The following is a 135,449-nucleotide window of genomic DNA, read 5'->3' as shown; positions in this document are numbered from 1 at the left end:
CGTAAGAATAACAAAAATCCCGGGAAAAGTGGGAAATCCCGCGACGCCGGTGCCCGGCCCGGAGGAGTTGCTCGCCGGTGCCGAACGGGTTCGTTCCCGCGGTCCGGCCGGCCGCGGCGATCGGCGTTCGCACCGAAATTCCCGCTGCCGTCCGGGGGAAAAAATCTGGGGGGGGGGAAAAAATCCATGCGGGCCCACTCTTCCTTTCACCCCTGCCCTTTTCACCTCCGCCTTGCCCGAGGCCGGGCATGACCCGGTCATTGACTCACCCTGAGTCAATAAGTCTGCCGGCATTAGCATAAAACATGAATCCGGTGGCAGTTTGACAAATTATAACTCGGAGGTAAAGAGCTGCCAACTGGCTCACTCCTGGAATGACGATTTATCATTGGAAATGGTAAATCATAGGAATCCAGATGACTTAATTATTCAGCTATATAAAAAAAAAAAATAAAATGGAAGGACGAGGGAAAAGGAGGAAGGAGAAAAGAAAGGATGGAGGGGCCGGTCCTTCCGTGGGGTATTTAAGGATGCCACCTTGTCCCCCCCGGCTCGCCCCAGCGCCGGAAAGCGGCCGGGCGTGAGGGTGGTGGCTCTTTCCGCCGTCCTCGCTCCCCTCTCTCCTTCCTCGCCGTCCCGCCGCCTCATTTTTCTTTGTCTCCGCCGTCCTCTCTCCCTCCATCCCTCGCTTTTCCCTTTGTTTCTCCGGCTCCGTCGCTATCTCTTTGTCTCGCTCTTTCCCTCCAGCTGTCTCGCTCTTCCGTTCCCGTCATCACTCTTGTCCCCATCCCTCTTTCTCCTGCCCGGCTCGCCAGGAGGGACCCGCATCCGGCCCCGCATCCGGCTCCCGGATCGGGGGGTTTGGGAAGGGGGGAGGCACCGAGCCCCCGAGTCCCGGCTCGCGGGAAAGGAGGGAGCCGCCGGAGTGAAGCGCCCTGATTGCGGCTTCGTCCCCGTTTCGGTGCTGGGAGGCGGCCGCCCGGCTCAAGGTCATTCCCGAGGGAAGCGAAGCGGCGCCTGACCCCGAACGGGCAGAAATCCTAAAATTTGCCCCTCTGCCATTAGAAACGTTCCCCCCTTTGCAAATAAACCCCGGGTGAAATGCACTCATCGCAAAACGCACCCATCGGTGCAAACCGGCTGCCGGACCGTCGCCCCCAGCGCTCCCGGTTTGCAAACCGCCCGCCGGGCCGGATCGCCGAGCAAAGGCGTTTGGCGGCGGCCCGAAGGTCCAACCGACTCTTCGCGCCACTCCGGATAAATAAAAGAGGATGGAGAAAAAGGGGGGAGGGGAAGGAAACGAGGGGAAAAAAAAAAAAGGGAAGTTAACACAAAAATCCCGCTCTCGGTCTCATTTACAAATACGCAGCGCGGCGAGATTTATGGGCGAGGCCCTCTCCTATAAATCAAGGCCGCCTTTCTTTTTTCCTCCGGACCATGCAGAAATGCAAACACCTGCACTTGATTATTTTTCTTTTAAACGGAAAAAACAGGTGCCGGCATCACCCAAGGAGGCACAAAAAAATCGCGGGGCGCGAGGCCCTCGGCCCGGCGCGGTAAAGCCGGGCGGCGGGGAGGCAGGATCGGGGCGTTTATCTATTGTTATAAAACACGAGGTTCGAATTCATGCCTGCCCCGACTCCGCTGGAGTCGACGGAGCCCCCGAGGAATGCAAATCCGGGCGTGATAGATAGAGGCCGATCTCGATTTGCTCACACAGGCGCGTTTGGATCCCCGCGAGACGGAGCCGAGCACAAAGGTGGGTTTTTTGGCTTCGTTTTTCCGGACGCTGCCCAGGTAAAAACGGCGCCTGTTTGCAGCAGGGGCCGGCGCGCGGGAAGGGCCCCCGCGCGGAGCTGCCTGCGAGCGCATGCAAGGCTTGCACATGCACGGGAGCTCGCACAGGGCTTGCACGCACGTGTGAGCTCGCGCAGGGGTTGCACGCACATACGAGCTCGTGCCAGGCACACATGCACGTGAGCTCATGCAGGGCTTGCATGGGCACATCAGCTCGTGCCGGGCTTGCACGCGCATGTGAGTTCACGCCAGGCTTGCACGCGTACGCCTGAGCTCATGCAGGGCTTGCATGCATGCACGAGCTCGTGCAGGGCTTGCATGCAAAAGTGAGCTCATGCCGGACTTGCACACCCACACGAGCTCGTGCCGGGCTTGCACACGCAAGCGAGCGCGCGTGCAGGGCACGCATGCGCACGTGAGCTCATGCAAGGCTTGCGTGCAGGTGCGAGGTCTTGCAGGCTTTACACGCGCATGTGAGCTCATGCAGGGCTTGCACGCACGTGTGAGGTTGTGAAGGGCCTGCGCGCAAGCGTGAGCAAGCCGTCAGGCTGGACCGGGCCGTGCGTCCTCCTTAGCCACGGGTTCAAATCCCTCCTCCGCCCTGGGGGCTGGCAGCCCGCAGCTCCTCTCCGAGGCGGGGGCTCTGGCGAGCCCAGATTTGGGGCAGTTTTGCCCTCTTTCCCTAAAGCCTCACGCTCCAGCGAGGGAAAGCAAGTCAAAGGCCGCGTTGCCTGACGGACCTCCGGCGCCTCGCAAAGACGCTCGGCCACATCAGCGCTGCTTAAACCATCCACAGGCAACCAGCACCTCTTTCTCCCCGGCCAAAACCGCCCCCGCGGGGTGCTATGTCCCTGTGGCCGCAAGTGCAGCCTTGCATGAGCTCACGTGTGCATGCAAGCCCTGCCTGAGCTCACACGTGTGTGTAAGCCCTACACGAGCTCAGGCATGCGTGCAAGCCCTGCCTGAGCTCACATGGACATGCAAGCCCTGCACAAGCTCACAGGCATGTGCAAGCCCTCCACGAGCTCCTGCGCATGTGCAAGCCAAGCCCTGCACGATCTCACACTCGCATGCAAGCCCTGCACGTGCTCACACTCACGTGCAAACCCTGCACGAGCTCACAGGTGCACGCATGCCCTGCACAAGCTCCGGTGCGTGTGCAAGCCCTGCACAAGCTCACATGCGCGTGCAAGCCCTCCGTGAGCTCATGTGCGTGTGCAAGCCCTGCACGAGCTCACACGCGCGTGCAAACCCTGCAAGACCTCCCACTTGCAAGCAAGCCCTGCACGAGCTCAGGCTCCGGCCCTGCACAACCTCGCACGTGCGCACGAGCCTGGCACGAGCTCACGCGCAGGGGCTTGCGCGCAGGGGAATCGGCCCTGCGGATCGGGAAGGCTTTTGCCCCCCAAAACGATGGACGGCGCGGGACGGGGCGCTCCGGGGCCCTGTGGGGCAGCCGGTGCTGCCTGCCCGGACGGCTCCGCCGCCGCCGCTGCCAAACGCGCTTCCCCGAGCCCACGCTAGGAGCCGGGGTTGCTGATCGGCGGCAGGCGCGCTCCTGGGAATTGCACGGATTTCATCACTGGCTTTTTTTTTTTCCCCCCTTTCCTTCTTTCTTTCCACCTTCCGTCCCTCCTCGCCTGCTCGCGCCGGGGGTATTTGGCTTTCCCCGACCCGTCTCCCGCTCACTCCGGCATTTGCTCGCGCCTCCGGTTGCTTCATTCTTTCCCTCTTTTCTTCCTTTCCTGCTTTCCCGGCATGTCAAGAACGGCGAGTGAAACGCAGCTCATGCAAAGCAGCTCGCTGAGGAGGGGGAAGAAAAAAAAAGAAAAGATGCTTTTTATTGTAAAAGATGACATTTTTATTGTCTCTTGTATTGTGCTATTTTCTTTTTTTTTATTACCCGGGCCCAGCTTTATTTTAGCTGGTAACAGAAGTGAAATTATTTCTCAAAGAGGCTTCCCCCCACCCGCCCCCATGTCCCCGTATCCACATTTCCTTTTTAAACAGTCTATTAGAAAAATATAGCCGAGCAGCTGGGACGCAGGCACCGGGAGAGGGAGAGGCGTGAAGACGGCATGGGGGGGGCAGGCGAGCAATAAAAAATAAAAGGAACCAATAAAGATTAATTATCTAATTAACAGAGACATAAAATGGAGAGAGGAATAAAGAAGCGTCTGCCAAAATTTGGGGAGGAATTGGTACGTTGCTCAGAAAAAAGCGCGCGGAAGATGTAAATCAGGAATAACCATCCCTGACCCCACAGCATCCCGACCCGCAGCATCCCGACCCCGCAGCATCCCGACCCTGCAGCATCCCAACCCCGCAGCATCCCAAACCCGCAGCATCCCTGACCTTGCAGCATCCCAACCCCGCAGCATCCCAACCCCGCAGCATCCCGACCCTGCAGCATCCCAACCCCACAGCATCCCAAACCCGCAGCATCCCGACGCCGCAGTATCCCGACCCCGCAGCATCCCGACCCCGCAGCATCCAAAACCCGCAGCATCCCTGACCCTGCAGCATCCCTGACCCTGCAGCATCCTGACCCCGCAGCATCCCAAACCCGCAGCATCCCTGACCTTGCAGCATCCCAACCCCACAGCATCCCAAACCCGCAGCATCCTGACGCCGCAGTATCCCGACCCCGCAGCATCCCGACCCCGCAGCATCCCAAACCCGCAGCATCCCGACGCCGCAGTATCCCGACCCCGCAGCATCCCGACCCCACAGCATCCCGACCCCGCAGCATCCCGACACCGCAGCATCCTGACCCCACAGCATCCCTGACCCCACAGCATCCCGACCCCGCAGCATCCCGACCCCGCAGCATCCCTGACCCTGCAGCATCCCTGACCTTGCAGCATCCCAACCCTGCAGCATCCCAACCCCGCAGCATCCCGACCCCGCAGCATCCTGACCCCGCAGCATCCCGACCCCGCAGCATCCCGACACCGCAGCATCCTGACCCTGCAGCATCCTGACCCCACAGCATCCCTGACCCCGCAGCATCCCAACCCCACAGCATCCCGGCCCCGCAGCATCCCAACCCCGCAGCATCCCGACCCCGCAGCATCCCAACCCCACAGCATCCTGACCCCACAGCATCCTTGACCCTGCAGCATCCCGACTCTACAGCATCCCGATCCCACAGCATCCTGACCCCACAGCATCCCGGCCCCGCAGCACCCCGACACCGCAGCATCCCAACCCCGCAGCATCCTGACCCCGCAGCATCCCAACCCCACACCATCCCGACCCCGCAGCATCCCAACCCCACAGCACCCCGACACCGCAGCATCCCGACCCCGCAGCATCCCAAACCCGCAGCATCCCTGATCCTGCAGCATCCCTGACCTTGCAGCATCCCAACCCTGCAGCATCCCGACCCCGCAGCATCCTGACCCCGCAGCACCCCGACCCCGCAGCATCCCGACCCCACAGCATCCTGACCCCGCAGCATCCCGACCCCACAGCATCCCGACGCCGCAGTATTCCGACCCCGCAGCATCCCGACCCCACAGCATCCTGACCCCGCAGCATCCCGACCCCACAGCATCCTGACCCCACAGCATCCCTGACCCCACAGCATCCCGACCCCACAGCATCCCGACCCTGCAGCATCCCTGACCCTGCAGCATCCTGACCCAGCAGCATCCCGACCCTGCAGCATCCTGACCCCGCAGCATCCCAACCCCGCAGCATCCCGACCCTGCAGCATCCTGACCCCGCAGCATCCCTGACCCCGCAGCATCCCAACCCCGCAGCATCCTGACCCCGCAGCATCCTTGACCCTGCAGCATCCCGACTCTACAGCATCCCGATCCCACAGCATCCTGACCCCGCAGCATCCCGACCCCACAGCATCCCGACCCCGCAGCATCCTGACCCCGCAGCATCCTGACCCCACAGCATCCTGACCCCACAGCATCCCGACCCTGCAGCATCCCGACCCCGCAGCATCCCGACACCGCAGCATCCCGACCCCGCAGCACCCCGACACCGCAGCATCCCGACCCCGCAGCATCCCGACCCCGCAGCATCCCGACCCCGCAGCATCCTGACCCCGCAGCATCCCGACCCCACAGCATCCCGACCCCACAGCATCCCAACCCCACAGCATCCCAACCCCACAGCATCCTGACCCCACAGCATCCCCAACTCCGCAGCATCCGACCCTGCAGCATCCCGACCCCGCAGCATCCCGACACCGCAGCATCCTGACCCTGCAGCATCCCAACCCCACAGCATCCCGACCCCGCAGCATCCCCAACTCCACAGCATCCCAACCCCACAGCATCCCGACCCCGTAGCATCCCCAACTCCACAGCATCCCGACCCCGCAGCATCCCAACCCCGCACCTTCCTGAGCCTGCACCATCCCCAACCCCGCAGCATCCCGGCCCCGCACCGCCCCGGGGCGGCCCCGGCCCCCTCCGTCCCTCCGCGGCTCTCTGTCTCTCTCTAGCGGCTTTTCCCCGCGGCACCGCAGCCCCCGCACCACCGGCTTTTGCAGCCTTTTCGCCCCTTTTTTTGGCTTTTCCACCCCGTCCCGGCTCCCGCCGCCCGCGAACGGGCCCGTGAGCAGCGTCCTGCGGCCCCACGGCCGTGGGAGGGAGGGAGGAAAGGTAGCGAGAGAATTTAAGGAAGGGGGAGAGAGCAAGGTGAGAGTATTTTCTCAGGCCTCAAAGAAAAAAGGAGCGACAGAAGGAGAGGAGGGAAGAAAGAAAAAGATGATGAGAGAAAGGGAGAAAAAGACAAAGGAAGCCAGGAAAAGGAAGGGAAGGGAGGGAGGAAGAAAGGGAGGAAGGAAAGAAGGAAGGAAAGGAAGGAAGGAAGAGAGAGAAAGAAAGCAAGTAGGAAGGAAAAAGAAAAAGAAGGAAAAAAATAAAGAAAGAGAGACAATGAAGAAAGAGAGAGAAAGAAATAGGAAGAAAGGAAGGAAAGAAGAGAGGAGAGGAGAGGAGAAAGGAGAAAGAAGAAGAGAGTAAGAGAGAAAGAGAGCAAGAGGAAGAGAGAGAGGAAGAGGAAGAGGAAGAAGGCAGGCAGGAAGGAGCGCAGAGGAAGCACGGAGGGGTGGAGGCTGGAGGGAGGCAGACGGAGGATGGAGGGACGGACGCGGGAGGGAGGAGGCTCCTGGACAGCCCGCTCGCCCCTTCCTCCCCCCGCTATCCCGGACACCCCCAGGCCGGAGCCGGCTGCCCATCGCGGGGGTCCCGGCGGGCCGAGCCGAGCCGTCGCCTTCCGCGAGGCCTTTTCACGGCGGCTTTTGCCCTGGGCAAAAAATCGCCTCTTCCCAGCGCGGGGGCTCGCCCCCCCCGGGCCGTGCTGCTCCAGGGAGCTTCGCTCCGGGGACTCGCCCGCAATTCCCGTCCCCGGAGCGGGAGGGAAGCGCGGGAGGAAGGAGAAGCTGAGCAAAAGGAAAGATTTAATTGAAGCCATCGGGCCATTAACCCGGCTGCCCTGGCCGAACTCCAGCTGCAGTAATTACATTCTCCCTGATTAAAAATTTCCCCTTCGTTTTCAATTAGCTTCGGTCTTCTTCTTCGCTTCCTGCCTGGAAAGCCGGCGCGGGACCGTAAGGACCTGGCGCCCGGGCTCTTCACCTCGCTTTGCAAAGGGGAAACTGAGGCAGGCAGCCACACACAGACGGGTGGGAAGCTTATTTTTTCCTAAACCTTTGCATTTTGGCCAGAGCTTGGGGTCCCCAGGGCTACCCCGGCCCCGAGGCAGGACGTGTCCACTCGGATATTGCATAGTATCTATAGGGTATTGCATGATGCTCGCTGGGCGGCTGCCAGGTGCCCACGGGGTATTGCACGGCACGCAGCGACCAGCTGCCGGGCACCCACGGCTTAACGCATAGCATCTTTACGGCACCGCAAGGCAATAACTAGGTGCTCGCAGGTTACGCCTGGGGTATTGCAGCAAGCCGGCAAAGCGCAGCAAGGTACTCGGGGGCAGCGCGTGGGGTCTGCAGGGCGACAAGGCGCTGGCGGGGTATTGCACGGCGCCTGCAGCACCCCTGCTCGGCGCTCAGCGGCGGCGCAGGGTGCTCAGGGCACGCAGCGCTCGGGGGCCTCGCACGGCGCCTGTACGGTACCCGCGTGACGCTCGGGTTACGGCGGAGCGTTGCATAGTACCTACAGGTCACTGCGTCGCGCTGGCAGGGCGCTATATAGTACCTGCGGTGCTCTCAAGTGGAGCAGGGGGAGGTTTGTCTAGGGCAGGACGGATAAATCGCTTCTAAAGTGGGAAATTTGGGGGTAAAATCCCCCTGGGGGAGAGGCGGCTACAAGGATGGGCGAGGGGCTCCCGGGGGTCTCGTCCTGCTCCCACGCTGGGGAGGGTCGCCCGTGGGTGCCCGCGTCCCGCCGCGTTTCTCCTCGCTACATCCTGGTCCCCGCTCCTCCCTGCCCCAGGGGCCGACCTGAGCCCCTCGTGGTCCGTGGCGCGCGAGCAAGCTGTCAGCCTCGGGCAGAACCCTGCCAGGCGCCCGTTTCTGGAGCCCCGGTGATTTAGCCGGTGGGAAGCGGCAGGGGGGTGCTGCGGCGGCCCCGGGGGGCTGCTAGCCACATCTGGCTCCGGCGAAAGCCGCCTGGGGAAGGCGGCAGGGCCGCGGGTGCCCGGCCAGCGCGGCCCTTTGTCTTCCCCTAGTGGAAGCCGGTGAGGACACAGAGAGCCCCGGGACGGCCACGACCGCCCTGCCGCTCCGCTGTTTTACCCCAATTTTCCGAAGGCTTCCCACGAAAGACTGTAAATTACTGGGAGCCTTTCCCAGGGGCGCAGGCACCGCAAGGGAAAGAAAAGGAGGAGGAGGAAGAGGAAGGGCGCAAGAGAGGCCCATTTATTTCCAGGGAGCGATTCAGCGCTGGCTTCGTTTTCCTTTCCTCCTCTCTTTCCGTTTTATTTGTTTGGGTTTTTTTTTAACTCCTTATTTAATAAAAAAAATGTAACCATAAGTCAACGGCATAAATACCGGAGCTGGCAGAGTGCTGTTAGTTTATCGTTACAAATAAGACCGGGAGACGGATGGAGACGTATCGGCAGCTCCTTGGAATAAATACGGAGCAGCCGGCCGTAAAGCACGGCGCCGGGGGCGCAGATGAGCCTCCGGCCCGCGGACGAGCCCGTGTCTCAGCCCGGCTGCTTTCGAGCCCTCGGAGGTGGTTAAAGGGCAGGCGGAAAACACCGATAATGTTTTGAAATCAGGTTCGGTGCCTCCTTGGAAAGAGGGAGCGGGCGCGCGCGGCAGGCGAAGGGGAGATGCCTCAAACCTCTGGGCTGGAAAAAAATGCCCAATCAACCCCAGGATGGCTGAGAGGGGCAGATCCAGGCGGCTTTTTTTAGCTGTTTTTCCCCCCGTTTTGTTAATCCCCGGGGGGACGAGGCGAATGGGCGAAGGGGGCATCCCGCAAAGGGGCAACTTTGCAATCCCGCCACGAGCTAGAGCGATGCGGCTGGGGCTGCACCCGGAGCGACGCGGTGGCGGGGGGCGTCCGGCCCCATCGCCCGCCGGTCAGGGCGTATCAAAGCCCGCCGGCGGGCCGGGATCGGGTTTCGGAGAGCCGCGGGCCGGCCGGGGGGGGGCCTCTAATCCGCCGGCACGTTGTAAAGCCGTTTGCACATTCCTGCCGGCGGTGCCCACCTGGACGACGCCGGCCGGCCGGACGCGGCCGAGACGGACGGCAGCCGGGCCCCGAGGCCCCCGGCGGCGCAGGCTGGGGATGCTCCCAAGGGCGGCCGGGGCGTTGCAGGTGGGAACGGCTGGGAAATATGAAAATAAGCCGTAAGTCAGCACGTGAGATTCCCCTCGGTGCCCGTGTCCGGCTCCGCCACCTGCCCCGAAGCCGGGCTGGAGGGGACAAGGCGTCACCGAAACGGCCCTGGCGCCCCGGCTCGGTGCCCTGCGGCGGCGCGGGAGCGGGATGGGGAAAGGCTGGAGGCGACGGCCGGGGCGCGGGTGAGACGCAGGGTTCGGCCCTGGAGGGTCGGAGAGCGGGAGACGGAGGAGATGGGAGATGGAGGAGATGGGGAAGAAGGGAGATGGGAGATGGGAGATGTGGGACAGGAGAGATGGGAGATGGGAAATGGGAGATGGGAGATGGGGGAAACAGGAGACATGGGAGATGGGGGGAGATGGGAAATGGGAGACGGGAGATGGGGGAGACAGGAGACATGGGGGAGATGGGAAATGGGAGATGGGGGAGACAGGAGATGGGGGAGATGGGGGAGATGGGAAATGGGAGATGGGGGAGACAGGGAAGATGGGAAATGGGGGAGATGGGAGAGGGAACACGGGAGACGAGGGAGATGGGGGAGATGGGGAAGTCGGAGAGACGAGAGATGGAAGATGGGAGACAGGAGAGATGGGAGATGGGAGGGATGGGAGATGGGAGACGAGAGAAGGGGGAGATGGGAGACAGGAGATGGGAGATGGAAGATGGGAGATGGAGGAGACGGGAAATGAGGCAGACAGGACTCAGGGAGTCGGGAGATGGGAGAGATGGGAGACGGGAGAGATGGGGGAGCCGGGGCAGACAGGACACGGGGAGATGGGGGAGACGGGAGAGACGGCAGACAGGAGGCGGGGGAGATGCGGCCCATGGGGAAGATGGGAGACGGTGAGGATGGGAGATAGCAGACACGGGAGACGGGAGATGGAGGAGACGGCAGCCGAGGGAGACGGCCGCAGCGGCGGCTCCCAGCTCAGCCCCTCTCCGTCCCCCCGTCTCCCGCGCCGGCCGCGCTGCCCGGGGCCGTTTGATGCTGTGCAGGCGCCGGAGCAGACGCCGTCGCCCAGCCTTAGGGGCTTAGGTGCTACGAAATCCATCTCCTCTGTTTACGCCTGGGAAGCCTTTCCGGCGATTGCACCCCGTCTCCTCCCCCGGTTCCCTGCTGTTTACCCGAAAACCAGATCTCTCCCCGCGCTTTAAACCTCCGTAATTCCCCTCTTCCAGCTGTGCCAGGCCCGGCCTGGATCCGGAGCCGATTTCCCAGGCTGAGCCAGGACGCGGCCGGTTCAGCTTTCAACGAAAAATGTGCTTCTTCGCCCGTTCCGCGATTTCCCACGGAAACCGGAGCGCTGGGAAGCCGGAGGTTTCCCAGCCCCGTTGCGGGGCCAACGGGGGGTCTTTCCCCCCAGCTCACATGTGGTCTCCGTCACCTCCTCGCCTCGCTCCCACGGTCCTGTCCCCCACCGGCGGGCGCTAGCCAGGTGAAAACGCTTCCCTGGGCGCTGGGACAGTGTAAAATCCGCGATGGTGAAAATCCCGGTAAAGGAGGAGTCGGAGGTGGGATGCCACCGCCACGAGAAAGGGCTCATTCGTCCCCGTCTCGTGTCCCCCCGTCCTGGCCAAATCCGCCCCATCCCTGCAGCAAGCGGCAAGACAAAACCGAAGGGCTGGGATTGCACAAGTGGGATAAACGGGACGAGCCGCGATTTGCCGCTCGCGACGGAGGCCTCGTCTCCGACTGCACCGGATGCTCGGCTGCTCCTGTTGGCCGGGCGCGGGAAAAATGCCCTACCGGCGGATCCCGGCCAGCGCCGGGGGCTGTTCCCATCCTTACGAGACACCCTTTCCTCCCGGCCAGCCCCGCTCCAGGCGGGCTGGGGCTGGCGGAGCGGTGCGTCTCGCTGGCGGCTGCAATTTAACTCGTGCCCCGGGCGCTCTGCGGCCTGCCGCGGGATATTTTTTGCACCACAGTGGGGGAAAATTCCCCCGAAATTGGGTTTTTTTCCAGGCTTGCCAGGAGGCAGAGAGCTGGCCCCGTCTCCGGCTCGGCCTCTCCGCAGAGGTGGTGGGCTCCTCGTCCCGGGGCAGAAACCAGCATCGCGCCCCAGGCAGGGTTTTGCTGGCGGAGAGGCTGCAGCCAGATCCAGACGCCGCTGCGTCTTAATAACGTCAAAAACAACCCACGCACCCTAACGAGCTCATTAGAGATACGTTGCAGGCCTGGGACACCCTGAACGTCCGAGAAATTTGTAGCATCCAGTGACCACCTCACCCCTAGTGATTTTGGCCTCCAAGTCCCTTTTTCCTCCATTTTCCTCCCTTTGAAACCATTTTTCCCCCCACATCCAAGTTTACTCCCTCAAATCCCTCTGCCCCTCTCGCCGTCCGCCTGTCTTTCGAACCGTCGGGCTGTCCAGCTGCTTTGCTGTCTCTCCGACTGTTTATCTTCCCGTCCCTCTATCTCTCGGATTATCTCCGTCTGTCTTTCGGACTATCTGTTTCTTCTGCCTGTTCCCCAAACTGTTTATCTTTCTGTCTATCTAGCCACCTATTTATTTTTCTGTCTGTCTTTCAGCCTATCTGTTTCTTCCTCTGTCCCAAATAAATGGTTTCCACTTGACAGCTAAGACTAAGGATAAAATCCACTTTGGCTCAGCCCAAAATGAAGCGTGCTCCAGCGAAAACCCTTCTGCATTTCATCTTAGATCAACTCAAAATTACCGTAATTAAACTCATATTGGAAGTTCCCTTTAGCAGGAGCCTCTTCGTCCACTTTTTCACTCTTTTACCCCTAAATCTCCTTCACGGATGACATGTGTGAACTCAGCCCAAATTCCTGGGGCTGGTGGTGGTGAAGGAAACCCAGGTCATTTATTCCTTCTTTCTTTTCCTTCCTTCCCCTATGGTAGCTTCCCTCCATCTACGTATGTCTGTCTTTCTACCTATGTATCTATCTGTCGATTGATCTATTGATCTCTTGGTCTTATCTATCCACCTACCTAGGTATCCATCCATTCATCCATCCCTCTATGTATCTATCTATCCATCTATCTACTTACCTACCTACCTACCTACCTATGTATCTAGCTAGCGATTGATCTATCAATCTCTTGGTTTTATCTATTTACCTACCTAGGTAGCCATCCATCCATTCATCTACCTATTTATGTATCTGTCCATCCACCTACCTATCTAAGTATCTATGTATCTATCTATCAATTGACCTGTCGAGCTCTGGTCTTATCTGTATATCTACTTAGGTATCCGTCCATCCACCCATTTATGTACCTAGCTATGTATCTATCGATTGATCTACTGTTGGTCTTATCTATCTGTCTACCTAGGTATCCATCCATCCATCCATCCATCCATCTACCTACCTATGTATCTATCTATTGATTGATCTAGATTGATCTATTGATCTCTTGGTCTTATCTATCCATCTACCTAGGTATGTATGTATCTATCTATCCATCTATGTATTCATCTATGTATCCATCTATCTATCCATCCATCCATCCATGCATCTATCTATCTCTCTAGGCATCTCCCTCTCTGTCTGTCCAATTTCTGCAGCTCCAGATATTGCTAAGCTCCAAGATGTCCATCCCTGCCACAACCCTGGTCTCAGCGAGGCCATAACCCAGCAAGAGCCACAAACATGGTACAGCCCTCCATCTCTCCGTTTCTCCATCCTTCCCTCTCCCCATGCAGGTCTCTCTCTCCAGCCTCCCTTCGGAGCCAGGAGGAGGAAGAAGCCGGTCCCCTGCTCCCGACCCGGAGCCTGGCTCTCCGGTTAATGTAAGCATCCGCGGATCTGACAGCTCGACAGGAGGGATTAGGAGCCGCTTGCGTCTCCCCCCAGGAATCCGCCAGGGCAGCGCCCTGCCTCCGCCAAGAAAAACGCCGGCTCCGGGCTTATTTTGGAGTGTGAGCCGGCGTGCCATGTTCACTTACAAACGGCTTTGCATTAAAAGTCAACCTTATTTAGTCTCCGGGAAATTAATGATTCCCAATTCCAAAAGGTCTCCAATATTTGAACAGTCATTTGGCGGCTTGACAGAGGCGCGCAGAAAGCGAGGTAGTCAAATATGACAATTGCCTTGAAATATGAAGGCATCCAGCCCTCCGTAATATATGGACTGCATTCCCTGTAAAAATTATTTATTAGGAACTTTTAGTTACTAAGTGGCACCGTGATTTAGTGCCCTCGGTGCAATCACTGCTTTTGCCTCTGGGACCTCCGCTTCTAATGCAACTTGCGCGGCTGAACTTAAGCGATGCTAAAAAGTTACCGAGGCTGTCTCGGCTCACTTGAGGACGACCCATAAAACTGTCATAACCGGCTTAAATCAAGGATTCCTTGTGCTCCGCGAATTCCTGAGGACAGCTTTCGGCCATATGCGCCGGGAGACGCGAAAGCGAAGGAACGGGGCGAAACGTGGCCGAGGCGGCGCTGCCGGGGCCGAACCGCTTCCTCGGGTTTTGGGGTCGGGATTCGGGGCCGGCGGGTCCCCCCCCCCTCCACCGCGGGGTCGGGCTGGACGAGGCGGCCGAAACCTTCGAGACGGGACCGGGTCCCTTTTGCGTGTGGGCGCGTGCTGGAGCGGGGAGGGCTGGTGCCGGGCTCCCAGGTGTCCCGCGGGGGTTATTAGCCACCACGTTATAAACTGCGTCGCTCTACAGAAGGCATCGCTGCGGTTTTGTGTCACGATGGTCATTTTTTCTTGTTGCGATTTGCTAAAAATGCCGGGGATAACAGCCAGGACCGGCGGCGCGGTGGGATTCATAGGGTCTGCGTGGCCTGGGGCCCCGCTGACGTTGGGTTTTGGCCGGGTCCGGGCACCTTGTGGCGTCGGGAGATGCCGGATGGAGAGCGAAGGAGGGTATTTTGGGGCAAAAGCGGGGGAACGGCCGCTTCGGCGAGCGAGGGGGTCGCGTGAGGCCGCCGCGTTTGGGGAAGGGGCTGAAGCCCCACGGTGCCGAAGGCGGCTGGAAGGACGCGGGCGCTCCTCGCCTCCGACCAGCTCCCGCGGGCGCGATGGAGGGTGGCGGGGAGCCCCCGGGCAGCCCCCCCGAGACTACATCTCCCGTGAGGCCCCGCGGGCTGCGGGAGTCACATGGGCGGCCCTGCCGCGGGTGCATCATGGGAGATGTAGTCCTAGAGAGGGACACAGCCCAGGGAGAGCAATTGGGGGGGGGGCTCCTCAACTACAAGACCCATGAGCCACTGGGAGAGGGGCACAAATTCACCTATTTCCCATTTAGGGTTTTTTTTCCCCAAAAAAAAATTTTTGGGGGGGGGTGCAAATCCTCCTGGAGGAAGCAGATGATTTCTTCCCACGCTGGAAACCCGGCTTATCCGTTGCAAACCCGTCCGAGGGGAGCGTCCCAGCCCGTAATCCAGCCCCCTTTCCTCCCATCCAGGAGGAAGGGAATTAAAACCGTCGGGAGCGAGGCCGGGCCGCGGCGCTGACGAATTTCCCCCCCTTTAAGGGCAGAGGGGCTCGCAGAAACGCCGCCGCGTCGATCGTATTTCACGCGCTTTCCCCCCGCCACCACCCGGCCCCGCGCCGCCCTCCGAGGTTGCCGTTTTCCCGTGCATTTCATCACCCTGTTACCGTAAAGATGCCGATTCATTAAGGGGCGGATTAATTGCGCCTCGTAAGTCGTCGGGGCCGTGCCGCGTTAGAGCCGGGAATGCTTCGCCGGCGCGGAGATCGCGAAGGCAGCCGGGCGCCCCAAACGCAAGACTTCTTTTTCCCCCAAAATCGCTCCCGATAAGGGCGAAGCAAACGGGGCGTTCGGCGGGGAAACGCTGCATCTCTTCACTCATCCCTCCCTGCATCCCTCTCTACTTCCATCCTTCCATGTCCCTCTGTCCATCTCTCCATCGATCCCTCCATCCTTCCCCATCCATCTCTCCACTGATACCCACATTCCCCCTCCATCTCCCCTCCCCATCCTTTCCCCCATCGATCCCTCCATCCCCCCTCCATTTCCCCATCCTTTCCCCCATCGATCCCTCCATCCCCCCTCCATCTCCCCATCCTTTCCTCCATCGATCCCTCCATCCCCCCTCCATCTCCCCATCCTTTCCCCCATCGATCCCTCCATACCCCCTCCATTTCCCCATCCTTTCCCCCATCGATCCCTCCATCCCCCCTCCATCTCCCCATCCTTTCCCCCATCGATCCCTCCATACCCCCTCCATTTCCCCATCCTTTCCCCCATCGATCCCTCCATCCCCCTCCATCTCCCCACCCTTTCCCCATCGATCCCTCCATCCCCCTCCATCTCCCCATCCTTTCCCCCATCGATCCCTCCATCCCCCATCTCCCCACCCTTTCCCCCATCGATCCCTCCATCCCCCATCTCCCCACCCTTTCCCCCATCGATCCCTCCATCCCCTCCATCTCCCCATCCTTTCCTCCATCGATCCCTCCATCCCCCCTCCATCTCCCCATCCTTTCCCCCATCGATCCCTCCATCCCCCCTCCATCTCCCCATCCTTTCCCCCATCGATCCCTCCATCCCCCTCCATCTCCCCATCCTTTCCCCCATCGATCCCTCCATCCCCTCCATCTCCCCATCCTTTCCTCCATCGATCCCTCCATCCCCCATCTCCCCATCCTTTCCCCCATCGATCCCTCCATCCCCTCCACCTCCCCATCCTTTCCTCCATCGATCCCTCCATACCCTCCATCTCCCCATCCTTTCCTCCATCGATCCCTCCATCCCCTCCATCTCCCCATCCTTTCCCCATCGATCCCTCCATCCCCCCTCCATCTCCCCATCCTTTCCTCCATCGATCCCTCCATCCCCCCTCTATCTCCCCATCCTTTCCTCCATCGATCCCTCCATCCCCCCTCCACCTCCCCATCCTTTCCCCCATCGATCCCTCCATCCCCTCCATCTCCCCATCCTTTCCTCCATCGATCCCTCCATCCCCCCTCCATCTCCCCATCCTTTCCCCCATCGATCCCTCCATCCCCCCTCCATCTCCCCATCCTTTCCCCCATCGATCCCTCCATCCCCTCCATCTCCCCATCCTTTCCTCCATCGATCCCTCCATCCCCCCTCCATCTCCCCATCCTTTCCTCCATCGATCCCTCCATCCCCCTCCATCTCCCCATCCTTTCCTCCATCGATCCCTCCATCCCCTCCATCTCCCCATCCTTTCCCCCATCGATCCCTCCATCCCCCCTCCATCTCCCCATCCTTTCCTCCATCGATCCCTCCATCCCCCCTCCATCTCCCCATCCTTTCCTCCATCGATCCCTCCATCCCCCTCCATCTCCCCATCCTTTCCCCCATCGATCCCTCCATCCCCTCCATCTCCCCATCCTTTCCCCCATCGATCCCTCCATCCCCTCCATCTCCCCATCCTTTCCCCCATCGATCCCTCCATCCCCTCCATCTCCCCATCCTTTCCCCATCGATCCCTCCATCCCCCCTCCATCTCCCCATCCTTTCCCCCATCGATCCCTCCATACCCTCCATCTCCCCATCCTTTCCTCCATCGATCCCTCCATCCCCTCCATCTCCCCATCCTTTCCCCATCGATCCCTCCATCCCCCCTCCATCTCCCCATCCTTTCCTCCATCGATCCCTCCATCCCCCCTCTATCTCCCCATCCTTTCCTCCATCGATCCCTCCATCCCCCCTCCACCTCCCCATCCTTTCCCCCATCGATCCCTCCATCCCCTCCATCTCCCCATCCTTTCCTCCATCGATCCCTCCATCCCCCCTCCATCTCCCCATCCTTTCCCCCATCGATCCCTCCATCCCCCCTCCATCTCCCCATCCTTTCCCCCATCGATCCCTCCATCCCCTCCATCTCCCCATCCTTTCCTCCATCGATCCCTCCATCCCCCTCCATCTCCCCATCCTTTCCTCCATCGATCCCTCCATCCCCTCCATCTCCCCATCCTTTCCCCCATCGATCCCTCCATCCCCCCTCCATCTCCCCATCCTTTCCTCCATCGATCCCTCCATCCCCCCTCCATCTCCCCATCCTTTCCTCCATCGATCCCTCCATCCCCCTCCATCTCCCCATCCTTTCCCCCATCGATCCCTCCATCCCCTCCATCTCCCCATCCTTTCCCCCATCGATCCCTCCATCCCCCCTCCATCTCCCCATCCTTTCCTCCATCGATCCCTCCATCCCCCCTCCATCTCCCCATCCTTTCCTCCATCGATCCCTCCATCTCCTCCTCCTTTCCTCCACCTCTCCATCAATCTTGTGCTGCCCCGAGGGGAACGAGGGAAGGAGAAAAAAGATGCCAAGCAGCCGCCGCCCACATGGGCTTGACGTCGGGGGGAAACTGAGGCACTTGTCACCCAGGCGGATGTTTGTCACCAGCTGCGACCCCCAAATCCCGTGGTTTTGACCCCAGGTGCTGCCACGGCGGGCACAAAAAGTGGGTGCTCAGCATGTAAAGCGTTAATCCCTCCCTTCCCCACCTCCCAGTCCGCCCCAGTGCCTCCCAGTTCAAGCCCTGCTGGTAGAGTCCGTTTGCAGGATGAACCCCCCCCCCAACCCGGGAGGCAGGATTTGAATCTGGTCCCGGACCCTCGAAGCCCCAAATATTCCCCCATCACCTCATTTTGCCACATTACCGGGGGCAAACGGACCCATTCTGGCTGGTTTTAAACCCAATGGGGAGCCGCGTCACCAGGCGGTTTGCCTCCGGAGAGCGGCACGGCGCACGCCATATGTTAATCGCCTGTTAATTGCATGATCGATGCTAATTATATGTCAATAAACCACCCCGGGGGGGTTGGGGGGTTGCTTGGGTGATTGCAGGGCGCTGGTGGAAACCCTGTTTTTGGGCCCGTTTTGGAGGTGGCACCCCAAAATCAGGGTCTAGCCCCTACCTGCCCCCCCAAAACCAAGCTATAGCCCCCACCTGCACCCCCAAACTGGGGTGAACCCCCACCTTGTACCCCCCAGTCAGGGTCTAACCCTCACCTGCACCCCAAAACCAGGGGGTACCCCCAACCTGCACCTCCCAATCAGGGTATAATCCCAACCTGCACCCCAAAATCAGGATCTAGCCCCCTTCTACACCCCCAAACCAGGGAGTACCCCCACCCTGCATCCCCAAATCAAGGTATAACCCCCACCTACACCCCCAAACTGGGGCATACCCTCAACCCACTCCCCAATGCCGGGTCTAGCCCTCACCTGAACCCCAAAACCAGGGCGTACCCCCAACCTACATCCCCAAATTAGGGTCTAGCCCCCACCTGCACCCCAAAACCAGAGTGTACCCCCAACGGTACACCCCTAAATCAGGGTAAAACCCCAACCTGCACCCCCAATCAGGGTGTACACCCAACCTGCACCCCCCAATCAGGGTGCAGCCCCCACCTACACCCCCCAACCATACCCCCAGTCACCCGTCTCTTGCACACAGGCACGTTTCCCGCGCGCCCCGCGTGCTGCACGTCCCCCCCGCAGCTCGCACACCCGTACGGACAGCAGGCGCGCGTGTGTCGCACAGGCGGCGGCGCTGCCCGGCGCAGGTACCCCGGCGCCAGCCGGCACGGCACCGGTGACGGCGCGGCGGCCCGCGTGACGCAGCGTGTCCCGCGGCTGCGGCCGCCTGGGAGGCGCTGGCGTGACCGGGAGGTGACCTTGTCCCCGTCCCCGTCGGCCGCCGCCACCTGCGGGGACACCGCTGCCTGCAGGTGGGCGCGCGGTGCCGCACGGCGTCACACGGCGGGAGGGGGACACAGCGCCATGTCTGCGGGGCGCCCGCGTGGCACCGCACAGCACCCACGCGGCAGCTACGTGACACCAAACAGCACCCACGCGGCAGCTACATGGCACCAAACAGCACCCACACGGCAGCACCCACATAGTATCTACATGGCACTGCATGGCACCCACACGGCATCTGCGTGACACCACATGGCACCCACACAGCAGCTAGGTGACACCAAACAGCACCCACATGGCAGCTACATGGCACCACATGGCACCCATGTGGCAGCTACGTGACACCAAACAGCACCCATGCAGCAGCTACATGGCACCAAACAGCACCCACACCGTATCTACGTGGCACCACACAGCACCCACATGACATCTACGTGGCACCAAACAGCACCCACACCGTATCTACATGGCATCAGACAGCACCCACATGGCATCTATGTGGCACCAAACAGCACCCATGCAGCAGCTACATGACACCCACACAGCAGCTAGGTGACACCAAACAGCACCCACATGGCAGCTACATGGCACCACATGGCACCCATGTGGCAGCTACGCGACACCAAACAGCACCCATGCAGCAGCTACATGGCACCACATGACATTACATGACACCAAACAGCACCCACACCGTATCTACGTGGCACCACACAGCACCCACATGACATCTACGTGACACCAAACAGCACCCACACCGTATCTACATGGCACCAGACCGCACCCACATGGCAGCTACGTGGCACCCCAGGGCACCCACATGGCATCTATATGGCAATGAGCAGCACCCACATGGCACCCACAGGGACAGTATCTACGTGGCACCTACAGGATACTAAACAGCACCCGCACAGCATCTACGTGGCACCCAGCAGCACCCACGCAGCATCTACAGCACCCACAAGGCATCTACAAGGCGATGAGCAGCACCCACATGGTATCTACGTGGCGATGAGCAGCACCCACGCGGCACCCACCCGGCACGCACGCATCAGCCAACGGCACCATGCAGCACCACGGCACCCGCACGGGCACGGGACGGTGCACGGCACCCCCGCGGTCCCCGTACGGAAACGGACGGCATCACCCGTGCAGCACCCACACGCGTCTGCCCACGGCACCCGCACGGGTGGACAACGGAGAGGCCGCAGCCCCGCTCTGGAGGATGCGTTTATTGCCCACGGGGGGGAAACTGAGGCACGGGGCACTCGCCGTGGGGATACGGGACACACAAAACCTTTAATGCTGTAGTCGGACCCTGTTGGCCCACGTCCCCCAGGTGGGGCGGGGGGAAACAGATCCGTGCCTCAGTTTCCCCTGTTGAGAGTGAGGTCACGGGGCTTTTGCGTTAAAAAGCACGAAAAAAATCCCCCAAACGGGGAGATCTTCAAGGAAATAAAAGGCTAAAAATCCCCCAAAGCTCAGTGGAGGCTGAGCCCTGGGATCCCGGCTCCCCTCGCAAGGGGAAACTGAGGCACAGATGGGTGGGGGGAGCTGTCAGCTGTGGGGGACATGGGACTCCCTATCGGATGCCTCACCCTGCCCCCGGGGCAAATCCCAGCCGGTTTAGTGTCAAACTGGTTAAACTGGGGAGACTGGAAGCTGCTCGCTGGGTCCCAGGGCAGGATTAACCCCCTTGGATTGGGGGCAGCCCTATGGCAAGGGGAAACTGAGGCACAGACCCATCCCCTGGCCCTGTAAAACAGCACCTCAACCCAGGTCTCAGCTGGGAACACTGAGGCACGGACCCGTCCCTTGTGCCCAACAAACGGGACCCCAACCTTGCCCTCAACAGGGGAAACCGAGGCAGGGATCTGCACCCAAGGGACCCCCCCCGCCCCGCCCCAGCTCCCCAACTGGGGGGCTCCCGGCCGACGAGCTCACTCCTCCAAGAGGGCCAAGACACCCAGCTCGCCCAGGCGGGCCTTGGCCAGCTCGTCCCAGCCCTTGTTCGCCCGGGCGTTGCGGGGCGAGGGGTGCAGGAGCCCCTCGACGCGGACGGCGAGGCCGGCGGCCGCCAGCGCCCGGCGGGCCCGCTGCTCGGCGAAGCGCCCCACGCCCACCACCAGCCCCACGCCGAGCAGCGCCACGGCCCGCGCCAGCGCCTCGTCGCAGACGCCCAGCAGCCGGGCGCGCTGGGCGGGCGGCAGGTCGGCCGGCGTCAGGTTGCGCCCGCTGCGGGCCACGAAGAGCAGCGGGCAGTGGTTGTGCACGAAGCAGTGGCGGAAAAAACGCTGCGGGTCGGGGCAGAGGGCGCGCACCAGGCCCCAGAAGCGGGCGCCGCTCACCTCCGCCTGCCGACACTCCAGCCCCAACACCGGGCGTTTGGGATGCTCCGACGACGGTTTCCCAACCCGCCCGGCTACCTGTAGCCACTCCCGGACGTGCCACGCATCTCCGAAGGGTACCTGGAAAACGAAGGGAAGGGGCGCGGCGAAAGGCATCAGACAAGCAGCGGGCGCTCGGGCTCCCGCCGTGCCTCGGTTTCCCCCGCCGGTGCCGCCCCGCGCGCCCCTACCCCGGTCTGCGCCATGCCGAAGGGGCCGGGGTTCATGCCGAGGAAGAGGACGCGCTTGGCCGCCCGGCAGTAGCGGCGCACGAAGTCCTGGTGGGGCTCCCAGGCGTACTCCAGCGGGTTGTAGACGTGGCTCACGGGCTCCTCGAAGGGCAGCGCCTTGAGCAGGGCGCTCTGCTCCAGCTCCAGCGCCAGGAAGCGGCTCGCCAGCCCCTCGGCCTCGGGGGCCGCCGCGGGCCCCGGGCCCTCCGCCATGCTGCCATCGCCCGCCGGGCACGGGGCGCCCGCTGCCGGCCGACCCGGCTCCGCGTCGCCTGCGCGCGGGGCAAGGCGGTTCGGGGAGGGCGGCGTTTGCCCCTTAACTCTGCCCGTCTCCCCGTAGCTCTGCCCGCCGCCCCCTTAGCTCTGCCCATCTCCCTGTAGATCGGCCCGTCTGTCTCCCCGTAGCTCTGCCCGCCGCCCCCTTAGCTCTGCCCATCTCCCTGTAGATCTGCCCGTCTCCCCGTAGCTCTGCCCGCCCGTCTCCCCGTAGCTCTGCCCGTCCGTCTCCCCGTAGCTCTGCCCGCCCGTCTCCCCTTAGCTCTGCCCACCACCCCCTTAGCTCTGCCCGCCGCCCCCTTAGCTCTGCCCGTCCGTCTCCCCTTAGCTCTGCCCGCCCGTCTCCCCTTAGCTCTGCCCGTCCGTCTCCCCGTAGCTCTGCCCACCGCCCCCTTAGCTCTCCCGTCTCCCCGTAGCTCTGCCCATCCGTCTCCCCGTAGCTCTGCCCATCTCCCCATAGCTCTGCCCATCCGTCTCCCCATAGCTCTGCCCGTCCGTCTCCCCGTAGCTCTGCCCGTCCGTCTCCCCGTAGCTCTGCCCGTCCGTCTCCCCTTAGCTCTGCCCGTCCGTCTCCCCGTAGCTCTGCCCACCGCCCCCTTAGCTCTCCCGTCTCCCCGTAGCTCTGCCCATCCGTCTCCCCGTAGCTCTGCCCATCCGTCTCCCCGTAGCTCTGCCCATCTCCCCATAGCTCTGCCCATCCGTCTCCCCATAGCTCTGCCCATCCGTCTCCCCATAGCTCTGCCCGTCCGTCTCCCCGTAGCTCTGCCCACCGCCCCCTTAGCTCTCCTGTCTCCCCTTAGCTCTGCCCGTCCGTCTCCCCGTAGCTCTGCCCATCTCCCCTTAGCTCTGCCCGTCCGTCTCCCCGTAGCTCTGCCCGCCGCCCCCTTAGCCACCCCCTTAGCTCTGCCCCCCACATTCGGGGCCAGGATCCCAACCCTCTGGGCTCTGCTCACCATCCCCCAAAGCCTCTCCGCCCGAGGCTGCTCAGCCCCTGGACCCCCAAACACAACCCCTCCACGGCAGGAGCACACAGCCCCTGCCAGTTCTGCAACCCCCCCTGCAAGACAAGCGAGGACCTGGTGTGGATCCTGCCCCAGCCCGGGCAGGGGGGGCTGAACCCAGCCCCCCGGCACCTCTGTTTGCCCCGGCCCAGCCCCACATTTGCCCCAGACCAGAGGGAGGTTTCTGGCTAAAGGAGCAGCGTGTCCCCGTGCCACTGCACCCCAAATGGCCGCGGATACAGCCCCAGTCCCCCCCCAGGGACCCCCGAAACCCTTTTCTCTCCCACAGCCCCCGCTGAACCCCAGGGCCCCCTCACTGCACCCATCCCCCAATCTGCCCCTCAAGAGCCCCCCCCACCCCAGATCTGCCTCCCAAGGGCCCCCTAAGACCTGCCTCCCTCGAGCTCCCCCACTGCCCCCTTCCTCCAGATCTGTCCCCCAAGGGCCCCCCCAGGCCTGGCCCCCTCCACCCCCCCACTGCTCCCCTTCCCCCAGATCTGACCCCCAAGGAGCCCCCCTTGGCCTGCCCCCCCCACTGCTCCCCTTCCCAGATCTGACCCCCAAGGAGCCCCCCTAGGCCTGCCCCCCCCACCGCTCCCCTTCCCAGATCTGACCCCCAAGGAGCCCCACTAGGCCTGCCCCCCCACCGCTCCCCTTCCCAGATCTGACCCCCAAGGAGCCCCCCTAGGCCTGCCCCCCCCACCGCTCCCCTTCCCAGATCTGACCCCCAAGGAGCCCCCCTAGGCCTGCCCCCCCACCGCTCCCCTTCCCAGATCTGACCCCCAAGGAGCCCCACTAGGCCTGCCCCCCCACTGCTCCCCTTCCCAGATCTGACCCCCAAGGAGCCCCCCTAGGCCTGCCCCCCCACTGCTCCCCTTCCCAGATCTGACCCCCAAGGAGCCCCACTAGGCCTGCCCCCCCCACTGCTCCCCTTCCCAGATCTGACCCCCAAGGAGCCCCCCTAGGCCTGCCCCCCCACTGCTCCCCTTCCCAGATCTGACCCCCAAGGAGCCCCACTAGGCCTGCCCCCCCCACTGCTCCCCTTCCCAGATCTGACCCCCAAGAAGCCCCCTGAGACCTGCCCCCCGGGGTCCCCCCAGTGCCCCCCCCGCTTGCCCCCCAACAGCCCCCTCCCCAGTCCTGCCCCCTAAGGCCCCCCCCACACCTGCCCCCCGGGGCCCTCACAGCCTCCCTCTCCCCGCACCTGCCCCCTAGAGGCCCCTCCCCATCGCCCCTCTCCCCAAACCCGCCCCCAAGCGTCCCCCACTACCCCCCTACACACACCGACCCCCCCCGCCCCGAACACCTCCGGGGCCCCCCCGAGGACCCCCGGCCCGGCCCTACCTGTGCGCCGCGCCGGGCCCCGCCGCGCGCAAAGCCCGCCGGGACTTGGAGTCTTCCCGGCCCCGCCGCGCGCAAAGCCCGCCGGGACTTGGAGTTCTTCCGGCCCGGCCGCGCGCAAAGCCCGCCGGGACTTGGAGTCCTCCGGCCCCGCCGCGCGCAAAGCCCGCCGGGACTTGGAGTTCTTCCGGCCCCGCCGCGCGCAAAGCCCGCCGGGACTTGGAGTTCTTCTGCCCCGGCACAGCCCGCGCGGACTACAAGTCCCGGAGGGCTTTGCGCGCGGGGGGGGCGGGAGGGGTTGGACCGGGGTGGGGGGGGTGCGCGTGGGCCGTGGCACGGGGGCGCGCACAGCCGCGGGCACACGCGGGCTCTTTGCACACGCGTGTCGCCGCGCGTGGGCCCCTCTCTGGCCGCCAGAGCCCTTTGTCTGCTCCGCCTTTTGGGGGGGGGGGAATCCCACCGCACCCGGTGCATCATGGGACGGCGCCACGGAGTTTCCCATCATGCATTGCCCGCGGTACCCACGCGGGGCAGGGACACGCGTGGACAGGGGTGGCACAGGCGTGTGCCCACAGGGCCCCCGTGGCGGGCCGGGTCCTGGAGAGCCTGCGCCGTCCCTCCGCGGGTGTCCCCAAGGTGGGGACACAGGGGAGATGGGGGGGACATGGAGGGACACGAGGGGACATGGGGAGGACACAGGAGGACTTGGGGGGACATGAGGGGGCATGAAGGGACACGGGGGGACACAAGGGGACACGGGGGGACACAAGAGGACTTGAGGAATGTGGGGGGACGTGAGGGGACATGGAGGGACACGAGGGGACATGGAAGGACATTAGGGGATGCAGGGGGACACGAGGGGACACGGGGGACATGAGGAGACATGAGGGGACACGAGGGGACGTGGAGGGATACAGGAGAACTTGGGGGACCATGGGGGGATATGAGGGGACATGAAGGGACACGAGGGGACACGGGGGGACACAAGAGGGTTTGGGGAACATGGGGGGACACGAGGGGACACGAGGGGACACGAGGGGACGTGGGGAAGGGGATGCAGAGGGACACGGGGGGACACGGGGGGACACGGCGGACTCAAGAGAGGACTCGGGGGAACACGGGGGGACAGGAGGGGACATGAGGGGACACGGGGGGACACGGGGGGACACGGCGGACTCAAGAGAGGACTCGGGGGAACACGGGGGGACAGGAGGGGACATGAAGGGACACGGGGGGACACGGGGGGACGGGCGAGGGGACGCAAGGGCGGGGGGCGCCGTGGGGGGGGGCAGGAGGCGACACGGGGACACGCGGCCAGGTGCCGCCGGCGGGCGGGGCGGGGCCTCCTCGTGGCCACGCCCACGCCTGGACTGGCCCCGCCCCTCGCCCGGGGTGGCCCCGCCCCTCGCCCTGCCGGGGGCGGTGCCGCCCGCGCTGCGGCGGCGCAAGGGCGACCCCTGGCGGGCGAGAGCGGGGCAGGGCCGGGGAGGGGGGGACACTGGGACACCGGGGTCTTGGGGGGGGGGGGCACTGGGACATCGGGGTCCGGGGGAGACACTGGGACACCGGGGTCTTGGGGGACACTGGGGTCTCGGGGGGGGACACTGGGACACTGGGGTCTGGGGGGGACACTGGGGTCTCGGGGGGGGACACTGGGACATCGGGGTCCGGGGGGGACACTGGGACACCGGGGTCTTGGGGGGGGGCACTGGGACACCGGGGTCCGGGGGGGGGGCACTGGGACATCGGGGTCCGGGGGGACACTGGGGTCTCGGGGGGGGGGGACACTGGGACACCGGGGTCCGGGGGGACACTGGGGTCTCGGGGGGGGACACTGGGACACCGGGGTCTTGGGGGGGGGCACTGGGACATCGGGGTCCGGGGGACACTGGGGTCTCGGGGGGGGACACTGGGACACTGGGGTCTGGGGGGGACACTGGGGTCTCGGGGGGGGGCACTGGGACATCGGGGTCCGAGGGGGACACTGGGACACCGGGGTCTTGGGGGGGGACACTGGGACATCGGGGTCCGGGGGACACTGGGGTCTCGGGGGGGGGGGACACTGGGACACCGGGGTCCGGGGGGACACTGGGGTCTCGGGGGGGGACACTGGGACACCGGGGTCTTGGGGGGGGGCACTGGGACATCGGGGTCCGGGGGACACTGGGGTCTCGGAGGGGGGCACTGGGACATCGGGGTCTTGGGGGGGACACTGGGGTCTTGGGGGGGGGGCACTGGGACATCGGGGTCTTGGGGGGGACACTGGGACACCGGGGTCTTGGGGGGGGGCACTGGGACATCGGGGTCCGGGGGACACTGGGACACCGGGGTCTTGGGGGGGGGGCACTGGGACATCGGGGTCCGGGGGGACACTGGGGTCTCGGGGGGGGGGACACTGGGACACCGGGGTCCGGGGGGACACTGGGGTCTCGGGGGGGGACACTGGGACACCGGGGTCTTGGGGGGGGGCACTGGGACATCGGGGTCCGGGGGGACACTGGGACACTGGGGTCTTGGGGGGGGACACTGGGACATCGGGGTCCGGGGGACACTGGGGTCTCGGGGGGGGCACTGGGACATCGGGGTCTTGGGGGGGACACTGGGGTCTCGGGGGGGGACACTGGGACATCGGGGTCTTGGGGGGGACACTGGGACATCGGGGTCCGGGGGACACTGGGACATCGGGGTCTTGGGGGGGACACTGGGACATCGGGGTCCGGGGGACACTGGGACACCGGGGTCTTGGGGGGGGGCACTGGGACATCGGGGTCCGGGGGGGGACACTGGGACATCGGGGTCCGGGGGGGGGCACTGGGACATCGGGGTCTGGGGGGGACACTGGGACACTGGGGTCTTGGGGGGGGCACTGGGACATCGGGGTCTTGGGGGGACACTGGGGTCTCGGGGGGGGGACACTGGGACACCGGGGTCTTGGGGGGGGCACTGGGACACCGGGGTCTTGGGGGGGACACTGGGACATCGGGGTCCGGGGGGGGGCACTGGGACATCGGGGTCTGGGGGGGACACTGGGACACTGGGGTCTTGGGGGGGGCACTGGGACATCGGGGTCTTGGGGGGACACTGGGGTCTCGGGGGGGGGACACTGGGACACCGGGGTCTTGGGGGGGGCACTGGGACATCGGGGTCCGGGGGGGGACACTGGGACACTGGGGTCTGGGGGGGGACACTGGGGTCTTGTGGGGGGACACTGGGACACCGGGGTCTTGGGGGGGGGCACTGGGACATCGGAGTCCGGGGGGACACAGGGGTCTCGGGGGGGGTACACTGGGACACCGGGGTCCGGGGGGACACTGGGACACTGGGGTCTGGGGGGGGGCACTGAGACACCAGGGTCCGGGGGGGGGGACACTGGGTCACCGGGGTCTTGGGGGGGGACACTGGGACATCGGGGTCTTGGGGGGGGCACTGGGACACTGGGGTCTGGGGGGGGGACACTGGGACATCGGGGTCTTGGGGGGGACACTGGGACATCGGGGTCCGGGGGAACACAGGGGTCTCGGGGGGGGTACACTGGGACACTGGGGTCTTGGGGGGGACACTGGGACATCGGGGTCTCTGGGGAGGGGGACACTGGGACACCGGGATCTCGGGGGGGGACACTGGGACATCGGAGTCCGGGGGGGACACTGGGGTCTCGCGGGGGGGGGACACAGGGACACCGGGGTCCGGGGGGGGGCACTGGGACACTGGGGCTCCCACCCGGGTGCTGGGGGGGGAGGGCTCAGGGGTAGCCGCTGAGCTACCTTGTCCTTGTGCCCCCATGTCCCCGTGTCCCCGCGTCCCCTTGTCCCTGTGTCCCCCTGTCCCTGTGTCCCCTGTCCTTGTCCCCCTGTCCCTGTGCCCCCCTGTCCCCTTGTCCCTGTGTCCCCTTGTCCCTGTGTCCCCCTGTCCTTGTCCCCCTGTCCCTGTGCCCCCCTGTCCCCTTGTCCCTGTGTCCCCTTGTCCCTGTGTCCCCTGTCCCTGTCCCCCTGTCCCTGTGCCCCCCTGTCCCCTTGTCCCTGTGTCCCCTGTCCCTGTCCCCCTGTCCCTGTGCCCCCCTGTCCCCTTGTCCCTGTGTCCCCTTGTCCCTGTGTCCCCCTGTCCCTGTGCCCCCCTGTCCCCTTGTCCCTGTGTCCCCTTGTCCCTGTGTCCCCTGTCCTTGTCCCCCTGTCCCTGTGCCCCCCTGTCCCCTTGTCCCTGTGTCCCCTTGTCCCTGTGTCCCCCTGTCCTTGTCCCCCTGTCCCTGTGCCCCCCTGTCCCCTTGTCCCTGTGTCCCCTTGTCCCTGTGTCCCCTGTCCCTGTCCCCCTGTCCCTGTGCCCCCCTGTCCCCTTGTCCCTGTGTCCCCTGTCCCTGTCCCCCTGTCCCTGTGCCCCCCTGTCCCCTTGTCCCTGTGTCCCCTTGTCCCTGTGTCCCCTGTCCCTGTCCCCCTGTCCCTGTGCCCCCCTGTCCCTGTCCCCCTGTCCCTGTGCCCCCCTGTCCCCTTGTCCCTGTGTCCCCTTGTCCCTGTGTCCCCTGTCCCTGTCCCCCTGTCCCTGTGCCCCCCTGTCCCCTTGTCCCTGTGTCCCCTTGTCCCTGTGTCCCCTGTCCTTGTCCCCCTGTCCCTGTGCCCCCCTGTCCCCTTGTCCCTGTGTCCCCTTGTCCCTGTGTCCCCTGTCCTTGTCCCCCTGTCCCTGTGCCCCCCTGTCCCCTTGTCCCTGTGTCCCCTTGTCCCTGTGTCCCCTGTCCTTGTCCCCCTGTCCCCTTGTCCCTGTGTCCCCTTGTCCCTGTGCCCCCTGTCCCTGTCCCCCTGTCCCTGTGCCCCCCTGTCCCCTTGTCCCTGTGTCCCCTTGTCCCTGTGTCCCCTGTCCTTGTCCCCCTGTCCCTGTGCCCCCCTGTCCCCTTGTCCCTGTGTCCCCCTGCCCCCCATACCCATTTCCCTGTATCTCCATTTCCCTGTGTCCCCTGTCCCTGTGTCCCTGTGCCCCCATGTCCCTATGTCCCCCTGTCCCCCGTCCCTGAGTCCCTGTATCCCCCCGTCCCCATGTCCCCGGGTCCCCTTGTCTCTGTGTTCTCATTTTCTTGTATCCCCGTGTCCCCGTGTCCCTGTAGCCCCATGTCCTCCTGTCCCTCTGTCCTCCTGTCCCTGTATCCCCCGTCCCCTTGTCCCCCTTCTCCCTGTGTCCCCCTTGTCCCCATATCCCTGTGTTGCCACATCCCCATGCCCCCTTCTCCCCATGTCCCCATGTCCCCATGTCCCCCCGTCCCCCATCCCCCTGTCCCCATGTCCCCATGTCCCCCCGTCCCCCCGTGTTCCCCCTTCCCCGTGTCCCCATATCCCCCCGTCCCCCTGTCCCCCGTCCCCCTGTCCCCATGTCCCTATGTCCCCCCATCCCCGTGTCCCCCCGTCCCCCATCCCCCTGTCCCCATGTCCCCATGTCCCCCCGTCCCCGTGTTCCCCCTTCCCCGTGTCCCCATGTCCCCCCGTCCCCCTGTCCCCCGTCCCCCTGTCCCCATGTCCCTATGTCCCCCCATCCCCGTGTCCCCCCGTCCCCATGTCCCCGTGTCCCCCCATGTCCCCCCGTCCCCCCGTGTCCCCCCGTGTCCCCCCGTCCCCCCGTGTTCCCCCTTCCCCGTGTCCCCATATCCCCCCGTCCCCCTGTCCCCCGTCCCCCTGTCCCCATGTCCCTATGTCCCCCCATCCCCATGTCCCCCCGTCCCCCTGTCCCTGTGTCCCCCCGTGTCCCCCGTCCCCATGTCCCCGTTGCCGTGGCTGCCCGCTGTGACGGGGCCGTTCCGGGTTCTGTGGACACCGTGGGACCATGAAGGGGGCTGGTCTGCCGTGGGGCCCGCCGTGGGGCCCGCCGTGGGGTCTGCCGTGGGGCCTGCTGTGGGGCCCGCCATGGGGTCTGCCATGGGGTCTGCCGTGGGGCCTGGCGCAGGGCCTGGCGCGGCTCTGCCTGCGGGTGCTCAGGTGTGGGGCCTGCCGTGGGGCTGGGTCTGGTTCGAGGCCTGCCATGGGGCTGGGTGTGCTGTGGGGCTGGGTCAGCCATGGGGCTGGACCTGCCGTTGGGCTGGGTGTGCTGTGGGGCTGGGTGTGCCGTGGGGCTGGGTCTGGCTCGGGGCCTGCTGTGGGGCTGGGTGTGCTCTGGGGCTGGGTGTGCCGTGGGGCTGGGTCTGGCTCGGGGCCTGCCGTGGGGCTGGGTGTGCTGTGGGGCTGGGTGTGCCGTGGGGCTGGGTCTGGTTCGGGGCCTGCCGTGGGGCTGGGTGTGCCGTGGGGCTGGGTGTGCCGTGGGGCTGGGTCTGGTTCGGGGCCTGCCGTGGGGCTGGGTGTGCCGTGGGGCTGGGTGTGCCGTGGGGCTGGGTCTGGCTCGGGGCCTGCCGTGGGGCTGGGTGTGCTGTGGGGCTGGGTCAGCCGTGGGGCTGGGTCTGGTTCGGGGCCTGCCGTGGGGCTGGGTGTGCTGTGGGGCTGGGTCAGCCATGGGGCTGGGTCTGGCTCGGGGCCTGCCGTGGGGCTGGGTGTGCCGTGGGGCTGGGTGTGCCGTGGGGCTGGGTCTGGTTCGGGGCCTGCCGTGGGGCTGGGTGTGCCGTGGGGCTGGGTGTGCCGTGGGGCTGGGTCTGGTTCGAGGCCTGCCATGGGGCTGGGTGTGCTGTGGGGCTGTGTGTGCTGTGGGGCTGGGTCTGGTTCGGGGCCTGCCGTGGGGCTGGGTGTGCCGTGGGGCTGTGTGTGCTGTGGGGCTGGGTCTGGCTCGGGGCCTGCCGTGGGGCTGGGTGTGGGGCTGGGGCTGGTTCGGGGCCTGCCGTGGGGCTGGGTGTGCTGTGGGGCTGGACCCGCCGTGGGGCTGTGTGTGCTGTGGGGCTGGGTCTGGCTCGGGGCCTGCCGTGGGGCTGGGTGTGCCGTGGGGCTGTGTGTGCTGTGGGGCTGGGTCTGGCTCGGGGCCTGCCGTGGGGCTGGGTGTGCTGTGGGGCTGGGTCAGTCGTGGGGCTGGGTCTGGTTCGAGGCCTGCCATGGGGCTGGGTGTGCTGTGGGGCTGGGTCAGCCATGGGGCTGGGTCTGGCTCGGGGCCTGCAGTGGGGCTGGGTGTGCCGTGGGGCTGGGGCTGGCTCGGGGCCTGCCGTGGGGCTGGGTGTGCTGTGGGGCTGGGGCTGGCTCGGGGCCTGCCGTGGGGCTGGGTGTGCTGTGGGGCTGGGTGTGCCGTGGGGCTGGGTGTGCTGTGGGGCTGGGTCTGGCTCGGGGCCTGCCGTGGGGCTGGGTGTGCCGTGGGGCTGGGGCTGGCTCGGGGCCTGCCGTGGGGCTGGGTGTGCTGTGGGGCTGGGTGTGCCGTGGGGCTGGGTCTGGTTCGGGGCCTGCCGTGGGGCTGGGTGTGCCGTGGGGCTGGGTGTGCTGTGGGGCTGGGTCTGGTTCGGGGCCTGCCGTGGGGCTGGGTGTGCCGTGGGGCTGGGTGTGCCGTGGGGCTGGGGCTGGCTCGGGGCCTGCCGTGGGGCTGAGTGTGCCGTGGGGCTGTGTGTGCTGTGGGGCTGGGTCTGGCTCGGGGCCTGCCGTGGGGCTGGGTGTGCTGTGGGGCTGGGGCTGGCTCGGGGCCTGCCGTGGGGCTGGGTGTGCCGTGGGGCTGTGTGTGCTGTGGGGCTGGGTCTGGCTCGGGGCCTGCCGTGGGGCTGGGTGTGCCGTGGGGCTGGGTGTGCCGTGGGGCTGGGTCTGGTTCGGGGCCTGCCGTGGGGCTGGGTGTGCCGTGGGGCTGTGTGTGCCGTGGGGCTGGGTCTGGCTCGGGGCCTGCCGTGGGGCTGGGTGTGCCGTGGGGCTGGGTGTGCCGTGGGGCTGGGTCTGGCTCGGGGCCTGCCGTGGGGCTGGGTGTGCCGTGGGGCTGGGTGTGCCGTGGGGCTGGGGCTGGCTCGGGGCCTGCCGTGGGGCTGGGTGTGCCATGGGGCTGGGTGTGCCGTGGGGCTGGGGCTGGCTCGGGGCCTGCCGTGGGGCTGAGTGTGCCGTGGGGCTGTGTGTGCTGTGGGGCTGGGTCTGGCTCGGGGCCTGCCGTGGGGCTGGGTGTGCTCTGGGGCTGGGTGTGCCGTGGGGCTGGGTCTGGTTCGGGGCCTGCCGTGGGGCTGGGTGTGCTGTGGGGCTGGGTGTGCCGTGGGGCTGTGTGTGCTGTGGGGCTGGGTCTGGCTCAGGGCCTGCCGTGGGGCTGGGTGTGCCGTGGGGCTGGGTGTGCTGTGGGGCTGGGTCTGGCTCAGGGCCTGCCGTGGGGCTGAGTGTGCCGTGGGGCTGTGTGTGCTGTGGGGCTGGGTCTGGCTCGGGGCCTGCCGTGGGGCTGGGTGTGCTGTGGGGCTGGGTCAGCCATGGGGCTGGGTCTGGCTCGGGGCCTGCCGTGGGGCTGTGTGTGCCGTGGGGCTGGGTCTGGCTCGGGGCCTGCCGTGGGGCTGGGTGTGCTGTGGGGCTGGGTGTGCCGTGGGGCTGGGTGTGCTGTGGGGCTGGGTCTGGCTCGGGGCCTGCCGTGGGGCTGGGTGTGCCGTGGGGCTGGGGCTGGCTCGGGGCCTGCCGTGGGGCTGGGTGTGCCGTGGGGCTGTGTGTGCTGTGGGGCTGGGTCTGGCTCGGGGCCTGCCGTGGGGCTGGGTGTGCCGTGGGGCTGGGGCTGGTTCGGGGCCTGCCGTGGGGCTGGGTGTGCTGTGGGGCTGTGTGTGCTGTGGGGCTGGGTCTGGCTCGGGGCCTGCCGTGGGGCTGGGTGTGCTGTGGGGCTGGGTCAGCCGTGGGGCTGGGTCTGGTTCGGGGCCTGCCGTGGGGCTGGGTGTGCTGTGGGGCTGGGTCAGCCATGGGGCTGGGTCTGGCTCGGGGCCTGCCGTGGGGCTGGGTGTGCCGTGGGGCTGGGTCTGGCTCGGGGCCTGCCGTGGGGCTGGGTGTGCTGTGGGGCTGGGTGTGCCGTGGGGCTGGGTGTGCCGTGGGGCTGGACCCGCCGTGGGGCCGGGCCGGCCGTGGGTCTCGGCGCAGGGGTGACGTGTGGGGCCGGGGGGGTCCCGGCCCCCCGCCCGACGCCGCTCTGCCCCCAGGGCCGCCCTGCGCCTGCCGGGGGCCCTGCTGCGCCGCCTGCCCGGCCCCCCCCGGGGGCCCCCCGCCCGCCGGTACGTGGGGGGGGCCGGGGGGCAGCGGGGGGGATGTGTGGGGTGGGGGGATGTGTGGGGCAGGGGGACATGGGGGGCAGCGGGGGGGATGTGTGGGGTGGGGGGATGTGTGGGGCAGGGGGACATGGGGGGCAGCGGGGAGGGGATGTGTGGGGCAGGGGGGGATATGTGGGGTGGGGGGACATGGGGGGCAGCGGGGAGGGGATGTGTGGGGCAGGGGGGGATATGTGGGGTGGGGGGACATGGGGGGCAGCGGGGGGGATGTGTGGGGTGGGGGGATATGTGAGGCAGGGGGACATGGGGGCCTTGGGGGGGATGTGTGGGGCAGGGGGACATGGGGGGCAGTGAGGGGGGGATGTGTGGGGTGGGGGGATATGTGGGGCAGGGGGACATGGGGGCCTTGGGGGGGATGTGTGGGGCAGGGGGACATGGGGGGCAGTGAGGGGGGGATGTGTGGGGCAGGGGGACATGGGGGGGCAGTGGGGGGGATGTGTGGGGCTGGGGGGGATGTGTGGGGCAGGGGGACATGGGGGGCAGCGGGGAGGGGATGTGTGGGGCAGGGGGGGATATGTGGGGCAGGGGGACATGGGGGGCATTGGGGGGGATGTGTGGTGCTGGGGGGGATGTGTGGGGTGGGGGGACATGGGGGGCAGTGGGGAGGGGATGTGTGGGGCAGGGGGGGATGTGTGGGGCAGGGGGACATGGGGGGCAGCAGGGGGGGATGTGTGGGGCGGAGGGATGTGTGGGGTGGGGGGACATGGGGGGCAGCGGGGGGGATGTGTGGGGCTGGGGGGGATGTGTGGGGTGGGGGGACATGGGGGGCAGCGGGGGGGATGTGTGGGGCTGGGGGGGATGTGTGGGGTGGGGGGACATGGGGGGCAGTGGGGAGGGGATGTGTGGGGCAGGGGGGGATGTGTGGGGCAGGGGGACATGGGGGGCAGCAGGGGGGGATGTGTGGGGCGGAGGGATGTGTGGGGTGGGGGGACATGGGGGGCAGCGGGGGGGATGTGTGGGGCGGGGGGATGTGTGGGGTGGGGGGACATGGGGGGCAGCGGGGGGGGATGTGTGGGGCTGGGGGGGATGTGTGGGGTGGGGGGACATGGGGGGCAGCGGGGGGGATGTGTGGGGCTGGGGGGGATGTGTGGGGTGGGGGGACATGGGGGGCATTGGGGGGGATGTGTGGGGCTGGGGGGGGATGTGTGGGGTGGGGGGACATGGGGGGCAGCGGGGAGGGGATGTGTGGGGTGGGGGGGATGTGTAGGGTGGGGGGGATGTGTGGGGTGGGGGGACATGGGGGGCAGCGGGGGGGATGTGTAGGGTGGGGGGATGTGTGGGGCAGGGGGACATGGGGGGCATTGGGGGGGATGTGTGGGGCTGGGGGGGATGTGTGGGGCAGGGGGACATGGGGGGCAGCGGGGAGGGGATGTGTGGGGCAGGGGGGGATGTGTGGGGTGGGGGGACATGGGGGGCAGCGGGGAGGGGATGTGTGGGGCAGGGGGGGATATGTGGGGCAGGGGGACATGGGGGGCAGTGGGGGGGATGTGTGGGGCAGGGGGACATGGGGGGCAGCGGGGAGGGGATGTGTGGGGCAGCGGGACACAGGGCGGCACCATATGGGGGGGGGGCCGCAGCCCGGGCTGCTCCCGCCGCGGGGGGCAGTTATGGGGCAGCTCCCCCCCCCCAGGAGCCGGAGCCCGGGGGGCGGCGGGGGGCAGGAGGGGGCCGCCCCCCCCCCGGCCCCCTGCGCCCAGCACCTCTTCGACGGGGCCGGCCGCCTGCGCTGGGCCCTGCTGCGCGCCCGGCTCGCCCGCGCCGGTGCGCCCGGACGCCTGGGCCCCCCGCGCCGCCCCCGGCCCGGCGGGGAGGGTGTCCTGGGGGGGGGGGAGCGGGCACCCGGACGCCTGGGCCCCCCGTGCCTCAGTTTCCCCTGGAGGGTGGACACCGCTGGGGGGGAGTCGGGGACCCCCTGCCCCAGCCCTGCTGCCAGGACACCTGGGCCCCCCGTGCCTCAGTTTCCCCAGGAGGGAGGATGTCCTTGGTGTGGGGGGATCAGGGACCCGGACGCCTGGGCCCCTTGTGCCTCAGTTTCCCCAGGAGGGAGGGTGTCCTTGGCTGGGGGGGGGGATCAGGGACCCGGACGCCTGGGCCCCTTGTGCCTCAGTTTCCCCAGGAGGGAGGGTGTCCTTGGCTGGGGGGGGGGATCAGGGACCCGGACGCCTGGGCCCCTTGTGCCTCAGTTTCCCCAGGAGGGAGGGTGTCCTGGGGGGGGGGGCCTGAGGGGGGGGATCAGAGACCCGGACGCCTGGGCCCCCCGTGCCTCCGTTTCCCCAGGAGGGAGGATGTCCTTGGTGGGGGGGGGATCAGAGACCCGGACGCCTGGGCCCCCCGTGCCTCCGTTTCCCCAGGAGGGAGGATGTCCTTGGTGGGGGGGGGATCAGAGACCCGGACGCCTGGGCCCTCCGTGCCTCAGTTTCCCCAGGAGGGAGGATGTCCTTGGACGGGGAGGGTCAGAGACCCGGACGCCTGGGCCCCCCGTGCCTCAGTTTCCCCAGGAGGGAGGATGTCCTTGGACGGGGAGGGTCAGAGACCCGGACGCCTGGGCCCCCCGTGCCTCAGTTTCCCCAGGAGGGAGGATGTCCTTGGACGGGGAGGGTCAGAGACCCGGACGCCTGGGCCCTCCGTGCCTCAGTTTCCCCAGGAGGGAGGATGTCCTTGGACGGGGAGGGTCAGAGACCCGGACGCCTGGGCCCCCCGTGCCTCAGTTTCCCCAGGAGGGAGGATGTCCTTGGACGGGGAGGGTCAGAGACCCGGACGCCTGGGCCCTCCGTGCCTCAGTTTCCCCAGGAGGGAGGATGTCCTTGGACGGGGAGGGTCGGGGACCCGGACGCCTGGGCCCAGCTGACGGGCCGGACGGGGGCCGGGGGGGGGGGGCAGGCGCAGCCCCCTGCGAGCGCAGGGCCACGTGGCCGCTGCTTTTCGGGGTGCACCCCCCCGGCTCGACGGCCGCCGAGCGCCGGGCCCGCGAGCCCGGCCTGGCCGCCCGCTACCGGGCCATGAAGGGCGCCTGGAGGAGCCGCTTCCCCGCCGCCCGGCACCCCGACACCCGCGGCGACCGTGAGGGCGCCCCCCCGGGACCCCCCCCAGCCCCCTATATCCCCCTCAGCCCCCTCTTTGCCTCCAAGACCCCCCAAATCCCCCCCAAAGCCCCCAGGGCTCTTCATGCCCCCCCCCAATTCCCCCCCATTGCCTCTAGGACCCCCCCCAATGCCCCTCAGCCCCCCCCCCCAGGGCTCCTCATGCACCCCCCCATGTCCCCCCCCAGTCCCCTCATTTCCTCCAGGACCCCCCAAATCCCCTCCAACCCCCCCCCGGGCTCCTCACACCCCCCCAAATCCCCCCAATTCCCTCCCATTACCTTCAGGATGCCCCAAATCCCCCCCCCAGGGCTCTTACACCCCCCATGTCCCCCCAACCCCCCATTACCTCCAGGACCCCCCAAATCCCCCCCCGAGCTTTCATGCCCCCCCATATCCCCCTAATCCCCCCAGCCTCCCCATTGCCTCCAGAACCCCCCAAATCTCCCCCAAATCCCCCCCAGGGCTCCTCACCCCCCTCCATATCCCCCCAACCCCCCCCATTACCTCCAGGACCCCCCAAATCCCCCCCAGGGCTCCTCACACCCCCCATATCCCCCCAATCCCCTCCATTATCTCCGGGACCCCCCAAATCCTCCCCAAACTCCCCAGGGCTCTTACACTCCCCCACCCCCCCCATTACCTCCACGACCCCCCAAATCCCCCCAATCCCTCCAGCCCCCCCCATTGCCTCTGAGACCCCACAACCCCCCCCAGGGCTCTCCCCCCCCCAAATCCCCCAAATCCCCCCCATTGCCTCTGGGACCCCACAACCCCCCCCAGGGCTCTCCCCCCCCAAATCCCCCCAATCCCCCCCCAAATCCCCCAAATCCCCTCCCATTGTATCTAGGACCCCCCAAATCCCCCCCAGGGCTCCCCCCCAATCCCCCCCCAATCCCCCCCAGGGCTCCCCCCCCCAAATCCCCCAGCCCCCCCATTACCTCCAGGACCCCCGACACCCCCCCCCAAATCCCCCGTCCCCCCAGCGGAGCTGGCCCGGGTGGCCGCGGCCCTGCAGGCGGCGCGCAGCCCCCCCGAGGGACCCACCGAGGTGAGCGGGGGGGGGGGGGGCCCAGGCGTCCGGGGCGGGCCCAGGCGTCCGGGCGGGGGCCCACGCGTGTCCCCCCAGGCCAGCGCCGAGCTGGAGGGCCTGGACGAGAGGAGCTTCTGGGCCGCCGTGCGGGACATCGACGTCGACGTGCCCCGCGCCCCCCGCCACCGCCGCTTCTTCCAGTGCGCCCCCGCGTCCCCGTCACCGTCCCCTCCCCGCCCCAGGCCACCCCCCCGCGTCCCTGTCTGCTCCAGGCCACCTCCATGTCCCCGTCCTGTCCATGCCCTGGGCCACCCCCATGTCCCCGTCACCATCACCGTCCCCTCCCCGCCCCAGGCCACCTCCATGTCCCCATCCCCGTCCTGTCCATGCCCTGGGCCACCCCCCGTGTCCTCGTCACTGTCCCCTCCCCGCCCCAGGCCACCACGCGTGTCCCCATCACCGTCCCCTCCCTGCCCCGGGCCACCTCCATGTCCCCATCCCCGTCCTGTCCATGCCCTGGGCCACCCCCCGTGTCCTCGTCACTGTCCCCTGCCACCCCACCCCCATGTCCCCATCACCGTCCCCTCCCTGCCCTGGGCCACCTCCTTGTCCCCATCACCGTCCCCTCCCCACCCCAGGCCACCACGCGTGTCCCCATCACCGTCCCCTCCCTGCCCCGGGCCACCTCCATGTCCCCATCCCCGTCCTGTCCATGCCCTGGGCCACCCCCGTGTCCCCATCACCGTCCCCTCCCCGCCCCAGGCCACCACGCGTGTCCCCATCACCGTCCCCTCCCTACCTCAGGCCATACCAGTGTCCCTGTCCCCTCCCCGCCCCAGGCCACCTCCATGTCCCCATCCCCGTCCTGTCCATGCCCTGGGCCACCCCCGGTGTCCTCGTCACTGTCCCCTGCCACCCCACCCCCATGTCCCCGTCACCGTCCCCTCCCCGCCCCAGGCCACCCCCCTGTGTCCCTATCTGCTCCAGGCCACCTCCATGTCCCCATCCCCATCCTGTCCATGCCCTGGGCCACCCCCGTGTCCCCGTCACCGTCCTCTCCCCGCCCTGGGCCACCTCCATGTCCCCATCACCGTCCCCTCCCTACCTCAGGCCATCCTTGGTTCCTCATCCCCTCCCTGACCCAGGCCACCTCCATGTCCCCATCCCCGTCCTGTCCATGCCCTGGGCCACCCCCGTGTCCCCATTACTGTCCCCTCCCCACCCTGCACCACGCGCATGTCCCCGTCACTGTCCCCTCCCTACCCCAGGTCACCTCCATTTCCCATCCCCATCTTGGCCATGGCCTGGGCCACCCCCATGTCCCCATCCCCATCCCCTCCCTGCCCTGGGCCACCTCCATGTCCTCATTCCCGTCCCCTCCCTGCCCTGGAGCCACTCCCATGTCCCCGTCCCCATCCTGTCCATGCTTCAGGCCACCCCCATGTCCCTGTCTCCATCCCCTCCCTGCCCTGAGCCACCCCCGTGTCCCCATCCCTGTCCCCTCCCTGCCCTGGAGCCTCCCTCGTGTCCCCATCCCCGTCCCCTCCATGCCCCAGGCCACCTCCATGTCCCTGTCTCCATCCCCTCCCCCCCCCAGGTCACCCTCGTGTCCCCATCCCCGTCCCCTCCCTGTCCCAGGCCACCCCTATGTCCTCATCCCTGTCCAGGCCACCCGTGCTGTCCCCAGCTGGGGCCACCGCGTCCCCTCTCTGTCCCAGGGCCACCTTGCCACCTCTCCCTGCCCAGGGGCCACCCCGTCCCCTGTCCATGAAGCCACCGTGTCCCCCGCTGTCCCCAGGGGCCAGGGGCTAGTGAACCTGCTCCGCCTGCGGGACCTGCTCATCACCTTTGTGGCCTTCTACCCTGGTGAGGTCCCCGTCACCCCGACCCCCCGCGGGGACTGTCCCCCACCCCGCTGGCCAGGGACCCCGGGGACCCCCTGTACCCCTCAAACCGGGGCCCCCAGGTACCGCTGGCCGACGGGGTCCCCAGGCCCCTGCCGTGTTCCCAGCACCAGGGGCTGGTGGTGTCCCCAAGCCCCTGGTGTCCCCAAGCCCCTGGTCTCCCCTGGTCCCTGACACTGGGGCTGACACTGTCCCCAAGCCCCGGTGTCCCCGTGTCCTCAGTGGTGGGGGTGGCCGTGTCCCTGTGTCCCCTATGCCGGGGGGTGGCGGTGTCCCCATGTCCCCGCTGTCCCCATGTCCCTATGCTGGGGACGGTGGTGTTCCCAGTGCTGGGGGTGGTGGTGTCCCCAGGTCCCCAATGCCAGGAGGTGGTGGTGTCCTCATGCCCCTATGTCCCCACTGCTGGGGGGTGATGGTGTCCCCGGTGTCCCCATGTCCCCTATGCTGGGGGTGGCCATGTCCCTGTGTCCCCTATGCCGGGGGGTGGCGGTGTCCCCATGTCCCCGATGTCCCCATATCCCCGTGCTGGGGACAGTGGTGTTCCTGGTGTTCCCAATACTGGGGGGGTGCTGGTGTCCCTGGTGTCCCCGGTGCCGGGGGTGACGGTGGCGGTGCGGCGGTGTCCCCAGGCCGTGGGTACGCGCCGGGGGCGGCGGTGGCGGCGGCGCGGGTGCTGGAGGTGCTGGGGACCGAGCCGGGCGCCTTCTGGTGCCTGGTGGGACCCGAGCGGCCCCGGGCGGCGGCGGGTGCTGGGCTGGCAGAGGCGCTGCGTGAGCTCCGGGGACCCCCGTCCCCAGCACCCCGTCCCCCCGAGCCCGCCACCCCTGATTCATGGCACTGCCCACCTCTGGCACCCCCTGAGCCCAGCACCGCCCACCACCCGCACCCCGTCCCAGCACCCATCCCAGCACCTCCATCCCCAGCACCCATCTCCAGCACCCATCTCCAGCACCCCCATCTCCAGCACCTCCATCCCCAGCACCTCCATCTCCAGCACCTCCATCTCCAGCACCTCCATCCCCAGCACCTCCATCTCCAGCACCTCCATCCCCAGCACCTCCATCTCCAGCACCTCCATCTCCAGCACCTCCATCACCAGCACCTCCATCCCCAGCACCCATCTCCAGCACCTCCATCCCCAGCACCTCCATCCCCAGCACCTCCATCTCCAGCACCTCCATCCCCAGCACCTCCATCCCCAGGACCTCCATCTCCAGCACCTCCATCCCCAGCACCTCCATCCCCAGCACCTCCATCTCCAGCACCTCCATCCCCAGCACCTCCATCTCCAGCACCTCCATCCCCAGCACCTCCATCCCCAGCACCTCCATCTCCAGCACCTCCATCCCCAGCACCTCCATCCCCAGCACCCCATCTCCAGCACCTCCATCCCCAGCACCTCCATCTCCAGCACCTCCATCCCCAGCACCTCCATCTCCAGCACCTCCATCACCAGCACCCCATCTCCAGCACCCCATCCCCAGCACCTCCATCTCCAGCACGTCCATCCCCAGCACGTCCATCCCCAGCACCCTCATCCCCAGCACCCCCATCCCAGCACCTCCATCCCAGCACCCTCATCCCCAGCACCCTCATCCCCAGCACCCCCATCCCAGCACCTCCATCCCAGCACCCTCATCCCCAGCACCCCCATCTCCATCACCTCCATCCCAGCACCTCCATCTCCATCACTCCCATCTCCATCACCTCCATCCCCTCCATCCCCAGCACCCCTGTTCCCATCCCCTCCATCTCCATCTCCATCCCCTCCATCCCCAGCACCCTGTTCCCAGCACCCCCATCTCCATCCCCTCCATCCCCAGCACCCCCATCCCACCCCCCGTCCCCCCACCCCCGCCGGGTGCTGACCCCCGGCCCCGGCGCCCAGGGAGCGGCGAGGAGCTGCTGCGCCGCGCGGACCCCGAGCTGCACCGGCACCTGGCGGGGCTCTGCCCCGGCCCCCTGCTCTTCTGCTGCAGGTGGGGCCGGGGTGGGGGGGGGGCGTAACGGGGGGGGCGGGGGGGCTCACGCAGGACCCCGACCCGCCGGCCCCGCAGCTGGCTGCTGCTGCGCTTCCAGGACACGCTGGGCCACGAGGACGCCACGCGCCTGCTGGAGCTGGCGGCCCTGGAGGGCCAGGGGGCCGGCCGCGCAGGTCAGCACACGCGTGTGCGCGCAGCCGGCCAGGCGCACACGCACTGCAGCGCGCCGCGCACACGGATGTGCTCCCGGGGCGCACGCCGCGCACACGTGTTCCCCCGGCACGCACACGCTAGGGCGCGCGGCGCACACGGATGTGCTCCCGGGGCGCACGCCGCGCACACGTGTTCCCCCGGCACGCACACGCTAGGGCACACAGCCAACACGCATTCACAGGACACACGCAGTCCACACGCGTGTGCTTGAGGGCACAGTCGCACGCCAGCGCACACGTGCTCGCGTGTGGGCAGCGCCCGGAGCACACACGCTCACGGGGACCCACGGCCCTGCCCCACGCGTGTCCCCGGGCCATGCGGTCGCCTGAGGGTGCAGAGCGCGGGGGGGGCACATCCACACGCCTGCGCACGCGTGTTCGCCCACCACGAACCTCTGCAAACGCGCGTATGGCCGTAGCGAGCCCCCGCACACGCGTGTCCGAGCACGGCGAGCCCCCCGCACACACGTGTCTGGGCGCGGCAGGTCCCTGCACAAGCATGTCCAAGCGCCGCAAGCCCCCGCACACGCGTGTCCACACACGGCGAGTCTCCACACACACGTGTCCGAGCGCCCTGAGCCCCCGCACACGCGTGTCCGAGCGCCCTGAGCCCCCGCACACGCGTGTCCACACACGGCGAGTCTCCACACACACGTGTCCGAGCGCCCTGAGCCCCCGCACACGCGTGTCCGAGCGCGGCGAGCCCCCGCACACGCGTGTCCGAGCGCCCTGAGCCCCCGCACACGCGTGTCCGAGCGCGGCGAGCCCCCGCACACGTGTGTCCGAGCGCCCTGAGCCCCCCCCCACACGTGTCCGAGCACGGCGAGCCCCCGCACACGCGTGTCCGAGCGCCCTGAGCCCCCCCCCACACGTGTCCGAGCGCGGCGAGCCCCCGCACACGCGTGTCCGAGTGCCCCGAGCCCCCGCACACGCGTGTCCGACGCAGGCGCCGAGGGGGAGGCGCCGGCCGCCGCCTCCATCGTCGAGCGCCTCTGCGTCGCCGTCCTCATCCGGCACCGCCGCCGCCTGCTCCGGCTCCGCCACAGCCACGAGCTCTTCCTCTTCGCCCACAGGTCCCCGTCCCCCCCCGCCGCGCGTTCCCCCCCCCCCGCGTCCCCCCCGCCGCCCCCTGACGCCCCCTCTCTCCCCAGCCTGCGGGGGCAGCTGGCGCAGGACGGGCTGCTGGGGGGGCTGCCGGACCCCGAAGCGCCTCCCCCCACCTCCAATGAAGCTGCTTGAGCCCCCCCCCCGGCTGGTGACGCGCCCCGGACGCCTGGGTCCCCAGTGCTGCCCCCCCCACCCCGTGCCTCAGTTTCCCCTTTTGGGGGGGGGGGACTGGGCGCATCCTTTGGGGGCACCGCGGGACACCGGGGCCCGCTCTGGGACACCCTCACCCCGTGTCACACCCCCCCCCCGTCACCCCTCGCAGCACCACCCCCGCCAGGTGGCGCCAGAGACCAAGGCCAGGCAGGGGCCCAGGCGTCCGGGGTGGGGGGGGGCACTGCCTTTCCCACCCCCTGCGGTGCTGGGGGGGGGGCCGGACACCTGGGCCCCATCCTGCTTCCTCGGCGGGGGGGGGGAGCAGGACTCCTGGGTCCCTTCCCTGCAGCCTGGGGTGGGGGGGGACACCACCGTTTGGGGGGGGCCGAGCTGGGGACACTGGGGACACTGGCGGGGGGGGGCCGGTTTCCGCTGCCGAGCACCGAGCGGCGGCTCCTGAAAAGTGACCGTTTATTGGAAGCAAATACCGGGGGGGGGGGGGAGAAGGGGACAACCCAGGGCGGGGGGGGGACAATGAAGTGGCCCAGGGTGGTGGGGGGGGCCCCCGGGGGCTGGGGATGGGGGGGGGGCCCAGTTAAAAACATCAACGGTAGAAAAACAGCAGAGATGGGGGCTGAACCCCCCCCCAACCCCCCTGCCCAGCCCCAGAGCTGGGGTTTGGCCGTGGGGGGGGGGACGGGGGGAACCGTCCTGTCCCCGGGACGGACCCCAAGGCTTTGTCACTGGTCGGGGGGGGCGGGGGGGGCGACGCAGGCACCCACGGGCCCCGCTGGGGGCAAACGGGGGCCGATGGGGTTGGGGGGGGGCATAAGGGGAGACCCCCCCCCCACCACCACCTTCCCCAGGCAGGACCGGCTGCGGGCGCTGCGCCGGGGCGCCCGAGGCCACCGCCGCGGGGACCGGCGGGCGGCAGGGGGATGCGGTTATTTTGGGGGGGGGGGAACGGACGACAACGGGGTTGGGGGGGGGGACGGGCGGCGGGCGGACGGGCTATGTACAGCGGGGGCGCCGCCGGGGGCCGCCTTAGCTCTTGGCCGCCTCGCGCTCTTTGCTCTCGGCGTCCTCGGGGTATGCGTGCCAGGTCAGTCTCTCCTCGTAAAAGGCGATGACGATCTGCGGGCACTTCAGGTTCGCCTCCTTGGCCAGCACCAGGTCGGCCTCGTCCGTGTCCTTCCTGCGGGAGTTGGGGCGGGGGGGGGGGACACAAACACATAACGGGGCGTCATGAGCCGCGTCCCCCCCTGCCCGGTTCGCGTCCCCAACGGCGGGGGGCAGCCGCGCTCACCACTTCATCAGGAACATGAGGTCGCCGCACGAATCCGTGGCGCCGATGATCTTCTCGGGCTCCAGGCCTCGCTCGAAGCCCCGCGCGATGTCGTTGCTCTGCGGACGGACGGGAGGGCGCGAAGGAGGAACGGGGCGCTGGCGGCGCCGCGTTACCCCCAACCCCTCCCGCCCGCCGTCGCCCGGCCTCCGCTCACCTCCCGTTTCTTTTTGGCCTTGATGTCCTCGGCGGCGTGGGGCAGGCCGGATTTCCGCTTGGCGCTCTCCGGTTTCTCGCGCGTTTTGTTGGCGTCGCCTTCCTTCATTTTTTTGTATTTTTTCATAAACTCCGAGATGAGCTCCGGGCAGTCCAAGTTCTTCTCCGGCTCCCAGGTGTTATGTTCCCTGCCAGCGGGAAATTTCAAATAAATGAATGAATGAATGAATGAATGAATAAGTGAATGAATAAGTAAATGAATGAATAAATAAATGAATGAATGAATAAATAAATGAATGAATGAATAAATAAATGAATGAATGAATAAATAGATAAGCAAGCAGTGCTGCTAAACGGCTTTCCGGGCGCCGCGGCTGGGCCTCTCCCCAAGGCTGGGAGAGGCTCTCCCCTGCGCCCAGGGGTGCCCCCCGCCTCCCTCCTCTTCCTCCTCGGCTTGAGCGGAGCCGCGAAGGCAGGGGGCACTTACTCGGAGAAGCCTTTCCACTTGAGCAGGTACTCCACTTGCCCCTTGACGACGCGCCTGTCTAGCACCTTCTCCACCACATACTCCTCCTCGTCTTCCGAGGACGAACTGTCTGCTGTCCGCTTGCTCTTCTTGCCCATAGCGCAGGAGCTCCCGCCGAACGCGCCGACGCCACCCAATTCCTGCCGGCCGGAAGCGAAACGCCGTTCGCCGGACGATCCCCAAAGGCCGGCTCGGGCCGCGCGGGGATTCGCCGGGCGGAGCGAGGCCGACCGGCGCCGCGGTTTGAATCTGGTTTCTCGGCGCGGGCGCCGCAAGGTCTCGAAGCCGCCGCGTACGCGTGATCCCCCCCCTCCCCGCCCACCGCCTCCATCCCGCCCCGGGTGAGCCGAACCGGGGCGTCGGCGTCCCCCGCCGGCAATGCTTCCAAGCTCCCGGGCAAAGAGCTGGGTTTTTAAATCCTCTATTTTTTGTTTTAATGACACAGGAAAAAAAAAAACGGAGCGAGAAGAACCGGAGACGGGAATCAGGAAATTCCTCGTCTCCCCGTCCCCGCTCGGCATTTCCTGCCGCGTGCCGGCGTAGGTCGAGCGGCGACGGAGCCGGCCGGGGGCCGCCGGTTCCCGCGCCAGCCGCCTGTCGGAGCTCGGCCTCCTCCTGCAGGGGCAAAAGGAAAGAGCCGGGTTCATCGGCGCTCGCTCCCCGCCGGGGCGGTTTGATTAAAGGTTTGGCGGCGCGGGGCGGCGGGCGAAGGAGCTCGGCGCCACCCGCTTTCGGTGCGTTTTAGGCTGCTTTTTAAACCAAAAACGGCGGCACCGAAAGCTAGCGGGAAGGGAATCGCCCTCTTCCCCCCGCTCCGCCCCGGCCCTCGAAGCCGCCTTCCAGCCACGCGGTGTTTGGGCCCCGGGATGCGTGTTATCCCCGGGCGATTCAACGCGATGATGTAGATGGGGCAGGGGGAGACCCCGGCAGCCCTGACGCCACGGTGACAGGCCCCTCCGAAATCTCCCAGCGTGGGTCATTCGTGCCATCGATGCCGCGGCGTTCGGAGGCGCTTTCCAGCTCCAAGCCGCGGCCTCGACCCGCGGCAAAGGCGTGCCCAAAGCCGGCCTCAGCCCTAAAACCGCTGATTTTTGGCTCGAAGCAGCTCGGGAGCAAAGGGCGCGGAGCGGGATCCCCGCGAAACCTCCGCGTTGGCGGGCGACGGGGCTCCGCCGCTGCCGCCAAACCCCACGGAGAAAAGCCCCGAGGCCGGGCCGAGGCGGCCGCCCCCTCGCTCCGGCTTGTCCAAACCGGAGAGAAATAACACCAAAGCAGTCGGGCGCTTCCTCCCACCCGATGCGAGACGGGTCTCCTCCGCCGCCCGGAGCCGCCTCTCTCCGGAGCGATTTAAGAGCTGTAAGAAACATAACGGGCGACGGCAGGAGAAGACCCACGGCGCCAGGAGCGGAGCCGAACCTCGGCCCGGCCGCCCCGCACGAGCGCGCTGGGGCCGCCGGTTGTTGCCAAGGCCCCTGGGCTCCGGGCTGAGGCCCGACGCCGCTCAGCGCACGCCAGCCTCGCCGGCCGCCCGGAGCCGCTGCTCGGCGCTGCACATCCACCCGGCGGGGCGGGCCGCGCGCTCCCATTGGCCGCCGCCGCCGCCGCTCACGCCGCGGCCCCGCCCCTCTCGGCCCCGCCCCGCCCGCCTCATTGGCCGCGCCGCCCGTCGCTCGCGGCGCGACCCCGCCCCCTCCGGCCCCGCCCCCCGCGGCGGCGCGGCCCCGCCCCCCGCGCGGCACCATTGGCCCGCGCGGCTGCCAATCAGGCCGGCGGGGCACGCCCCCCCTCCTCGCTCCCTGCCCCCCATTCATTCGGCGCAAGGCGCCGCCGCCACCGGCCCGCCGCCGCCGCCCGCTACCTGGGCACGGAGCAGCTCCGCCGCGGCCCCGTCTCCCCCGCGCCGCCGCCGCCGCGCCGAGCCGCCGCCGCTCCTGCGCACTGCCCGCCGCCCGCCAAAACAGCGCCCTCAGCGCGCAGGCGCCGGCCGCCCCGCGCCGCGCATGCGCCCGCCCCGCCCGGCCCCGCGCCGCGCCGGGCTGCGCATGCGCCGAGCGGAGTCCACCTTGGGCGCCGGCGGGCGGGCGGGCGAGCGTCCTCGCTGCTGCCGCGCGCGCCGGGGGGCTGCGCTGGGGGCGCCGCGCGCCGCCCGGCCCCGCCGCTGCCGCTCCGCCGCGGCCCCGCTCCTGCTGCGCTCGCTGACCTCCGCCGGGCCCGCCGCAGGGGAGCGCTGAGCGACAACCGGCCCCGCCAATGAACACCGCCGGGCTGCTGCGCTAGCCAATGAGAGGGAGGCGCGAGGCGGGACCGCGACCGACGGAGCCAATCCGGGAAGAGCTGGCGAGTCTCCGGGACGAAGCGGGAAAAATCGACGCGCGTCACGGGCGGGGCTTCGGAGGCCTCGTCCAATGCGATAGGCCCTGAGGCGGGACCTCCTCTGCGCTAACCAATCGGCGGCGACAGCGCGGGCGGAGCGGCGCGCCACCACCAATGAGGCCCAACCGCTTTGCCCCGCCGCCCAATGGGAGGCGACGCGGGGGCGCGGCGCGGGCGGCACCGCCCAATGGGAGCGGCCGGGGGGCGGGCGGTCGGCGGGGGCGGCGGAGTGAGGCGGCGGCGCTCTCGTCACTCGGCCCCTTTTTGTGTCGGCGCCTCGCAGAGGGAGCATCGCGCGCGGAGCAGCCCGGCTCGGAGGCCGCCTCTCCCCCCACCGCCGCCATGTCCAAGAACGAGGTAAGCGCCGCGCCGCCCCCGCCCTCCCCCGGGCCGCCGCCGCCGCCCGCCGCCGCCCGCCGCGGCCTCCCCCTCCTGGGCCGCCGCGCTCGGCGGCTGGCGGGCCGCGCGCACTGCGCCTGCGCACCCCGCCTCCCCGCCGCCCTCTGCGCACGCGCGGGCGCCCCCCCCGCCCCTCGCGGCGCGCCGGGGGCCCCCAGCGGCGCATGCGCAGCCGCGCGCGCGCTCCCGCTCTCTCTCTCTCCCCCCCCCCCCAACCCCCCGCCGACCCGCGGCTCCCCGCTCGCGGAGCCACGTGCGCGCCTTTGTGCTCGGGTGGGCTATGGCGGCCGCGCGGCCAGCGCGCATGCGCGGCGCTCAGGTCGGCTCCGGGTTGGGGGGGGGGGGCTCCGCCGGGCCGGGGCTGGGCTGAGCCCGGCCGCCTGCACGGGAGGGGTCGGGGGGGGGCACAGGGGTGACAGGGCCTCGCTTGGGGGCTGGGGAAGCCCCATAGATGGGGCTTGGGGGGTGACAGGGCCTAGTTGCGGCCGGCGCGGCCTTGCAGGCTGGACCTGGGGGGTGACGGGGCTGCCCTGGGGTTGGGACAGGCCGGGGGGGGGGCAGGGAGGGCCCTCGGGATGGGCAGGGTCTTGGTGGGGCCTGGGCAGGCCCACAGGTTCGGTGTGGGGGGGACACGACCTGCCTGGGGCTGGGGACAGGGCTGGGGGGGCCCTGTGCAGGGGGGTGGCGGGGGCAGGACCTGACTGGGGCCTGGGGGGCCCCTTTGTAGGGGAATTAGCAGTGATGGGACCTGTTTGGGCCTAGGGGGGCCTGTGGAGGGGAGTTGGCAGTGATGGGACCTCTGTGGCCCTGGGGGGGGTAGGGGTGTCCCACAGGACAGGTAGGGAGGGCAGCCTGCTGGCAGCAGCACCCCCTGCTCACCCCCCTCCCCGTACCGCTCTTTTCTCCCACCAGTCTCCTAAGGAGCCCGAGCAGCTGCGCAAGCTCTTCATTGGCGGCCTCAGCTTCGAAACAACAGACGAAAGCCTCCGCAGCCACTTCGAGCAATGGGGCGCCCTGACCGACTGCGTGGTAAGGCCTGACCCGCGCCTGCCTGCCTCCTCGCGGGGCTCTGCGCTGCGAGGAGACGTGGTTTGCGTTGGGCTTCTCCGCCAGGCTGAGCGGAGTCAAAGCGGTGCAGGAAGCAGCTGAGCCTCTGTGCAGAGACAAGGGTGGGCAATTGAGTTTCGGCCCTCAGGGGCTCTTGTTGTGACACCTCTGGGGAGACCTGGCTCTCTGGGGCTCTCAGACCGCTGTTAGCCCTGGTGGTGTAATACTGAGGGGCTCGAAGCGTATTTATTTGGGTTAAATGGAAAGTGGTTGCTCTGGGTGGAAGACCTGTCTGCTTGGGCCAGGACCTGCCCGCAGAAGGGAGAGGTGAAGGTGCTGAGGGACAGCGTCAGGATGGAGCAAGCCCCGGCCCCAAAATATCCCCCAGTTTCCCTGAGCTGTGTCATAGGGACACCCTGAGGCAGCGCCAACGTCTCTGCATGCGGCAGCTGGTCCCTGATGGTGTCTTTGAGAAGAGCAGGGTTGGTGCTAACTGGTAACCAGCAGGCTAGGACCCCCGTTTGCTGACGGCTCGTTTAGTACCTGTCGCTGTTCCTTGTCTGACGTGGGTTTGTCCTCCCAGGTGATGCGGGACCCAAACACCAAGCGCTCGCGAGGCTTTGGGTTCGTCACGTATTCCTCAGTCGAAGAGGTCGATGCTGCCATGAACGCCAGGCCACACAAAGTCGACGGCAGAGTTGTTGAACCAAAGAGGGCCGTTTCCAGAGAGGTAGGAACCCGCGTGAGGTGCGGACGCTCTGCGGGGCTGCCAGGAGGCGCTGGGCACCTGACGCAGCCAAACCGTGCCCGTGCGCGCGGTGACCGCCGCGATGTGCCACGTCCTGGTGGTGCCAGGAGCTTTTCTGAGGCTCAGGTGATGCCTCGGGCCGTGGCTCTCCCAGCTAGTCCTGCAGCGGTCAAGAAACGCTTTTGGACCTCACTGTTAAGGGCTGAAGGGACCTGGCTGAGGGTAGAGATGGGGCGTAGAAGGCTCAAGGCTGGCCTTGGGGTGGGTCTGCACGGCCTGGATAAGCGGTAACCAAAGCGGGGCAGAACTGCCAGCTCTTCTAGGCTTAAACACCTCGCTCCGGGCCTGGCTGAGAGGGTAACCGCTTCCGAGTGCTGCTGGATGGCTGGTGACTGAGCGCGAGGGTGAAGGTGCTGAGGACGGAGGCTCCGAAGCCTGTTTTTTTTTCTGCCCGGGAGACCTGGGCGTGCGGTGCTGCCCCGTTTCCGCCCCGTTTCCACCTCACGCGTTGTTCCCGCAGGACTCCCAGCGGCCCGGGGCCCACCTCACAGTCAAGAAGATCTTTGTGGGCGGCATTAAGGAAGACACAGAAGAGCATCACTTGAGAGACTATTTTGGCCAGTATGGCAAAATCGAAGTCATTGAGATCATGACAGACCGCGGCAGCGGCAAAAAGAGGGGCTTCGCTTTCGTCACCTTCGATGACCACGACTCCGTCGACAAGATAGTCAGTAAGTCTGGCTGCGGGGAGGGTGCTGGGGGCGCGGGATGGGCGTCCGGCTTGACGGCAGCGTCCTAAACGCCGTTTCCTTCCCTGCAGTTCAGAAATACCACACTGTGAACGGGCACAACTGCGAGGTGAGGAAAGCCCTCTCGAAGCAGGAAATGGCCAGCGCTTCAGCCAGCCAGAGAGGTGAGCGCTCAAATCTCGCCCCAGCTCCCCGCCGCCCCGAGCTGACGCTAGACGTTACTGTCTGTGCTGTTCCTAAAGGCTGTCCCCCTCCCCCCCCTCTTCTAGGCCGCAGCGGCTCCGGGAACTTCGGCGGGGGCCGCGGAGGCGGATTCGGCGGTAACGACAACTTCAGCCGCGGTGGCAACTTTGGTGGCCGTGGTAAGTGGCTCGGAAGGGCCTTCCGGCTGCCAGCCGCAGGGACGCCGTCAGCCCGGGACACAGCTCAAACCTAGCCCCTCTTAACGGCTCGAAATACCGCCACCGCTCCGGCTGCCACCGTTCCGGCTCTTAGCGACCGTGCCGCTTTGCTCGGCCGCGAGGCAGAGCGCTTCTCTTCCCTCCACGCCGGGCCTGCGGCATTCGGAGCCCGACTTTTCTCCGGCAGCTTAAACCACCCGGCCCTGCGTGGACGGACTGAACACAAAGGTTTGTTCTTTTCAGGTGGGTTTGGTGGCAGCCGCGGTGGCGGTTATGGAGGCGGTGGAGACGGCTATAATGGATTTGGCAATGACGGTAAGGCCAGAGCGGGATTTCACTGAGGGGCAGCGGCCAGGTCGCCTCGCTGGCGGGCCGGGAGGCGCCCTAAGCGTGCCGAGCCGCTCGCCGAGGACGCCAGCCGGCCCCGTGGCCTAGCCCAGAGAGCGGACGCAGCCGACCGCAGTGTGGGGGAAAACCGCTCGCCGCAGTGCCGAACCCAGAGCCTGGCCACCACGCGCCTGCCGGGGCGGCTCTGGGCGCTCAGCGGCCTCTTCTTTCTCCCGCAGGTTACGGCGGCAGCGGCCCCGGCTACTCCGGCGGCAACAGAGGCTACGGCGGCAGCAGCACCTATGACGGCTATAACAACGGAGGCGGCGGCTTTGGCGGTGGCAGCGGAGGCAGGCGTCCTGCGCGGGGACCGGCGCTCGCTGTGCGGAATGGGCTTTCCGAAGCAGGCACAGGTAGCCAGCTCGCGATGGGTGATCCCTGATTCCTCGCTCCCCTGTGCCCTCTCCGCCGCTTCCTCCTCACCTCGGCGCCTTCCTCTTCCCTCCCCAGGCAGCAACTTCGGAGGAGGTGGGAACTACAACGATTTTGGCAGTTACAACAATCAGTCGTCCAATTTCGGCCCCATGAAGGGGGGCAACTTCGGGGGCAGGAGCTCGGGGCCGTACGGAGGCGGTGAGTGGCCCTGCGGGCTCCGACTTTCCCAGCGTGGCTCCGGCGGCCGAGCCTCGAGCCCGGAGCGGGCGCAGCCCCGCTGCCAGGGAACCCTTCACCCTCCCTGCGGTTGGTTTTTGGAGGGATTTTGACGGTGCAGGCGTCTCCACCGGGGCAGGGCGCTGAGCTCCCGTCCCCTCTCGGGGCGCTCCGCTCCCCACGCGCACCCAAACCTCCCCCTAACACCCGTCTCTCCGCAGGCGGCTACGGCAGCTCGAGCGGAGGCGGCAGCTATGGCGGCGGGAGGAGGTTTTAACACCCAGGTAAGCCTGGCCAGAGCCGCGCGACGCTGAACGTGACTGTAAAGTAGCCGAGCGAGTGCAAAGCAGTTAAAAGCCGTAATCGCAGTCAAACTGCAGCTGTTTTAATCGCACCAGCAATGCGTGGGGACAAACTCGCTATCGGATTGTAGCCTTGAGTCTCAATGTGCTTTAGATTAACTTTATTCCATGTTATTCAACAGGAAACAAAGCTTAGCAGGAGAGGAGAGCCAGAGAAAGGACAGGGAAGCTGCAGGTTACAACAGTTGTGAACTCAGCCAAATCACAGTTGTGGCAGGGGGTAGCTGCTACATGAAGACATGTATTAGACAAAGTCTCCTTTGCGAACAGGACTGTATTTGTGACTAATTGTATAACAGGTTATTTTAGTTTCTGTGCCGTGGAAGCATTCCTACGAGGGCTCCCGGGAGCCTCGGTTTTATTTGCGCACCCGTGCTGTCGATTGCTAACTGTAACAGATCATGACGCTGAATAAATGTGTCTTTTTTTTTAACTGTGCCGTCTAAGTTAGTCTGGTGTAAGTCGCTGTACAGCCACCCGGCCGCGGGCCCGGGGCGCAGTTACCGGCAGCCTAGACTAGCTCTAGATCAGACGAAGGCCGTTCCCCCGCCGTTGCTGTGCCGGGAGCCCTTCAGGGGCCCCGCCAGGTCCCCGGGTGAAGGTAGAGCCGTGCGCGCAGCCGCTCTCCCGACCGGAGCCGGTACCAGAGCGGCGACTCCGGCCGAGACGGCGGCTGCCGCCGCGGGGAAAGCGAGGCCGGAGGCTTTTTACGGCAGCCCGCGCGCGATGGGGCCGGCGCCCGGCGCAGCCCCGGCTCAGCGGAGCTGGGAGAAGGTGCCAGGCTTGAGGTGGAAGTTGGCAGCGAGCGCAGCCGGGCCCGGCGCCACCCCCCGGGGCAGCCCCCCGGTCCCCCTTGCCCCCCGCCGGCCAGGCCGTGGGGCCGTTGGCGAGCTTTCCCCTAGCGAGGGCAGAGAAAGCGGGGCTCCGTCCGCCGCTCCGTTCCCCCCAGGACCGCTTTCCCCTTCCTCCGGAGGCTGCGGGGTCCCCCCGCCGCCCTCCCCTTCGCCCCCAGCCGCCCTCTCCCCTTGCCCGGGCCGCCCCCTGTCGCCTTTCCCCCCCCCCTCCCGCTTTAGCCCTCGCGCCTCCGAGCCCCCCGCGAGCCGGGCGCGGAGCCGCGGGCCGGCGCGCGGATAAAGCCAGGGCAGTGGAGTAGCGGCCATCGCCGGAGGCAGCCCAGATTGAGTCCTTGCCCTTAGGCCAGGCAGAGGGGGTGTTGCTTGCCTTAGGTAAGATCCGGCTTTTCCTTTCGGTCCGTTTGTCCCTCCTCTAGCCCCCGCGGGGCCCCGGGGGGGGCCGGCGGGCTGGGGGATGCCGGGGCCCCCCCGCGCCGCCTCGCTAACGCCTGCCCCCCTTCGCTTTTGTAGGAGCCACCGGCCGCCCGCTCCAGGGAGAGGAGCCCGCGGGGCGCCCCGGGGCCGCCGGCGGAGGTGAGCGGGGGACGCCGCGGGGGGGGGGACGGACGGACGGACGGACGGCCCGCGCTCACGGCTCTGCCCTTCCTTGCAGCGTCGCCGGGAGGCCGGCCCCCGCCTGGGACGCGTCGCTGCCGCGGGAGCCTCGGCGCGGGGCCCTTGTAAATAAAAGAGCGGTATTTTTGTACGTCCTGTGCCGTGCGTGGCCGCGCTGGGGGGCGGCGGGGAGGGGACCCAGGGGCTGGGGACAGGGTGGGGATGGGGGGGGACGAAGCTGGGCATGGGGCTGAGGGACGTGCAAGGACCGAGGGGATGGGGCTGGGGACAGGGTGAGGATGGAGGTGATGGGGTTGGGGAGGACGAGGACAGAGCGGGGATGGGGACGGGGACAGGATGGGACAGGGAGGCAGGATGAGGATGGAAGGGACAGGGATGGGGACAGGACAAGGACAGAGGGGATGGGCCTGGGGACAGGATGGGGCAGGATGAGGCTGGAGCTGACAGGATTGGGGACAGGATGGGAATGGAGGGGATGGGGATGGGGCTGAGGGACAGGACAAGGACCAAGGGGACGGGGCCAGGATGGGGATGGAGGTGACAGGGTTGGGGACAGGATGGGGATGGAGGGGATGGGGCTGAGGGACAGGACAAGGACCGAGGGGACGGGGCCAGGATGGGGATGGAGGTGACAGGGTTGGGGACAGGATGGGAATGGAGGGGATGGGGATGGGGCTGAGGGACAGGACAAGGACCGAGGGGATGGGGCCAGGATGGGGATGGAGGTGACAGGGTTGGGGACAGGATGGGGATGGAGGGGATGGGGATGGGGCTGAGGGACAGGACAAGGACCGAGGGGACGGGGCCAGGATGGAGATGGAGGTGACAGGATTGGGGACAGGATGGGGATGGAGGGGATGGGGCTGAGGGACAGGACAAGGACCGAGGGGATGGGGCCAGGATGGGGATGGAGGTGACAGGGTTGGGGACAGGATGGGGATGGAGGGGATGGGGATGGGGCTGAGGGACAGGACAAGGACCGAGGGGACGGGGCCAGGATGGAGATGGAGGTGACAGGGTTGGGGACAGGATGGGGATGGAGGGGATGGGGCTGAGGGACAGGACAAGGACCGAGGGGACGGGGCCAGGATGGGGATGGAGATGACAGGGTTGGGGACAGGATGGGGATGGAGGGGATGGGGATGGGGCTGAGGGACAGGACAAGGACCGAGGGGACGGGGCCAGGATGGGGATGGAGATGACAGGGTTGGGGACAGGACAAGGACAGAGGGGATGGGGTGGGGGACCAGATGAGGATGGAGGGGACAGGGATGTAGGACAGGATGCGGATGGAGGGGACAGGGATGGGGATGGGGCTGAGGGACAGGACAAGGACCGAGGGGCCGGGGGACAGAGGTTATGGCGCTGGGGGATGGGACAGGACGAGGATGGAGGAGACGGGGACGGGGCAGGAAGGGAGGGGACAGGGCAGTAATGGAGGGGACAGGATGGAGGTGACGGGGCTGGGGCCAGGACCGGGCTGGGGGACAGCAGGCAGGTCACCAGGATGGGGGTGGTGAGGACGGGGCTGAGGGACGATGGGGTGGGGACAGTGATGGAGGGGGCAAGGGTGCAGGGGACAGGGGCGACGTGGTGCTGGGGGCGCGATGGAGACAGAGGGGACAGGACGGGGCTGGGGGCATTGGGATGGAGGAGATGGGGAGGGGACAGGGATGAGGACAGGGGCTGCGTCAACCTGGTGGTGTCCCCTGCGCTGGGGGAAGGGGAACGCTGCGGCAGGGGGATCGCAGAATGGGGCACAGGGGGGAGTGGGCGTCACCCAGGGGTGACGGGGATGGAGACAGGGTGATGGAAGGGACAAGGCTGCAAGGGGGACACGTCACCCAGGGTAACGCGGGGGCGCTGTGCCCTGCAGTGACGGGGACGTGGGGTGACAGAGACGACACGGACGCTGGCACCCTCTGAGCTGCTTTATTCTATTTACAGGGGTGGGAAGAGGCCGGGTGACAGGGTGGGTGTCCCCAGGGTGTCCCCTGTGGCGTTGGGCGAAGGCACAGAAAGGCCAGGGCACCCTGGGGTGCAGAGCTGGCAACGATGCTCTTGGGGGTGGGAGGGCACGGTGGGGGGCAGGGGGCACCCTGGGGTGCACCGTGGGGTGCAGGATGTATTATGGGCACCCAAGGGTACCACTGGGCACCCTGGGCTGAAGGATGCTCCCAGGGGCACCCAAGGGCACCCTGGGGTTGTAGGATGCATCAGGGCACCCACAGACACCGTTACTCGTTATGGGGTGCAGGATGCCCCACGGCCACCCCAGGACGTTGTTGAGCACCCTGGGGTGCAGGATGGCACCATGAGCAATCAAGACCACTGTGGAGCACCCTGATGTGCAGTTTGCCCCATGAGCACCCATGGGCACTGTAGGGCACCATGTGGTGCAGGATGGTGCCAGGGGCACCCAAAGGTGCTCTTTTCTCATGAGCTGCAGGATGCTCCAAGGGGACCGTTGAGCACCCTGGGGTGCAGGACGGCACCACAGGCAGCTGATGGCACTGTTGAGCACCCTGGGGTGCAGGATGTCCCATGGGCACCCAAAGGTGCTCTTGGTTCTCATGAGCTGCAGGATGCCCCAAGGGGACCGTTGAGCACCCTGGGGTGCAGGATGGCACCACAGGCACCTGATGGCACTGTTGAGCACCCTGGGGTGCAGGATGTCCCATGGGCACCCAAAGGTGCTCTTGGTTCTCATGAGCTGCAGGATGCCCCAAGGGGACTGTTGAGCACCCTGGGGTGCAGGATGGCACCACAGGCACCTGATGGCACTGTTGAGCACCCTGAGGTGCAGGACGCCCCATGGGCACCCAAGGGCACCGTTGAGCACCAAGGGGGTGCAGGATGCTCCATGGGCACCCAAGAACACCGTTGAGCACCAAGGGGGTGCAGGATGTCCCATGGGCACCCAAAGGTGCTCTTGGTTCTCATGAGCTGCAGGATGCCCCAAGGGGACTGTTGAGCACCCTGGGGTGCAGGACGGCACCACAGGCTCCTGATGGCACTGTTGAGCACCCTGGAGTGCAGGACGCCCCATGGGCACCCAAAGGCACCGTTGAGCAGCAAGGGGTGCACCTTTGGGAGAACACCATGGGCCACCCCCCGCCCCGGCCGGTCTCAGTGGCCGGGTTCGGGGCGGAGGGCGCGGGGCACGAGGCAGACGGCGCCGTCGGGCGCCAGGCGCAGGGCGAAGCGCTCGGGGGGCAGCGGGTTGCCGGCGGCGTCGCGCAGGGCGCCCAGGACGTGGCGCGAGAGGCGAGCCAGCTCGCGGCGCAGGGCGCCCAGCGCCCGCTCCGCCTGGCCCCGGTCGCGCAGCAGGCGCTCGCGCTCGCGGCCCAGGCGGCCCAGCTCGCTCTCGAGGCGGGCGATGGTCTCGAGCTTGCGGCGGCGGCAGTTCTGCGCCGCCACCTTGTTCTTGCCGCGCCGGCGGATGTCGCGCACCAGGGCCAGCTGCTGCTCCGACAGCGGGTAGCGGCCCACCAGCGCGTTGAAGTCCTCCACGGGCAGGTTGACGATCTTCTCCGTGGGGATGGGGATCTTCAGGGCCAGCGCCCGGCGGGCGTCGCGGCTGGCCGCCCCCGCCGCCGCCGCCGCCGCGCACGGCTCCGCCGGGTACGGGGCACCCATGGGTGCTGGAGGAGGTTCGGGGCAGGGCAGACCCGTTGGGAAGGGGGGCGGTGGTGGGAAGGGCGGTGGTGGGGCGGGGAAGGTGGGGGGCGCCGGGGCACCCATGGGTGGCGGTGGCGGCGGCGGGCAGGGGGCGTAGGGGCCGGCGGGCGGCAGCAGGGTGCAGAAGGGCGGCTCGTAGAGGGGCTCGCACGCCACGTCCAGGCCCTGCGGGAGGGGAAACTGAGGCACGGGGCGGTGGGAGGGTGCTGGGGGCGCCAGGAGGTGGGTGCAGCAAGGGGGTGGGTGCAGCAAGGGGGAGCCTGGGTGGGTGCAGCAAGGGGGTGGGTGCAGCAAGGGGGTGTTTGGGTGGGTGCTATGGGGTGGGTGCAGCAAGGGGGAGCCTGGGTGGGTGCAATCGGGTGGGTGCAGCAAGGGGGTGGGTGCAGCAAGGGGGAGCCTGGGTGGGTGCTATGGGGTGGGTGCAGCAAGGGGGTGGGTGCAGCAAGGGGGAGCCTGGGTGGGTGCAGCAAGGGGAGCCTGGGTGGGTGCTATGGGGTGGGTGCAGCAAGGGGGTGGGTGCAGCAAGGGGGAGCCTGGGTGGGTGCAGCAGGGGGGTGTTTGGGTGGGTGCTATGGGGTGGGTGCAGCAAGGGGGTGGGTGCAGCAAGGGGGTGTTTGGGTGGGTGCTATGGGGTGGGTGCAGCAAGGGGGTGGGTGCAGCAAGGGGGAGCCTGGGTGGGTGCAGCAAGGGGGTGGGTGCAGCAAGGGGGTGTTTGGGTGGGTGCAGCAAGGGGGTGGGTGCAGCAGGGGGGTGCCTGGGTGGGTGCAATCGGGTGGGTGCAGCGAGGGGGAGCCTGGGTGGGTGCTATGGGGTGGGTGCAGCAAGGGGGAGCCTGGGTGGGTGCAGCAAGGGGGTGGGTGCAGCAAGGGGGTCGGTGAGGTGGGTGCAGCAAGGGGGGCAGCGGGACAGCGCGGGGGGGGGTCATCGTGGGGGCGGGGCCAAGAGCGGGGGGCGGGGCCAAGAGCGGGGGCGTGGCCCACCTGCAGCTCGCTGAGGGAGAGGATCTCCTGCCACGTGAGCTCCACCTCGGCCAGCGCGGGGGCGGGGCCGAGGGGCGGGGCCAGCGCCGGGGGCGGGGCCAGCGCCGGGAGCCGCCCCATGGCCTCCCCCAGCGCCGCCAGCGCCTGCGGGCACACGGCACCTCATTGGCTGCCCAGTGTTCCCCCCCCCCCACCTCCACGCTTCTGATTGGCCGGGGCCCCTCCAGCCTCCCCTCCCCGTTTCCCCGGGCCCTAGAGCCCCCCTCCCGCTTTCCCCAGGGCGCCCAATGACCCCCCAGGACCCTGACACCCCCCTGGACCCCTCGATACCCCCAGGGCCGACACCTTCCCAGGACCCCTAACCCCAACCCCCAACTCTAGATACCCCCTGTACACCCCCAACCCCCTCCTTGTCCCCCAGCCCCCTAGCCCCCCCACAGGGATCCCTAAATACCCCCTCCAGCCCCCCCAAACCCCATAGACACCCCCCAGGGACCCCTAAATACCCCCTCCAGACCCCCCAGACCCCTTGACACCCCCCAGGGACCCCTAAATACCCCCTCCAGCCCCCCCAGACCCCTATACACCCACCCAGGGACCCCTAAATACCCCCTCCAGCCCCCCCCAGACCCCTATACACCCCCCTAGGGACCCCTAAATACCCCCTCCAGCCCCCCCAGACCCCTATACACCCCCCAGGGACCCCTAAATACCCCCTCCAGCCCCCCCAGACCCCTATACACCCCCCAGGGACCCCTAAATACCCCCTCCATCCCCCCCCAGACCCCTATACACCCGCCCAGGGACCCCTAAATACCCCCTCCAGCCCCCCCAAACCCCATAGACACCCCCCAGGGACCCCTAAATACCCCCTCCAGCCCCCCCAGACCCCTATACACCCACCCAGGGACCCCTAAATACCCCCTCCAGCCCCCCCCAGACCCCTATACACCCACCCAGGGACCCCTAAATACCCCCTCCAGCCCCCCCCAGACCCCTATACACCCCCCTAGGGACCCCTAAATACCCCCTCCATCCCCCCCCAGACCCCTATACACCCCCCAGGGACCCCTAAATACCCCCTCCAGCCCCCCCAGACCCCTATACACCCCCCAGGGACCCCTAAATACCCCCTCCATCCCCCCCCAGACCCCTATACACCCGCCCAGGGACCCCTAAATACCCCCTCCAGCCCCCCCAAACCCCATAGACACCCCCCAGGGACCCCTAAATACCCCCTCCAGCCCCCCCAGACCCCTATACACCCCCCCAGACATCCCTAAATATCCCCTCCAGACCCCTTGACACCCCCCAGGGACCCCTAAATACCCCCTCCAGCCCCCCAGACCCCTATACACCCCCCAGGGACCCCTAAATACCCCCTCCTCGTCCCCCAGCCCCCTAGATCCCCCACAGGGATCCCTAAATACCCCCTCCAGACCCCTTGACACCCCCCTAGGGACCCCTAAATACCCCCTCCAGCCCCCCCAGACCCCTATACACCCACCCAGGGGCCCCTAAATACCCCCTCCAGCCCCCCCCAGACCCCTTGACACCCCCCTAGGGACCCCTAAATACCCCCTCCAGACCCCCCAGACGCCTATACACCCACCCAGGGACCCCTAAATACCCCCTCCAGACCCCCCAGACGCCTATACACCCACCCAGGGACCCCTAAATACCCCCTCCAGCCCCCCCAGACCCCTATACACCCCCCCAGGGACCCCTAAATACCCCCTCCAGCCCCTAGACCCCTTGACACCCCCCCAGGAATCCCTAAATACCCCCCTCCAGACCCCCCCTGTCATCCCCAGACCCCCTAGATACTCCCCAGGGCCCCCCCAGTTCCACCCAGGACCCCCAGTGTCCCCCCAGACTCCTCTATAGCCCCCCAGGGCCCCCCCAGGCCCCCCCGGCGCTCACCTCGGGGGCGCCCGGCAGCCCGCCGGGGTCACACATCCCCGTCCCGCTGCGCCCGCCTCCTCCTGCCGCCCCAGATAAGGGGTTATCGCCCGCCGCACCCGCCACCCCCCCCCACCCGGACGCCTGGGTCCCTCCCCGCCACCCCCCTGCTCCGCCGCCTGCCTCAGTTTCCCCAGGCGGGGAAGGGAGGGGGGCGGCAGCGGGGCCCCCTCTGCCACCGCGGTGCCACCCGCGTGTCCCCGGGGCAAGGCCACCCCCCCCCCGCCCCCGGCTGGGCGCAGGACGCCTGGGTCCCACTTCTGCTTTTGGGGAGGGGGCCACCCGCTTGCGCCAGCCCGTTGCCCAACGCCCGCCGAGGGGTTGCACAAGACCCAACCGACGAGCGGCAGCCGCCCTGGCCGTCCCCCCCCGCCACCCCCGTGTCCCCTGGGGGTGTCAGCACGCCGCCGTGTCCCCCAGCTCGGGTGCCACCCCTGGGCCACCCCTCGCCCTGCACCAGTGCCGCACACGGGGGTCCGGCGGCGGTGAGGCACCCGGGGCACCCTGCAATAACACGGCCCCCTGGAGACCCTACAATAACACAGCACCCGGGGCACCCTGCAATAACACGGCACCCTGGAGACCCTGCAATAACACAGCACCCGGGGCACCCTGCAATAACACGGCACCCTGCAGACCCTACAATAACACAGCACCCGGGGCACCCTGCAATAACACGGCACCCTGCAGACCCTACAATAACACAGCACCCGGGGCACCCTGCAATAACACAGCCCCCTGGAGACCCTACAATAACACAGCACCCGGGGCACCCTGCAATAACACGGCACCCTGCAGACCCTACAATAACACAGCACCCGGGGCACCCTGCAATAACACGGCACCCTGCAGACCCTACAATAACACAGCACCCGGGGCACCCTGCAATAACACGGCCCCCAGGAGACCCTACACAAACACGGCGCCCTGCGCTGGCGCAGCCACTGCAGCCGGCCGGGCCGGGGCCGCCGGGGCCCTTTCCGCCCCCGTTTCCCGTCGTTACCCGCCGGCCGGGGCAGCTGGAACCGCAGGGCCCCGGCGCCGTTATCGCCCCGCGCCGGCGCTGGCGCCGCGCCCCGCGTGTGCCCCGGCCCCGCTGCGGGCAAACCGCCCCGGCGCTCGCACACGCGTGTGCCGAGAGCTGGGCACGGAAACCTGCGTAGCCAACGCCGGGCACACGCACTGGTCCGCAGGTGCACGCGTGCACCGAGCCCTGGGCACACGCGTGCACCAGACCCAGGGCACACGCATGCACCAGACCCAGGGCACACGCGTGCACCAGACCCAGGGCACACGCATGTACCAACCCCTGAGCACACGCTTGCACCAGACCCAGGGCACACGCATGTACCAACCCCTGAGCACACGCTTGCACCAGACCCAGGGCACACGCATGTACCAACCCCTGAGCACACGCTTGCACCAGACCCAGGGCACACGCATGTACCAACCCCTGAGCACACGCTTGCACCAGACCCAGGGCACACGCATGTACCAACCCCTGAGCACACGCGTGCACCAGACCCAGGGCACACGCATGTACCAACCCCTGAGCACACGCGTGCACCAGACCCAGGGCACACGCGTGCACCGATCCCTGGGCACACGCATGCACCAGACCCAGGGCGCACGCGTGCACCGAGCCCTGGGCACACGCTTGCACCAGACCCAGGGCACACGCATGTACCAACCCCTGAGCACACGCGTGCACCAGACCCAGGGCACACGCGTGCACCGAGCCCTGGGCACACACGTGCACCAGACCCGGGGCACACACGCGTGCACCGACCCTTTTGCACATGCGTGCACTGATCCCTGGGCACACACATGCACCGGCCCCTGAGCACACGCGTGCACCAACCCCTGGGCACACACATGCACCAGACCCAAGGCACACGCGTGCACCGAGCCCTGAGCACACGCGTGCACCGATCCCTGGGCACACGCGTGCACCGATCCCCGAGCCCGCGCCTGCCCTGACCCCGGCCCACGTCCCCCAGCCGTGTGGCCCCGTGTCGCCCCACGGGAGCACACGCGTGTCCTGCCGCGCGGGCTCCTACCTGCCGCGGGTCACCGCCGGCGTCCGGGGGCTGGTGCTCAGGGCACGGCCATCGCGGGCGCCTCTGGGGACACGGCGGGGACACGGCGCAGCGCCAGCCCCCGGGGCGGCCCCGGCCCCCGCCCGCCCCCGGCACCCGCCGCAGGGACACGGGCACGGCGGGGGGGGACGGGACATGGGGACAGGGGAATGGGGGGTGCAGGGACAGGGGACGTGGGGGACACGGGGACAAGGAGACACGGGGACAGGGGTGAGGATGGGGACTTGGGGACATGGGGGCAAAGAAAGAGTGGGGGACAGGGGGACAGGGACAGAGGGGGGACCTGGGGCAACAGGACATGGGGACAGGGATGGGGACATGGGGACAGGGATGGGGAGGGGACAGGGATGGGGATTTGGGGACAGGGACAAGGATGGGGACAGGAGATGGGGGACAGGGGGCAGGGACGGGGTGGGGACACGGGGATGGGGGAGTGGGGGACATGAGGACAAAGGGACATGGGGATGGGGACATGGGACAGGGACAAGGGGACATGGGGACAGGGGAATGGGGGGCACAGGGATGGGGACAAGGGGACAGGGAGGGGGACTTGGGGACATGAGGACAGGGACAAGGATGGGGACAGGAGACGGGGGACGGGGACAGGGTTGGGGACACAGGGGACACAGCTCCCCCCCCCCCAGCAGGGCCCGGCGTTATCAGTAGGGCCCAGGGCATCCGCCCCCCCCCCCCCCCCCCGCAGGGGGCCCAGGCGTCCGGCCCCCCCCCCCCCATGGCGTGTCCCTGCGCGTGCGTGGCCGCCCCGTGTCCCCCTCCGTGTCCCTGCGTGTCCACGTCCCCCCGGCCCTGCACGTCGGGTTGGCCCCGTGTCCGTGTCACCGCGTCCCCCCCCCCGGTCCCCCCGTCCGCGTTGTGCCCACCACCGTCCCCCGTGTCCCTGTTGACCCCGTGTCCATGTCCCTGTCACCACGTCCCCCTGTCCCCTGTGTCCGTGTTGTCCCCGTGTCCATGTCCCCCTCCCCATCTCTCTGTGTCCCCCATGCCCATGTTGACCCTGTGTCCCTGTCCCCATGTCCCCTGTGTCCCTCTCCCTGTCTCCAACGTGTCTCCATGTCCCCATGTCCATGTTGACCCCTCACCCGTGTCCCTGTCCCCGTGTCCCCCATGTCCATGTTGACCCCTCACCCGTGTCCCTGTCCCCGTGTCCCCCATGTCCATGTTGACCCCTCACCCGTGTCCCTGTCCCCATGTCCCCCATGTCCATGTTGATCCCTCACCCGTCTCCCTGTCCCTATGTCCCTGTGTGCTCATGTCCATGTTGACCCTACGTCCCCCAAGTCCCCGTGGCCGTGTTGACTCCATGTCCCCACGTCCCCATGTCCATGTTGACCGCTCGCCCGTGTCCCTGTGTCCCCATGTCCCCCATGTCGTGTCCGTGTCCCCGTGTCCCCCCGTCCCCCCTGTCCCCGTGTTCCCCCGTCCCCCATGTCCCCGTGTCCCTGCAGTGTCCTGCGGCCCTGTCGAGCCCGTGGCCCTGTCCCTGTGTCCCCCCCGTGTCCCCCGATGGCCGTGCTGATCCTGTCCCTGTGTCCCCATGTCCCTGTGTCCCCCTGTCCCCCGTACCCCGTGTCCCCATGTCCCCCTGTCCCCCGTGTCCCCCCGTGGCCGTGTCCCCGCAGCATCCTGCGGCCCTGTCCCCGTGTCCCCCCCGTGTCCCCCCATGGCCGTGCTGATCCTATCCCTGTGTCCCTGTCCCCCATGTCCCCCGTCTCTGTGTCCCCCTGTCCCCCGTGTCCCCCTGTCCCCGTCCCCCATGTCCCCGTCCCCCATCTCCCCGTCCCCCTGTCCCCGTGTCCCCCCCGTGTCCCCCCATGGCCGTGCTGATCCTGTCCCTGTGTCACCGTCCCCCATGTCCCCCGACCCTGTGTCCCCCTTTCCCCCGTGTCCCCATGTCCCCCTGTCCCTGTGTCCCCCCGTCCCCCATGTCCCCGTGTCCCTGCAGCATCCTGCGGCCCTGTCGAGCCCGTGGCCCTGTCCCCGTGTCCCCCCCGTGTCCCCCCATGGCCGTGCTGATCCTGTCCCTGTGTCCCTGTCCCCCATGTCCCCCGTCCCTGTGTCCCCCTGTCCACCGTGTCCCCATGTCCCCCTGTCCTCCATGTCCCCCGTGTCCCCATGTCCCCCTGTCCCCGTGTCCCCCCCGTGTCCCCCCATGGCTGTGCTGATCCTGTCCCTGTGTCCCTGTCCCCCATGTCCCCCGTCCCTGTGTCCCCCTGTCCACCGTGTCCCCATGTCCCCCTGTCCTCCATGTCCCCCGTGTCCCCATGTCCCCCTGTCCCCGTGTCCCCCCCGTGACCCCCATGGCCGTGCTGATCCTGTCCCTGTGTCCCCGTCCCCATGTCCCCCGTCCCCATGTCCCCCTGTCCCCCGTGTCCCCCTGTCCCCCGTGTCCCCATGTCCCCCGTCCCCCTGTCCCCCGTGTCCCCGTGTCCCCGTCCCCCATGTCCCCCTGTCCCCGTCCCCCATGTCCCCGTGTCCCCCGTCCCCCTGTCCCCCGTGTCCCCCTGTCCCCCGTCCCCCTGTCCCCCTGTCCCCCGTGTCCCCCTGTCCCCCGTGTCCCCATGTCCCCCGTCCCCCTGTCCCCCCTGTCCCCCGTGTCCCCGTGTCCCCGTCCCCCATGTCCCCGTCCCCCATGTCCCCGTGTCCCCCGTCCCCCTGTCCCCCGTGTCCCCCTGTCCCCCGTGTCCCCCTGTCCCCCGTCCCCCTGTCCCCCTGTCCCCCGTGTCCCCCTGTCCCCCGTGTCCCCATGTCCCCCGTCCCCCTGTCCCCCCTGTCCCCCGTGTCCCCGTGTCCCCGTCCCCCGTGTCCCCCTGTCCCCGTCCCCCATGTCCCCCTGTCCCCCGTGTCCCCCTGTCCCCCGTGTCCCCGTGTCCCCGTCCCCCATGTCCCCCTGTCCCCCGTGTCCCCCTGTCCCCCGTGTCCCCGTGTCCCCGTCCCCCATGTCCCCCTGTCCCCCGTGTCCCCCTGTCCCCCGTGTCCCCGTGTCCCCGTCCCCCATGTCCCCCTGTCCCCCGTGTCCCCGTGTCCCCGTCCCCCATGTCCCCGTCCCCCATGTCCCCGTGTCCCCCCCGTGTCCCCCCATGGCCGTGCTGCTCCTGTCCCTGTGCCCCCACGGTCCCCCCTCCCCCCACCTGACCCCAGAGAGGCCAAAGGTCAAAGGTAACGGCCTCGCGCCCACTGGGGGTCATGACCCCGTTGGGGGCGTGGCCAAGCAACATGCGGGAAATGCTTCCGGTCATGTGATTAGCAGCCCCGCCAATCGCCTAACGCGACTGGTAAGGCTGGTTGCGTCAGCGCTTCTTCGGTTGCCATGGGAACTGCGCCTCCCTCCGCTTTCCAGGGACGGTGACTGACAGCCCTCATGTCCAATCACCGATAGATTTCGGCGGCTCGAGAAAGGAGGAACTTCGCCCGGCCCGCCCCCCAAGCGAACCTTGCGCTGATTGGCCAGACTTCAGAGAGGCTCGCCCAATGAGACGCGGGATCGCCGCGCGGGTCCCAGAGCAGGGCGGTGATTGGCAGCCGGGCAGCCAATGACACGCGGCCGCTCTTCCGGCTCCACGTCGGCATCGGCGAGCGCAAAATGGAGGCGCTGATCCTGGTAGGAGCGGGCCGGGCCGGGCCGGGGGCGGGGGGTGCCGGGCCCTACCAAGGGGTTAATGGGGGGGGGGTCCGGGCCGTACCATGATGGTCAGTGGTGGTGGGGGGGACAGGCCCGTACCAGGGGGCCAATGGAGGGGGCTGGGCCAGACAATGGGAGACAATTGGGGGGGGCTGGGTGGTACCATGGGGTTAATGGGGGTCTGGGCCGAACCATGGGCTAATGGGGGGAGCTAGGCCGCACCATGGGGTTAAGGGGGGGGGTTAGGCTGTACCATGGGGTTAAAGGGGGGGGCTGGGTGGTACCATGGGGTTAAGGGGGGTTTGGGCCGAACCATGGGCTAATGGGGGAGGCTAGGCCGTACCATGGGGTTAATGGGGGGGGGCTAGGCCCTACCATGGGGTTAATGGGGGAGGCTAGGCCATACCATGGGGTTAATGGGGGGGGCTAGGCCCTACCATGGGGTTAATGGGGGAGGCTAGGCCATACCATGGGGTTAATGGGGGGAGGCTAGGCCCTACCATGGGGTTAATAGGGGAGGCTAGGCCATACCATGGGGTTAATGGGGGGGGCTAGGCCCTACCATGGGGTTAATGGGGGAGGCTAGGCCATACCATGGGGTTAATGGGGGGGGCTAGGCCCTACCATGGGGTTAATAGGGGAGGCTAGGCCCTACCATGGGGTTAATGGGGGGGGCTAGGCCATACCATGGGGTTAATGGGGGGGGGCTAGGCCCTACCATGGGGTTAATGGGGGAGGCTAGGCCCTACCATGGGGTTAATAGGGGAGGCTAGGCCCTACCATGGGGTTAATGGGGGGGGGGCTAGGCCGTACCATGGGGTTAATGGGGGGGGCTAGGCCGTACCAAGGGATAATGGGGGTCTGGGCCAGCTATGGGGGCCAATGTGGGGGGCTGGGTGGGACCATGGGGTTAAGGGGGGGTCTGGGCTGTACCAAGGGGTCAATGGGGGGGGTTGGGCTGTGTCAGTGGGGTCAATGGGGGGGCACTGGGCTGTGCCATGGGGGTTCATGGGCAGGGCCAGCTGTGACAACAGGGTGACGATGTCGGGTGGCGGGGGGGGACGGTCCCCGTCAGCAGCGCCTGCAGGCTCCGCCATGCCCCCGGAGCCCGGTGGGACCCGGTGCTGGGTGTCCGGGGTGGTGGCAGAGCGGGGCGCCCGGGGTGCTGGGTGCCACGTGGGCTGGCGGCAGCGGTGCTGGGTGCCCCGGGCTCCCGGGGTGCCTGTACTGTGGGGTGCTGGGTGCCCAGGGTGCTGCAGTGCCAGGTGCTGGGGTGCTGGGGTGCTGGCAGCAACAGTGCTGAGGTGCCAGGGGCCCAGGGTGCTGGGTGCCTGGTATCCTAGTGCCAAGGTGCCCAGGGTGCTGGCAGCACTGGTGGTGGGTGCCAGGTCCCAGGGTGCCAGGTCCCAGGGTGCCCGGAATCCCAGCACCAGGGTGCCCAGGGTGCTGGGTGCCCAGGGTGTCTGTAGTGCAGAGTGCCAGGTCCCAGAGAGCCAGGTCCCAAGGTACCAGGGTGTCCAGGGTGCTGGGTCCCAGGGTGCCAGGGTGCCCAGGGTACTGGCAGCCAGGGGTGCCTGTAGTACAGGGTGCTGGGTCCCATGGTGCCCAGGATCCCAGCGCCAGAGTGCCCAGGGTGTTGGGTGCCCAGGGTGTCTGTAGTGCAGGGTGCCAGGTCCCAAGGTACCAGGATGCCCAGGGTGCTGGGTGCCCAGGGTGTCTGTAGTGCATGGTGCCAGGTCCCAGGGTGCCAGGTCCCAGGGTGCCCGGAGTCTCAGTGCAAGGGTGCTGGGTGCCCAGGGTGTCTGTAGTGCTGGGTACCCAGGGTGTCTGTAGTGCAGTGTGCCAGGTCCCAAGGTACCAGGGTGCCCAGCGTGCTGGGTCCTAAGGTGCCAGGGTGCCCAGGGTGCTGGCAGCCAGGGGTGCCTGTAGTGCAGGGTACCTGGTCCCATGGTGCCAGGTCCCAGGGTGCCCGGGATCCCAGTGCCAGAGTGCCCAGGGTGTTGGGTGCCCAGGGTGTCTGTAGTGCAGGGTGCCAGGTCCCAAGGTACCAGGGTGCCCAGGGTGCTGGGTGCCCAGGGTGCCTGTAGTGCAGGGTGCTGGGTCCCAGGGTACCAGGTCCCAGGGTACCTGGGATCCTAGCACCATGGTGCCCAGAGTATTGGGTGCCCAGGGTGCCGGTGCCCGGGGTGTCTGTAGCGCAGGGTGCCAGGTCCCATGGTGCCAGGTCCCAGGGTGCCCGGGATCCCAGCGCCAGGGTGCCCAGAGTATTGGGTGCCCAGGGTGCCGGTGCCCAGGGTGCTGGGTGCCCAGGGTGCCGGTAGTGCAGTGTACCTGGTCCCACGGTGCCAGGTCCCAGGGTGCCCGGGATCCCAGCGCCAGGGTGCCCGGCACGCTGGGTGCCCGGGGGGGTGCTGCCGTGCCAGGTCCCGGCTTCCCCTGGGCGCCAGGGTGCCGGCAGCCCGGCGGTGGCCACGGTACCGGGGTGCCAGGGGGCGCAGCAGGCCGGGGGGGCGGGCGGGGGGCCGGGGTGCGCGGGGGCGGCTGGCAGCGCCCGGGACGAGGTTCTGTCCTACACTCCGGCTGTGGCTACGGGCAGTCAGTGCATCACAGAACTTGGTCTCGAGAGCTCGGGAGCAGCCGGATCGGCGGGGACGGGCCCGGGGACGCCGGGGACGGGGTGGGGGGTAGGGGGGGGGACACCCGCGCGCGGCCGGGCGCCGCTGACGGTGGCCGTGTGCCCGCAGGAGCCGTCCCTCTACACCGTCAAAGCCGTCGTCATCCTGGACAACGACGGCGAGCGGCTCTTCGCCAAGGTGAGGGGCCTGGGGGGGGACGCGGGGACGCGGTCGGTGGCGCAGGCAGGGCCATGGGGACGTGGGCACGGGGGACACGGGGACAGGGCCAGTGGCACAGGGCAGGGACACGGTGGGCACGCTTGGTGGCATAGGACAGGGGCGCAGGGGCACGTGGGGGCGCAGGGCCAGGATATGGGGACATGGTGGCACAGGGGGCTTAGGGACACGCTTGGCACAGGGCAGGGACAGAGGGGCACATTTCAGGACAGGGTTGGTGGCACACGGCAGGGACGGGGAGCATGGGGACACCATCGAGGACATGGCGGGGGCACCTTCAGTGGCACAGGGTAGGGACAGAGGCCACGGGGACACCGCCGGTGGCCCAGGGCAGGGCGCCAGGCACCGCTCGGTGGCCGGGGTGGCAGCGGGGGGACCCGCGGCGCCCCTGACGCCTCCCCGCAGTACTACGACGACACGTACCCCAGCCCCAAGGAGCAGAAAGCCTTCGAGAAGAACATCTTCAACAAGACCCACCGCACCGACAGTAAGTGCCGGGGCGCCGGGCCGGGCCACCCGCGGGTGCCGGGGCGCCGGGCCACCCGCGGGTGCTGACGGCGGCGGGCTGTGCCGGCAGGCGAGATCGCCCTGCTGGAGGGGCTCACCGTGGTCTACAAGAGCAGCATCGACCTCTACTTCTACGTCATCGGCAGCTCCCACGAGAACGAGGTGGGCCCAGGGACGGGGACGGCGGGGGGGTGGCCGGGCGGGGGACGCGGACGGGGGACATGGGGACGCGGAGGGGTGGCGGGGTGGGGAGTATGGATGGGGACGCGGAGGGGGGACGTGAGGGTGGACGCTGGGGGTGGCAGGGTGGGGGACATGGGGTGGCAGGGCAGGGGACAGAGGCAGGGGACATGGGGGACATGGAGGGGTGGCAGGATGGGGAGTGTGGATGGGGACAGGGAGGGGGATATGGGGACACTGGGGGTGGCAGGGCGGGGGACACAGAGGGGACACGGGTGGCAGGGTGGGGAGTATGGATGGGGACAGGGAGGGGGATATGGGGACACTGGGGGTGGCAGGGTGGGGGACACAGGGGACACAGAGGGGTGGCAGGGTGGGGAGTGTGGATGGGGACAGGGAGGGGGATATGGGGACACTGGGGGTGGCAGGGTGGGGGACACAGAGGGGACACGGGTGGCAGGGTGGGGAGTGTGGATGGGGACAGGGAGGAGGGACATGGGGACACTGGGGGTGGCAGGGTGGGGGACACGGGGGGCAGGGCAGGGGACAGGGAGGGGGGACACGGGGTGGCAGGGCAGGGGACATGGAGGAGCAGCAGGCTGGGGGACAGGGACGGGGGACACAGAGGGGTGGCGGGGGGGGGACACGGGGGGAGCCATGAGGAGATGCCAGTACAGGGGGACGCAGAGAGGCAGCAGGCTGCCGGGGGGGGGACATCGATGGGGACACAGAAGGGGGCCAGGACAGGGGGCCACCTCAGGGTGCCCGCGGGGGCGGGGGGGGACACGGCGGGGCCACCTCGGGGCGCCCGGCCGCGCTGGCACCCCCTGACGCCGCTGCCCGTCCAGCTGATGCTCACGGCCGTCCTCAACTGCCTCTTCGACTCGCTCAGCCAGATGCTGCGGTATGGGGGGGACGGGGGCACCCATGGGTCCTGGGGGGGGGCACCCATGGGTGCTGGGGAGGGGTGACTGGGACCCTGGGGAGGGGGGCACACGCAAACCCCCGTGGTGGCACCCCGACCCGAGGCGGCGATGACATAAGGAGCAGCCGGGGGACACAATGGGGCTGGTGGGTGGCCGGGGAGGGGGCACCCATGGGTGGGGGGGCACCCGTGGGGCCCAGCTGAGCAGCCGGTTCCCCCCCCCCGTAGGAAAAACGTGGAGAAGCGAGCGCTGCTGGAGAACATGGAGGGGCTCTTCCTGGCCGTGGACGAGATCGTGGACGGCGGGTGAGTGCCCACACGGTGCCCCGGCCCCCCCCCCCCGCCAGTGGCACCCATGGGTGCTGGGCTTGGTGGCAGGGGGGGGCACCCAGGGCTGATGGGCGCCTTCCCCTTCCTGTGCCCCCCACCCCGCAGCGTCGTGCTGGAGAGCGACCCGCAGCAAGTGGTGCATCGCGTGGCCGTGCGGGTACGTGGGCCTGGGCGGGGGGGGGGGGCCTGGGGTTTGGGGGGGGGTGATTTTTGGGGGCGCCGTGCCCACCCGTCGCGCCGTGTCTTGCAGGGCGAGGACGTGCCGCTCACGGAGCAGACGGTCTCCCAGGTAGGATCCTGCTGCCCCTCGGCACCCCGAGCCCAGCCCTGCACCCCTGGGTGCCCCACGGGTGCCCCTGAGCCCCCCCCTCTGGGCCCCTGGGTGTCCCAGGGGTGCCCCTGAGCCCCTCAGTGCCCCCCCCTTGCGCCTCTGGCTGCCTCACGGGTGCCCCTGAGCCCAGCCCTGCACCCCTGGGTGCCCCTGAGCCCCCCCCCGGGCCCCTGGGTGTTCCAGGGGTGCCGCTGAGCTCCTCAGTGCCCCCCCTTGTGCCTCTGGGTGCCTCATGGGTGCCCCGAGCCCCCTAGTGCTCTCCCCTTGTGCCCCTGGGTGCCCCATGGGTGCCCCTGAGCCCCGTTCGGCCCCCCCCCCACCTTGTGTCCCCTGGGTGCCCTCCGGCTGCCCCAATGCCATCCTGTGCCCATGGGTGCCCCCAAATGTCATCAGGGTGCTTCTGAGTTCCCCCCCCACCCAGTACCTCCATGTGCTCCCCCCACCCAACCTTGCCCCCCCCCGAATACCCCTGTGCCCACCCATGGGTGCCCGTGAGCGCCCCCCCCGCCCCATACCCTCAGGGCAGCTCCCCATGTTCCCCTCCCCCCGCCAAGTGCTCACTGGGTGCCACCTGCGTGTCCCCGAATCCGCGAATTACCCTGCACCCATGGGTGCCCTCCCCATGCTGACGCCACCCTCCACTCCCGCAGGTGCTACAGTCAGCGAAGGAGCAGATCAAGTGGTCGCTGCTGCGCTAGCCTGCACCCCAGGGTGCCTGGGACCCCCAGCACCCACGGGACCCCCCCCCCACCCCACCCCAGCACCGGGCCCGGTGCCCGGCGCCAACATGCCGCCGCTTTTCTTGTACCCGTCTGCGCCTCGTCTGTCGCCTTGCGCCTCCCCCCCACCCCCCGCCGCAGGTCGGTGTTGGGGAGGGGGGGGCCCAGGCGTCCGGGGGGCTGCACCCCCCCCCCCACCCCGGGGGCGCCTCACCTGCTCGGGGGGGGGGGGGGGTGTGGACACGCGTGTGCACGGGGCCATGGCTGCGCGTGCAGGGACACGTGTGCAGGGACACGTACACGGCTGCGTGGCCACAGACGCGTGTGCGGGGACACGCGTGCGCCGGAACATGTGCCCGCAGGCCCAGGACCCCCCCGGCGCGCCGCCGGGAACACGCGTGTGCGAGGACACGTGTCCGTGACCCCAGCACCCAGTGGTGCGCCTGGAGACATGTTTTTGGCCGGGGGGGGGGGGGGAGCTGCCCGGGACACACGCGTGTGCGGGGCCACGCACTGGCAGGACCCCCCCCCCCCCCCCCCCCAAGACACGGCACGCGGGCTCGAACCTCGCTGTTTATTGGGGCGAAGCGGGGCCGGGGGGACGCGGCTCGGCCCCCCCCCGGGGGCTGCTATTGCTTTGCTTAAATCACAGTATTGCCGGGGGGGAAATAAGGGACCTGGGGCAAGAAGTGGGGGGGGGCCCACAGTGCCAGTTGGGGAGACATTGAGGATGAAGGGGGGGGCACTAAGGGGTGAGGGGCACAGTGATGCTGGGGGACAAGAAGGATTTGGGGGGGGCACAGTGATAATGGAGCAGTCCTGGGGGGCAAGGAGGATTGGGGAGGGGACAGTAAAGAAATGGGGGGCAATAAGGGTGGGGGGGCACAGTGCTCATGGGGGGGCAACAAGAGGGGGGGCAGTACCATGAGGGCAATAAAAATGGGGGGGGGGCAGTACCAGAGAGCAATAAAGGGGGGGATAAGGGCAGGGGGGGCAGTGCTAGGGGGATAATAAAGGGGGGGGGGCAGTGCTGGGGGCTCTGTCCAGGGGCTGCCCCGGCCCCCCAAATTATTGCAATGGGCTGGGCCCGGGGGGGGGGGGGGACAGGGGCCCCCGAGGCCTGTGCGGGGCTCATTGCCCTCAGTGCAAGTGGTCATGGCTTGGGGGGGGGCACCCAGGGGTGGGGGGCACCCAGGGGTGGGGGGGGAGGGGGGGGGCACCCCGTTCCCTGCGAGCCATTACTGATTGCCTGTCGGTTCCCTGAGGTGCCGGGGAGGGGGGAGGCTCATCCGTTTTCCTCGCAAATATCCAAATTCCAGTTAAAAAAGAAACGATGAGCCGGGGGGGGAGGGGCCCGGCGGGGAGGGGACAGTTGCTAGGGGCAGTTCCTGGGCGCAGCCGGTTGCCGGGGACGGTTGCTGGGTGCCGTTGCCGGGGGGTGGATGCTGGAGGTGGCTGCAGGGTACCGTTGCCAGGCACGGTTGCTAGGGACCGTCGCCAGGCACAGTTGTTGGGTACCGTTACCAAGGACGGCTGCTAAGTACCGTTGCCATGTGCTGTTGCCAGGTGTGGATGTTAGCTGTGGTTGCTAGGGACCGCTACCATGTACCGTTGCCAAGTACAGTTGCCGGGCATGCTTGTTAGGTACCGTTGCCAGGCACGGCTGCTGGAGAGTGGTGACGGGTACTGTTGCCGGGGCGGTTGTCAGGTACCGCAGCTAAGTGTGGTTGCTGAGCTCAGTTGCTAGGCACCGCTTCTGGGGCCCGGGTGCTGTTGCTGGGTGCGGTTGCCAGGTTCCTCGGTCAGGCATGGGTGCCAGGCACCGTTGCTGGGTACTGTTGCCAGGCAACCACTGTGGGATAGTGTTGCCAAGTATCGCTGGTGGCCATGGTTTCCGGGTGACTGTTGCCAGGCCCCATTGTCAGTTGTTGCGTCCTGTTGTCAGGTAACTGTTGCCAGGCCGGATCACTTGGTTCTGTTGCCGGGTAACCGTTGCCAGGAAGGATGCTGGGTGCCCGTTGCTGGGTGTTTGTTGCTGGCTGGTTGCTAGGGAACTGTTGCCAGGCAGGTTGCCAGGTAACCGTTGCTGGTGCCCATTGCTGGGTAACCGTTGCCAAGTGCTGGTTGCTGAGTACCCGTTGCCAGGTGCTGGTTGCTGCGTGCCATTGCTGGGGTGTTGCTAAGTCCTGTTGCCAAGCAGGTTGCCGGGTAGGTGGGTTGTTGGGTAACCATCGCCACATTGGGTAACCATCGCCAGATGGGTTGCTGGGTGCTGGCTGACAGGCGCGTTGCCAAGCAACAATCATCAGGTGAGTTGCCAAGTACCAGTTGCTGGGTGCTGACTGCCAGGCGGGTTGACGGGCAGGTTGTCAAGTAACAGATACCAGGCAGGTTGCCAGGCACTGGTTGCTGGGTGAGTTGCCAGGTAACAGTTGCCCTGTAACTGTTGCTACGTGGGTTGCAGGGCAGGTTACCAGGTAACCGTTACCAAGCAGGTTGCCAAGCAGCCGTTGCCGAGCAGGTTGCCAAGTGCTGAGTCCCATTGCTGGGTTGGTTCCTGGGAGCATGTTGCCGGGTAACCATCACCGGGTAGGTTGCTAAGTAACCCACACTGGATAACTGTTACTGAGCAGGTTACCGGGCAGCCATCGCCAGGAGTGTTGCCAGGTAACCATCACCAGGTGGGTTGCTAAGTAACCACTGCCAGGCAGGTTACCTGGTGCTGGTCGCTGGGTCCCGCTGCCTGGCAGATCGCCGGGTAACCGTTGCCGGCAGAGTTGCCGGGTAACCGTCAGCGGGCGGGTTGCTGGGTAACGGTTGCCAGGTAACGGTGGCCGGGCGCCGGTCAGTAGGGGGAGAAGAGGAGGGGGGCGTGCGCGGGGCGCAGGGGCCCGGGCGCGGGGCGCAGCAGGGCCGGCGCCAGCGGGGGGCCGGGCAGCAGGGCGCCAGGGGGGCCGGGGGGGCGCAGCGCCAGCGGGGGGGCGGCCATGGCGGCGGCGGCGGCGGCGGCGGCCAGGGCCAGGGGGGGCGGCAGCAGCCCCCCCCCCGCCAGCGCCTTGGGCAGCTCCTTGGCGAAGGGCAGCGGCGCCTGTTGGGGGGTGGGGGGGACACGGGCTCAGCCCCCGCCGGGACCACCGGTACCCCCCCAGATGCCCCCGGCACCCTCTCGCCCCACGGGGCACCCTGGGGTCCCCCTCCAGACGCTCCCGGCACCCCCAGCCCCGTGGGGCCCCCCGAGGTCCCTCCTGGATGCCCCCCCGGTACCCCCAGCCCCACGGGGCACCCCGGGGTCCCTCCTAGATGCCCCCCAGACCCCCTCGCCCACCCCCGCCCCTTGGGGACCCCCTGAGGTCCCTCCCAGACACCCCCCAGACCCTCTCGCCCCCCCAGCCCCTTGGGGACCCCCCGGGGTCCCTCCCGGACACCCCCCAGACTCCCTCATCCCCCCAGCCCCTTGGGGACCCCCCAGGGTCCCTCCCGGACACCCCCCAGACCCCCTCGCCCCCCCAGCCCCTTGGGGACCCCCCAGGGTCCCTCCCGGACACCCCCCAGACCCCCTCGCCCCCCCCAGCCCCTTGGGGACCCCCCGGGATCCCTCCCGGACACCCCCCAGACTCCCTCATCCCCCCAGCCCCTTGGGGACCCCCCAGGGTCCCTCCCGGACACCCCCCAGACCCCCTCGCCCCCCCAGCCCCTTGGGGACCCCCCAGGGTCCCTCCTAGATGCCCCCCAGACCCCCTCGCCCCCCCCAGCCCCTTGGGGACCCCCCGAGGTCCCTCCCGGACACCCCCCAAACCCCCTCACCCCCCCCAGCCCCTTGGGGACCCCCCAGGGTCCCTCCTAGATGCCCCCCAGACCCCCTCGCCCCCCCCAGCCCCTTGGGGACCCCCCGAGGTCCCTCCCGGACACCCCCCAAACCCCCTCACCCCCCCCAGCCCCTTGGGGACCCCCCGAGGTCCCTCCTAGATGCCCCCCAGACCCCCTCACCCCCCCCAGCCCCTTGGGGACCCCCCGGGGTCCCTCCCGGACACCCCCCAGACCCCCTCATCCCCCCAGCCCCTTGGGGACCCCCCGAGGTCCCTCCCAGACACCCCCCAGACCCCCTCGCCCCCCCAGCCCCTTGGGGACCCCCCGAGGTCCCTCCCAGACACCCCCCAGACCCTCTCGCCCCCCCAGCCCCTTGGGGACCCCCCAGAGTCCCTCCCGGACACCCCCCAGACCCCCTCACCCCCCCCAGCCCCTTGGGGACCCCCCGGGGTCCCTCCCGGACACCCCCCAGACCCCCTCACCCCCCCCAGCCCCTTGGGGACCCCCCGAGGTCCCTCCCAGACACCCCCCAGACCCTCTCGCCCCCCCAGCCCCTTGGGGACCCCCCGGGATCCCTCCCAGACACCCCCCCAGACCCCCTCGCCCCCCCAGCCCCTTGGGGACCCCCCGGGGTCCCTCCCGGACGCCCCCCAGCCGGGGGCCGCTCACCGCCAGCTCGGCCGGGCTCCGCGTCTTCTTGTGCCGCCCCAGCAGCGGGTTGGGCTTCCCGGCCACCCCGTCGCGGTGCCGCCGGCTGGAGATGTGCTGGGGGGGGGGAGAGGGGTCTGGGGGGGCTGCAGAGGGGTTTGGGGGGTCCCTGGAGGGATTTGGGGGGGTTCAGGGGGATCCTAGGGGGATCACGGAGGATTTGGGGGGGGTCTCAGGGTCGTGAGGAGGCTTTGTGGGGGTGTTGGGGGGGGGGTCCGGGGGGGTCAGAGAGGAGTTAAGGGGGTCTTGGAGGGTTGGGGGGATCCTGGGAGGGTCCCGGGGGGGCTCTTGGGGGGCTGGGGGGGAACCCAGATCTTTGGGAGATGCTGGGAGGGTCCCGGGGGGGTCCCAGAGATTTGGGGGAGTCTTGGGGGGGGGTTTAGGGCATCCTAGCAGGTTTGGGCAGGGAAATGGGGGATCGCAGGCGTACAGGGGACTCTGGGGGGGGGGGGGGAGTTTGGGGGGTCCGGGGGGGGTCTGGGGGACAACAGCAGGGTGCTGTGGGTGTCGTGGGGGGGGTCACAGGGGAGTTTGGGGGGCTTCAGGGGGGACCCAGGGGATGTTGGGGGGCACTGGGGGGAGCACAGGGGATTTGGGGGGGCTAGAAAAGAGGCTGGAGACTTACAGTGCATTTCGGAGGAGTCGGGGGGGGTCTCGGGGATGTGGGGGGGCTGGGAGGGGTCCTAAAAGGTTTTTTGGGAGGGGGGCCTGAGGGGGTTGTGGGGGTCCCAGGAACCTTGTGTGGGCTGGGGGGGTTTGCAGGGGATTTGTGGGGGTCAGGGGTGGGTCACCAGGGATTTGGGGTGGGTCTCAGGGGATTTGGGGGGGGTCACCATGGATTGCAGGTGTCATCAGGGATTTAGAGGGCTCTGAGGCGATTTGGGGGGGTCGCCGTGGATTGGGTGGGTCTTGGGGGGGGGGTCGCCAGGGATTGGGGGGGTTCTCAGGGGATTTGGGGAGGTTGGGAGCTCACAGGAGATTTAGGGGGGTCTCAGAGCATTTGGGGAGGTTGGGGGGGGTCACTGGGGATGGGGGGGGGTCGCCAGAAATTTGGAGGGGTCTGAGGGGATTTAGGGGGGTCGCTGTGGATTGGGTGGGTCTTGGGGGGAGTCTCAGGGGATTTGGGGAGGTTGGGGGGGGTCACTGGGGATTGGGGGGGGTCACCAGGGATGTAGAGGGGCTCAGGGGATTTGGGGGGGGGATTGCCGTGGATTGGGGGGGCTGTGCAGGTCGCAGAGGATGTGGGGGGGGTCACTGTGGATTGGGGGGTCTCAGGGGGTCTCAGCGGCTCGGGGGGGCCCCTACCTGCTTGAGCTGGGCCTCGGAGTTGACGCGGACGTTGCAGACGCGGCAGTGGAAGGCGCGGGGGGGCTGCTCCGAGGGGGGCGCCCCCGCCTCCCCCCCCCGCGGGAAGGCCCGGATGGGCCCCAGCCCGCTGCGCGCCTCCAGGATGGTCCGGTGCTTCGTGCCTGGGGACGCGGCCGCCTGCACCGGTGTCCCCGGCGCCCCCCCGGGCCACCCCAGTGACCCCAGCACCCCCCCGGGCCACCCCAGCGCCCCCCCGGGCCACCCCAGTGACCCCAGCACCCCCCCCGGCATCCCCAACGCCCCCCCGGGCCACCCCAGTGACCCCAGCACCCCCCCAGGCCACCCCGGCGCCCCCCCGGGCCACCCCAGTGACCCCAGCACCCCCCCGGCATCCCCAACGCCCCCCCGGGCCACCCCAGTGACCCCAGCACCCCCCCCGGCCACCCCAACGCCCCCCCGGGCCACCCCAGTGACCCCAGCACCCCCCCCGGCCACCCCGGCGCCCCCCCGGGCCACCCCAGTGACCCCAGCACCCCCCGGGCCACCCCAGCGCCCCCCCGGGCCACCCCAGTGACCCCAGCACCCCCCTCGGCCACCCCGGCGCCCCCCCGGGCCACCCCAGTGACCCCAGCACCCCCCCGGGCCACCCCAGCGCCCCCCCGGGCCACCCCAGTGACCCCAGCACCCCCCCGGGCCACCCCAGCGCCCCCCCGGGCCACCCCAGTGACCCCAGCACCCCCCCCGGGCCACCCCAGCGCCCCCCCGGGCCACCCCAGTGACCCCAGCACCCCCCCCGGCCACCCCGGCGCCCCCCCGGGCCACCCCAGTGACCCCAACACCCCCCCAGGCCACCCCGGCACCCCCCCCGGGCCACCCCAGTGACCCCAGCACCCCCCCGGCATCCCCAACGCCCCCCCGGGCCACCCCAGTGACCCCAGCACCCCCCCCAGGCCACCCCGGCGCCCCCCCGGGCCACCCCAGTGACCCCAACACCCCCCCGGCATCCCCAACGTCCCCCCGGGCCACCCCAGTGACCCCAGCACCCCCCCAGGCCACCCCGGTGCCCCCCTGGGCCCCCCCGGCATCCCCAACGCCCCCCCCGGGCCACCCCAGTGACCCCAGCACCCCCCCCAGGCCACCCCGGCGCCCCCCCGGGCCACCCCAGTGACCCCAGCACCCCCCCAGGCCACCTCAGCACCCCCCCAGGCCACCCCAGTGACCCCAGCACCCCCCCAGGCCCTCCCGGTGCCCCCCTGGGCCCCCCCGGCATCCCCAACGCCCCCCCGGGCCACCCCAGTGTCCCCAACACCCCCCTGGCCACCCCCCAGCATCCCCGACACCCCCCCGGGGCCCCTTCAGTGTCCCCAACACCCCCCCGGGCCACCTTGGCGTCCCCAACACCCCCCTGGGTCCCCCCCAGCAACCCCAACGTCCCCCCCTCAGGCCACCCCGCTGTCCCCAACACCCCTCCGGGCCACTCCCGGCGTCCCCAATGCCCCCCCCGGCCCACCCTGGTGACCCCAAATGCCCCCCTGTGCCACCACCTAGGGGTCCCCAACGCCCCCCCCCGCCACCGCCATGGGGTCCCGTCCTCTCCATGTCACCCCAGGCTCCCCTAATGCCTCCGTGCCACCCCCTGGTGTCCCCAACGCCCCCTCGTGCCACCACCTCAGGGTCCCCAATGCTCCCCACGGGGTCCCCAACACTCCCTGATGCCACCCTGGTGTCCCCAACCCCCCCCGTGCCACCCCAAGTGTCCCCAGCTGCCCCCAGTGCCACCCCAGCATCCCCACCCCGCCATCCACCTGGTCCCCAACCCCCCCCATGCCGCCGCCCCAGTGTCACCGGGATGTCCCCGTGCCATCCCAAAGTCCTCAACCTGCCCCCCCGGGCCACTCCTGTGTCCCCCTCTCATGCCACCCCAGTGTCCTCGTGCTCCCCAGTGTCCCCATACCCCCCCCCCCGGCCACCCCGGTGGCTCTGTGCCCTCTGCTGTCCCCATGCACCCCCTATGCCATCTCTGGGGTCCCCATACGTCCCTGTACCCTCCGTGTCCCCCTCGCGCCCCCCAGGTCTCTGTGTCCCCTATGTCCCTGTGGCTCCCCAGTGTCCCTATGTCCCTCAATATCCCTGTGTCCCCCTGTGCCCCTGGGGTCCCCAGTGTCCCCCCCAGTGTCCCTATGTCCCTCGATGTCCCTGCGTCCCCCTGTGCCCCTGGGGTCCCCAGTGTCCCCCCCAGTGTCCCTATGTCCCTCGAGGTCCCTGCGTCCCCCTGTGCCCCTGGGGTCCCCAGTGTCCCCCCCAGTGTCCTTATATCCCTCAATGTCCCTGTGTCCCCCTGTGCCCCTGGGGTCCCCAGTGTCCCCCCCAGTGTCCCTAAGTCCCTCGAGGTCCCTGCGTCCCCCTGTGCCCCTGGGGTCCCCAGTGTCCCCCCCAGTGTCCCTAAGTCCCTCGAGGTCCCTGCGTCCCCCTGTGCCCCTGGGGTCCCCAGTGTCCCCCCCAGTGTCCCTATGTCCCTCGATGTCCCTGCGTCCCCCTGTGCCCCTGGGGTCCCCAGTGTCCCCCCCAGTGTCCCTAAGTCCCTCGAGGTCCCTGCGTCCCCCTGTGCCCCTGGGGTCCCCAGTGTCCCCCCCAGTGTCCCTATGTCCCTCGATGTCCCTGCGTCCCCCTGTGCCCCTGGGGTCCCCAGTGTCCCCCCCAGTGTCCCTATGTCCCTCGATGTCCCTGCGTCCCCCTGTGCCCCTGGGGTCCCCAGTGTCCCCCCCAGTGTCCCTATGTCCCTCGATGTCCCTGCGTCCCCCTGTGCCCCTGGGGTCCCCAGTGTCCCCCCCAGTGTCCCTATGTCCCTCGAGGTCCCTGCGTCCCCCTGTGCCCCTGGGGTCCCCAGTGTCCCCCCCAGTGTCCCTAAGTCCCTCGAGGTCCCTGCGTCCCCCTGTGCCCCTGGGGTCCCCAGTGTCCCCCCCAGTGTCCCTATGTCCCTCGAGGTCCCTGCGTCCCCCTGTGCCCCTGGGGTCCCCAGTGTCCCCCCCAGTGTCCCTATGTCCCTCGATGTCCCTGCGTCCCCCTGTGCCCCTGGGGTCCCCAGTGTCCCCCCCAGTGTCCCTATGTCCCCCCCAGCGTCCCCATATGTCCCTGTACCCCCCGTATCCCCCTCGCGCCCCCCCAGGTCTCCGTGTCCCCTACGTCCCCTGCGCCCCCGGGCTCCCCAGTGTCCCCGTGTCCCCCGCCTTGTCCCACCTTTGTTGTGGGCCTCCAGCTGGGACAGTGAGTTGACGGCCACCTTGCAGAGGGCGCAGTACAGCAGCCGCTTCGCCTTCTCCTCCTCCGCGTCCCCCGCCGCCGCCTCCCCCGCCGTCCCCGTCCCCGTCCCCCCCGGCGGCTCCGCGGGGCCCGGTGCCACCGCCGCCGCCGCCGCCGCCGGGGGCCTCTCGGGGGCCGGGGGCCGCTCGCCTGCGGGGCAGCAGCGGCTTGGCGGGGACATCGGGGACATCGAGGACACTCCGGCTCCCCCCGCGCCGTGGGGCTCACCGGCCCCCGGGTGACACGAGGGGCCGCAGGGGACGCCCAGGGGTGCCGGGACCCCCTGGATGGTGGGGTCCTGCTGCCCCCAGGGTGGTGTGGGGACACGTGGGGACACCCAGGGGTGCCGGGACCCCCTGGATGGTGGGGTCCTGCTGCCCCCAGGGTGGTGTGGGGACACGTGGGGACACCCAGGGGTGCCGGCACCCCCTGGACGGGGGGGTCCTGCTGCCCCCAGGGTGGCGTGGGGACACAGGGGGACACGTGGGGACACCAAGGGGTGCCGGCACCCCCTGGACGGGGGGGTCCTGCTGCCCCCAGGGTGGCGTGGGGACACAGGGGGACACGTGGGGACACCAAGGGGTGCTGGCACCTCCTGGACAGGGGGGTCCCGCTGCCCCCAGGGTGGCGTGGGGACATGTGGGGACACGTGGAGACACCCAAGGGTGCTGGCACCCCCTGGACGGGGGGGTCCCGCTGCCCCCAGGGTGGCGTGGGGACACAGGGGGACACGTGGGGACACCAAGGGGTGCCGGCACCCCCTGGACGGGGGGGTCCCGCTGCCCCCAGGGTGGCGTGGGGACACGGGGGGACACCCAAGGGTGCCGGGACCCCCTGGATGGTGAGGTCCCGCTGCCCCCAGGGTGGCGTGGGGACACGTGGGGACACCCAGGGGTGCCGGCACCCCCTGGACAGGGAGGTCCCGCTGCCCCCAGGGTGGTGTGGGGACACGGGGGGACACCCAGGGGTGCCGGGACCCACCTGCCCGGGGGGCCTGGCCGTCGGCGGGGCCGGGCCCCGGCGTCCCCGGCGTCGCCGCTCGGTCGCCCTCCCGCTGGCGGGCCCGGGCGGCCTCCAGCCCCTTGAGGCGCCGCGCGTGCCGGTTGCCCTGGTAGTGCGCGGCCGCCTGGCTCTGGGGACAGGCGTCACCCCGGGCCCGGGGCCACCCCCCCCGGGGACCCCCAACACCCAGGGACCCCCGCCGTGCCGACAGCCGTCACCCGGGGACCTCCGGCACCATGGGCACCCCCACCCCAGGGTCCCCCCACCCTGGGGACAGCCGTCACCTTGGGGACCCCCAACCCCAGGTCATGACACCCCAGGGACCTTGGGGACGCAGCTCAGCCTGGACATGCAGCACCCTGGGGACCCCCCCCCCACCGTGGGGGCACCCATCACCCTGGGGACATCTATCACCCAGAGACCTCCATCACCATGGGCACCCCCACCCCAGGGCCCCCCCACCCTGGGGACAGCCATCACCTTGGGGACCCCCAATCCCAGGTCATGACACCCCAGGGACCTTGGGGACGCAGCTCAGCCTGGACATGCAGCACCCTGGGGACCCCCCCCCCCACCGTGGGGGCACCCATCACCCTGGGGACATCTATCACCCAGAGACCTCCATCACCATGGGCACCCCCACCCCAGGGACCCCCCACCCTGGGGACAGCCGTCACCTTGGGGACCCCCAACCCCAGGTCATGACACCCCAGGGACCTTGGGGACGCAGCTCAGCCTGGACATGCAGCACCCTGGGGACCCCCCCCCCCACCGTGGGGGCACCCATCACCCTGGGGACATCTATCACCCAGAGACCTCCATCACCATGGGCACCCCCACCCCAGGGACCCCCCACCCTGGGGACAGCCGTCACCTTGGGGACCCCCAACCCCAGGTCATGACACCCCAGGGACCTTGGGGACGCAGCTCAGCCTGGACATGCAGCACCCTGGGGACCCCCCACCCACCGTGTGGGCACCCGTCACCCTGGGTACATCTATCACCCAGAGACCTCCATCACCATGGGCACCCCCACCCCAGGGACCCCCCACCCCAGGGACCCCCCACCCTGGGGACAGCCGTCACCTTGGGGACCCCCAACCCCAGGTCATGACACCCCAGGGACCTTGGGGACGCAGCTCAGCCTGGACATGCAGCACCCTGGGGACCCCCCTCCCCACCGAGGGGGCACCCATCACCCTGGGGACATCTGTCACCATGGGAACACCCCACCCTGGGACTCCCCACCGTGGGGGCACCCATCACCCTGGGGACATCTGTCACCCAGAGACCTCCATCACCATGGGCACCCCCACCCCAGGGACCCCCCACCCTGGGGACAGCCGTCACCTTGGGGACCCCCAACCCCAGGTCATGACACCCCAGGGACCTTGGGGAGCCGGGCCACCCGGAAGGACCCCCCCCCCCCGCCCCCCCCAACGCCGGCCACGGAGGGGCCCAGGCGTCCGGGCGCGGCTCACCTCGGAGTTGAAGCGGATCTGGCAGACGTTGCAGGAGATGACCGGGCGCCGGGGCTTGGCCAGCGGCGCCCCCAGCACCGCCGGCTCCATCTGGGACGAGCGGCTGAGCGGGGCCGGGGCCTGGCGCCCGCCCTGGCGCCCCCACCCGCCCTGGCTGCGGGTGCCGCAGCACCCCGGGGGGCCGCGGGCGGGGGCCCCGGCCGCTCCTGCCAGGTTTCGTAGCGCCTCAGGAATTTCTCCCTTCCCAAGCTCGGGGGACGGGGCCCGCCCCAGCCCGCCCCCGCCCCGGACGCCTGGGCCCTCCCCGGCCCGCACGCCTGGGCTCCCCCCCCCCACCTCCCTCTCCCCCCAATGCCGGACACCTGCGTCTCCCCCTCACCCGCGTCCCGCACGCCTGGGTTCCCCCTCTGCCCCCCTTCCCGCCCCCCCCAAACTCCGGACGCCTGGGTCCTCCCTCACTCTGGACCCCTGGGTTTCTCTCCTGTCCCGGACGCCTGGGCCCCCTGCCTCGTCCCGGACGCCTGGGTCCTCCCTCACTCTGGACCCCTGGGTTTCTCTCCTGTCCCGGACGCCTGGGCCCCCTGCCTCGTCCCGGACGCCTGGGTCCTCCCTCACTCTGGACCCCTGGGTTTCTCTCCTGTCCCGGACGCCTGGGCCCCCTGCCTCGTCCCGGACGCCTGGGTCCTCCCTCACTCTGGACCCCTGGGTTTCTCTCCTGTCCCGGACGCCTGGGCCCCCTGCCTCGTCCCGGACGCCTGGGTCCTCCCTCACTCTGGACCCCTGGGTTTCTCTCCTGTCCCGGACGCCTGGGCCCCCTGCCTCGTCCCGGACGCCTGGGTCCTCCCTCACTCTGGACCCCTGGGTTTCTCTCCTGTCCCGGACGCCTGGGCCCCCTGCCTCGTCCCGGACGCCTGGGCCCCATCTCTGGAGGAGGCGCTGGGGCCCGGACGCCTGGGACCCGTCACTGGATGGGGAGGGGGCGGGGGGGGGCAGAGGGGGACGCCTGGGTTCACGGCCCTCCTCGCCCTCGGCGCCCTTCCCCCGCCGGACGCCTGGGTCCTCGCGCCAGCCCCCCCCCCGCCCAGGCCAGGGGGACCCCACGGCCCCGCGCCAGGGGACCCAGGCGTCCGGGAGCGGAGCCCAGCGGTGGCATGTGTCGGGCGAGGGACCCAGGCGTCCGGGCGCGCGGCCAACGCCGGGGGACCCAGGCGTCCGGCAGCGGGGCTCATGCCAGGGGACCCAGGCGTCCGGCAGCGGGGCCTGGCGGTGGCACGTGCCAGCGCGAGGGGCCCAGGCGTCCGGGCGTGTGGCCAACTCCGGGGGACCCAGGCGTCCGGGAGCGAGGCCCAGAGGCGGCACGTGCCGGGCGAGGGGCCCAGGCGTCCGGCCGTGTGCCAATGCCAGGGGACCCAGGCGTCCGGCCGAGGGGTTGATGCCAGGGGGGGCCCAGGCGTCCGGGAGCGAGGCCCAGAGGTGGCATTATACCGGGCGAGGGGCCCAGGCGTCCGGGAGCCGGGCCAGCGCCGGGGCACCCAGGCGACCGGCCACGAGACCGGTGCCAGGGGCCCAGGCGTCCGGCAGCGGGCGCCCAGCGGTGGCACGTGCCGGGCGAGGGACCCAGGCGTCCGGCAGCGGGGGGCCCAGCCGGCCGCGGGGCCCTACGGGGGGCGGCGGGAACGCACCGACCCGGACGCCTGGGCCCCCGGGGGCGGCAGGGCCGCGGCCGGGATCCCTCCCCCCTCCCTCCCCCCTTACCCCGGGCGCGGCGGCGGCGGCGGCGGCGGCGGAGCGGGGCCGCGCCGGTACGGGAGCCGGTAAGGCGGCCGGTACGGGAGCCGGCAGGGGCCGCTACGGGGGCCGCGAGCGGCGGCTACGGGGGCCGGCAGGGGGCGGCGCCGGCCGCCCGCTCCATCACCGCGCCGCCGCCCCGCCCGGCCGCCGTAGCCCCCCCCGCCCCCCCCCCGGTGCTCACCAGCCCCGGCGGCGGCGGCGGCGGGAGGCCGAGGGGCGCCGGGGCCCCCGCGAAGGGCAGCAGGCGGCGGCCGCCCCGGGGCAGCATGGCCGGGCCGGGCCCGCGGGCAGCGACGGCGGCCTGGGGGCTGCGCGGGGCCCACGGACACGGACACGGACACGGCTCGCGCCCCCGCACCTCAGCCCCGCCCTCGCCCCCTGTGCCCAGGGCACCCTCGGGGACACCCACAGCGACACCCTCCACCCTCGGGGACACCCGCGTCCCTCGGGGACACCCACAGCGACACCCTCCACCCTCGGGGACACCCACAGCGACACCCTCCACCCTCGGGGACACCCACAGCGCCACCCACAACCCCTCAGTGACACCCACAACCATCGGTGACACCCACGTCCCTCGGGGACACCCACAGCGACACCCACAACCCTCGGGGACACCCGCGTCCCTCGGGGACACCCACAACCCTCGGGGACACCCACAGCGACACCCACAACCCCTCAGTGACACCCACAACCATCGGTGACACCCGCGTCCCTCGGGGACACCCACAGCGACACCCACAGCCCCTCAGTGACACCCACAACCATCGGTGACACCCGCGTCCCTCGGGGACACCCACAGCGACACCCACAGCCCCTCAGTGACACCCACAACCCTCAGTGACACCCACAACCCCTCAGTGACACCCGCGTCCCTCGGGGACACCCACAACCATCAGTGACACCCACAGCAACACCCACAACCCTCGGTGACACCCACAACCATCGGTGACACTCACAACCCACAGCAACACCCTCAACCCCTCGGTGACACCCTCCACCCTCAGTGACACCTGCGTCCCTCGGGGACACCCACAAGCCACAGTGAGACCCTCAGTGACACCCACAACCCTCGGTGACACCCTCAACCCTCAGTGACACCCACAACCCTCGGTGCCACCCACAAGCCACAGTGATACCCACAGCGACACCCACAACCCCTCAGTGACACCCTCAACCCTCAGCGACACCCACAACCATCGGTGACACTCACAAGCCACAGTGACACCCACAGTGACACCCACAACCCCTCAGCGACAGCCACAACCCACACTGACACCCACAGTGACACCCTCAACCCCTTGGTGACACCCACAACCCTCAGGGACAGCCACAACCCGCAGCGTTGGGGGCCTGGGGGGGGGGCGATCAGGGCCTGCGGGGGGGCACCACATTTTGGGGGGTCCCAGCCAGGCCGGGGGGGAACAAGGGTGATGTTGGGGGGTCCCGGCCTTTCTGGGGGGCCCAGGTGTCCCGGGGGGGGGGGCCCAGGTGTCCGGGCTGCCGTTACCCGCAGGCCCGGCCCGGCGCGCTGCCGGTGGCGCCTGGGCCCCCCGTCCCCGTCCCCGTCCCCGTCCCCCCCCCCGGGCGGGTGGCCGCCGGCGCCGAAACGGGGCTGCCGCCCCCACCCGGACGCCTGGGCCCGCCACCAGCGTGCCCTAGCCGCGCCGCCCGGATGCCTGGGCCCTGCACCCGGACGCCTGGGCCCCTTCCCAAAGGCCTTGGGGACCGCCCGGACGCCTGGGCCCCTTCCCAAAGGCCTTGGGGGCCACCCGGACGCCTGGGCCCCTTCCCAAAGGCTTTGGGGGCACCCGGACGCCTGGGCCCCTTCCCAAAGGCCTTGGGGGCCACCCGGACGCCTGGGCCCCTTTCCGAAGGCCTTGGGGGCCGCCCGGACGCCTGGGCCCCTTCCCAAAGGCCTTGGGGACCGCCCGGACGCCTGGGCCCCTTCCCAAAGGCCTTGGGGGCACCTGGATGCCTGGGCCCCTTTCCGAAGGCCTTGGGGACCGCCCGGACGCCTGGGCCCCTTCCCAAAGGCCTTGGGGACCGCCCGGACGCCTGGGCCCCTTCCCAAAGGCCTTGGGGGCCACCCGGACGCCTGGGCCCCTTCCCAAAGGCCTTGGGGACCGCCCGGACGCCTGGGCCCTTTCCCAAAGGCCTTGGGGGCCACCCGGACGCCTGGGCCCCTTTCCCAAGGCCTTGGGGACCGCCCGGACGCCTGGGCCCCTTCCCAAAGGCCTTGGGGGCCACCCGGACGCCTGGGCCCCTTCCCAAAGGCCTTGGGGACCGCCCGGACGCCTGGGCCCTTTCCCAAAGGCCTTGGGGGCCACCCGGACGCCTGGGCCCCTTTCCCAAGGCCTTGGGGGCCACCCGGACGCCTGGGCCCCTTCCCGAAGGCCTTGGGGGCCACCCGGACGCCTGGGCCCCTTCCCAAAGGCCTTGGGGACCGCCCGGACGCCTGGGCCCCTTTCCCAAGGCCTTGGGGGCCACCCGGACGCCTGGGCCCCTTTCTGAAGGCCTTGGGGACCGCCCGGACGCCTGGGCCCTTTCCCGAAGGCCTTGGGGGCCACCCGGACGCCTGGGCCCTTTCCCAAAGGCCTTGGGGGCACCCGGACGCCTGGGCCCCTTTCTGAAGGCCTTGGGGGCACCCGGACGCCTGGGCCCTTTCCCAAAGGCCTTGGGGACCGCCCGGACACCTGGGCCCCTTCCCAAAGGCCTTGGGGGCACCCGGACGCCTGGGCCCCTTTCTGAAGGCCTTGGGGACCGCCCGGACGCCTGGGCCCCTTCCCGAAGGCCTTGGGGGCACCCGGACGCCTGGGCCCTTTCCCAAAGGCCTTGGGGGCACCCGGACGCCTGGGCCCTTTCCCAAAGGCCTTGGGGACCGCCCGGACGCCTGGGCCCCTTCCCAAAGGCCTCAGGGGACCCCGAGCGCCCGGACGCCTGGGTCCCTCCCGCGGGTGCCCCTCACCCGCAGCCCCCGCACTCACGTGTGGCCGGGCGCGCGGGGCCCCGGCGTCCGGCAGCGGCGGCGCACACGCACCCGTCACGCGTGTGCTTGCCGTGACGCGCCCGGCGGGGGGAGGGAGGCAACCGGGGCCCGGGGTGGGGCTGGGGGTGCTGGGGCCCTGCCAGGCCCCGCAGGGGCCCAGGCGTCCGGCTGGGGATTGGAGGGGGGGGGGCACGCGTGGTCCCTCGCTGTGCACGCCCTTGCACGCGCACACGCACACCCCGTGCAAACACACCCCGCGCACACCCTCGCACCGCCGCACGGGCGCACACCGCTGCACACTCGCACACCCCGTGCAAACACGCCCCGCGCACACCCTCGCACTGCCGCACGGGCGCACACCGCTGCACACTCGCACACCCCGTGCAAACACACCCCGCGCACACCCTCGCACCGCCGCACGGGCACACACCGCTGCACACTCGCACACCCCGTGCAAACACACCCCGCGCACAGCCTCGCACCGCCGCACGGGCGCACACCGCTGCACACTCGCACACCCCGTGCAAACACGCCCCGCGCACACCCTCGCATCGCCGCACAGGCGCACACGCACTCGCACACGCACACCCCGTGCAAACACACCCCGCGCACACCCTCGCACCGCTGCACACTCGCACACCCCGTGCAAACACGCCCCGCGCACACCCTCGCACCGCCGCACGGGCACACACCGCTGCACACTCGCACACCCCGTGCAAACACACCCCCCCGCACCCCCCCGTACACCGTTGCAAGGGTGCAGCCCCCCCCCCCGCCACCACGCACAACGCCTGCACGGGTGCAAACACACCTGTGCACACGCACACGCGCACACACGCGCACGCGCACACACACGCACACGCACACGCGCACACCCTCTGCTTTGCACCCCCCGCAGCACCGCACCCCCCCGGTGCACACCCCCCCCCGCCCCTCCCGTGCAACCCCACCACGGGCCCCCCCGCACCCCCCGTGCACCCCCCCGTGCACCCACCTACACCCCCCCGTGCACCCCCCCGTGCCCGCCCCTTGCACACCCCCCCGCGCCCCCCCCGCCCCTGCCCGGGCCCCCCCTGACCTGCCGGGGGGGGCGGGGGCGCGCCCGGCTCGTGCCGGGGCTGCGGGCGGGCACGTGCCCCCCCCACCCCAACCCCGGCACGCGCATGCGCCCTGCCCGCCCCCCCCCCCCCCGCCCCGGCTGCCGCCGCGTCACGTGGGCGAGGGGGAGCAACGCCGGGCGGGGGGGGGCTGGGTGCAGGGGGTGCGGGGGGGTGGGTGCAGGGGGTGCTGGGGGGGAGGGTGCAATGGGTGCTGGGGGGTGGGTGCAGGGGGTGCTGGGGGGTGGGTGCAATGGGTGCTGGGGGTGTCGGTGCAGGGTGTGCTGGGGGGGTGGGTGCAGCGGGTGCTGGAGATGTCAGTGCAATGGGTGCTGGGGGTGTCGGTGCAATGGGTGCTGAGGGGTGGGTGCAATGGGTGCTGGGGGGTGGGTGCAGTGGGTGCTGGGGGTGTTGGTGCAATGGGTGCTGGGGGGTGGGTGCAGCGGGTGCTGGGGGTGTCAGTGCAATGGGTGCTGGGGGGTGGGTGCAATGGGTGCTGGGGGTATGGGTGCAGCGGGTGCTGGGGGTGTCAGTGCAATGGGTGCTGGGGGGGTGAGTACAGCGGGTGCTGGGGGTGTCAGTGCAATGGGTGCTGGGGGGGTGAGTACAGCGGGTGCTGGGGGTGTTAGTGCAATGGGTGCTGGGGGGGTGAGTACAGCGGGTGCTGGGGTGCTGAGGCCGGGTGCAGGCGCCGGCAGGGCTGCGGTGTCAGCGGCACCCGTGGGTGCTGCCCCCCCCGGCGGGTGCTGCATTATTGATGGCGGCGGCATGTAATGACCCGTAATGGATGTAACCCGGCGCCGCGAAAACCCGAGCGCCGGCCGGCTGCCAGCTGCCGCCCGCACACGCGTGTGCGCGCCCGGCCGGGCCTGGGGCACGCTCGGCTCGCCGCGCGTCTGCGCGCACGCGTCTGTGCGCACACATGCACGCGCCTGCACACGCCTGCACACGCACACCTGCCTGCACACGCCTGCACACGCCCGCCTGCATGCACACACACACGCCTGCACACGCACACGCACACGCCTGCACACGCACACCTGCCTGCACACGCCTGCACACGCCCGCCTGCATGCACACACACACGCCTGCACACGCACACGCACACGCCTGCACACGCACACCTGCCTGCACACGCCTGCACACGCACGCGCCTGCACACGTACACCTGCACACGCACACGCCTGCACACGCCTGCACACGCACACGTCTGCACACGCACACCTGCACACGCACACGCCTGCACACGCCTACCTGCCTGCACACGCCTGCACACGCACACCTGCATGCACAGGCACACGCCTGCACACGCACGTGCCTGCACACGCCTGCACACGCACACGTCTGCACACGCACACCTGCCTGCACACGCACGCCTGCATGCACACGCACACGCCTGCACACGCCTGCATGCACACACGCCTGCACGCGCACGCGCCTGCACACGCCTGCACATGCCTGCACACGCAGACATGCAAGCACACGCACACACCTGCACACGCCTGCACATGCGCACGCACACGCCTGCATGCACACCTGCCTGCACACGCACACGCCTGCACAGGCACACCTGCATGCACACAGCTGCACACGCACACGCCTGCACACACACACGCCTGCATGCACACGCACACCTGCACACAAACACCTGCACACACCCCTGCACACGCACACGCCTGCACACGCACACCTGCATGCACACGCCTGCTCACGCACATGCTTGCACGTGCACCCACGCTTGCATCTGCACATCTGTAGGTGCACACACACCTGCCTGCACGTGCACACCCATGCACACACCTGCACCTGCACACCCGCCTGCACATGCACACACACGTGCACACGCCTGCACGCTCGCAGACTCGCACACGCACATGCCGGGGTGGTGGGGCCGGCGCTCACACGCGTGTCCCGTGCCCCCTTTGCGGTGTGGCAGCACGCACACGCGTGTGCGCCCCTGCTCGCTCCCACCGGCCAGGCCCACGCGCCTGGGCACGCGTGTGCACCACCCCAGCGGGTGGGGGGGGGGGCCACGTGCTTGCACACGCGTGTGCCAGGCGGCGGGCACGCGGCAGCCCCGCACGGAGCCCGGCCCGCGTCCCCACCGGCTCCGGGTGCCGCCGGGGGGGGGGACGACACCCAAGCCGTGGCGCGCGTTGCACACGCGCGTGCACTCCCCAAGACCCACACACGCGTGCGCACGCCGGGAGGGGGGGGAGGACACGTTTAATGGGGGGGGGGGAGCCCGCAGCCCCCGGCCCCGCGGGGCCCCGCTGCCCTAGTGCAATCGCAGCCCGGCCGGCGCCACCGGGGGGGCCCGTCCCCGTCCCCCCCCCCCCAATAACTTAGCGGCGCCGGGCGGGCTCAGTGCAAAGTGAGGCGCGTGCACGGCGCTGCACGGCACGGCGGTGCGCGGCGCTGCACCACGGCGGTGCACAACAGTGCCCGCGGCACGGCGGTGCAAGGCACGGCGGTGCACACGGTGCACGGCGCTGCACGACAGCCCTGCACCACGGCGCACACGGCACGGCGGTGCGCGGCGCTGCACCACGGCGGTGCACAACACGGCACGGCGGTGCGCGGCGCTGCACCACGGCGGTGCACAACACGGCACGGCGGTGCGCGGTGCAAGGCACGACGGCGGTGCACAACACGGCACGGCGGTGCGCGGCGCTGCACCACGGCGCTGCACAACAGTGCCCGCGGCGCTGCTGCCTCATGTGCTGGTGTCCAGTTTGCTGGTGACGGTGCCGCTGCTTGGCACGGCGGTGCCCGGTGCATCGGTGGTGCCCGGCCCGGGCTGGGGGTCTCACTGCCCGGTTCAGTGTTGCCCGGTGCACCGGCGCCCGGCACGGTGATGCTCGTGGCGCCTCGCGGGTTCTAGCACGGCGGTGCCGGGCACGGAGTGGCCCGGTGCAACGGTGCTGCCCGGGGCATCGGCAGTTCCCAGCGCGGCGGTGCCCAGTGCGTCAGTGGTGCCCAGGAAATCGGTGGTACCCGGGGCGTCGGTGGTACCCGGGGCATCGGCGGTGCCCAGTGCGTCAGTGATGCCCGGTGTATCCACGTTGCCCGGTGCATCTGTGGTGCGTCGGTGGTGCCCGGTGAATGAGGGGTGCCCGGTGTGTCGGTGGTGCCCGGTGCGTCGGTGATGCCTGGTGCGTCCACGGTGCCCAGTGCATGGTGATGTCCAGTGCAGCCGTGGTGCCCGGTGTGTCGGCGTTGCCCGGTGCATCCGCGGTGCCCGGTGCATCCGTGATACCCGGTGCATCCGTGATACCTGGTGCATCCACGGTGCCCGGTGCATCCACGGTGCCCGGTGCATCCGCGGTGCCCGGTGCATCTGTGATACCTGGTGCATCCACGGTGCCTGGTGCATCCGCGGTGCCCGGTGCATCCGTGATACCTGGTGCATCCACGGTGCCCGGTGCATCCACGGTGCCCGGTGCATCCGTGGTGCCCGGTGCATCCGTGATACCTGGTGCATCCACGGTGCCTGGTGCATCCACGGTGCCCGGTGCATCCGCGGTGCCCGGTGCATCTGTGATACCTGGTGCATCCACGGTGCCCGGTGCATCCGCGGTGCCCGGTGCATCCGTGATACCTGGTGCATCCACGGTGCCCGGTGCATCCACGGTGCCCGGTGCATCCGTGGTGCCCGGTGCATCCGTGATACCTGGTGCATCCACGGTGCCCGGTGCATCCGCGGTGCCCGGTGCATCCGTGATACCTGGTGCATCCACGGTGCCTGGTGCATTCGTGATGCCTGGTGCATCCGTGGTACCCGGTGTATCCGCAGTGCCTGGTGCATCCACGGTGCCCGGTGCATCCACGGTGCCCGGTGCATCCGTGGTGCCTGGTGCATTCATGATGCCCAATGCATCAGCGATGCCCGGTGCATCCGTGGTGCCTGGTGCATTCATGATGCCCAATGCATCAGCGATGCCCGGTGCATCCGTGGTGCCCGGTGCATCCGTGGTGCCTGGTGCATCCGTGGTGCCCAATGCATCAGCGATGCCCGGTGCATCCACGGTGCCCGGTGCATCCGCAGTGCCCGGTGCATTCATGATGCCCAGTGCATCAGCGATGCCCGGTGCATCCGCAGTGCCCGCTGCATCTACATTGCCCGGTGCACCTGTGGTGCCCAATGCGTCCGCGATGCCCGGTGCATTCATGGTGCTCGGTGCATTGGTGATGCCCGGTGCCTCCGCGGTGCCCGGTGCCTCAGCGGTGCCCGCTGCAGCTGCGTTGTCTGGTGCATCCGCGTCGCCCGGTGCATTCGCGGTACCCGGTGCACCAGCGGCGCCCGCCACGGTGACATCCAGCACGACGACGCACTGGGCATCGGTGGCGCCCGGGACGGCCGTCGCCGGCGTGCTGCTGCCGGGCCCGGCGGTGCCCGCTGCGGCGGCAGCTCCCGGGGCGGGTGCCGGGCGCCCCTAGGCCTCGGAGGCCGCCTGGGGCTTGAGCTGCGCCTTCTCCATGGCCGTGCCGTAGGGCAGCGAGCGCTTGAAGAAGCCCAGCTGCGCCGGGGGGGGGGGTCAGGTGGGTGCTGCCCCCCCCTCCCCGCCAGCCCCAAGGGACCCAGGCGTCCGGGCGCGGGCGGCAGAGCTCCTGCCGAGCCCCACCGGGTGCTCGTGGCCCCTGTGTCCCCCCTGTCCCCTGGGCCACCCAGGTCCCCCTCATCCCCATGTCCCTCGTGTCCCCATGTCCCCAGTGCCACCCGTGTCCCCCTTGTCCCCAGTGTCTCATGCCACCCATGTCCCCTGTGCCACCTGCATCCCCTACGTCCCCAGTGCCACTCATGTCCCCCATGTGCCTTGTGTCCCCCATCTCCTGTACCACCCACCTCCCTGTGGCCCCCACGTCCCCTGTGCCACCTGTGTCCCCCACGCCCATGTTCCTGTGTCCCGTGCCGCCCATGTCCCCTGGGTCCCCATGTCCCTTGTGTCCCCCATCTCCTGTACCACCCATATCCCTGGGTCCCCATGTTTCCTGTGCCACCCGCCTCCCCCATGTCCCCCATGTCCCCATGTCCCTTGTGTCCCCCATCTCCTGTACCACCCATATCCCTGGGTCCCCATGTTTCCTGTGCCACCCGCCTCCCCCATGTCCCCCGTGCCACCCATGTCCCCCATGTTCCCATGTCCCTTGTGTCCCCCATCTCCTGTACCACCCACGTCCCTGTGGCTATGTCCCCTGTGCCACCTGTGTCCCCCTTGTCCCCATGTCCGTGCCACCCGTGTCCCCCGCGTCCCCATACCCAATTGCGTCCCCATGTCTGGTGTCCCCCGCGTCCCCCGCGTCCCTCTACCCAGCACGTCCCCACGTGCCCCCACGCGGCAGAGCGTGTCCCCCGCGTCCCCCGTACCCGCCGCAGCCCCCGGCGCAGAGGCCGCAGCGGAGCCCCTGGACCCGCCGCGTCCCCGCGTCCCACCTTGTAGAGGCCGTAGCTGAGCAGCGCCAGCAGCAGCAGCCCCAGCAGCGCGGCCACCACCACGATCCACACGGGCACCCCGGGGCTGCTCCCCGCCGCCGCCCACTGCACCGCCGTCGACACCTGCGGCACCCGCAGCCCGTCGGGCCCCCACCGACCTCCCGGAGCCGCCCCTACCTCCCCCGTGGCCCACCGCGGCCACCCGTGGGCCCCACGGACCTCCCAGGGCCACCCATGGATGCCTCATGGCACCCATGAACCCTTCACAGCCACCCAGGGCCACCTATGGGCCCCCCCAGACTTCCCAGGGCCACCCATGGACCCTTCACAGCCACCCATGGGCCCCAAGGACCTCCCAAGGTCATCCATAGGTCCACCATGGACTCCCACGGCCACCCATGGGCCCCAAGGACCTCCCACGGTCATCCATAGGTCCACCATGGCCTCCCACAGCCACCCACAGGCCCCCCAGGGTCATCCATAGATCCCCCATGGTCTCCCACGGCCACCCATAGGCCCCAAGGACCTCCTGGGGTCATCCGTAAGTCCCCCATGGCCACTCATCGACCCCAAGGACCTCCCAGGGTCATCCATTGATCCCCCATGGTCTCCCACGGCCACCCATGGGCCCCAAGAACCTCCTGAGGTCATCCATAGGTCCCCCATGGCCAGCCATAGGCCCCACAGACCTCCCGGGGCCACCCACGGATGCCCCACGGCCACCCACAGACCCTTCGTAGCCACCCCACGGCCACCCCCACGGACCCCCAGGGCGGCGGCGGCGGCGCGGGCGCCAGCAGGGTGCCCGCGGGTGCCCTGACCTGCAGGCGCTCGCTGGGGTAGTGCTGGGGCCGGATGCGGTAGGGCAGCCGGTGCACCTGGTACTCGGCCTCGCAGCGCAGCACCGGCGCCGGCGCCTGCGCCTCCCTCTGCGGCACCCGCACGTCGGCTCGGGTGCCCGGCGCCGCGGGCGCCCCGAGCACCCCAGCACCGTGGATGTGGGCACCCCAAAACCGTGGGCACCCCAGCACCATGGGCACCCCAGCACCGTGGACGTGGGCACCCCAAAACCATGGGCACCCCAAAACCCTGAGCCCCCCAGCACCGTGGACGTGGGCACCCCAGCACCTTGGACGCTCCAGCACCCCAGGGTGCCCCAAGCACCCCAGCACTGTGAACACCCCAGCACCTTGGGCACCCCAGCATCCCCAGCACCCCAGGGTGCCCCAAGCAACCCAGCACCGTGGACGTGGGCACCCCAAAACCACGGGCACCCTGAGAACCCCGGCACCCCAGGGTGCCCCAAGCACCCCAGCACCATGGATATGGGCACCCCAAAAGTGTGGGCACCCCAGCATCCCTGGCACCACAGGCACCCCAAACACCCTGGCACTGTGGATTTGAGCACCCCAAAACCATGGGCACCCTGAGCACCCCAGCACCATGGGCTCGGGCACCCCAAAACCATGAGCACCCTGAGCACCCTGGCACCGTGGACTCAGGCACCCCAAAATCATGGGCAACCTGAGCACCCTGGCATTGCAGGCTCGGGCACCCTAGCACCCTCCCACCGTAGGTGCCCCAGCACTGCTGCACCCCAAAACCGCGGGCACCCCAGCACCGTGGGTTCAGGCACCCCGACACCAGGGCGCTCTGGCACCACGGCACCCCAGCACCCCGGGCACCCTGGCCCCCGGCCCCGCAGCACCACGGGCTCGGGCGCCCTGGGCATCCGGCAATGCAGGCACCGGGGCGCCCCGGGCGCAGGCGCTGTTTGGGGTGCTGGGGTCTCCCAAGGGTGCTGGTGGGTGCTGGAGTCCCAGGGTGCTGCAGGTACTGGGGCCGCAACGGTGCTGCTGGGGGGTCCCAGGGTGCTGGGGAGAGGGGACCCCGGGTGTCCTGGTGGGGCACTGGGGTGCTGAGGGGTGTCAGGGTGCTGGGGGGAGGATGAGGGCCAGGGGGATCAGGGTCCCAGGGGTGCTGAGGTGGTATTAGGGTGCTGGGGAGATGCTGGAGGTCCCGTGGTGGGTGTCAGGATGCTGGAGACGTTTGGGTGCTGGGGTGCCAGGAGTCTCCTGGGAGCGTCAGGGTGCTGGAGGTCTCATGGGGGTGCTGGGGGCATCAGGGTCCCGGGTGCCCCGGGGGTCCCAGGGGGTGTCAGGAGTCCCGGGGGGTCCTGGGGGTGTTGCAGAGGGGTCCCAGAGGTCCCATGGGGTGTGGGAGTTGCTGGGGGGGCCCGGGGGGCCCAGGGGGTCTCAGGAGTCCCTCGGGGTCCTGGGGGGGGGTTATGGAGGGGTCCCAGAGGTCCCACGGGGTGTGGGAGTTGCTAGGGGGGGCCCAGGGGTCCCAGGAGGTGTCAGGGGTCCTGAGGGGTGTGTGGGGGTCCCAGAGCACCCAGTGGGCTCCGGTGGGGTCCCAGGGCTCCTGAAGGGTGCGTGGGAGTGTGTGGGGTCCCAGGGGGTCCTGATCATTGTGAGGGGGGGGTCCCAGAGCATCCCAGGGGGGCTTGGGGGACAAGTGGGGATCCCAGGGCACCCCGTGAGGTCCCAGGGGGTCCTGGGGGGTCCCAGGGTATCCCAAGAGGTGTGTGGGGGGTGGGCCCGGGAGCTCCCAGGGGTGCTGGGGGGTCCGGGGGGGCTCACCTGGGGGAAGGAGGAGGCCCAGAGGCGGAAGGCGAGGCGCAGGCTCACCCGCTGCTGCTTCTCCAGCCCCCCCATGGGGCAGCTCAGCCGGAAGCACTCGGCCTCCGGGCACTTCTGCGGGCGCCGGGCGCGCGTCACCCGCTGCACCCACAGCACCCGCCACGCTGGGCACCACGCACCCGCTGCACCCACAGCACTGGGCACCATGCACCCACTGCACCCATAGCACCTGCAGCACCCGCTGCACCCACAGCACCCGCCACGCTGGGCACCACGCACCCGCTGCACCCATAGCACCTGCCGTGCCAGGCACCACGCACCCGCTGCACCCATAGCACCCACAGCACCTGCTGCACCGGGCACCATGCATCCGCTGCACCCATAGCACCCGCCGTGCCAGGCACCACGCACCCGCTGCACCCACAGCACTGGGCACCATGCACCCACTGCACCCATAGCACCTGCAGCACCCGCTGCACCCACAGCACCCGCCACGCTGGGCACCACGCACCCGCTGCACCCATAGCACCTGCCGTGCCAGGCACCACGCACCCGCTGCACCCATAGCACCCGCAGCACCTGCTGCACCGGGCACCATGCATCCGCTGCACCCATAGCACCCGCCGTGCCGGGCACCACGCACCCGCTACACCCACAGCACCAGGCACCATGCACCCACTGCACCCATAGCACCTGCAGCACCCGCTGCACCCATAGCATCCGCCACGCTGGGCATCACGCACCCGCTGCACCCATAGCACCCGCAGCACCCGCTGTGCTGGGCACCATGCACCCGCTGCACCCATAGCACCCGAAGCACCCACCATGCCAGGCACCATGCACCTGCTGCACCCGCAGCACCCGCTGCACCCGTAGCACCTGCTGCACTGGGCACCATGCACCCACAGCACTGCAGCACCCACAGCACCCGCTGCAGCTGGCACCTGTGGCATGGTGTCACCCAATGCACCCAGCACCCGCTGCACCATGTCACCCGCCGCATCCACCACCATGCACCTGCTGCACCGCACCCAGCACCCGCTGCACCCAGCACCACGCACCCGCAGCACCCACTGCGCCAAGCAGCACCGCGGCACCCACCGCACTGCACACCCGCAGCACCCGGCACCGCGTCACCCGCAGCACCCAGCACCCCACGAGCCAGCACCCTGCACCCCGGGACTGACCAGCACGTGGGGGCCGCTGCCCCGCGCCGCCTCCCGCCGCTGCACGTGGGGCCGCTCCGCGCTCGGCTCCAGCTGCGGGGACGGGACGGGGTCACGCCGCGGGGACGGCCACCCACCTCCCAGGGCCACCCAGCGTCCCCAGCACCTCCTGGTGCACCCCCCCAGGGCCACCCACCTCCCAGGGCCACCCAGCGTCCCCAGCACCTCCTGGTGCACCCCCCCAGGGCCACCCACCTCCCAGGGCCACCCAGCGTCCCCAGCACCTCTTGGTGCACCCCCCCAGGGCCACCCACCTCCCAGGGCCACCCAGCGTCCCCAGCACCTCCTGCTGCACCCCCCCCAGGGCCACCCACCTCCCAGGGCCACCCAGCGTCCCCAGCACCTCCTGGTGCACCCCCCCAGGGCCACCCACCTCCCAGGGCCACCCAGCGTCCCCAGCACCTCCTGCTGCACCTCCCCAGGGCCACCCACCTCCCAGGGCCACCCAGCGTCCCCAGCACCTCCTGGTGCACCCCCCCAGGGCCACCCACCTCCCAGGGCCACCCAGCGTCCCCAGCACCTCCTGCTGCACCTCCCCAGGGCCACCCACCTCCCAGGGCCACCCAGCGTCCCCAGCACCTCCTGGTGCACCCCCCCAGGGCCACCCACCTCCCAGGGCCACCCAGCGTCCCCAGCACCTCCTGGTGCACCCCCCCAGGGCCACCCACCTCCCAGGGCCACCCAGCGTCCCCAGCACCTCCTGGTGTCCCCAGCACCCCCCCAGTGCCACCCAGCTCCCAATGCCACCCAGCGTCCTCAGCGCCTCCCAAGGCCACCCACCTGCCAGGGCCACCCAGTGTCCCCAGTGTCATCCCCATCTCCCAGGGCCACCTAGTGTCCCCAGCACCTCCTAGCGCCACCCATCACCCCACAGTGCCACCCACCTCCCAGTGCCACCCACCATCCCCAGCACCTCCTGGTGTCCCCAAACCCCCCCCCAGGGCCACCCAACTCCCAGTACCACCCATTGCTTCACCCCCTCCCCGTGCCACCCGATGTCCCCAGCATCCCCTGGTGGCACCCACCTCCCAATGCCACCCAGTACCCCCAGCGCCACCCCCACCTCCCAGGCCCACCCAGCGTCCCCAGCACCCCCCAGCGCCCCCCGCCGGCGCCCAGCAGCTCCGGTGCCCACCCGGGGGGGCAGGGTGCCGAGGGGGGGGCTGGCGGAGCAGTTGGGGGGCCCCGAGTGGCCGGTGACGAGCAGCAGGGGCTTGCCGCGGTGGCTCAGGGGACAGCGCAGCTCCAGGGTGCCGTGGCTGATGGCGCTGGGGCCCTCGTTCACCACCTGCGCGCAGCGAGCCGTGGGGCCGGGGCGCCCGCGGGGGGCACCCGCTGGGGCCCGGCGACAGGGACCCCCCCGCAGGGCGGGACTTGGGCCCCCGCGGCGGGGCAAGGGGACAGGGACACCCGTGGGGTGGGACACGGGGACATGGACATCTGTGCGGTAGGATGCGGACACCCATGGGGTAGGACACGGGGACACAAACACCCATGGGGTGGGACATGGGGACATGAACATCTGTGCGGTAGGATGCGGACACCCATGGGGTGGGACACGGGGACACAGACACCCATGGGGTGGGACACGGGGACATGGACATCTGTGGGGGGGGACATGGACACCCGTGGGGTGGGACATGGGGACATGAACATCTGTGCGGTAGGATGTGGACACCCATGGGGTAGGACACAGGGACACAGACACCCATGGGGTGGGTCAAGGGGACATGGACATCTGTGCGGTAGGATGTGGACACCCACGGGGTGGGACACGGGGACACACACCCATGGGGTGGGACATCAGGATGCAGACACCCATGGGGTGGGACATGGACACCCATGGGGGTGGGACATAGGGACACAGACACCCGTGGGGTGGGACATGGGCACCCATGGGCCGGACATGGACACATAGACACCTGTGGGGTGGGACATGGACACCCTTGGGTGGGACATGGGCACTCTTGGGGTGGGATATGGGCACATGGATGCCTGTGGGGTGGGACATGGGCACCCATGGGCTGGACATGGACACATAGACACCTGTGGGGTGGGACATGGACACCCTTGGGTGGGACATGGGCACTCTTGGGGTGGGACATGGGCACATGGACACCTGTAGGTTGGGACATGGGCACCCTTGGGTGGGACACGGGCACTTGGGGTGGGACATGGACACATGGACACCTGTAGGTTGGGACATGGGCACCCTTGGGTGGGACACAGGCACTTGGGGTGGGACATGGACACATGGACACCTGTAGGTTGGGACATGGGCACCCTTGGGTGGGACACAGGCACTTGGGGTGGGACATGGACACATGGACGCCTGTGGGGTGGGACATGGGCACCCATGGGGGAACACGGACCTCTCCAAGGGGTGGGACATGGGAATCCTTGGGGGGGACACAGACCCCCAAGGGGTGAGACACAGGGACACAGATACCCATGGGGTGGCACATGGGCACCCATGGGGTGGGACACAGACACCCATGGGAGGGACACGGACCCCCAAGGAGTGGGACATGGGCACACAGACACCCACGGGGGTGGGGGGACAGGGACACCCGCGGGGACACCCATGGCGGGTCCCACCTCATAGACGTGCTCCACCTCGGGCCCCACGTCCTGCTCCTGCTGGGGCGCCCGCCACGGCGCCCCCCCGCCGGGGAGGGTCACGGCCTCGGGCCGGGAGACGCTGCGGGTGATGGGTGGGGGGACGGGGGGGGGTGAGCGGCACCCCGTGACCCCCTCTCCCCCCTCACCCCCCCCCGCCGCCCGGCTGAGGCCCGGCGCGCTCGGCGCACTCACCCGTAGGAGGAGAGGCGGGTGGCCGCCCGCACCTCCAGCGGGAGGGTCACCACCGGGCTCCGCGAGTTGTTGGCGTTCTTGCTGCCGAGGCGCCGGGGGGGGGGTCACGGCCCGCCTGCGCCCCCGCGGGACCCCCACCCACGGGACCCTCATTGGGACCCCCCACCCGTGGGACCCCACTAGGAACTTCCACCACTAGGACTTTCCTTCCACCCACGGGACTCCCATTGGGACCCTCCCCACCCGTGGGACCCCCCACCCGTGGGACCCCCACCCGTGGGACCCCCTCATCCAGAGGACTACCATTCAGACCTCCCACCCATGGGACCCCCACTGGGACCCCCCACTCATGGGATTCTCCACCCTTGGGACCCCAGTAGGAACCCCCCACTGGGACCCCCCCGACACAACCCCCATTGGGACCCCCACCTGTGGGACCCCACTAGGAACCTCCACTAGGACCTCCACCCATGGGACCCCCCCATCCGTGGGACCACCACTGGCACCCCATAGGACCCCCTCATGATCCCCCACCCACGGGATCGCCATTGGGCCCCCCACCCACAGGAGCCCCACATCCACCCATGGGACCCCCACCGGGACCCCCCATGCCTGAGATCCACATTGGGACCCCCCACCCACCCACGGGACCCCACCACGCATCCCCCCTAGGACACCCATCCACAGGAACCAAATTGGGACCCCCCCCAACCCAGGGGAACCCTCATAGGACATTCACCCCTGGGACCCCACCAGGCACCCCCACCCATGGGACCCCATCAAGGATCCCCACTTTTAGGAACCCCCACCCCTGGGACCCCCCCCAGCACGATCTCCCACCCTAGGGACCCCCCAGCAGGAACTGCCACTGGGACCCCCACTGAGACCCCCCCACCCCTAGGACCTCCCCTCCCCAGGAACCCCAGCAGGACCCCCACCCTAGGGACCCCCCCAACCTGGGGACCAGATGGTGGGACCCCCCACCCGAGGCACCCCACCGGGACCCCCAGCCTCGACCCCCATGAGCATCCTCCCACCCCAGGGTGCCACCACCTCAGGCCCCCACCCAGCACCCCCACACTGACCTCCCAGCCCCCCCATTGGACCCCCGCAGGGTGCCCCCCACCCCAGGGTGCCCCCCCAACCCTTTCAGGTCCCTCAGCCAGGACCTCCCACCCCCAGACACCCCCACCCCCATCCCAGTGTTCCCCAGCCAGGACCCCCCAACACCCCAGGGCACCCACCCCAGGGTCCCTCAGCCAGACCTCCCCCCCAGCCCTCCAGGGTCCTGCAGCCAGGAGCACCCAGTCCCCAACACCCCTGGGTGCCCCTAACCCAGGACCCCCCACCAGCCTCCCCCCCCAGCACCCAGAACCTCCGAGCCAGGACCCCCCCCAGAACCCCCGGGTGCCCCCCAGCACCCTTCACCCAGGGTAAGCCCCCTCCCAGCACCCCCAGGTGCTCCCATCCAGGATCCCACACCCCCAGCACCCCCCACCCCCAGCACCCCTGGGTGCCCCCACCCAGGGTCTCACAGCCAGGACCCCCTCCCGCACCCCTGGGTGCCCCAGACCCCCCCCACAGCACCCCCAGGTGCCCCCACCCAGGGTCCTGCAGCCAGGACCCCCCACCCCCAGCACCCCTGGGTGTCCCAGTCAGGACCCCTCCCCCCCAGCACCCCTGGGTGCCCCCACCGAGGGTCCCGCAGCCAAGCCTCCCCCCACCCCCAGCACCCCTGGGTGTCCCAGTCAGGACCCCCCACCCCCAGCACCCCCGGGTGCCCCCACCGAGGGTCCCGCAGCCAGGCCCCCCCCCCCACCCTCAGCACCCCTGGGTGCCGCAGCACCCCCGGGCGCCCCCGGTACCTGCGGATCTGCAGCTCGAAGCGGATGCTCTTGCTGCCGTCGCCCAGGCGGGGCACGGTGAAGCGCAGCCCCCCCCAGAGCTGGCGGCGGAGGCGGGTGAGCGCGGCGGCCCCCGGCGGCCCCCGGCCCCCCCCAGCACCCCCCGGCCCCACTCACGCTGGTGCCCGCCTTCATGGGGTTGCCCAGGTCGCAGACGACGGCGCTCGACTCGTTCGCCCGCTCGAACTCGCAGCTCAGCTGCGACAGGTTCTGCCGGCGCCCGGCCCGGCCCGGCCGTCAGCACCCGCCGCCCCGGCACCCGGTCCCCCAGACCCCCGGGCACCCGCTGCAATGGGCACCCGGTCCCCCAGACCCCCGGGCACCCAGACCCCCGGGCACCCGCTGCAATGGGCACCAGGTGCCCCCCAGCACCCCCAGACCCCCGGGCACCCGCAGGCCCGGGCACCCAGACCCCCAGACCCCCAGACCCCCGGGCACCCGCTGCAATGGGCACCCAGTCCCCCAGACCCCCAGGCACCCGCCGCCCCGGCACCCGGTCCCCCAGACCCCCGGGCACCCGCCGCCCCAGCACCCGGTCCCCCAGACCCCCGCGCACCCAGACCCCCGGGCACCCGCTGCAATGGGCACCCGGTCCCCCAGACCCCCGGGCACCCGCCGCCCCAGCACCCGGTCCCCCAGACCCCCGCGCACCCGCTGCAATGGGCACCCGGTCCCCCAGACCCCCGGGCACCCGCCGCCCCGGCACCCGGTCCCCCAGACCCCCGGGCACCCGCTGCAATGGGCACCCGGTCCCCCAGACCCGCGCGCACCCAGACCCCCGCGCACCCGCTGCAATGGGCACCCGGTCCCCCAGACCCCCGCGCACCCGCTGCAATGGGCACCCGGTCCCCCAGACCCGCGCGCACCCAGACCCCCGGGCACCTGCTGCAATGGGCACCCAGTCCCCCAGACCCCCAGACCCCTGGGGACCCACTGCAATGGGCACCCAGTCCCCCAGACCCCCGGGCACCCGCAGCCCCGGGCACCCAGACCCCCGGGCACCCACAGCCCCGGGCACCCAGTCCCCCAGACTCCTGGGCACCCGCAGCCCCAGGCACCCAGACCCCCAGACCCCCGCGCACCCACAGCCCCAGGCACCCAGTCCCCCAGACCCCAGGGTCCCCACGCACCCAGACCCCCGGGCACCCACTGCAATGGGCACCCAGTCCCCCAGACCCCCGTGCACCCAGACCCCCGGGCACCCGCTGCAATGGGCACCAGGTGCCCCCCAGCACCCCCAGACCCCCGGGCACCCAGTCCCCCAGACCCCCGGGCACCCGCTGCAATGGGCACCCAGTCCCCCAGACCCCTGGGCACCCGCAGCCCCAGGCACCCAGTCCCCCAGACCCCCGTGCACCCAGACACCCGGACACCCACTGCAATGAGCACCAAGACCCTCAGACCCCCAGTGCAATGGGCACCAAGACCCCTGCACACCCAGACCCCCAGACCCCCACTGCAATGGGCACCCAGACCCCCGCACACCCAGACCCCCGGGCCCCCACTGCAATGGGCACCCAGACCCCCGCACACCCAGACCCCCAGACCCCCACTGCAATGGGCACCAAGACCCCCCGCACACCCAGACCCCCAGACCCTCACTGCAATGGGCACCCAGACCCCCATACACCCGGACCTCCGCTGCAATGGGCACCCAGTACCCCAGGCCCCTGGACCCCCACTACAATGGGCACCCAGATCCCCGGACTCCCACTGCAATGGGCACCCAGACCCCCCCCCCAGACCCCCACTGCCATGGGCACCCAGACCCCTGCACACCCAGACCCCCGGACACCCACTGCCATGGGCACCCAGACCCCCCCCCCCAGACCCCTGGACACCCACTGCCATGGGCACCCAGACCCCCACACACCCAGATCCCCGGACCCCCACTGCAATGGGCACCCAGACCCCCCCCCCCAGATCCCCGGACACCCACTGCCATGGGCACCCAGACCCCCGCACACCCAGATCCCCGGACCCCCACTGCAATGGGCACCCAGACCCCCCCCCCAGATCCCCGGACACCCACTGCCATGGGCACCCAGACCCCCGCACACCCAGATCCCCGGACCCCCACTGCAATGGGCACCCAGACCCCCGGACACCTGCCGCCACATGCACCCAGACCCCCCAGGCACCCATTGCAATGGGCACCCACTGCCACGGGCACCCAGACCCCTGGGCACCCACTGCCATGGGTACCCGCTGCCCCAGGAGGGCGTGCACACCAGGTGGCCACCCGTGTTCCCCAGGAGGGCACCCAGCTGCCCAAACACCCTGTGCCCACGATGGCACCCCTGCCCCCCCGTGCCCCGCACCCAGGAGGACACCCAGGCCCCCCGCGGGGCACCCACCCCGTGCTGCCGCAGCACCCCGGTGTACTCGGCCGGGGCGGGCAGGCGCACGTGCAGCTCGGCCTCGTAGGCGCCCCCCTCGCCCTGGTTGCGGGCGTTGAAGGTCAGGTTGAGGCTGTTGCGGTCACCCAGGTAGACGGCGCGGCGGTCCCTGTGGGCGGCGGGGCGTCAGGTGGCCGTGTCACCCGCGGCCGTGTCACCCGCCACCCGCCCAGCCCTTACCCGAAAACCTCCAGCTGCAGGTCGGGCACGCAGATGTTGTCCTCGCCGCAGTCCAGCTGGATGTGAGCCTGCACGGTGGCACCGGGGAGGGGGGGGACACGGCGAGTGACGCGGGTGGCCACCCCCAGCGTGGTCCCATGCCACCCCTGGGTCCCCAGTGGGGGGTTGGTGCTGCATCCTTGCATGGCGCCAGGTGGCACTGGGTGGTTTGCACCAGGCTGCAGAGTGTTGCATGCAGTGGCACCATATGGCACCGGGTGACACCAGGACGGGCCAAGTTGCAGCAGGTTGCACGAGGTGGCACCGTGTTGCACTGAGTGGCACCCGGTTGCATTGGGTGACACTGGGTGGCACCACGTTACATTGAAGTTTGCACTGGGTGACACCAGGTGGCACCAGGCTGCATCAGGTTGCATTGAGTGACAGCAGGGGGCACCTTGTCGCAGGAGGTGACACCAGGTGGCACAGGGTAGCAGCAGGTTGCATTCGGTGGCCCCAGGTGGCACCGTGCTGCACCAGGTTGCACTGGGTCGTGGGTGGCCCCAGGGTGCTCTGGGTGGCACAAAGTGGCACTGGGTTGCATCAGGTCGCACTGGGTGACACCAGGCAGCACCAGGTTGCATTGGGTGACACTGGGTGGCACCAGGCTGCACCGGGTTGCACTAGGTGGCGTCAAGCGGCATTGGGTGATACCGGCTGGCACCGCGCTGCACCAGGTTGCACTGGGTGGCACCAGGCGGCTCCGTGTTGCACTGGGTTGCACCAGGTGGTATTGGGTGACATTGGGTGGCACCAGACTGCACCGGGTTGCACCAGGCTGCACCAGGTTGCATTGGGTGACAGTGGGTGGCACCAGGCTGCACCAGGTTGCACTGAGCGGCACCGGGTGGCTCTGTGTTGCACTAGGTGGCACCAGGTTGCATTGGGTGACACCAGGAGGCACCAGGCTGCACCAGGTCGCCCAGGGTGGCACCAGGTGGCCTTGGGCGAGCGGGTGGCACCCCGCGGCGCTGGGTTGCATGGCGCGGCGATACCTTCTGCTCGATGCGGGTGCGGGTGCGGTAGTCGAGGATGGGCTGCAGGCCGTGCGGGTCGGCGGGCGCTTGCGGGTCGAGGCCAAAGCTCAGCGCCACGTGGATGGGCGACAGCTTGTCCCGAAACTCCGTCTCGTTCTGCCGCACACGGTCCCGTCAGGCGCCCGCCGGCCCCGCTCCCGAAAAAAAAATTAAAGCCCGGCCCCGGAAACGCCCCGGCTCACCCGCAGGTAGATCTTCATGTCGCGGCACTGGGCGCCGGCGCCGTTGGGGACGGCCAGCGGCAGCGTCAGGACGGGCTGCCGCCCGGCCAGGAAGAGCGCCCGCTTCACCGCCCCCTTGGCCTTCAGCCCGTCCAGGCTCAGCTCCACGACGAAGGCTGCGGGCAGGGTGGGCTGAGGTGGGTGCGGGCACCCACACCCCACCGCACCCCTTCCCCAGCGGGGCCCCGGCGTCCGGGCGCCGGCCCCTCCACTCACCGATGGAGCTGGGCACGTGCTTCCCCGAGGCGTTGAGGCAGAAGCTCAGGTTGATGCTGGGGGAGGACGCCGGGGTGTGACGGGGACGCCCTGCTGTCCCCCTCTCCGACCACCCCTTGACACCTTGAGGTCTCCCCCCATACCACCCGAGAGCCCCCAGACCTCCCCAAGTGCCCTCCTACTCTGGTGTCCCCAACCCTTCTGACCCCCCTGGTGTCCTCCAGGTGTCCCCAACCCCTCTAACCCCCGCAGTATCCCTCTGGGTGTCCTCAATCTCCTAGACCACTCTGGTGTCCCCCATGTGTCCCCATTCCCTCTGACCCCCCCCCCGGTGTCCCCTTGGTGTCCCAAATCCCTCTGACCCCCTCTGGTGTCCCCAACCTCCCAGACCACTCCTGGTGTCCCCCAAGTGTCCCCAACCACTCTGACACCCTCCGCAGAGTGTCCCCTCAGTGTCCCCACCCCACTAGGACCCTTCAGACCTCCCTTGGTGTCCCCAACCCCTCTGAAGCCATCAAGGTCCCCTCCGTGCCCTCAACCCCTCAAAACCTAGACCCCACCCAGTGTCCCCCCCAGGTGTCCCCAAACCTCCCTCAATGTCCCCTGGGTGCCCCAACTCTGTGACAACCACCTCAGAGTGTCCCCTCGGTTTCCCCTACCCCTCAGAAGCCCCCAGACCTCCTCTGGTGTCCCCTGGGTGTCCCCAACCTCTCAGTCCCGTCCCCCCCCCGCAGTAGCCCCAATGACTCTGGTACCCCTTGGTGTCCCTTGGGTGTCCCCAACTCCCCAGGACCCCCCAGGTTCCCCCCAACGTCCCCTAGGTGCCCCCAACCCCTCTTCCCACCCGGTGTCCCACGTCCCCTGGACACCCCCAGGGCGGGGGGGTCCTGGGCGCCGGGGCGCCCCGGTGACACCTACCAGGGGACGAGGAGGTCGGTGCCCTCGAGGGCGCAGCCCCGCTCCTCGGGGTTGAACATGGTGGGGAAGATGCTGAGCGAGGCGCTGGCGTAGACGATGGGGCGGCCCCTGCGGGTGCCGGCGTCAGCAGGCGCCGCGGGGACCCCAGAGGGTGGCACCGCGGGGTGGCGTCGCCGGTGGCACCTACCTGTACACCACGGCCGTGTCCACGCCGAAGGCGCCCACGATGAGGTCTGCGGGGAGAGGGACAGGGCTGGGTGCCAGCCCCGCATCGGGCACCCACGGGGTGGGCATGGCCCCGGCTGGGTGTCACCCTGCCATGGGGTGCTCATGGGGTGGGCATGGCCATGGTTGGGTCCCACCTGCCACAGGGCACCCACGGGGTGGGCATGGCCCCGGCTGGGTGTCACCCTGCCATGGGGTGCTCATGGGGTGGGCATGGCCATGGTTGGGTCCCACCTGCCACAGGGCACCCATGGGGTGGGCATGGGCATGGGCATGGCTGGGTGTCACCCTGCCATGGGGTGCTCATGGGGTGGGCAAGGCCATGGTTGGGTCCCACCTGCCACAGGGCACCCACGGGGTGGACATGGGCATGGGCATGGCTGGGTGTCACCCTGCCATGGGGTGCTCATGGGGTGGGCATGGCCATGGTTGGGTCCCACCTGCCACAGGGCACCCATGGGGTGGGCATGGGCATGGGCATGGCTGGGTGTCACCCTGCCATGGGGTGCTCATGGGGTGGGCAAGGCCATGGTTGGGTCCCACCCGCCACAGGGCACCCACGGGGTGGACATGGGCATGGCTGGGTGTCACCCTGCCATGGGGTGCTCATGGGGTGGGCATGGCCATGGTTGGGTCCCACCCGCCACAGGGCACCCACGGGGTGGGCATGGGCATGGCTGGGTGTCACCCTGCCATGGGGTGCTCATGGGGTGGGCATGGCCATGGTTGGGTCCCACCCGCCACAGGGCACCCACGGGGTGGACATGGGCATGGCTGGGTGTCACCCTGCCATGGGGTGCTCATGGGGTGGGCATGGCCATGGTTGGGTCCCACCCGCCACAGGGCACCCACGGGGTGGACATGGGCATGGCTAGGTGTCACCCTGCCATGGGGTGCTCATGGGGTGGGCATGGCCATGGTTGGGTCCCACCCGCCACAGGGCACCCACGGGGTGGGCATGGGCATGGCTGGGTGTCACCCTGCCATGGGGTGCTCATGGGGTGGGCATGGCCATGGTTGGGTCCCACCCGCCACAGGGCACCCACGGGGTGGACATGGGCATGGGCATGGCTGGGTGTCACCCTGCCATAGGGTGCCCTGACCATGGGTGGGTCCCACCTGCCATGGGGCACTCATGGGGTGGGCACGGCTGTGGCTGGGTGTCACCCCGCCATGAGGCACCCACGGGGTGGGCACGGCCGTGGCTGGGTGTCACCCTGTCACGGGGTGCCCATGGGGTGGGCATGGCCACAGCCGGGTGTCACCCTGTCACGGGGTGACTAAAGCCAACCAGGTTCCCCATGCCATGGGGGCGCCCATAGGGGTGGACGAAGCTACGGCCAGGTACCCCTCACCATAGGGCACCCACGGGGTGTCACCCTGCCGCGGGGCGCCCGGGGGTCCCTGGCCCCTTACCCGGGTAGCCGTTGCCGTCCAGGTCCTTGGCGCCGCGGAGGGCCGAGCCGAAGAAGTCGGGCGCGGGGCCGGGCGCCCAGTGGCCCCGCAGCACCTGCGAGGGCTCGGGGTGCAGCCCGCCCGGGCGCCCGTTGTACACGTACACCACCCCGTGGCGGCCCTCGGCCCCGAAGGGCGCCCCGACCGCCACGTCTGCGGGCACCCCGTCAGCGGGGCCGAGCGCCGCCACGGGCGCCCGCCGCCCCACAGCACCCTCCGTTGCCACCCCACCGCCCAGCACCCATGCCATCTGCTGCACCCTGCCGGGCCACCCCACAGCTGGGACACCCCAGTATCCTGCCGTGCCACCCTGCCACCTGGCACCCACCAGCACCCTCCTGGGCCACCCCACCACCTAGCACCCCCCAGCACCCTCCTGCACCACCCCACGGCCCAGCACCCATGTGTCTACTGCACCCTCCTGGGCCACCCCATAGCATGGGCACCCCCTGCACCCCAGCACCCTCCTGCATCCTCCTCTGACACCCCACCGCCCAGCACCCATGTGTCTACTGCACCCTCCTGGGCCACCCCATAGCATGGGCACCCCCTGCACCCCAGCACCCTCCTGCATCCACCTCTGCCACCCCACCGCCCAGCACCCATGTGTCTACTGCACCCTACCAGGCCACCCCATAGCATGGGCACCCCCTGCACCCCAGCACCCTCCTGCATCCTCCTCTGACACCCCACCGCCCAGCACCCATGTGTCTACTGCACCCTCCTGGGCCACCCCATAGCACGGGCACCCCCTGCACCCCAGCACCCTCCTGCATCCTCCTCTGACACCCCACCGCCCAGCACCCATGTGTCTACTGCACCCTCCTGGGCCACCCCATAGCATGGGCACCCCCTGCACCCCAGCACCCTCCTGCATCCTCCTCTGACACCCCACCGCCCAGCACCCATGTGTCTACTGCACCCTCCTGGGCCACCCCATAGCACGGGCACCCCCTGCACCCCAGCACCCTCCTGCATCCTCCTCTGACACCCCACCGCCCAGCACCCATGTGTCTACTGCACCCTCCTGGGCCACCCCATAGCATGGGCACCCCCTGCACCCCAGCACCCTCCTGCATCCTCCTCTGACACCCCACCGCCCAGCACCCATGTGTCTACTGCACCCTCCTGGGCCACCCCATAGCATGGGCACCCCCTGCACCCCAGCACCCTCCTGCATCCTCCTCTGCCACTCCACCGCCCAGCACCCATGTGTCTACTGCACCCTCCTGGGCCACCCCATAGCACGGGCACCCCCTGCACCCCAGCACCCTCCTGCATCCACCTCTGCCACCCCACCGCCCAGCACCCATGTGTCTACTGCACCCTACCAGGCCACCCCACTGCCGGGACCCCCCTACACCCTCCTATGACACCCACACCCAGGACACCCCAATATCCTGCCGTGCCACCCTGCAACCTAGCACCCACCAGCACCCTCCTGGGCCACCCCACCACCTAACACCCCCAGCACCCTCCTGCACCACCCCACGGCCCAGCACCCCCGTGTCTACTGCACCCTCCCGGGCCATCCCATAGCGTGGGCACCCCCGGCACCCCAGCACCCCCCCGCAGCGGGGGGCACCCACCGTTGTAGCCGTCCTGGTCGAGGTCGCCCAGGGGGGCGATGGCGCTGCCGAAGCGCCCGAACTCCTGGAGGCCGGTGAGGGCGGCGGCGGGCGCGGGGGCCATGGCGGGGCGGCGGGCGCCCGCCGGGTGCTGCAGGTACAGGTACACCCTGCCCACCTCCTGCACCCGCCCGTCCGCCGTCCTCTCCATGAAGAGCGGGGCGCCCACCAGCAGGTCGTCCAGCCTGCGGGCGCCCGGGGCGTCAGGCGGGTGCCGCCGCGAGGGCCCCGGCGTCCGGGCTGGGGTGGGGTGGGGGGTCACCCCGGGGGGAAGGCGGCGCCCGCCGCGGGCACCCGCACTCACCCGTCGCTGTTGACGTCCGTGGCGGCCACGGCGTAGCCGAAATACGCTGCCATCTGCCGGGGCGGGGGGGGGTGAGGGGTGCTGCACGGGCGCCCGGCACCCAGCACCCCCCCACCACGGGCACCCCCCTCCTTGCACAGGCCCCCAGCACCCCACAAGGGAACCCAGCACCCCCACTGGCACCCCAATGCCGCACGGGCACCCAGCACCCTGCATGAGCACCCCCACCTTGCATAGACACCCCCACCCTGCATGGGCACCCAGCACCCCCACTGGCAACCAGCACCCCGCAAGGGCACCCTGTCTCTGCCCTGGCACCCCCACACTGCACGGGCACCCAGCACCCTACCCGGACACCCAGCACCCTGTGCATGGGGACCCTGCATGGGCACCCAGCACCCCGCACGGGCTCCCAGCACCCTGCACATGCACCCCTCCGCTCCGAGGCACCCCACTGCACCCCAGCACCCTGCACCCGCCCCCCCGGCCCCCTCACCTGCTCCCCCGAGAAGTTGTACAGGGACTTCATGTTGGTGCCGTTGAGGATGGTGACCTGGGCGAAGGGGACACTGAGGCAGGGGGACACACTCGGCCCGGGGACCCGGGCGTCTGGGTGCCCCATGCCTGAACCCCCCCAAACCGCTGCCCCCAAGCCCCCCAGCACCCCAAACCCCGCAGCACCCCAGCACGTCGCACCATAAACCCCGTGGCACCCCAAGCCCCGCAGCACCCCAAACCCCACAGCACCCCAGCATGCTGCACCCCAAACCCCCCAGCACCCCAAACCCCACAGCACCCCAAACCCCACAGCACCCCAGCATGTCGCACCCAATCCCCCCAGCACCCCAAACCCCCCAGCACCCCAGCACATCGCACCCAACCCCCCCAGCACCCCAAACTCCCCAGCACCCCAGCATGCTGCACCCAAACCCCCCAGCACCCCAAACCCCCCAGCACCCCAAACCCCACAGCACCCCAGCATGCTGCACCCAAACCCCCCAGCACCCCAATCCCCCCAGCACCCCAAACCCCCTAGCACCCCAGCACGTTGCACCCCAAACCCCCCAGCACCCCAAACCCCGCAGCACCCCAGCATGCTGCACCCAAACCTCGCAGCACCCCAGCATGTCGCACCCAATCCCCCCAGCACCCCAAACCCCCCAGCACCCCAGCACATCGCACCCAGACCCTGCAGCACCCCAAACCCCACAGCACCCCAGCACATCGCACCCAACCCCCCCAGCACCCCAAACTCCCCAGCACCCCAGCATGCTGCACCCAGACCCCACAGCACCCCAAACTCTGCAGCACCCCAAACCCCACAGCACCCCAGCATGCTGCACCCAAACCCCACAGCACCCCAAACCCCACAGCACCCCAGCATGCTGCACCCAAACCCCACAGCACCCCAAACCCCCCAGCACCCCAGCATGCTGCACCCAGACCCCACAGCACCCCAAACCCTGCAGCACCCCAAACCCCACAGCACCCCAGCATGCTGCACCCAAACCCCACAGCACCCCAAACCCCCCAGCACCCCAGCATGCTGCACCCAAACCCCCCAGCACCCCAACCCCCCCAGCACGTCGCATCCAAACCCCCCATCACCCCAAACCCCCCAGCACCCCAAACCCCGCAGCACCCCAGCACGTCGCACCCAGACCCCCCAGCACCCCAAACCCCGCAGCACCCCAGCACGTCGCACCCAACCCCCCCAGCACCCCAAACTCCCCAGCACCCCAGCACGTCGCACCCAGACCCCCCAGCACCCCAAACCCCGCAGCACCCCAGCACGTCGCACCCAGACCCCGCAGCACCCAAACCCGGCGCCTTACGTAGCCGTAGGTGAGGTTGCCCTTGGGCACGCCGGCCACGAAGTCTGCAAGGAGCCGAGTGACACGGGGACATCAGTGCCAGGGCCGGGGCCGGGCGCCCCCCACCCACGGTGGCCCCGGGCACCCGGCCCCGCGGGCACCCGGCCCCGGCCCTACCTTGGGTCTCGTCCCCGCTGAACTCGCCCACGGCCACCGAGTAGCCTGCGGGAGGGAGAGGGTCGGAGAGGTGACGGGTGCTGCCCGCCTGTCCCCTGCCCCCCGCGTGTCACCCCCGTGCACCCTGGTGTCACCCCGCGCACCCCAGCATCGCCCCGTGCACCCCCACTGGCCAGTGTCACCCTCTGCACCCCTGAGATCGCCCTGGGTCACTCTGCACCCAGTGTCGCCCTGTGCACCCCCGACATCGCCCTGGCATCCCCCTGGACACCTGGCGTCACCCCGTGTACCCCTGACATTGCCCTGTGTCACCCCCTGCACCCAGCGCCACCCCACGCAGCCCAGCATCACTCTGTGCACCCAGTGTCGCCCTGTGCCCCCCAGCATCGCCCTGCACACCCGGCGTCACCCCGTGCACCCTGGCATCGCCCTGTGTCACCCCACGCACCCCAGCATTGCCCCGCGCACCCCCAGTGTCCAGCGTCACCCCGTGCACCCAGCATCGCCCCACGCACCCCCGGCATCACCCTGTGTCACCCTGCACACCCGGCATCACCCTGTGCACCCCAGCATCACCCCGCGCACCCCAGTGTTGCCGCGTGCACCCCCAGAGTCCAGCGTCGCCCCGTGCACCCAGCATCGCCCCGCGCACCCCGGCATCGCCCTGTGCCACCCTGTGCACCCGACATCACCCGGTGCACCCCGGCATCACCCTGCAACCACGCCGTGCACCCAGCATCCCCCCGTGCACCCCAGCATTGTCCTGTGTCGCCCCGTGCACCCCAGCATTGCCCTGTGTCACCCCACGCACCCAGCATCACCCCACGCACCCCAGCGTTGCCCCGTGCACCCCCAGAGTCCAGCATCGCCCCGCGCACCCCAGCATCGCCCCGTGCCACCCTCAGAGTCCAGCATCACCCCGTGCACCCAGCATCACCCCACGCACCCCAGCATCGCCCCATGCTCCCCCAGTGTCCAGCGTCACCCTATGCACCTGGCATCGCCCCGCGCACCCTAGCATCACCCTGCGCCACCCTGTGCACCCGGTGTCACCCCACGCACCCCAGCATCGCCCCATGCACCCCTAGTGTCCAGCGTCACCCTATGCACCTGGCATCGCCCCGTGCACCCTAGCATCACCCTGCGCCACCCTGTGCACCCGGCGTGGCCCCGCGCACCCCAGCATTGCCCTGCGCCACCCCCAGAGTCCAGCGCCACCCTGTGCACCCCAGCATCACCCTGCGCCACCCCGTGCACCCAGCATCACCCCACGCACCCCAGCATCGCCCCGTGCACCCCCAGTGTCCAGTGTCACCCTATGCACCTGGCATCGCCCCGTGCACCCCGGCATTGCCCTGTGCCACCCCATGCACCCGGCGTGGCCCTGTGCACCCAGCATCGCCCCACGCCACCCCGTGCACCCAGTGTCGCCCCGTGCACCCCAGCATCACCCTGCGCCACCCCGTGCACCCAGCATCACCCCACGCACCCCAGCATCGCCCCATGCTCCCCCAGTGTCCAGCGTCACCCTATGCACCTGGCATCGCCCCGCGCACCCTGGCATCACCCTGCGCCACCCCGTGCACCCGGCGTCACCTCGCGCACCCCAGCATCGCCCTGTGCACCCCCAGTGTCCAGCGTCGCCCCGTGCACCTGGCATCGCCCCACGCACCCCGGCATCGCCCTGCGCCACCCCGTGCACCCAGCATCGCCCCGTGCACCCAGCGTCGCCCTGCGCCACCCCGTGCACCCAGCATCGCCCCGTGCACCCAGCGTCGCCCCGCGCCACCCCGTGCACCCAGTGTCGCCCCGTGCACCCAGCGTTGCCCCGCGCACCCCAGCATCGCCCTGCGCCACCCCGTGCACCCAGCGTCGCCCCGTGCACCCAGCGTCGCCCCGCGCCCCCCCGCGCGCCCGCCGGCGCCCCGCACCCATGTAGCTGTCGTCGTAGCTGCCGGCGGCCTGCCGGGTCTGCAGCTGCCCGGCCACGTCCTGGATGAAGTACTCGGGGTAGCTGGAGGCCTCGATCTGCTCCTGCGTCGCCGAGATCACCTGGCCTGCGGGCCGAGGCGCTCAGCACCCGCCCGCGCCCCTGCCACCCCGGCACCCGGCTCCGCCGGCGCCGCCACCACCCCGGCACCGCCAGCACCCAGCGCTCTGCACCCCTGGGCACACGACACCCCGGCACCATGGGCACCGCCAGCACCCACCGCTCTGCACCCCTGGGCACCCGGCACCCCGGCACCATGGGCACCACCACCACCCACCGCTCTGCACCCCTGGGCACCCGGCACCGTGGGCACCCTGGGCACCCTGGAACCTGGCACCAGCAGCACCCAACACCCTGCACCCCTGGGCACACGGCACCGTGGGCACCCTGGGCACCCTGGAACCTGGCACCAGCAGCACCCAACACCCTGCACCCCTGGGCACCCAGCACCGTGGGCACCCTGGGCACCCTGGAACCTGGCACCAGCAGCACCCAACACCCTGCACTCCTGGGCACACGGCACCCCAGCACTGTGGGCACCCGGCACCGTGGGCACCGCCACCACTCTGGGCACCTGGCACCGCCAGCACCCTGCACCCCTGGGCACCCAGCACCCTGGGCACCACCACCACCCTGGGCACCTGGCACCGCCAGCACCCAGCACCCTGCGCCCCTGGGCATCCGGCACCCTGGGCACCACCACCACCCTGGGCACCTGGCACCGCCAGCACCCTGGGCACCTGGCACCCCGGGCACCCAGCGCCCCTGGGCACCCGGCACCACCACCACCCTGGGCACCTGGCACCCCGGGCACCCAGCACCCTGCGCCCCTGGGCACCCAGCACCCTGGGCACCACCACCACCCTGGGCACCTGGCACCGCCAGCACCCAGCACCCTGCGCCCCTGGGCATCCGGCACCCTGGGCAGCCGGCACCACCCTGGGCACCTGGCACCGCCAGCACCCAGCATCCTGCGCCCCTGGGCACCCGGCACCACCACCACCCTGGGCACCTGGCACCCCGGGCACCCAGCACCCTGCGCCCCTGGGCACCTGGCACCCCGGGCACCACCACCACCCTGGGCACCTGGCACCCCAGGCACCCAGCACCCTGGGCACCACCACCACCCTGGGCACCTGGCACCGCCAGCACCCAGCACCCTGCGCCCCTGGGCACCTGGCACCACCACCACCCTGGGCACCTGGCACCCCGGGCACCCAGCACCCTGGGCATCACCAGCACCCTGGGCACCTGGCACCCCGGGCACCCAGCACCCTGCACCCCTGGGCACCTGGCACCCCGGGCACCCAGCACCCTGGGCACCACCACCACCCTGGGCTGGGCAGGGCTGGGGCGCAGGGGGCAGGATCGGTGCCGGGGGGGGGTCTCACCTTGCCAGAAGTAGCTGCCGGGGCCGCCCAGGAGCACCCGGCCCGTCTGCGGAGAGAGCGGCCCGTCAGCGCCGGGGGCGCCCGCCGGCCCCCCCGCGGACCCCCGCCCGCCCCCACCCCCACGTGCCCCCACATAGCCCCGCGGACCCCCAGCCCCCCCGCCCCAGCGTGCCCCTCTGGGCCCCGTCGCCCCCCGCGTACAGCTGTGCACCCCGGGGTGCCCCCATAGACCCCCCCCCCCCCGCGTCACCTGGGTGAACTCGGCGCTGAAGCCCCCCTGGCAGTAGCCCTGCCCGGCCTCCGAGTTCAGGTCTGGGGAGACAGCGGTTTGGGGGGGTTGGGGGGGCCCATGGGTGCTGGGGGGGGGCAGCACCCGCAGGGGGAGCGGAGCAGGGGGGTCGATGGGGGGCACCCCGGGGTGCTAGGCTGGGGGGTGGGTGTGGGGGTGTCACTGCAGGGGGGGGTAGAGAAGGGGGGGGTCTATGGGGTGTCACCCTGGGGGGGTGGGGGGTAGCTGGGGGGGCTGGGGGGGGCTGGGGCATCGCAGAGGGGGGCCGGGGGGGTCTGGTGAGGGGGCTGGGGGGTTGCAGAGGGGCAGCTGGGGGGGGCCAGGGGGCAGTAGGGGGGCCGGGGGGGTTGCAGAGGGGCAGTTGGGGGGGTCGGTAGGGGGGTGGCCGGGGGGGTTGCAGAGGAGCAGCTGGGGGGGTGGCTGGGGGGGTCGGCAGGGGGGTCATTGGGGGAGGGCCATGGGGTTGTTGGGGGGGGTCATCGGGGGTGGTTGGGGGGGTGGCTGGGGGGGTCATTGGGGTGGTCATTGGGGGCAGTTAGGGGGTGGCCAGGGGGGTCGTCGGGGGGGTCATTCGGGGGTGGTCAGGGGGTGGCAAGGGGGTTGCTGGGGGGTCATCAGGGGCAGTTGGGGGGTGACAGGGGAGTCGTTGGGGGGGTCATTCGGGGGTGGCTGGGGGGGTCACTGGGGGTTGCTGAGGGGGTTGCAGAGGGGCAGCTGGGAGGGGGCAGGGGGTCAGTAGGGGGTGGCTGGGGGTCAGTAGGGGGGGCCGGGGGTCAGTGGGGGGGTGGCTGGGGGGGGCTGGGGGGGGTCGGGGGGGGCCGGGGGGACCGGGGGTCGGTGGGGGATGGCTGGGGGGGGCCGGGGGTCGGTGGGGGGTGGCTGGGGGGGCCGGGGGTCGGTGGGGAGGGTCGGGGGGGCCGGGGGTCGGTGGGGGGGGCCGGGGGGGCCGGGGGTCAGTAGGGGGTGGCTGGGGGGGGCCGGGGGTCGGTGGGGGGGGTCGGGGGGCTGGGGGTCAGTAGGGGGGGCCGGGGGGGGCCGGGGGTCAGTGGGGGGGGTCGGGGGGGCTGGGGGTCAGTAGGGGGGCCGGGGGTCAGTAGGGGGTGGCTGGGGGGGGCCGGGGTTGGGGGGGTGGCCGGGGGTCGGTGGGGGGGCCGGGGGGGGCTGGGGGTCAGGGGGGGTCGGGGGGGCCGGGGGTCAGTGGGGGGTGGCTGGGGGGGGCCGGGGGTTGGGGGGGTGGCTGGGGGTCGGGGGGGGTCGGGGGGGCTGGGGGTCAGTGGGGGGTGGCTGGGGGGGGCTGGGGGTCGGTGGGGGGGTCGGGGGGGCCGGGGGTCAGTAGGGGGTGGCTGGGGGGGGCTGAGGGTCTGTGGGGCTGGGGGTCGGTGGGGGGTGGCTGGGGGGGGCCGGGGTCGGTGGGGGGTGGCTGGGGGGGGTCGGGGGGGGCGGGGGGGGCCGGGGGGCCGGGGCTCAACGGAGCGGCAGGGCGCGTACTCCACGAACTTGGAGAAGTTGCCCACGGAGAGGAAGCAGGTGCCCACGGGGTCCCGGCCCGGCTCGTCCTTCACCGTGCGCCAGCTGTACAGGGGGGCGCAGGCCTGGGGGGCCGCGTCACCGCCCGCCCCCCCCCGGCACCCCACCGCCCCCAGCGCCCCCCCGGCACCCCCCCGGCACCCACCGCCCCCAGCGCCCCCCCGGCACCCAGCACCCCCCCCGGCACCCAGCACCCCCAGCGCCCCCCCGGCACCCCCTCCCAGCACCCACCACCCCCAGCGCCCCCTGCACCCCCCCAGCACCCAGCACCCCCCCCGGCACCCACCGCCCCCAGCACCCCCCCTGCACCCAGCACCCCCCCGGCACCCACCGCCCCCCAGCACCCCCCCCAGCACCCCCCCCAGCACCCACCGCCCCCCAGCACCCCCCCAGCACCCAGCACCCCCCCCGGCACCCACCGCCCCCAGCGCCCCCCCAGCACCCAGCAACCCCCGGCACCCAGCACCCCCCAGACCCCCCCCCAGCACCCACCGCCCCCAGCGCCCCCCCTGCACCCAGCACCCCCCAGACCCCCCCCCCGGCACCCACCGCCCCCAGCACCCCCCCTGCACCCCCCGGCACCCACCGCCCACAGCACCCCCCCAGCACCCAGCACCCCCCGGCACCCACCACCCCCAGTGCCCCCCCAGCACCCCCCCGGCACCCACCGCCCCCAGCACCCCCCCAGCACCCAGCACCCCCCAGCACCCACCGCCCCCCAGCACCCCCCCAGCACCCAGCACCCCCCCCGGCACCCACCGCCCACAGCACCCCCCAGCACCCCCCCTGCACCCCCCAGACCCCCTCCCAGCACCCACCGCCCCCAGCACCCCCCCAGCACCCCCTCCCAGCACCCACCGCCCCCAGCACCCCCCCTGCACCCAGCACCCCCCCCAGCACCCACCGCCCCCCCAGCACCCCCCCAGCACCCAGCACCCCCCAGACCCTCCCCCGGCACCCACCGCCCCCCCAGCACCCCCAAGAAGCCCCCCCCTACTGCCCCCAACCCCCCCCTACAGGCACCAACTGCCCCCCACCCCCCCAGCCCCGACCCCCATCTCCACCCCCAGACCCCGCTATGGGCACCACCGCCCCCCCAGCACCCCTAGGAGCCCCCCCAGCACCCATGGGTGCCCCCCGCACCAGGATGGAGTTGTTGTGGGCGCGCACGGTGGCCCCGAACCACTGCAGCGACTTGAACTCGACGGCGCCGCCGGCGCCCCCGGAGCCGTTGCCCCCGAAGTCGTGGGTGCGGGGGCCTGGCGGGTGCCCCCCCCGCTCAGCACCCGCCCCCGCTGCTGGGGAGGGGGGCGCGGGGCAGGCTGGGGGGCTGGGGGCACCCACTGGGGGGTTTGGGGGCTGGGGGGGGCCGAGCGGGGGGCTGTGGGCTCCCATTGGGGGCACTGGGGGAGCTGGGGGGGGTCTGTGGGCACCCATTGGGTGGTGGGAGGGGGTCTGGGGGCACCCATTGGGGGCACTGAGGGGGCTGGGGGGGCTGTAGGGGGTCTGGGGGCACCCACTGGGTGCACTGGGGGGGTCTGTGGGCACCCACTGGGGGGTGGGAGGGGGTCTGGGGGCACCCATTGGGGGGTTGGGGGGGCTGTGGGTACCCTTTGGGGGGCATTGGAGGGTCGGGGGGTTGTAGGCACCCATTGGGGGGGTGTTGGGGGGGTGGGAGGGGGGCTGTGGGCACCCTTTGGGGGCACTAGGGGGTCTGGGGGCTGTAGGGGGTCTGTGGGCTCCCATTGGGGGTACTGGGGGGGTCTAGGGGTTGGGGGGGCTGTGGGCACCCTTTGGGGGGTGGGAGGGAGTCTGGGGGCTGGGGGGGGGCTGTGGGCACCCATTGGGGTGGGAGGGGGTCTGGGGGGGGTCTGTGGGCACCCATCGGGGGGCACTGGGGGCTGTGGGGGGGGCTGGGGGCACCCATCGGGGTGGGAGGGGGTCTGGGGGGGGGCTGTGGGCACCCATCGGGGGGCACTGGGGGGTTGTGGGGGGCTGGGGGCACCCATCGGGGTGGGAGGGGGTCTGGGGGGGGGCTGTGGGCACCCATTGGGGGGCACTGGGGGGTTGTGGGGGGCTGGGGGCACCCATTGGGGTGGGAGGGGGTCTGGGGGGGGGCTGTGGGCACCCATCGGGGGGCACTGGGGGTTGTGGGGGGCTGGGGGCACCCATTGGGGTGGGAGGGGGTCTGGGGGGGGGCTGTGGGCACCCATTGGGGGGCACTGGGGGCTGGGGGCACCCATCGGGGTGGGAGGGGGTCTGGGGGGGGGCTGTGGGCACCCATCGGGGGGCACTGGGGGGTTGTGGGGGGCTGGGGGCACCCATCGGGGTGGGAGGGGGTCTGGGGGGGGCTGTGGGCACCCATCGGGGGGCACTGGGGGTTGTGGGGGGGGCTGGGGGCACCCATCGGGGGGCACTGGGGGGTTGTGGGGGGCTGGGGGCACCCATCGGGGTGGGAGGGGGTCTGGGGGGGGCTGTGGGCACCCATCGGGGGGCACTGGGGGCACCCATCGGGGTGCGAGGGGGTCTGGGGGGGGGCTGTGGGCACCCATCGGGGGGCACTGGGGGGTTGTGGGGGGCTGGGGGCACCCATTGGGGTGGGAGGGGGTCTGGGGGGGGGCTGTGGGCACCCATCGGGGGGCACTGGGGGGTTGTGGGGGGCTGGGGGCACCCATCGGGGTGCGAGGGGGTCTGGGGGGGGGCTGTGGGCACCCATCGGGGGGCACTGGGGGGTTGTGGGGGGCTGGGGGCACCCATCGGGGTGGGAGGGGGTCTGGGGGGGGTCTGTGGGCACCCATCGGGGGGCACTGGGGGGTTGTGGGGGGCTGGGGGCACCCATCGGGGTGGGAGGGGGTCTGGGGGGGGGCTGTGGGCACCCATCGGGGGGCACTGGGGGTTGTGGGGGGCTGGGGGCACCCATCAGGGTGGGAGGGGGTCTGGGGGGGGCCTGTGGGCACCCATCGGGGGGCACTGGGGGGTTGTGGGGGGCTGGGGGCACCCATCGGGGTGGGAGGGGGTCTGGGGGGGGGCTGTGGGCACCCATCGGGGGGCACTGGGGGGTTGTGGGGGGCTGGGGGCACCCATCGGGGTGGGAGGGGGTCGGAGGGGGCTGTGGGCACCCATCGGGGGGCACTGGGGGGTTGTGGGGGGCTGGGGGCACCCATCGGGGTGGGAGGGGGTCGGAGGGGGCTGTGGGCACCCATCGGGGGGCACTGGGGGGTTGTGGGGGGGGCTGGGGGCACCCATCGGGGGGCACTGGGGGCACCCATTGGGGTGGGAGGGGGTCTGGGGGGGGGCTGTGGGCACCCATCGGGGGGCACTGGGGGTTGTGGGGGGCTGGGGGCACCCATTGGGGTGGGAGGGGGTCTGGGGGGGGCTGTGGGCACCCATCGGGGGGCACTGGGGGTTGTGGGGGGCTGGGGGCACCCATCGGGGTGGGAGGGGGTCTGGGGGGGGCTGTGGGCACCCATCGGGGGGCACTGGGGGGTTGTGGGGGGCTGGGGGCACCCATTGGGGTGGGAGGGGGTCTGGGGGGGGGCTGTGGGCACCCATCGGGGGGCACTGGGGGTTGTGGGGGGCTGGGGGCACCCATCGGGGTGGGAGGGGGTCTGGGGGGGGCTGTGGGCACCCATCGGGGGGCACTGGGGGGTTGTGGGGGGCTGGGGGCACCCATCGGGGTGGGAGGGGTTCTGGGGGGGGGCTGTGGGCACCCATCGGGGGGCACTGGGGGGTTGTGGGGGGCTGGGGGCACCCATCGGGGTGGGAGGGGGTCTGGGGGGGGCTGTGGGCACCCATCGGGGGGCACTGGGGGTTGTGGGGGGCTGGGGGCACCCATCGGGGTGGGAGGGGGTCTGGGGGGGGCTGTGGGCACCCATCGGGGGGCACTGGGGGGTTGTGGGGGGCTGGGGGCACCCATCGGGGTGGGAGGGGGTCTGGGGGGGGCTGTGGGCACCCATCGGGGGGCACTGGGGGTTGTGGGGGGACTGGGGGCACCCATCGGGGTGGGAGGGGGTCTGGGGGGGGGCTGTGGGCACCCATCGGGGGGCACTGGGGGCACCCATCGGGGTGCGAGGGGGTCTGGGGGGGGGCTGGGGGCACCTATCGGGGGGCACTGGGGGGTTGTGGGGGGCTGGGGGCACCCATCGGGGTGCGAGGGGGTCTGGGGGGGGGCTGGGGGCACCCATCGGGGGGCACTGGGGGGTTGTGGGGGGGGCTGGGGGCACCCATCGGGGGGCACTGGGGGCACCCATCGGGGTGGGAGGGGGTCTGGGGGGGGGCTGGGGGCACCCATCGGGGGGCACTGGGGGCACCCATCGGGGTGGGAGGGGGTCTGGGGGGGGGGCTGTGGGCACCCATCGGGGGGCACTGGGGGGTTGTGGGGGGGACTGGGGGCACCCATCGGGGGCACGGGTGGGTCCGGGTGCCGGGGGGTGTCCCCCCCCCCGGTGGGTCCCCGCGGGTGCCGGCGCCCCTCACCGATGTGGTCGAACTCGATGGGGGCGCAGGCGGCCGCCTCGGGGTGCCAGGGGCAGTAGTAGACGGCGCCGCCCTGGGTGACGTTGGGCTGGCTCGTGTTGGCCTTGGGGGCACCCACCAGGATGCTGTAGCTGGGGGGGGGGGGGGGAGAGGACGTGAGTGGGGCCCCCCCCCCCCCCCCCCGGCGCCAGCGACGCGGCTCCCGTCATCCCCCCCCACCCCCGCCCGGCCCGGACGCCTGGGCCCCGCCGTCACCTCTGAGTCAGCCCGTCCGGATCCCGCTTCCGACTGTGGCATCCCCGGGGGGGGGGGGGGTACCCGCGTCGGGGGGGGGGGCACCCACGGCTGGGGAGGGGGGGAGCTGGGTCCTGCGGGGCGCTGGGGGGGCACCTAAGTCTGCGCCCGGACGCCTGGGTCCCTCCCGGGGTCTGGGGTGGGGTGGGGTGGGGGGAAGAACAGGACAGTGCTCGGACGCCTGGGTCCCTCCTGGGGTCTGGGGTAGGTGGGGGGGGAGGGGGGGGACAGCACAGCGCCCGGACGCCTGGGTCCCTCCCGGGGTCCGGGGTGGGTGGGGGGGGAGGGGGGGGGACAGTACAGCGCCCGGATGCCTGGGTCCCTCGCGGGGTCCGGGTCGGGGCAGGGCCGTGCCCGGACGCCTGGGCCCCTCCTGGGGTGGGTGGGGGGGGAGAGGAGGACAGCACAGCGCCCGGACGCCTGGGTCCCTCCCGGGGTCTGGGTCGGGGCAGGGCCGTGCCCGGATGCCTGGGTCCCTCCCGGGGTCTGGGTTGGGGGGGGGGAGCAGGGGAAGAACAGGACAGTGCCCGGACGCCTGGGCCCCTCCCAGGGTCTGGGTTGGGGGGGGGGGCAGGGGAAGAACAGGACAGTGCCCGGACGCCTGGGCCCCTCCCGGGGTCTGGGGTGGGGGGGGGGCAGGGGAAGAACAGGACAGTGCCCGGACGCCTGGGTCCCTCCCGGGGTCCGGGGTGGGTGGGGGGGGGAGGGGGGGACAGCACAGCACCCGGACGCCTGGGCCCCTCCCGGGGTCTGGGTTGGGTGGGGGGGAGGGGGGGGACAGTACAGCGCCCGGACGCCTGGGTCCCTCGCGGGGTCCGGGGTGGGTGGGGGGGACAGTACAGCGCCCGGACGCCTGGGTCCCTCCCGGGGTCCGGGTCGGGGCAGGGCCGTGCCCGGATGCCTGGGCCCCTCCCGGGGTCTGGGTTGGGGGGGGGGGGCAGGGGAAGAACAGGACAGTGCCCGGACGCCTGGGTCCCTCGCGGGGTCCGGGGTGGGTGGGGGGGGAGAGGGGGGGACAGTACAGCACCCGGACGCCTGGGCCCCTCCCGGGGTCTGGGTTGGGGGGGGGGGGGAGCAGGGGAAGAACAGGACAGTGCCCGGACGCCTGGGTCCCTCCCGGGGTCCGGGTCGGGGCAGGGCCGTGCCCGGACGCCTGGGCCCCTCCCGGGGTCTGGGTTGGGGGGCGGGGGGGGAGCAGGGGAAGAACAGGACAGTGCCCGGACGCCTGGGCCCCTCCCGGGGTCCGGGGTGGGGGGGGGAAGGGGGGGGGACAGTACAGTGCCCGGACGCCTGGGTCCCTCGCGGGGTCCGGGTCGGGGCAGGGCCGTGCCCGGACGCCTGGGCCCCTCCTGGGGTGGGTGGGGGGGGAGAGGAGGACAGCACAGCGCCCGGACGCCTGGGTCCCTCCCGGGGTCTGGGGTGGGTGGGGGGGGAGGGGGGGGACAGCACAGCACCCGGACGCCTGGGCCCCTCCCGGGGTCTGGGTTGGGGGGGGGGGGACAGCACAGCGCCCGGACGCCTGGGTCCCTCCCGGGGTCCGGGTTGGGGGGGGGGGGACAGCACAGCGCCCGGACGCCTGGGTCCCTCCCGGGGTCTGGGTTGGGGGGGGGGGGACAGCACAGCGCCCGGACGCCTGGGTCCCTCCCGGGGTCCGGGTCGGGGCAGGGCCGTGCCCGGACGCCTGGGTCCCTCCCGGGGTCTGGGTTGGGGGGGGGGAGCAGGGGAAGAACAGGACAGTGCCCGGACGCCTGGGTCCCTCGCGGGGTCCGGGGTGGGGTGGGGGAGGGGGGGGGACAGTACAGCGCCCGGACGCCTGGGCCCCTCCCGGGGTCTGGGTTGGGTGGGGGGGAGAGGGGGGGACAGTACAGCACCCGGACGCCTGGGCCCCTCCCGGGGTCTGGGTTGGGGGGGGGGGGGAGCAGGGGAAGAACAGGACAGTGCCCGGACGCCTGGGTCCCTCCCGGGGTCCGGGTCGGGGCAGGGCCGTGCCCGGACGCCTGGGCCCCTCCCGGGGTCTGGGTTGGGGGGCGGGGGGGGAGCAGGGGAAGAACAGGACAGTGCCCGGACGCCTGGGCCCCTCCCGGGGTCCGGGGTGGGGGGGGGAAGGGGGGGGGACAGTACAGTGCCCGGACGCCTGGGTCCCTCGCGGGGTCCGGGTCGGGGCAGGGCCGTGCCCGGACGCCTGGGCCCCTCCTGGGGTGGGTGGGGGGGAGAGGAGGACAGCACAGCGCCCGGACGCCTGGGTCCCTCCCGGGGTCTGGGGTGGGTGGGGGGGGAGGGGGGGGACAGCACAGCACCCGGACGCCTGGGCCCCTCCCGGGGTCTGGGTTGGGGGGGGGGGGACAGCACAGCGCCCGGACGCCTGGGTCCCTCCCGGGGTCCGGGTTGGGGGGGGGGGGACAGCACAGCGCCCGGACGCCTGGGTCCCTCCCGGGGTCTGGGTTGGGGGGGGGGGGACAGCACAGCGCCCGGACGCCTGGGTCCCTCCCGGGGTCCGGGTCGGGGCAGGGCCGTGCCCGGACGCCTGGGTCCCTCCCGGGGTCTGGGTTGGGGGGGGGGAGCAGGGGAAGAACAGGACAGTGCCCGGACGCCTGGGTCCCTCGCGGGGTCCGGGGTGGGGTGGGGGAGGGGGGGGGACAGTACAGCGCCCGGACGCCTGGGTCCCTCGCGGGGTCCGGGGTGGGTGGGGGGGGAGGGGGGGGACAGTACAGCACCCGGACGCCTGGGCCCCTCCCGGGGTCTGGGTTGGGGGGCGGGGGGGGGAGCAGGGGAAGAACAGGACAGTGCCCGGACGCCTGGGTCCCTCGCGGGGTCCGGGTCGGGGCAGGGCCGTGCCCGGACGCCTGGGCCCCTGCACGGTGGGGGTTGGGGGGGGGGGGCGGGAAGGGAATTCCCGGCCGAGCCGGGATGCCCGGAGGCGCCGCGCCGCCCGCAGGAAGTTGCCGGCTCGGAGGGGCCCGGCCCCGGCTACCGGAAACGCCCCGCACCCGGGCAGCGTCCGCCGGCGCCCCCGGCCCGACGGCACCCGACGGGACCCGACCCGGCCCGAGCGGAGCCGACCCGACCCGCCCCGTCCCGTCCGCGCCGGAGCGGAGCGGAGCGCGGAGCCGCCGCCGACCTGCGGGGCCGCGGCAGGTAGAAGTCCACGGCGAAGCCGAAGAGGGAGCCCGGGGCCCCGCGGAAGGCGGCGGGCCGCGACGCCGCCAGGTTGAAGGCGGCGGCGGGCGGCGGCAGCAGCAGCAGCAGCAGGAGCGGCAGCAGCGGGGCCATGGCGGGGCCGAGCGGGACGGGAGGAGCCGGGACGGGACGGGCTCGGCGCTGCCGCCCGCTCCGGCTGCCCTCGGAAAGTGCCCGGGGGGCCCGGCCGCCCGCCCCGCCCGCCCGCCGTGACTCACCGGGGCGGAGCCAGCGCCTCCCGCCCGGCCCCGGCCCCGGCCCCGCTCCGGCCCCCAGGGCCGCGCCAGTTCCTGCACCCGCAACTGCTCCCACTGCAGCTCCCGCGCTGCTTTCTGCCCCCGCACCAGCTCCCGCACCCGCTGCCGCACCGGTTCCCACTCCCACACCAGCGCCCGCACCGGTTCCCACTCCCACACCAGCTCCCGCACTGGTTTCTGCACCCACACCAGCTCCCACACCAGCTCCCACACCGGTTCCCACTCCCACACCCGCTGCCGCACCGGTTCCCACTCCCACGCCAGCTCCCGCACTGGTTCCCACTCCCACACCAGCTCCTGCACCGGTTCCTGCACTGGTTCCCACTCCCGCACCCGCTCCTGCACCGGTTCCCACTCCCACACCAGCTCCCACACCGGTTCCCACTCCCACACCCGCTGCCGCACCGGTTCCCACTCCCACGCCAGCTCCCGCACTGGTTCCCACTCCCACACCAGCTCCTGCACCGGTTCCTGCACTGGTTCCCACTCCCGCACCCGCTGCCGCACCGGTTCCCACTCCCACACCAGCTCCCGCACTGGTTCCCACACCAGTTTCCACTCCCGCACCAGCTCCTGCACTGATTTCTGCACCTACACCAGCTCCCGCACCCGCTGCCACACCGGTTCCCACTCCCACACCAGCTCCTGCACCGGTTCCCGCACCGGTTCCCACTCCCACACCAGCTCCTGCACCGGTTCCCACACTGGTTCCCACTCCCACACCCGCTGCCGCACCGGTTCCCACTCCCACACCAGCTCCCGCACTGGTTCCCGCACTGGTTCCCACTCCCACACCAGCTCCCGCACTGATTCCCGCACCGGTTTCCACTCCCGCACCAGCTCCTGCACTGATTTCTGCGCCTACACCAGCTCCCACACCAGCTCCCGCACCGGTTTCCACTCCCACACCAGCTCCTGCACTGGTTCCCGCACTGGTTCCCACTCCCACACCAGCTCCCGCACTGATTCCCGCACCGATTCCCGCACCGGTTTCCACTCCCGCACCAGCTCCTGCACTGATTTCTGCGCCTACACCAGCTCCCACACCAGCTCCCGCACCGGTTTCCACTCCCACACCAGCTCCTGCACTGGTTCCCGCACTGGTTCCCACTCCCACACCCGCTCCTGCACCGGTTCCCACTCCCACACCAGCTCCCACACCAGCTCCCGCACCGGTTTCCACTCCCGCACCAGCTCCTGCACTGATTTCTGCGCCTACACCAGCTCCCACACCAGCTCCCGCACCGGTTTCCACTCCCACACCAGCTCCTGCACTGGTTCCCGCACTGGTTCCCACTCCCACACCCGCTCCTGCACCGGTTCCCACTCCTGCACCAGCTCCTGCACTGGTTCCCGCACTGGTTCCCACTCCCACACCAGCTCCCGCACTGGTTCCTGCACTGGTTTCCACTCCCACACCAGCTCCTGCACTGGTTCCTGCACTGGTTTCCACTCCCGCACCACCTCCTGCACTGGTTTCTGCACCCACATCAGCTCCCACACCCGCTCCTGCACCGGTTCCCACTCCCACACCAGCTCCTGCACTGGTTTCTGCACCCACACCAGCTCCTGCACTGGTTCCTGCACTGGTTTCCACTCCCACACCAGCTCCTGCACTGGTTCCCACACTGGTTTCCACTCCCACACCAGCTCCCACACTGGTTCCTGCACTGGTTTCTGCACCCACACCAGCTCCTGCACTGATTCCCGCACTGGTTTCCACTCCCACACCAGCTCCCGCACTGATTTCTGTGCCCACACCAGCTCCCACACCAGTTCCCACACTGGTTCCCACTCCCACACCAGCTCCCGCACCAGCTCCAACACTGATTTCTTCACCCACACCAGCTCCCACACCCGCTCCTGCACCAGCTCCCACACTGGTTCCCACTCCCACACCCGCTCCTGCACTGGTTCCTGCACCCACACCAGTTCCCACACCCGCTCCCACACTGGTTCCCACTCCCACACCCGCTCCTGCACTGGTTCCTGCACCCACACCAGTTCCCACACCCGCTCCCACACTGGTTCCCACTCCCGCACCAGCTCCCGCACCAGTTGCTGCTCCCCAGGACGAGGGACACAGGACACGGCGGGGCAGGACATGGGACTGGGCCGTGGGACACAGGACCTGGGACACGCTGGGGCCCAGCGTCGGGACACAGGACACGGGACGCGGGACGTGGGACACGAGGCACAGTGGGGCCCGACACCGGGAACTGGGACACGGCAGGGATGGGACGGGGGGGACATGGGGCAGTGGGGGACATGGGACACTGAGGAACATGGGAAACCAGGAGACATGGGACACCGGGGGACATAGGACACCAGGGACACTGGACACTGGGGGTGATGGGACACTAGGGACATGGGACACTGAGGGAGACAGGACACCAGGGACATGGGACACTGAAGGAGACAGGACAGTGGGGACATAAGACACTGAGGGACACGGGACACTGGGGGTGATGGGACACCAGGAGACATGGGACACTGAAGGAGACAGGACAGTGGGCACATAGGACACTGAGGGACACGGGACACTGGGGGAGACAGGACACCAGGAGACATGGGACATGAGGGGACATGGGACACCAGGGACACGGGACACTGGGGACATGGGACACTAGGAGACATGGGACACTGAGCGTGATAGGACACCAGATGACGTGGGACACCGGGGGAGACAGGACAGCGGGGACATGGGACACCAGGGACATGGGACATGAGGGGACATGGGACACCGGGAGACACGGGACACTGGGGGAGACAGCAGGACATGGGACACAGGGGGACACGGGACACGAGGAGACACGACACCCCGGGGGACACGGGACATCAGGGGGCCCAGGACACTGGGGGGCCTGGGACACACGGGGACGGGGGGGACAGAGCACTCCGGGGGGAGCCGGGGTGACGGGGACAGGGAGGACACGGGGACACCGGGGAACGGGGAGGGAAACTGAGGCAGGGCGGCGTGCCGGGGTGCGACCGCCCTCTCCCACCGGCTGGGCGTGCAAGCGGTGCACCTTCACCCTCTGCCTTCGTACGAGCGTGCAAACGGGGCCCCTTCACCCCTTCCCTGCATATGAGTGTGCAAGCGGTGCACCTTCACCCTCTGCCTTTGTACGAGCGTGCAAACGGGGCCCCTTCACCCCTTCCCTGCATATGAGTGTGCAAACGGTGCAGCTTCACTCTCTGCCTTCGTACGAGCGTGCAAACGGAGCCCCTTCACCCCTTCCCTGCATATGAGTGTGCAAACGGTGCAGCTTCACTCTCTGCCTTCGTACGAGCGTGCAAACGGGGCCCCTTCACCCCTTCCCTGCATATGAGTGTGCAACGGTGCAGCTTCGCGTTCTCCCTTCATATGAGTGTGCAAACAGTGCAGCTTCACTCTCTGCCTCCTTATGAGTGTGCAAATGGTGCATGTTTATGCTCTCCCTCCATGCGAGCGTGCAAACGGTGCACTTTCACTCTCTGCCTCCTTATGAGCGTGCAGATGGTGCCCGTTCGCTGTCCCCCTCGGTGCGAGCGTGCAAGCGGTGCTGGGGGGCGGGGGGGGCCCGTGCGAGGCCGGGGCAGGCGTGCGAGGGGCCGAGCCGGAGGATGTCCGGCGCGCGCGGGGGGCCGGGGCCTCGCACGCCTGCCGGAGGTCTGGCCGCATTCCTGCGCCGCTGATGCAATGGCGCCCGGCGCAGCTGGGCTAGGGGCTGCGGGGGACCCAGGCGTCCGGCCCCCCCTCCCCCAGGCCTCACCTGGGCCCGGACGCCTGGGCCCCCGGCGCCCCGTGCGAGGAGCGCTCCCACGGGGGAGCGGGGCGGGGGGGGAAGCTATGGGGCGGGAGGGGGGGACGTGGGAAAGTGAGCGTGTCGGCTTGCACGCGTGTGTCGCCTTGCACACGCGCGTCGCCTTGCAAGCGCCTATCAGTAGGCGCGCACGTGTCAGCTGGCACGCGCGTGTCGGCTTGCACACGCGTGTCGGTTGGCACGCGCGGGTCAGCACGCACGCGCGTGTCCGCGTGCACGCGCGTGTGCGTGGCGCGCCCGGGCGAGCCGCCCGCAGGAAGCGGGGGCGCCGCCGCCGCCGCGGGGCCGGGGGAAGCGGCGGACAATGCGCTGGCGCCGCGGCGCTTCCTGCCCCTCGGCTCCCCACCCCCCAGGCCCCGCCCCCACAAGGCCCCGCCCCCACAAGGCCCCGCCCCCACAAGGCCCCGCCCCCACAAGGCCCCGCCCCCACAAGGCCCCGCCCACGTTGCACAAGCGCTCCCAGGCTCCGCCCCCTCGGCCCCCCCACGAGTGTCAGCGGCCCCGTGGGGCCGGGGCGGCGGGCGCTGCCGGCGCCTGACTCACCGCCCCCTCCAGCCCCTATATAGCTCTACACAGCCCTGCACAGCCCCATAGGGGACTACGCAGCCATATATAGCCCTATGCAGCCCTACCCCGCCCTATACAGCCCTACACAGTCTTATATGCTCACACACAGCTTTATACAGTGCTACACAGCCCCATGTAGCCCTATGCAGCTCTATACTGCTCTATATAGCCCTATACACCTCTATATAGCTCTATGCAGCTCTATTCTGCTCTGTATAGCCCTATACACCTCTATATAGCTCTATGCAGCTCTATTCTGCTCTGTATAGCCCTATACACCTCTATATAGCTCTATGCAGCTCTATTCTGCTCTGTATAGCCCTATACACCTCTATATAGCTCTATGCAGCTCTATACTGCTCTATATAGCCCTATACACCTCTATATAGCTCTATGCAGCCCTTTGCAGCTCTACTCTGCTCTATACAGCCTTACGCAGCTCTATACACCCCTCTGTAGCTGTATACAGCCTTGTGCAGCCCTATATTGCTCTGTACAGCCCTATATGGCTCTATGGAGTTCTGTGCTGCTCTACGCAGCCCTGCGCAGCCTTATGAAGTTCTCTACAGCCCTATATAGCCCTATAAAGCCTTATGCAGCCTTGTACTGCCCTATACATCGCTACCTAACAGCATGCAGCCTTATACTGCTTTATACAGCTCTACAGATCCCTGTACAGCTCTATACAATGCTATAGCGCCCTACAAAGGTCTGTATAGCCTTATTTGCCTCTATACCGTGCCATAGAGTCCTATCCACCCCTATCTAGCTGTATGCACTCTTATACTGCTCTATACAGCCCTACACTGCCCTATACAGCTGTATATAGCCCTACGCAAGGCTATACTCCTCTATATAGCCTTATCTAGCCCTATACAGCCCTATACTGCCCTATATAGCTCTATCTAGCTCTATGCAGCCCTATACAGCCCTATCTAGCCATATACACTCTTATACTGCCCTATACAGCCCTATACTGCCCTATATAGCCCTATGCAAGCCTATACTGCCCTATATAGCTCTATCTAGCCCTATCCAGCCCTATCTAGCCGTACGCTCCCTTACACAGCCCTATACAGCCCTATACTGCCCTATATAGCTCTATACAGCCCTATACTGCCCTATATAGCTCTATGCAGCCCTACACTGCCCTATATAGCCCGAGCCGGCGCCGGGGGCCACGTCAGGCGGCGGAGCCGGGGGGGGGGTGCGGGGCCGGGGGGGCCGGGCTGGCCGGGCGCCCGGGGCTGGCCGGGTGCCGCCGGGTGCTGCCGGGCCCCGCGCGCCGCCCCCTTCCCGAAAAGGCGCCGGCGGCGCCGGCCGGCGGGGAGCCCCCGGGGCAGGGACACCCGCGCCGCGCACAGCCGGCGCACACACGCCTCGCACGCGCACACCATGCACACACGCCTCGCACGCGCACACCATGCACACACGCCTCGCAGGCGCACCCCTTGCAGGCACGTGCCTTGCACACGCACAGCTTGCACACGCACAGCTTGCACACACGTGTCGCACACGCACACCTTGCAGGCACAGGCCTTGCACACGCACAGCTTGCGCACACGCACACCTTGCGGGCACGTGTCTTGCACAGGCACAGCTTGCACACGCACAGCTTGCACAGGCACAGCTTGCACACACATGTCGCACACGCACACCTTGCAGGCACATGCCTTGCACACGCACAGCTTGCACACACGCACCCCTTGCAGGCACGTGCCTTGCACACGCACACCTTGCACACGCACAGCTTGCACACGCACAGCTTGCACACACATGTCGCACACGCACACCTTGCAGGCACATGCCTTGCACACGCACAGCTTGCACACACGCACACCTTGCAGGCACGTGCCTTGCCCAGGCACACCTTGCACATGCACACCTTGCACAAGCACAGCTTGCACACACGCATTGCACGCGCACACCTTGCAGGCACAGGCCTTGCACACGCACAGCTTGCACACACGCACACCTTGCAGGCACGTGCCTTGCACACGCACAGCTTGCACACGCACAGCTTGCACACACGTGTCGCACACGCACACCTTGCAGGCACATGCCTTGCACATGCACAGCTTGCACACGCACCCCTTGCAGGCACGTGCCTTGCACAGGCACACCTTGCACACGCACAGCTTGCGCACACGCACCCCTTGCAGGCACATGCCTTGCACATGCACAGCTTGCACACGCACCCCTTGCAGGCACGTGTCTTGCACAGGCACACCTTGCACACGCACAGCTTGCACACGCACAGCTTGCACACACATGTCGCACACGCACACCTTGCAGGCACATGCCTTGCACACGCACAGCTTGCACACACGCACACCTTGCAGGCATGTGCCTTGCACACGCACAGCTTGCACACACGCACACCTTGCAGGCACGTGCCTTGCACACGCACAGCTTGCACACGCACAGCTTGCAGGCACATGCCTTGCACATGCACAGCTTGCACACGCACACCTTGCGGGCACGTGTCTTGCACAGGCACACCTTGCACAGGCACAGCTTGCACACACGCACCCCTTGCAGGCACGTGTCTTGCACAGGCACACCTTGCACAGGCACAGCTTGCACACACGCACCCCTTGCAGGCACGTGTCTTGCACAGGCACACCTTGCACAGGCACAGCTTGCACACGCACAGCTTGCACACACGTGTCGCACACGCACACCTTGCAGGCACAGGCCTTGCACACGCACAGCTTGCGCACACGCAGCCCTTGCAGGCACGTGTCTTGCACACGCACACCTTGCACATACGCATCGCACACGCACACTGCCGATACATGCCTTGCGCACGCATAGCATGCACACACACCTCACACATGCACACCTTGCACTCACGCATCGCACACCCACACACCTTACAGACCCGTGCCTTGCACACGCACACCTTGCACACACGCATGTGCATCGCACACGCCCTTTGCACGCCACCCGTGTCGCTCCCCACATACACGCGTGTCCAACGCCCCGTTGCACACCTTGCACACGCACCCGTCCCACATACCACCTTGCACACCCCACACCCGCACTCCGCTCAGACCCTGGACACACACGCACACACACAACCCCGCACACCCCTCCCACCGTACACGCACACCCCCAGCTACGCGCTTGTGCACGCACGCAGGCTCGCACACGCACCACCGCGCTGGCGGGCGCGCACACACGGACGTACACCCGTGCCTGCGCTCAGGCGCGCACACAGGCACACGGGTGTGCAATCGCACGCCCCCACGAGCCTGCGCCCACGACCCCGTTCCCAGCCGCGCACGCAGGCACACGCGTGTGCACGGCCGCCCCCCCGGCCGCCCCGGCAGCACCCCGAGGGGATCGGGGCGCCCAGCACCCGGCGACCCGGCTTTCCCCAGGGCCCCGGGGCCGGGCCAGGGGAGGCGGGCGCGGGAACGCCCTGCGCCGCAGGAAGCGAGCGGCCCGGGGGGCCCCCGCCGCAACACCCGCGTTCACTCGGGAGCGGAGCGATGGCGGATGCGCACCGGCAGCACCCAGATTGTTTATTCGAGAGCAGAGTGATGGCAGATGCGTGCTGGGGCACCTGGCCTGTTCACTCGGGAGCGGAGTGATGGCAGATGCACACCATGGTGCCTGGGCCGTTCACTTGGGAGCGGAGCGATGGCGGATGCACATCATGGCGCCCAGGCCATTCACTCGGAAGCGGAATGATGGTGGAGGTGTGCCATGGCACCCAGACTGTTCACTCGGGCAGATGCGCACCCACGGCA

The 135,449-nt window shown here is 69.8% G+C and overlaps 8 protein-coding genes and 1 long non-coding RNA gene across 17 annotated transcripts; 3 read left to right on the top strand and 6 right to left on the bottom strand.

Moving 5' to 3' along the window:
- Positions 1 to 20,414: 20,414 nt before the first annotated feature.
- Positions 20,415 to 22,247, bottom strand: SMUG1 (single-strand-selective monofunctional uracil-DNA glycosylase 1). Its single transcript, XM_068921394.1, has 2 exons — positions 21,776 to 22,247; positions 20,415 to 21,665 (listed from the first exon to the last, which is right to left on the bottom strand). Exons 1-2 carry the CDS (start codon positions 22,025 to 22,027, stop codon positions 21,138 to 21,140), a joined length of 780 nt encoding a protein of 259 aa, XP_068777495.1. The 5' UTR covers positions 22,028 to 22,247; the 3' UTR covers positions 20,415 to 21,137.
- Positions 22,248 to 37,865: 15,618 nt separating this feature from the next.
- Positions 37,866 to 42,855, top strand: LOC138062607 (uncharacterized). Its single transcript, XR_011136552.1, has 4 exons — positions 37,866 to 37,884; positions 39,483 to 39,550; positions 41,668 to 41,743; positions 42,729 to 42,855. It is a non-coding gene; the product is annotated as an uncharacterized lncRNA (long non-coding RNA).
- A 636-nt stretch (positions 42,856 to 43,491) lies between these two features.
- Positions 43,492 to 47,734, bottom strand: CBX5 (chromobox 5). 4 transcript variants are annotated; one of them, XM_068921624.1, is made up of 5 exons: positions 46,928 to 47,062; positions 45,031 to 45,209; positions 44,545 to 44,731; positions 44,349 to 44,446; positions 43,492 to 44,237 (listed from the first exon to the last, which is right to left on the bottom strand). In XM_068921624.1, exons 2-5 carry the CDS (start codon positions 45,165 to 45,167, stop codon positions 44,087 to 44,089), a joined length of 573 nt encoding a protein of 190 aa, XP_068777725.1. In that variant the 5' UTR covers positions 45,168 to 45,209; positions 46,928 to 47,062; the 3' UTR covers positions 43,492 to 44,086. The 4 variants fall into 4 exon arrangements, with proteins under 4 accessions (XP_068777725.1, XP_068777724.1, XP_068777727.1 ...); XM_068921623.1 differs by lacking the exon at positions 46,928 to 47,062 and adding an exon at positions 47,270 to 47,734 and having other exon boundaries at positions 43,498 to 44,237; XM_068921626.1 differs by lacking the exon at positions 46,928 to 47,062 and adding an exon at positions 47,132 to 47,201 and having other exon boundaries at positions 43,498 to 44,237.
- HNRNPA1 (heterogeneous nuclear ribonucleoprotein A1) lies at positions 47,621 to 52,559 on the top strand. 4 transcript variants are annotated; one of them, XM_068921620.1, is made up of 11 exons: positions 47,628 to 47,799; positions 48,754 to 48,870; positions 49,472 to 49,618; positions 50,157 to 50,367; positions 50,457 to 50,549; positions 50,655 to 50,747; positions 51,030 to 51,101; positions 51,353 to 51,526; positions 51,624 to 51,746; positions 51,986 to 52,048; positions 52,249 to 52,559. In XM_068921620.1, exons 1-10 carry the CDS (start codon positions 47,785 to 47,787, stop codon positions 52,039 to 52,041), a joined length of 1,101 nt encoding a protein of 366 aa, XP_068777721.1. In that variant the 5' UTR covers positions 47,628 to 47,784; the 3' UTR covers positions 52,042 to 52,048; positions 52,249 to 52,559. The 4 variants fall into 4 exon arrangements, with proteins under 4 accessions (XP_068777723.1, XP_068777721.1, XP_068777720.1 ...); XM_068921619.1 differs by having other exon boundaries at positions 50,628 to 50,747; XM_068921622.1 differs by lacking the exon at positions 51,030 to 51,101 and having other exon boundaries at positions 47,621 to 47,799.
- Positions 52,560 to 56,013: 3,454 nt separating this feature from the next.
- NFE2 (nuclear factor, erythroid 2) lies at positions 56,014 to 60,440 on the bottom strand. Of its 2 annotated transcripts, none has more exons than XM_068921627.1 (3): positions 60,180 to 60,346; positions 58,257 to 58,400; positions 56,014 to 57,441 (listed from the first exon to the last, which is right to left on the bottom strand). In XM_068921627.1, exons 1-3 carry the CDS (start codon positions 60,213 to 60,215, stop codon positions 56,725 to 56,727), a joined length of 897 nt encoding a protein of 298 aa, XP_068777728.1. In that variant the 5' UTR covers positions 60,216 to 60,346; the 3' UTR covers positions 56,014 to 56,724. The 2 variants fall into 2 exon arrangements, with proteins under 2 accessions (XP_068777728.1, XP_068777729.1); XM_068921628.1 differs by having other exon boundaries at positions 56,020 to 57,456; positions 60,180 to 60,440.
- Positions 60,441 to 62,484: 2,044 nt separating this feature from the next.
- On the top strand, positions 62,485 to 71,889 carry COPZ1 (COPI coat complex subunit zeta 1). Of its 2 annotated transcripts, none has more exons than XM_068921629.1 (10): positions 62,485 to 62,527; positions 65,715 to 65,936; positions 68,702 to 68,770; positions 69,215 to 69,296; positions 69,387 to 69,478; positions 70,345 to 70,400; positions 70,650 to 70,727; positions 70,857 to 70,908; positions 71,002 to 71,040; positions 71,733 to 71,889. In XM_068921629.1, the coding sequence occupies exons 2-10, from the start codon at positions 65,919 to 65,921 to the stop codon at positions 71,778 to 71,780; spliced, it is 534 nt and encodes a 177-aa protein (XP_068777730.1). In that variant the 5' UTR covers positions 62,485 to 62,527; positions 65,715 to 65,918; the 3' UTR covers positions 71,781 to 71,889. The 2 variants fall into 2 exon arrangements, with proteins under 2 accessions (XP_068777730.1, XP_068777731.1); XM_068921630.1 differs by lacking the exon at positions 62,485 to 62,527 and adding an exon at positions 65,583 to 65,610.
- Positions 71,890 to 72,368: 479 nt separating this feature from the next.
- On the bottom strand, positions 72,369 to 85,226 carry ZNF385A (zinc finger protein 385A). Its single transcript, XM_068921128.1, has 7 exons — positions 85,163 to 85,226; positions 83,408 to 83,497; positions 81,153 to 82,056; positions 80,862 to 81,074; positions 77,622 to 77,785; positions 76,278 to 76,373; positions 72,369 to 74,889 (listed from the first exon to the last, which is right to left on the bottom strand). Exons 2-7 carry the CDS (start codon positions 83,495 to 83,497, stop codon positions 74,647 to 74,649), a joined length of 1,710 nt encoding a protein of 569 aa, XP_068777229.1. The 5' UTR covers positions 85,163 to 85,226; the 3' UTR covers positions 72,369 to 74,646.
- Positions 85,227 to 92,325: 7,099 nt separating this feature from the next.
- Positions 92,326 to 93,456, bottom strand: LOC138062527 (mRNA decay activator protein ZFP36L3-like). Its single transcript, XM_068921127.1, has one exon. The coding sequence runs from the start codon at positions 93,454 to 93,456 to the stop codon at positions 92,326 to 92,328; it is 1,131 nt and encodes a 376-aa protein (XP_068777228.1).
- A 210-nt stretch (positions 93,457 to 93,666) lies between these two features.
- ITGA5 (integrin subunit alpha 5) lies at positions 93,667 to 127,220 on the bottom strand. Its single transcript, XM_068921618.1, has 30 exons — positions 127,003 to 127,220; positions 123,591 to 123,721; positions 120,258 to 120,373; positions 119,057 to 119,179; positions 117,549 to 117,611; positions 117,299 to 117,344; positions 115,849 to 115,974; positions 113,918 to 113,962; positions 113,762 to 113,805; positions 112,423 to 112,479; positions 111,927 to 111,979; positions 111,584 to 111,807; positions 109,956 to 110,147; positions 108,502 to 108,547; positions 108,315 to 108,422; positions 107,397 to 107,452; positions 107,142 to 107,296; positions 106,918 to 107,055; positions 105,884 to 105,951; positions 105,662 to 105,812; positions 103,422 to 103,514; positions 103,266 to 103,345; positions 101,401 to 101,481; positions 101,185 to 101,287; positions 99,722 to 99,874; positions 98,548 to 98,619; positions 97,361 to 97,474; positions 95,540 to 95,647; positions 94,719 to 94,841; positions 93,667 to 93,804 (listed from the first exon to the last, which is right to left on the bottom strand). The coding sequence occupies exons 1-30, from the start codon at positions 127,152 to 127,154 to the stop codon at positions 93,721 to 93,723; spliced, it is 3,105 nt and encodes a 1,034-aa protein (XP_068777719.1). The 5' UTR covers positions 127,155 to 127,220; the 3' UTR covers positions 93,667 to 93,720.
- Between the last annotated feature and the right edge of the window lie 8,229 nt (positions 127,221 to 135,449).

This window comes from Struthio camelus, chromosome 28 (genome assembly GCF_040807025.1).
Source record: "Struthio camelus isolate bStrCam1 chromosome 28, bStrCam1.hap1, whole genome shotgun sequence".
Classification (NCBI taxonomy): domain Eukaryota; kingdom Metazoa; phylum Chordata; class Aves; order Struthioniformes; family Struthionidae; genus Struthio; species Struthio camelus.
The sequence above is the reverse complement of the archived record's forward strand: the minus strand, read 5'-3'. Positions and strand labels throughout refer to the sequence as shown.

Bases quoted from the DNA above. Each gene is read 5' to 3' on its own strand.
- NFE2 (XM_068921628.1), bottom strand. From the start codon at position 60,215: ATGTGTGACCCCGGCGGGCTGCCGGGCGCCCCCGAG. The intron at 58,401-60,179 runs GTGAGCGCCGGG...GTGTGCCCGCAG, and splicing joins GGCTGCCGGGCGCCCCCGAG to GCGCTGGCGGCGCTGGGGGA. The intron at 57,457-58,256 runs GTGGGCCACGCC...CCCGTGCCTCAG, and splicing joins TCTCCCTCAGCGAGCTGCAG to TTTCCCCTCCCGCAGGGCCT.
- LOC138062527 (XM_068921127.1), bottom strand. From the start codon at position 93,456: ATGAATGCACCGGGCATCGCGGACGCATTGGGCACCACAGGTGCACCG.
- ZNF385A (XM_068921128.1), bottom strand. From the start codon at position 83,497: ATGGAGCCGGCGGTGCTGGGGGCGCCGCTGGCCAAGCCCCGGCGCCCG. The intron at 81,075-81,152 runs GTGAGCCCCACG...GCTGCCCCGCAG, and splicing joins CTCGTGTCACCCGGGGGCCG to GCGAGCGGCCCCCGGCCCCC. The intron at 76,374-77,621 runs GTAGGGGCCCCC...CCCCCCCCCCAG, and splicing joins CCGAGGCCCAGCTCAAGCAG to CACATCTCCAGCCGGCGGCA.
- CBX5 (XM_068921623.1), bottom strand. From the start codon at position 47,734: ATGCTCCCTCTGCGAGGCGCCGACACAAAAAGGGGCCGAGTGACGAGA. The intron at 45,210-47,269 runs GTCAGCGAGCGC...TCCGGCCGGCAG, and splicing joins CTGCGGCGGGCCCGGCGGAG to GAATTGGGTGGCGTCGGCGC. The intron at 44,447-44,544 runs GTGAGCGGAGGC...GTCCGTCCGCAG, and splicing joins AGGCCAAAAAGAAACGGGAG to AGCAACGACATCGCGCGGGG.
- COPZ1 (XM_068921629.1), top strand. The intron at 68,771-69,214 runs GTGAGGGGCCTG...GCCTCCCCGCAG, and splicing joins GCGAGCGGCTCTTCGCCAAG to TACTACGACGACACGTACCC. The intron at 70,909-71,001 runs GTACGTGGGCCT...CGTGTCTTGCAG, and splicing joins TGCATCGCGTGGCCGTGCGG to GGCGAGGACGTGCCGCTCAC.
- HNRNPA1 (XM_068921619.1), top strand. The intron at 50,748-51,029 runs GTAAGTGGCTCG...TGTTCTTTTCAG, and splicing joins TGGCAACTTTGGTGGCCGTG to GTGGGTTTGGTGGCAGCCGC. The intron at 51,102-51,352 runs GTAAGGCCAGAG...TTTCTCCCGCAG, and splicing joins TAATGGATTTGGCAATGACG to GTTACGGCGGCAGCGGCCCC.
- ITGA5 (XM_068921618.1), bottom strand. From the start codon at position 127,154: ATGGCCCCGCTGCTGCCGCTCCTGCTGCTGCTGCTGCTGCCGCCGCCC. The intron at 117,612-119,056 runs GTTGAGCCCCGG...GCTGTCTCCCCA, and splicing joins AGTACGCGCCCTGCCGCTCC to GACCTGAACTCGGAGGCCGG. The intron at 105,952-106,917 runs GTATCGCCGCGC...GCCACCGTGCAG, and splicing joins GCACCCGCATCGAGCAGAAG to GCTCACATCCAGCTGGACTG.
- SMUG1 (XM_068921394.1), bottom strand. From the start codon at position 22,027: ATGGCGGAGGGCCCGGGGCCCGCGGCGGCCCCCGAGGCCGAGGGGCTG. The intron at 21,666-21,775 runs GTAGGGGCGCGC...TTCGTTTTCCAG, and splicing joins TCGGCATGGCGCAGACCGGG to GTACCCTTCGGAGATGCGTG.